This window comes from Malania oleifera, chromosome 4 (assembly GCF_029873635.1).
Source record: "Malania oleifera isolate guangnan ecotype guangnan chromosome 4, ASM2987363v1, whole genome shotgun sequence".
NCBI lineage: Eukaryota > Viridiplantae > Streptophyta > Magnoliopsida > Santalales > Ximeniaceae > Malania > Malania oleifera.
In genome coordinates, this window is record NC_080420.1 from 81905409 (window position 1) to 82049587 (window position 144179).

The window sequence follows — 144179 nt, forward strand, 5'->3', positions numbered from 1 at the left end:
CCAGAATCGAAGAGAGAAGGGAGAGGGAAACAGAGAGAGAGAGAGAGAGAGAGAGAGAGAGAGAGAGAGAGAGAGAGAGAGAGAGAGAGAGAGAGAGAGAGAGGAGTGAGAGAGGAACGGTGAAAGTGATAAAAATCCCAGGTTTCCTCTATTTATAGGGTCAGGTTCATCGACGAGACACGTCACCTCGTCGACGAGCCCTTCATAAAATTCGTCGATGAGACCCTATATTCGTTGACGAAATTCAGAGTAGCCCAAACGATCTCTCGGTATTTTCTCATTAACGAAACCTTGTGTTCATCGACAAAATCCTTTATACCTTCGTTGACGAAACCCTGTGTTCGTCGACGAAGTCCTGGAAATTTCTGAAATTTTTATTTCCCTCAAAATGCAATGTCGTCGACGAAATCAACGGCCTCCTTCTGTTTCTGTATCTATTTCTTTCTCTCTCTCTCTCTTATTATTTAAATACTATTATTTTTCGGGTCACTATAGGTATAGAAAAGGACCTCTTAGAAAAGAGATTGAAGTACATCAAGTGGAGGCAAGGTGAGGTTTCTGAAGATTTCTGTGAGGCCAAAAGGGGACTTCTATTGAAAGAAGAAAATAAGAGGAAACCACATATCTCTTCCTTTGTTTTGGGGTATTTAGAGTACGAATTGAAGTGAGAGTGCCCTCTACTTGATATATAGAGGACTATTATTTTATAATGTCAGCATCTTACCCTCCACTTTATTTCTACTTTTGTGAATTTTTTATATGTTGAAGCATATTGATGTTTCCTTGCATGTTTATGTCCAATGCTTCATAGTTTCTATGTTAATTTATGTCAACAATGCATGTTAGAAATAGATGGACATGTTTTTATCTTGATTGCATAGGAAAAAGCATGTTTGAAGATCGAAATTTGCATGTTGTATTGAAATATGTTTGCATGTAGTCAACCGGCCCTTGAGGTGGTTGACTTCCCCCTTATCATTTTAAAAAATAGTCATTAACTATTAAGCAATCGACCAACCCCTACAAGGGGTCGATCACCAAATCTCAAGAGTGCAATTTTTTTGTACTTTTTCTTGATTTTCTTTAAAATTTCAAGTGCTTTTGAGTCTCTAAATTTAGTAGAGTACATTTGTTGTGATTTGAGTGTTATTTTATTAGAGGTTTTATGGTTTCTATATATATATAAAGCCAAATTTTCATTGAGAAATGATTTCATACAAATTTTTTATAAAAAACTTTCATGTTTTCACAAAATTTTCAAAATATATTTGGAGTTATACATCCATAATGCTGATTTGGATATTCTCCAACTTTTTAAATAAAATGTCAAGGTTGATTTGTGTTTCTCCTCTAAAAAAATACACTCTTTTCAAATCAAATTTTATGGTTTTCTTGCCAAAGAAACCAAAGCATCCTTCTTAGAACATTTAACTTTTTAACGAATCATTCATGATATGCCTTTTAAATAGATTAAAAATTCTCTTTTCTAAAAGGTAAAATGAGCGCTTTCAAGTTAGATTTTATGATTTATTTCCCAAAGAAACCAAATCATTCAAATTTAGGAGTTTTCATAAAAATAACCCAAAAATGTTTTTAACTTTTATAATTTAACTAGTTACAAATATTGACTGTTGTGAATGCTGATCAATGATAAAAACAGACTGCTTGTGAATATTGGCTAGTTGTTAATACAATTTATTTTTTAGCATAGATTGGTTGCCAATACTAGCTACTTGTTATTACTGTGTGGTGAATAATTTGATGTGTGTGAATGGGTCATTTTGTGTGGTTATCCGTGTGTATCACAATATAACGTTGGCAGGCTTGAGGAGTTTGCTATATTGCCTAGATGTAATCACGATATAACGTTAGCAGACCTAAGGAGTTCGTTATATTGTCATTATATATTGGGGTAAAACATTGGCAGGCTTGAGGAGGTTGTTCTACTGATATACTATGGATAGGTCATTGTGGAAGTATGGTAGTGATGATTGGAGGGGAAGAACTTGTGCAGAATCTTGTGTGGATGTGAGTCCTGTGTGGACAGTATTTCCTATGTGGATGTGAGTCCTTTGTAGACTGCATTTTTCTGTATGGATAATTGACGTGGAATGTGTTCTGATAGGATATATGGTATGTGAATTTTATTGCATATATATTTATGGAAAAATGAAACTCTCCACTCGAGGGCTTGCTGAGAAAGGCGAGTACCCTGGTAATTTTCAGTCTGGTACCAGAGCAGAGGGAAGCTACTTGAATGGGCGGATAATCTTCCCTATTCTCGGGGCTTTTCCTATATACATAACCCGAGGGCTTACTAAGTAAGGTGAGTGCCCTGGTATTGATATTAGAGCAGAGGGAAGTTACTTGTATGGACGGGTAATATTCCCTATTTTTGGGAACTATCACTAAAAATAATTATGTATGTGTGAGTGTAATCTGTTTATGTATCCTTTACTGATGTTGAATAGCAAATGATTATATTTTGTATTTATTAAAATCTTTGCCACATACTATTATGATTTATTCTTCTTTACTGAGATGTGTCTCACCCTAGAAAATGATTATATTTTCAAGTCCATCAAGTGATCGAGCTTAGAGCTCCGTGCAGGGTAGTATTTTTTGTAAATTTTGGGGTGATTGTAAGAACGGTTTATGTATAACTAAGTATGGTTTATGTATAACCTATGTTTTAAAAACTGGGATGTAATATAATCAAATGGAAGCTGTTGTTTTTGAGATTTTTAGATATACTCTGGTATTTATATAGATATTGTTTATTTATTTCTGCTACATGATTATAGTTTATGGTATCAGAAACAGGTGAATGAAACATGTAACCTTTGAGTCCCACTTGACGGGTTCGGGTCGTTATATTGGCATGGTATGAGGAGTTTGTTATATTGACCGATTCTGTGAATATTGTGGAAACCACAATATAACTTTGGCAGGATATGAGGAGCTCGTTATATTGTTGGTTGAATATAACATTGGCAGGATATGAGGAGTTCGTTATATTCATCGTTATATATATACTAATATAACGTTGGCAGGATATTAAGAGTTCGTTATATTGATATTATATAACACTGTGTAAATGACAATATATAAATGAATTAAGAACCCTAGTGGACGATTGATGTGAAGAGCACGGCATAGTAGCTACAGTATTAAAGGAGTGAGTTCAACCACACTGACCTGGGATTGTAGTGTAGGTGATGACAGTTGATTGCGTCTACGAAGAGTTGTTGACCGCCTTGGGTCCGGACCAATTGTGGTAGGCCAATTGTACTACAGACATATATGGAAGTTTGACTTAAACTGGTGGTGGCCAGCCTCGGTTAAGTCCAGCCTTCGGGTCGCACAACCCTATCATATGGGGAAGCATGACGTTAGCTAGTGAGACCCTACAAGGGTGATTCTTGATGGGATCTATATATATGTGTGTGTGTGTGTGTGTGTGTGTGTGAATTCAGATTTAGACATTTTTCTCATATTGAATTATTGACTAAATAAATGTATTTTATGATATTTTAAACTCACGTCGCCACACACTGATGATAACATTTTTTGTCTTACTAAGAGGTGTCTCACTCCAATATTTATTCTAACGTTTCAAGACCTCGAGAGGATTGAGTCTAGCGCTCCAGAGCAGGGCATTGAGAGAGAGTGTTGAAAGTAAGTATGGGAGAGAATTATTTTTGTTTATGGAGATGTATCTGTACACCTGGGATTATGATAGCATTTTGGGGAGAGCGACCTATGTGTATATAAGATAGCACTAGAACTCTAGTATACTGTATTCTTGCTTGATATTTATGATTCTACTTCATGTATGTATTTTTGGGTTATACAATTATGGTATTAGAGGTGAAAAAAATGGGGCGATAAAATAGCTAGAACACTATAAAAAGTGTTTGCATCTTCTTCTTCTTTTCCCTCTTTTTTAAATTGCTTTAGTTTTGTGTAATTTTCTTAGTTTGTATTATTTGATTTAATTTTAGTATCAAGCACTTAATTTTTTATTAAACCCAAGTCACCCCCTTCTTGGGTTGTCACTTGGGTCAACAAAAATGCTGTAATAGGTAAGAAATGACTAGTCTTATCAAATCTCTATATATATGTCTTTCAAAGTCTAGAGAACATTAGAGAACAAATTTATACTAAATATCCAAGTGCTCTTACTTTCAATTCTCTCAATCTCTCTTTTTGATCTAAATTGCACATCTTTGAAAGGAAGTTTAGAAAACTGTTCAGCCTTATTTTGATTGTTCTTTGAAAGTTTCTTTCGTAAGCTTAAGTTTGTATATCCTTCATTGTGAGGAATTTTCTATTGTAAAGCTTTCTTATGATTAGTTCCTTACTCTCCGAAAAATAAGGGTTGTTTTGGTTGCCTTGTCGCCATAGAAAACAAATGGTGTGAATTGGTTTCCTTGGTCTCTATTAAAATAGGGGAAATTAGTGGAACCTCAAGGTGGTTGACCTTGAGAGAGCATATGTAGGCGAGGATAGCCAGACCACTATAAAAAATGTTTGTATCTCTCTCGTCTTCTTTTTTAAATTGCTTTAATTTTATGTAATTTTCTTAGCTTCTTTTATTTGATTGAATTTTTTTATCAAGCATTTTAATTTTATTAAACTCAATTCACTCCCTTTTGGGTGGCCACTTGGACCAACAAAATATAGGTGAGTACAAATTGGTGCCCATGAGTGGATTGATGCTTGTAGATTGAGCATAAAAAGTAGATATTCATGTATTAAGAATGAAGTAAAGGGAGAATAAATGGATGAGCATAAATAGAGAGATGCTAAAAGATTGAGCATGAATGGATATATATATATAAGTTGTGACTTGTTGACGTTCGGTTTAGAGATCCATTTTGATTGCCAACATTTGGTGACTTGTATAAACCAAAGTCAGTGACATAACCATTCTTATCTTAATTATCTATTTTATTTAAAAGGAAGTTGCCGCTTTATTTAATTTTTTAAAAAGTAAAATAAATGAAGATATCAACAACTTATTTTGTTAATATTTATAAAACTAATACAAGTTAAAAACTTAGTTAAAAAATTACTCATTTTCAACTTTGAATCAAAACATTATAAAAATATGATTAAAATAATAAAATTACACATAATACATATTAAAATAGTACTATAATAAACATAAAATTTATTATGATTATTTTACTTAATTGTTCTATTTTTAAAATTTACTTCACAATAAAAATTTCATTGGATATAACAATTAAAAATAATAAAAGTATTTTATAATTGAATTTATTACTATTACTTTTAAATTTATGTACATTTTTATTTTAATTATATTTAAATTAAATGATCTTTTAATTTTAATTTAAATTTAAAAATATATAAAATGAATAATTTAATTCCAAAAAGTTATTTATGGATAACAACATGTTGTCAAAACAACTGAAAATTATAAAACCTGATTTTTCAATTTTTTGGCAAATAATAAAAAATTAGCAACAAAAACAAAAATCTAAATACAAAAACAACCCTATTTTTATAATCTATTTTTTTATTATAACAAAAAAAGAAAAAAAGAAAACCGCAACCATCCATACCACATGGGCTCATAGTTTATTTCTGACTCATGACTAATGAAGCTTTAAGCAATAAATCAGAAGCAAACCAAACTATGCCTACCAAAATAGGAAGAATGTGGCGGCTAATGACTACTTCACACTCCATTACAATTTATAACAATGAGAATCACACTTCATCTCACAGCTCAAAATTCAGAAAATCCAAATATGAACTATCATCTACTTTTATCACGCAGAACAATTACAAGATTTGAAACCCAACCAAAGCCCCATTTTAGGGAAATGGGAAACCTTACAAGCAGTCCGATTACTAATTTCACATAATCAAACCTCAAACTCATATAATCTTACGCACAAACAGTAACATACTGAAATTTTCCAGGTTAACCATAAACCTAATTCCCAAATAAACCCTTTTGAAGCCTCTCGCAGTCGACCAAATAAGCAAACCCATAAGCCAAGTTCTTAAGGGTGGCGTCGTGCAAATCCGCCGCCGACGTCGCCGTCGAGTCCGTCGAGAAGAAAACCCGAAAACCCTTCACAAAGGCATCTCTCGCCGTCGTCTCACAGCAGAGATTCGTCATCACCCCGGTCACGATGACCTCGCTCACCCCACGCGCCGCCAGCTCCCCCGCAAGGCGCGTGCCCTGGAAGGCGCTGTACGTATTCTTCTCGATCACGGTGTCGCCGGGGGCCTTGAGCGCAGACATCTCCGGCATCAGTTCGGCGTCTTTGGTTCCGTCGAGGACGAGATCGTTGTTCCGCCACTCGCCGAGCATGGCGTAGTCGGCGGGTGACTTGTGGCGGTGGCGCGTGAAGATTACGGGGATGGAGGCGCGGTGGCAGAGGTCGATGGTTTTGGTGATGGCCGGGAGTAAGGGCTTCGCTATGGAGGAGAAGTAGTTCTGCATGTCAATCACCAAGAGGACGGAGGATCTGGGGTTGGGGTCTCTCTTCCTGATTTCATACTTCTCGTATGAAGACCATGAAGAAGCCATTGGTGTGTAGATGGTCTCCGGACCGATCGACGGAGAAGACAGGCAATAGAAACTTTGCTTTGCGAATATGGAGTAGAGCGTTTCTGTGGTTGCTTCTCTTCCTCGTATAACTGATGCCTCACATTAGTCAGCGGACCGTGTATAGTAGCGGAGATATGTATCGGAAATTTGGTTGGCCGAACAATCAGCAAGACCTAAAGGCGAAAGATGCTGAACCGTAAGTTTGATACCACATTAGGAGATTCGAAAGGCTCATTGGTGACTATAGTTCCTATATAATAAAAAATAAAAAAATAGAAGATAGTACTTACTTTCTTTTTACTTGTTTAATTTTTATATACCTCCTAAAAATTATACAAATTACTTACGAGACATTGTCTTAGCGATTAAAAGGGAAGTCGCCCAAGTAAGGTACATAATTAATATCATTATGAATCACTTATCATATACGATCATGCATTCTTTGTGCGAAAAAAAATCACCTAATCATCTAGAAATAGTTCAATCATCAGATGACAAAGCCGACAAACATTGATAGCCATGTGTTAATGCACATTTCTACTAGATGTCTTTTAATTTGATTTTTTTTTTTCTCAAAAAATTGGTGCTTGTATCAATTTTGGACTCTTGTCCCATGCTTCGGGGGTTAGAGACCAATTTTGCAAATATAATTAGGTGTTTCTTAGTGTATTCAAAATCTCTAATCTAGAATAAGTTTTGGTTTGCTTCCAAACACTCTCAAGGACAAAGAAGCAAATTCCATTGTCTCTCACTCCTAGAAATAAAGAAAATATTTAGCAAAACCCTAGCTCTCTTACCATAAATAAAAGGCTAGACATGGAAGGGGGAAATTCGTATTGATTATTGGGAGGCGCAAGAGGAGGAAGAGAGCTCACATTAATCTTTATGAGAACAAGGAGGAGGGAAAAATGGAGCAAGATGGAGCTTAAGTTTAAATATAATCTTGGGAGGAGCTTATGTTTTAAGGTTCCTTTGTGCATCAAAGGCATGGTATTCTAGAGTTTTTTTGTTTGGCTCCATCTCCTTGCAAGGTACTTTAAAAAAAAAAATATTTATGTATTGATGTTTCATTGTTTGATAATTCACTAACATACTTGGATGTTTGATTTGTGATTCTCGCAGAAACTATCAATAACCACTTTTTAACCAAACAAAATCATAACTCAAATAAGCATATAAAAATTCAAAGAAAATAAAGAAACAAAGTAAAATTTCCATTAGGTGGTTGACTAGCCACTATTGGGCGATTAACTAACTTTCCCTCCATATATGCTATTTGGCATCACCCATAGGTGGTAGACTGACTCTTTGAAGTTGTCAACTAGTGCTTGAAAATTTTGAACTTTTGAGTTATCTTCTTATAATTGGTTAGGGGAATTTGGGCATGCCACTTGTTCCATTGATACCACATGCGAAGCAAAGACGTTGATAGTTGATGGTTGGTAGTTGTTGGTGGTTATTTTTTAATTTCCCTTCCTTCCATGGGAGGTCTAGAAAAGGACCTCTTAGAAAAGAAATTGAGGTATGTCAAGTGGAGGCAAGGTAAGGTTTCTGAAGATTTTTGTGAGGCCAAAAGGGGACTTCTATTGAAAGAACAAAATAAGAGAAAACCACATATCTCTTCCTTTGTTTTGAGATATTTGGAGTACGAATTGAAGTGAGGGTGCCCTCTACTTGATCTATAGAGGACTATTATTTAATAAGGTCAGCATCTTACCCTCCACTTTATTCATTTCCACTTTTTGTGAATTTTTTATATGTTGAAGCATATTAATGTTTCCTTGCATGTTTATGTCCAATGCTTCATAGTTTCTATGTTAATTTATGTCAACAATGCATGCTAGAAATAGGTGGACATGTTTTTATCTTGATTGCATAGGAAAAAGCATGTTTGAAGATCGAAATTTGCATGCAGTATTGAAATATGTTTGCAAGTAGTCAACCGGCCCTTCAGGTGGTTGACTTCCCCCATGTCATTTTAAAAAAGTAGTCATTAACTACTAGGCAATCGACCAACCCCTACAAGTGGTCGATCACCAAATCTCAAGAGTGCATTTTTTTTGTACTTTTTCTTGATTTTCTCTAAAATTTCAAGTGTTTTTGAGTCTCTAAATTTAGTAGAGTACATTTGTTGTGATTTGAGTGTTATTTTATTAGAGGTTTTATGGTTTCTATATATATATATATATATAAAGCCAAATTTTCATCAAGAAATGATTTCATACAAATTCTTTATTAAAAGCTTTCATTTTTTCACAAAATTTTCAAAATATATTTGGAGTAATACATCCATAATGCAGATTTGGATGTTCTCCAACTTTTTAAATAAAATGTCAAGGCTGATTTGTGTTACTCCTCTAAAAATACACCCTTTTCAAATCAGGTTTTATGGTTTTCTTGCCAAAGAAACCAAAGCATCTTTCTTACAACATTTAACTTTTTAACGAATCATTCATGATATGCCTTTTAAATAGATTAAAAATTATCTTTTCTAAAAGGTAAAATGAGCGCTTTCAAGTTAGATTTTATGATTATCTTCCCAAAGAAACCAAATCATTCAAATTTAAGAGTTTTCATAAAATAACCCAAAAATGTTTTTAACTTTGGTTTGATTCCTCTTTTGAGGATACTTAGGTTGTTGACCTTTGGGTCATATCCCGTTTTGATCATGACAAATACATTGGTATTTAATGTTTGCCAAGTTTGTGTGCAGGATCAATTAGAAAAATCATATGGTGGGACATGATGACTCAAAGGAAAAATGAAAACTCAAAGTGTTTTAATTGTTTTAATTTATATTCAATTCATTGGGCCTGTAATAACTATTTCAAGGTCTATAATAATTGATGCATATCATGCATGTAGGGACTATAAGCTCAAGACCATAGATGGACCTTAGGGTTCACCGATTGACCGGTGCTGAATTTTTAGGGTTAGCTAAAAAAGTCTTTAGAAAGACTTTAGGACCTTACACAAGCACTTAGGTTAATCCCCACTATCACATATGTAATCAGGGGTAAACATAAGATTTAGGTCCTTAATTTGTAAAGGCTTCGGGCGACCGAACCTTGGCGTTGACAATGCCTCGGTCTACCGAACCGCTGGAAAGTCAAAGTGTTGACTTGACTTCGAGCGACCAAACCAAAAAGACCTTAGCATCTTCGATCAACCGAACTCATATCCAGACCTTTTCCAACAACTCGGGAGCCTGAACTTCTCCTTCAAAATACTTCTGGGCAATCGAATGTGCAAGTTCGACAGAATGAACTTGAGACTAAGTGACCAAACCTCAGACAGATTGGAAAATCGCCTTAGTTAGTGTTAGTTTTTTGAGTCCAATCTCTATTTTGATGCTGACAAACCACCAGTATCTTATGTGTGTGTTTTAGTGCGTGAACAAATATTATTCAGGACATACATAAGATCAAGAGAACATGGAAGCCAAGGCAGGCCTTAAAGCACAAATCTGGCATATTCCATGGAGTCAAAGAGTAAAGAAGGAAGAAGAAGACATAATGCTTTAGTTGTATATGCATTTATTTTTCTATATGGTCTGCAATATATTGCATCTATATGCATTATATGAATGTAAGCTCTGTTAAAAACCGTAGACGGACTTTAGGGCTGACTTGGTCAACCGACGCTAGTTTTTTACTTAAATTCTAATAAGTATCACTTTATGATTTCAAGTATTAAAACATTCACGCAAGTTATATTGTTGCTGAAATTAAAAAGAGAGTAAGGAGAAGAGAATAACACCACCACTTTTTACAAGGTTCGGCTTACCCCAGCCTACGTCCTCGCCTTAGGTCAACCACCTAAGGAGTTAGCTAAATCTTGTTCCTTCCGGGTGAAACAAAAAATCTTGCACAATTTACCCTCTTTTTCAAGAAGAGAAAAACCTCTCCAAGCACCAGCCTGTGTTTGGTCCAATGATCCAATCAATCCTTTGAACCGTTCAAAGTACAAGAAGATGGAAAATAAATCTGCATACAAAAAATACTCTCAAAATTTAGAACAGGTTGTACAAATTGAGATCTAAATTGTATATCTAAAAACCAAAGAAAAATAGAATATATGAAACTCTAAAGTTTTTAAAGTCACTGATGGTTCTTAAAAAAATTGAATTGCAACCCGGAACCGACCTTTGATATTTTCAATCTATCAAAATGGTAGAATTCCTCTCCAGCAAAAGATGTGAGCAAATTGAACTCAAGGAGAATTTCTTTGTCTCCAACAAAATGATGTGGGCAAATGGAACTCAAAGAGAATTTCAGCACAAGAAGAGTTTCAGCAAAAGACTTATTAATCTCTCTTCTTTTGTCTTTTATCTTATGTATATTTTTCATTACCTAAGGTGGTATTTATAGGCTCTTTCAAATATCAATGTCCCTATCAAGTTAGGTAATATTTGAAAAAAAAAATGTTGATTTAATTTTGAATTTCAAAATTTTTCATTACCCAAGGAGATATTTATATGTTTTTTCAAAGATCAATGTCCCCATCAAGTTAGGTAATATTTGAAAAAAAAATTTGTTGACTAAATTTTAAAATTCAAAATTTTTCATTACCCAAGGAGGTATTTATATGCTTTTTCAAAATCAATATCCCCATCAAGTTAGGTAATATTTAAAAAAAAAATAGTTGACTTAATTTTAAAATTCAAAATTTTTCATTATCCAAGGGGGTATTTATATGCTTTTTCAAAGATCGATATCTCCATCAAGTTAGGTAATATTTGAAAAAAAAAATCGTTGACTTAATTTTAAAATTCAAAATTTTTCATTACCCAAGGAGGTATTTATATGCTTTTTCAAAGATCAATATCTCCATCAAGTTAGGTAATATTTGAAAAAAATTGTTGACTTAATTTTAAAATTCAAAATTTTTAAAAGAGAACTTCCCGATTGAAATCTGAAATCTGCTCTGCGTGACAGTCGTCTACCATGGTTAAATCTGAAACTCAGAATGCTGGCAGTCGTCTGTCCATAGACAGACAATCATCTGTCAGGTGCTTGACTTCTTTTTATTTTTGAAAACTTTCTTTCCTTTAAGACCTTTGTTGCTTTGATTTTAAATATATATTTTAAGGTCTTTTAACAAAGTGTTTCTTAGCTTCTTTTGATTTATGAGAGCTTCACATATCTAAGTGGCATTTGATTTAGAAGTACTTACAACAGTCCTTCTAATTATGATCTCCTTAAATTAGTAGGTCATTCAGCCTTCTTCAGCCTCTTGAGGTTCACTTTTGACTTTGGGTTTGCTTGCCCTTAACTTCTTCATTTGTCATCCATTGCCTTTGATATTTTAAGGAGCTTCCACTAGATTAACATTGAGCTTTTAGTTTATCAACCTTGAGAGTCCTTTTACCTAAAAACACGTTACTCAACATCACATGTTAAAGCATCCTTCATTTTGTTATCATCGAAACAAGATTGAAAAGCCTAGTTAGGTTAACAATCTCCCCCTTTTTTATGATGAAAAATGAGAAGCAAAAAAATATGAATATGCTTTAAAAAAAAATCTCCCCCTTACAACTAGCATCATTCTACTCCCCCTTATAATAAGCATTACTTTAACAATTTATAGATTCAAGACCGATCATGCTTATTGCTCAATGACGCTCAACATGCTCAAATAGTATTTTTGCTCAAATACTATTCCCCCTTTTGGCATCAATCAAAAAGGGTAAACATTAAAATATACATATGACCACATACTCCTCACTCATGCCAAGATTCAACATCATATCTCAAACATTCACATGTAGCATGCTGCATCTCATTTATCATAAGCCTATGTTTCAAGAAACAATGAAAGCAATTCAAGCTAAGTGTTGCATTATACAACACATCAAAGTACATGCCAAAATAAATTTGATCACTCAAAAGAGACAAATCCTAGGTGACCCTAGAGACAGTTTATTGACTGTGGATTTTTCTTTAAGCCTTGTTCTTTTAGTTTACTTCTCTACTATGTAGTAGACCAAGTTCTCTTCTTATGGTTATAAATCTATCTTCTGAGAGTAGTTTAGTAAAGATATCAGGCCATTAGTCATTTGTATTGATGAATTCTAGATTTATGTCTTCTTTTTTAACATGATCTCTTAGGAAGTGGTGTTTTATGTCAATGTGCTTTGATCTTGAGTGTGAAATAGGATTTTAAGATATGTTAATCACACTCGTATTATCACACTTAATTGGTATAGTTATGTAGTTTAAATTGAAATTTCGTAATTTTTGTTTTATGTAAAGAGTTTGTGCATAACAACTACCAGTTGCTACATATTCGGCCTCAGCAGTTGACAAAGTCATGGAATTTTGTTTCTTAGAAGACTAAGAAACTAAAGATCTTCCTAAGAAGTAGCATGTGCCACTTGTACTTTTTCTATCTATCTTACAATCGACATAGTCCGCATCTGAATAACTGATCATTTCAAAATCGATGTCTTTAGGATACCATAGTCCTAAGTTCATTGTGCCTATTAAGTATCTTAAGATTCTTTTAACAACAATTTGGTTTGATTCCTTAGGTGCTGATTAAAAACGTGCACACATACACACACTAAACATTATATCGGGTCTACTGGCCGTTAGATATAATAGACTTCCAATCATGCCTCTATAGTGCTTTGTGTCTATGGATTTTTCCTTTTCATCTTTGTCTAAGTTGATGGAGGTACTCATAGGTGTGCCTATGGGTTTACTATTTTCCATACCAAATTTTTGTATCATATCTTTTATGTATTTTGTTTGACTTATAAAAGTCCCATTTTTTGCTTGTTTAATTTGTAGTCCAAGAAAATAGTTTAATTCCCCCATCATGCTCATTTCAAATTCTTCTTGCAAACATTTTGCAAATTCTTTACATAGATGTTCATTTGTAGCACCAAATATTATATCATCTACGTAGATTTGAACTAAAAGTATATTATTTTCCTTGTTTTTAATGAACAAGGTGCTATCAATTTTTCCTCTTAAAAATCCTTTCTCAATTAAAAATCCACTAAGTCTTTCATACCAAACCCTAGGGGCCTGTTTTAGTCCATACAAAGCCTTAGTTAGTCTAAATACATGGTTAGGATTTTCAATATCCTCAAAACCAGGGGGTTGTTCAACATATACCTCTTCATTAATATACCCATTCAAGAATGCACTTTTGACATTCATTTGATATATCTTAAATTTTTTGTAGGAAGCATAAGCTAACAACATTCTAATAGCTTCCATTCTAGCTACAGGGGCAAAGGTTTCATCATAATCTATTCATTCTTCTGATTATACCCCTTTGCTAGAAGTCTAGCTTTGTTTCTAATGATTATACTATTTTCATCCTTTTTATTCCTAAATACCCATTTAGTTCCTATGATCAAATGATTTTTCGGTTTGGGTACTAATTTCCATACTTGACTTCTTTCAAATTGGTTTAATTTTTCTTACATTGCAACTATCCAAGATTCATCCTTAAGGGCTTCTTTAATATCTTTAGGTTCATTTTGGGATAAGAATGCGTAATGATTGCAATGGTTCTTTGGTGAAGATCTAGTGGTCACACCTCTAGATGGTTCACCTATAATTTGTTCTCAAGGATGATCTTTCTTATATTTTCATTCTTTTGGTAATTCCATATTTTCTATAAGTTCATCTTTTGACTTTTCTTCATTTATTTCATTTTCTTCCTTGATTTCAATCACATCCTCCTTTTTGAACATATCATATTTTTCTTCATTTTTAACTTCTCTTGAAAAAGAGCTAAATTCATCAAAGTCTATGTGAATTGATTCAACTATGGTGAGTATTCTTTTGTTGTAGACTCTATAGGCTTTACTATTTGTGGAGTATCCTAGGAAAATGTCTTCATCCGATTTAGCTTCAAATTTTCCTAAGTTGTCTTTGTTATTTAGAACGAAACACTTACACCCAAAGACATGAAAGTAATTTATATTAGGCCTTCTTCCTCACAATTCATAGGGTGTCTTGTTTAGGTTTGATCTAATGGAGACCCTATTAACTATATAGCTAGCTGTATTTACAGCTTCAGCCCAAAAATATTTGGGTAGGTCATTTTCATTAAGCATGGCTCTTGCCATTTCTTGGAGGGTTCTATTTTTCCTTTCCACAACTCCATTTTGTTGTCGGGTTTTAGGTGCTGAAAAGTTGTGTTTTATGTCATGTTCATTACAAAAATTTTCAACATTTTCATTCTTAAATTCTCTTTCTTGGTCACTTCTAATATTTAAGACATTATACGCTTTCTCATTTTGAAGCTTCTTACATAAAGTGATCAATGAGTTGCAAGCTTCTTCTTTGTTAGTTAGGAACAACACTCATGTGTATCTTGAGTAATCATCAATAATTACAAAGGCGTATTGTTTTCCTCCTAAATTGTGGGTTCTAGTAGGACCAAACAAGTCTAAGTGTATCAGTTCTAGGGGTCTACTAGTTTATATATGTTTTTTTCTTTTTGAAACTTTTCTTGGTTTGTTTTCCTATTTGACAAGCATCACACACTTTATCTTTGACAAATTTTGTTTTAGGCAAGCCTTTAACCAAATTCTTTTTGGAGAATTTGGATATAAGATCCATGCTAGCATGTCCTAACCTCCTATGCCAAAGCCAACTATTTTCACTCATGGCTGCTAGGCAAGTTATGTCTTAAGGGATTAAACTATTAAGATTTATGCAAGCCAACTATTTTCACTCATGGCTGCTAGGCAAGTTATGTCTTAAGGGATTAAACTATTAAGATTTATGCAATAAACATTGTTCATTCTAAGTGTAGTGAATAATGTATTTTGATTCTTAGAATCTCGTATTATGCATTTGTCTCTCTTAAACATTATTTCACATCCTTTATCGTTAAGTTGACTAATACTTAGTAGATTATGCTTTAGACCATCTACTAATAGGACATCATCTATAGAAAGTGAAGAGTCTTTACCTATTTTACCTATTCCGATGATCTTGCCTTTTGCATTGTCACCGAAGGTTACAAATCCTCCATCATTTGGAATGAGAGAGGTGAATTTAGATTTATCTCTCATCATATACCTTGAACATCCACTATCCAAGTATCATTTATTCTTAGATGGAGTGGTCCTAAAGTAAACCTACAAGAAATGATTCAAGTTGTTACTTTTGTAATCCAAACCTTCTTCATTTTCTTTAGATTTTGCCTATTTTTAGCATTTATCTTCCACTCATCTTTTACTTTTGTATACTTTTTCTTAAGTGGACAATTAAACATTATGTGTCCTTTCTTTTTGCACATGTAGCATGTGGTGTGCTCATGAATATTTGTTGATGAAGTACTTACATAATATTTAGATTGATTTACAAAATATCTCATATATAAGTTTTTCTTTCTTTTGTTTGAGGCTCCATTATAACCCAGTCCTTCTTTGTTGTTTGTCATCCTTTGTTGTCCTACCATCTTTTCAAAGTTATCCTTACCTTTGGTAAAGTTATAGATGACCTTTTCTTTCTCTTGAATTTTATTTTTGAGATTATTTATATCTTGCATAATCTTGCTATCTTCATTCACTTGAGACTCAGCTAATTTTTGAGATAAGTTATCTACTTTCTTCTCAAGTTCTTCAATCTTTAAATCTTTTTCTTCTTCAACAAGTTTTATAGATTCAAGTTGATTTTTAAGTGCTTCGTTTTGTTCTTTCAAATTTGTGTTCCTCTTCGAGATTTTAATGAACTTGTTGTATAGAAAAAGTAATTTAGCTTGAAGTTCTTTATAAGATGGCATACTTCCACATGAATTACTGCAAGACTCATTACACAAATCTTCAAAGAGGGAATAATAAGTGTTTACCTCTTTGTTTTGCAACATGAAGCACATGTTCGCTACTTCTCGATCACTTGGCTCACTTTCCGATTCACTCGAACTAATGTCATCCCAAGTTGCCTTCATTGCAGGCTTCTTTTTCTTCTTTTCCTTCTTGAGTTGTGGGCATTCTAGTTTGATGTGCCCGACCTTTTTACAGTGATAACAAGTGGGAGGATCATTTTTATTTTTGTATTCCTTTTTATTACTTTCTCCTTTTTCAGCTTTTAATCCTTTAACTTTTCTAGTGAATTTTTTGTTTCTTCTTAAGAATTTTCCAAGCCTTTTAGTTACTAGAGCTAGGTCCTCGTCTTCTAATTCACTAGATTTATTATCTTCCTCATTTGAATATTCTTTCAAAGCTTGTAGAGCTATAGACTTCTTATTTTTGTTTTTTGTGCTTCTTTCTTTTAGCATCATTTCATAGGTTAGAAGAGATCCTATGAGTTCATCTAAAGAAGTTGTTTTAAGATTTCTTCCTTCCGTAATGACTGTGGCTTTTGGTTCCCAAATAGATGGGAGTGCTCTTAGAATTTTACGAATCATCTCATGGGTGGAATAAGTTTTTCTTAAGGCACTAAGTGAATTTATGATATGGGTAAACCTAGTGTACATGTTTGTTATACTTTCATCAGAGTTCATCCTAAAGGCTTCATATTCACTGGTTAACATATCGATTCTACTTTCCCTAACATCTACTGTGTTTTCATAGGTTACTTCTAATTTATCTCAAATCTCTTTAACTGTTTTACATGCCATTACTCTATTGAACTTATTTGCATCAAGTGCACAATATAAAGTGTTTATTGCACTTGAGTTAATTTGCAACATTTTATAATCTGATTCATTTAGTTCTTTATCTTCTTTAGGTACTTCTTGTCCATCCACTAGCTTAGTGGGGATTAAATTTCCATTTGTTACAACGTTCCATGCCTTCCAGTCCATAGTTTGAAGGTAGATTCTCATTCGTTGCTTCTAGAAGGTATAATTTAATCCACAAAAAATAGGTGTCCTAGTTGAGGATTGACCCTCACCAAAGGGAGCTACTCCTATTTGTGCCATTTAGATCTTTATATAGCTACTTATTAGGTTTTGCTATAACCTTACTCTGATACCAATTGAAACCTAAGGTGTAGTTCCAAGAAAGGGGGTGAATTGGGTTTATTAAAAATTTCTTTGATCCTCTTTATGAGCTTTTGTCTCTTTTTACAATCTCCTAAGGTTTTCTCTTATTTTCGTTAATTAGGCAATACACACTAACTCCTAATTCCTTTTAATCAATTCACAATCAATAAACACAATCAATTAATTTACCATTCACACACAGCAACCACAAGAAAAGAAATCAATTCGGAATATTTAAAGATCCTGCAAATGAATGTTCAATTCTTGTTGTTGATTTATGAATTTGAATATTACAATGACAACCAAACATCTTTTCAATATCAGAACTTAATTAAACCTTCAGCTAACAAGTTTTGGGTGTTAACCAATCAACGTACTTCCTTTCAGTTTCCACAAGAGATCGATTAACTAACATACTCCCTTTCGGTTTCTACAAGCCCAAGAACAAATTAGGTTTTTTTGGGTTTACTTAAATTCTAATAAGTATCACTTTATGATTTCAAGTATTAAAACATTCATGCAAGTTATATTGTTGCTAAAATTAAAAGGAGAGTAAGGAGAAGAGAATAACATCACCACTTTTTACGAGGTTCGGCTTACCCTAGCATACGTCCTCGCCTTAGGTCAACCACCTAAGGAGTTAACTAAATCTTGTTCCTTTCGAGTGGAACAAAAAATCTTGCACAATTTACCTTCTTTTTTAGGAAGAGAAAAACTTCTCCAAGCACCAGCCTGTGCTTGGTCCAACGATCTAATCAATCATTTGAACCGTTCAAAGTACAAGAAGATGGAAAATAAATCTGCATACAAAAAATACTCTCAAAATTTAGAGCAAGTTGTACAAATTGAGATCTAAATTGTACTTCTAAAAACCAAAGAAAAATAGAATATATGAAACTCTAAAGTTTTAGAAGTCACCGATGGTTCTTAAAAAAAATTGAATTGCAACCCAGAACCGACCTTTGATATTTTCAATCTACCAAAATGGTAGAATTCCTCTCCAGCAAAAGATGTGAGCAAATTGAACTCAAGGAGAATTTCTTTGTCTCCAACAAAATGATGTGGGCAGATGGAACTCAAAGAAAATTTCAGCACAAGAAGAGTTTCAGTAAAAGACTTATTAATCTCTCTTCTTTTTTCTTCTATCTTATGTATATTTTTCATTACCTAAGATGGTATTTATAGGCTTTTTTAAAGATCAATGTCCCCATCAAGTTAGGTAATATTTGAAAAAAAAAAATGTTGATTTAATTTTGAATTTCAAAATTTTTCATTACCCAAGGAGGTATTTATATATTTTTTCAAAGATCACTGTCCCCATCAAGTTAGGTAATATTTGAAAAAAAAAAATTGTTAACTTAATTTTAAAATTCAAAATTTTTCATTATCCAAGGAATTATTTATATCCTTTTTCAAAAATCAATATCCCCATCAAGTTAAGTAATATTTGAAAAAGAATTGTTGACTTAATTTTAAAATTCAAAAGTTTTCATTACCCAAGGGGGTATTTATAGGCTTTTTCAAAAATCAATATCTCCATCAAGTTAAGTAATATTTGAAAAAAAAAAATTATTGACTTAATTTTAAAATTCGAAATTTTTCATTACCCAAGGAGGTATTTATATGCTTTTTCAAAGATCAATATCTCAATCAAGTTAGGTAATATTTGAAAAAAATTATTGACTTAATTTTAAAATTCAAAATTTTTAAAAGAGAACTTCCCGATTGAGATACGAAATCTACTTCACGTGGCAGTCGTCTGCCATGCTTAAATCTGAAACTCAGAATGCTGGCAGTCGTCTGCCAGAATATAGGCAGTCATCTGTCCATAGACAGACAATCGTCTGTCATGTGTCTAGTTTCTTTTTATTTTTGAAAACTTTTCTTTCTTAAAGACCTTTGTTGCTTTGATTTTAAAAATATATTTTAAGGTCTTTTAACAAGGTGTTTTTTAATTTCTTTTGATTTATGAGAGCTTCACATATTTAAATGACATTTGGTTTAGAAGTACTTACAACAGTCCTTTTAATTATGATCTCCCTAAATCAATAGGTCTTTCAGCCTGTTGAAGTTCACTTTTGACTTTAGATTTGCCTGCCCTTAACTTTTTCATTTGTCATCCATTGCCTTTGATATTCTGAGGAGCTTCCACTAGATTAGCATTGAGCTTTTAGTTTATCAACCTTGAAAGTCCTTTTACCTAAAAACACATTACTCAACACCACATACTAAAGCATCATTCATTTTGTTATCATCAAAACAAGATTGAAAAACCTAGTTAGGCCAACACTATTTGAAATCGTCGACGATTTGGCTCAGGACACCTAGCGCAAATTTCAAAATTTGAACAATGGATGTTTATATGGTTAGGGTTTGGAGGGAAAACCTCCGGGAACTCTATATATATGTCATATCAGATATATTTAGGCTGATAATTATTGAGAGTATTGTTAAGAAGATTGTATTGTTCTTGTAATTTACACAAGAAGCTAGTGAATCCTTGTCATTTGCTCCCGTAGATGTAGGCATTACCGAACCACTCCTTGTGTCATTGTGATTGTTCTTACTTTCATTTACTTGTTATGGTTGTGGATTGTTCTATATATTCCCCATTAAAGTGTTGCATTGTGTGTTTGATTCTTTGCGTGCACACACACACAAATATATATATATATTCCACTGTGCAAATATGATTCAATACAACAATGTTTTTAATGAATTACATTGCTTCAGTGTTTACATTTTGCTTGTATTTTTATAAATTGCTTACTACTTCCACTTACTTTTCATTCAATTGCTCTAAATGTATTATTATGGTAAAGTGTGGTACTCTTTGGCTAACTAGTTAAGCAAAAGTGCTTTAACTAGTGTCGCACAACCCTTTACATTCACACAATGTGAAATATTCACTCCGTGATAATTGGAGTCAGAATTTGGTTAATTGTTATGTGAATTTAGTTGCTACATAAATTCAGTTGCCTTCATATTTGTATGATTGTGCTACGTATTGGTAAAAGATCATGTCAACCAATATAGAGAAAATTGAAGCGCTAGAGGTGCAAGCTGAGACAACCAACAATGTGTCTGAGGAGATGGCCAAAGTTGTTGGTGATTGTGTTGATGCATTGGAGGGATTGCAAAAGTATTAACATGGTTCTATAGTAGGTATGTCAGATGACCTCCATGCAACGATAAAAACTCTACAGGCTCAGATGGTGGATCTGACTGCCAAGATGAACCTCATGGTTCTTGTCGTAGGAAACTCTAATATTCTAGAGTACAAGGAATAAAGGTGCTAGAACCCAAAATGTTTGGGGGTGTCATGATGCGAAGGAGCCAATGAACCTTTTTTTTTTTTTTGACATGGAGCAATACTCTTGTCAACACGGGCGGATTGGGGTCTGGTGCCTCAACGAGAGATGGTGACCCTAAAATGATGTTTGTGGGAGTCTAATCATGAAAGAGTTTTATAGAGTTATCACTAACCTTTTATTTAAATAGGCCGGTGTGATTAAGTTCACCTAATTACTACTGATCGGTTGACTTCTAAGCTAACCTAAGTTTAAAGAACCGATAGCCATGATCTGCGTAATCAGATTTAGGCTCAAGAGTATGATTATGTGAGTGGAAGGTATTAACATTCCCCATACACCTGTCATACGAACGATACCTATTAAGTCAAACATAAACACCAAGTTGAACCTATTGTCCTTTAATTAACCTTTGTTATCTATCATTTTGTATTGTTCCACCTCACATTCCTCACGACATTTTGATATGCAATGTATGGCTTCCTTACCTCAAAAATTCATTTGAGAGCGCTATTGCTTCTCTTTAAGGATTCATTGTCAAATTGATTAAGTTAAATTTCTTAAAATTCAATTAAAACACAATTGTACTAAAAACACATTCATAAAGGAAAGAAGATGCACAAAGCATCAAGAATAACAATTTACTTTAAAATTTTCAAAATGAATTTTAAGACAATAATGCTTAAGAAGGAAAGTCAATTATTATTCTAAAATTAAATAAGACTAGTTAAATATTTCAAAAAAAAAAAAACTATCTAAAGGAATAAAAGCAAACATTTCTTAAGTTAGAGAATCCTAATTTTCTAAACTAAGAAATCAAATAAAAGTTAGAACTCTTTATGTTCAAGAAAGTTAATTTTTTTAATTTAAATTTTTTTTTCCATTTTTTCATTTTAAAAAGTTTGAAAACCTTAAATTAGTAAAAGATAATAATAATAATAATAATAATAATAATAATAATAATAATAATAATAATAAAATTTAAACATATTCGCAACACAAACTCATCATAGCTTGGTCAGAAATGGGTCACAGGTGAACAAGCAAAGATGCCAACTCTCAATTATGTAAAGTGATAGCAGAGAAAGTGTTAGGAAAGGATTGAGGCATCTTTGATTTACCCTAGAAAATGAAATGGATGTTAATTAGGATCCCTTCACCGAGCATCCATGCTCCAGTCCTTTTTACAGTTTATAAAGAAGATCAACTGAATTAGTGTTCCATTATTTAATTTCCCTACATCCAAACACCCACAAATAGTGTCCATTCAATTTATGCTTATTTCCTTGTAATCACTAGCTTCTTGATTTGGATAGCAGAGACTGTTCTTGAACTCCCCATTCTCAATTTCATTTTAAGTTGCATTTAACCCATAATAGGAGGTTCATGCCCGAAAAGTTTAGCTAAGTAAATTGAGAATTTGAATTTTAAATTTTAGATTTAAATTTGTATGAACATAAATTCAATATAATTTTATATTAAATTTTCAAATAAATTCAAATTTAAGACGAAAAACTCTCAAATGCATAATCGAAACTATCCAATTTTTACATATCCCTTGATGGTCATAAATCGGGTTACAATGTGGGACCAGGTCTTCCTCCCATCCTATACCCCTAGATTATCTATCCAAAATCTAGAATTTGAAATTTTTAATAGCAAAATTTTAAATTTTCATACAAGGGTAGAAGACACTGAATTCTCCTAGGGCTTGACAAAAAAATAAACACATTCCCTAACATTTTAAAAATTCCATTCACCTTACCTAAAGTTTCAAAAATGTCATAAATCTTTCCAAAAGTTTGCTAGATACAAATTTCTCCACAAAATACTTAGTTTTTTACATAATATAGAGAGAGATTTGTGTCTATTGCGGCCAAAAATTAAACGACCTTCACGATTCCTAATCACGACCACTTGAAAAGAGATAAATAAGTAAGGCTTGGAGGACCCGGGGTGTACTCTGGGGGATCGCTCCGATGCCTAAGTCAGGGATTGACTTGAGAGGTTTTTTATGTAACAGTAAAGTGGAGTTTAGAATGAGATACCTTAACCTCTTTTCTGAATCCCCATTTATAGTGATGGAGTTTGGCCAACTGTTGCAGCCAAAAATTGAACGACCTTCACGATCCCTGATCACGACCACCTGAAAAGAGATAAATAAGCAAGGCTTGGAGGACCCGGGGTGTACTCCGGGGGATCGCTCCGATGCCTAAGTCAGGGATTGACTTGAGAGGTTTTTTATGCAACAGTAAAGTAGAGTTTAGAATGAGATACCTTAGCCTCTTCTCTGAATCCCCATTTATAGTGATGGAGTTTGACCCAAGGGTGATGTGCCATTTATTAGCGAATTATGGCGCAAAAGTGAATCGCTCCAGTTGTTATAACGTTGGCGTAGATTGCTCTAGTCATCATGGAGCTGGCGTCAATTGCTCTGCCTGAGCAGTTGACTTAGGTGGTAATTGCCCTCATCAATGCTGGGCTCTAGTCTCCTTTGGATTTATGGTAAGTGATATATTTGAGGTATATCAGTGTCTTTTTGACAAATTTCAAGAGAAATTTTGAAAATTTTAAAACCTCAGAAGAGTTGATGTTTTTATACAAAACCTAAAGGGAGGTCAATATATTTTGGCCTTAATACAATTGAGATATCTCATGAGGACCCAGATCCCTTCACACTATTTCTAGCAAATTAGGGCCCCCTTTGAAACTCAAAAAATATTAGGAAAAGAAAAGGAAATATTAACGAATTCATATTTTCATGGTTAATTATAAAAAAAAAAATGAGAAAAAAAAATTAAAAAATATATCAAATTTATAAACAAAAATTTGATTTTGCATATTATTGATATTTAATTTTTCTCAATTTTTTTTTATATTAAAATAAATTTTTATTTTTTATAATATTTTATATGAAGGGAAAATATAAGAGAATCTTATTTTCCTTCCTTCTCCAAACAAAATTCTTATCCAAATCGACACAAATAATTTCTCTTTAAGTTCGGCAACTTTTTCTGGTAGAGATTTGTCCCGGGCAATGAAAATACAAATATCCATTTCTCCAATTGCACTGCACCAAAATATCTTCTCCCATCCATTCATCAAATCAAAAACCTCCTCTCTCTCTCTCTCTCTCCCCCCTTATCGCTTTGCTTTTTCAAAAGAAAAAAAATGCCAATCGCAGGCCTCCCTCTGTACACTCCCACGGCTCCAGTGGTGCCCAAAAGCTCGAACCCAAGATCACCATGCACTGGTTTCTCAGCGGCAGCTGCTAGGAGGTTGCACGATAGATATTATTCTGCAACATGCAGGGCTTTCTCTTCTTCTTCATCTTCCATTAATACAGTGGGTTTTGACCTTTATGATCTGCTGGGGATCGACAGCTGCTCCGACCAAGTGCATATAAAAGCGGCGTACCGGTCGCTGCAGAAGCGGTGCCACCCTGACGTGGCGGGTCCGGCAGGCCACGACATGGCCATTATACTCAACGAAGTATACTCTATTCTGTCCAATCCAAATTCTCGTTTGGCCTATGATAAGGTTAGTGCTTCTTGAGACTTACAGAATCATAAGCCCATTGAACGTGGTTTGGATATTAGTATGCCATTCGTGTATATGTACGTGGCCGCTGTGCGTGACACCCTTCATCCACAAACATGAACAAATACAAATGGGAAAAAAATAAAATAAATTTAGGCATAAATATTGGAGAAATTATAAGGTAAGTTGTCCTACATGCCAAGGTTATGGTTCGTTTCTCCCTTTAAAGTTTATTGCGGTGAATTACCAGGTATGCGTTAATGGACGGAGGGCTAGTGTCCAAAGTGACGTAGTGGTGATTGGAGTTCCTAAATTATCATTAAAAAAAAAATGCATGTAATAGTAGGTTCTACATTTATTAATATCCTATATATAAGGAGTAGGATTCATTTGACAAATGTTTCATATTCAAAAAAATAGGCACATGAAAAGGAGTAAGTCGCTTATAATTTTTGTAGAGATATGATGTTTGTAAAAAAGTATTTTTTGCTAACTAGACTTACCATACTGTAAATATTGATCGAGGAAAAAGGGGCATTAATTTTTAATCAATATTTTTGTTTAGAATTATTTTAAAATATCTTTAGTATTATAAATTAACATTTAATTACAACATTTATAAATTATGATTATTTAATAATTTTGAAATATAATTTCATCTTAAAATATTTTAAAATAATTGCATAACACCTCGATTATTAAATCTTGAAAATGTGAAAATACCCTAGTTACAAATTGACTTATTTATGAATTGCATGTTTGCTCTTATTATCAATATTATTTAATGTAACTCAATTAGCTCAATGTGTCGTAGATGTCCTCAAACCCTACACCTTTGAACCTCAACCTTGAGTAGGAAGTGGTCCTAGAAAGGACTAGGATGATGGCAGACAAGTTTAGTAACTGCTATATTTAATTAGTTGCAAGCAGTTAATGGAGAGGTAAATGGAGATCTACCAAAATTAATATGTTTCTTAATCTTTTAATAATAACCCTATTTGATAAATATTACAATCCAAACATAGGATATGACATATAAATATTCCAATTAAATAAATGCATTTTAGCTGTAGAGGGTCCACCCAAAGGGGAAAAAAAAAATGAAAAATGCAATCATATTTAGTCAAATTCAATCCAATCCAATCTAGTACATTTTAGTCACCAAAACAAACACATCCTTAATAAAAGTCTAAACTAAATGTCAAAATTTTATATTCACAAGAGGATATTTTAAATTATGCACCTTTAAAGGATATTTTAAGTTAAGCAAACCAAACACCACATTTTTCTCTCCTAAAAAAAAAATATATGAAAGGAAAAGGTATCCTCCGGTGTGTCCAACAACTCACTTTTAGGGATCCCACATCCAGATATAGGTAGGGCCACAAATAAGTCAAGTCGAGCTGAGCTTTAGCATGTTCAAGCTCCCCTTGGTAGAATCAAAGCTTGACTCAAGCTCAAGCTCAAGCTCAGCCCGGGCTAAAAATTCATATTTGACCTATAAATTTAAGTTCACATGTATATAATCAACACAATATAGCTTTTTGTGGGGGTTACAAAGTCCAATTGAGGAGGAATAATAAAATTAATGGTCTTTGGAGGGATTTGGAAATGTGTTGTTCTTAATCTTATCCACACTCTGCCTTCTGTATTCATTCTCCCATTTTTTCCTCTACTTTATTATTTTTCCCCCAGAGAACAAACATCCATCATGTAACGACCTGCTTAACTTACCATATAATTAATCACATTAAACACCCTGATACCACTAACTAATTATATAATTAAGTCAACCCGAACCCGTGGGTAACAGGGACACACTTGTCATACACAACGGAAACCTAAGCAGCAGTAAATATAAATTTAATTCACCAAACCATAAGATATATTATACCTAAATTACCTACATTCCACCATAATACTGTTTAAATATACAATTCCCAAAACATCAAAAGTTGTATCTAGGGCCTTACACAAAAACCTATTGACCCTAGTTCAAAAACTCACCCTCCTAGCGGGGTAGTAAACACTGCCTTAATGGTGGCCTCGGTTAGTCGGTTTTTCTAGGTTCCTTAAAATGGTTTAAGTTGGGGTGAAACACCTCTCAGTAAGAGAAATAAACTAAATACAATTGTGTGATAACATAAATATTTGCGTGCTATGATAAATGTATAGTACATATCACATGCTTGATAAGCTGACAATATCATAACTGAATAAACATATCATTTCGTAAATATACTAAATCATATTGCATTTCACTGTTCATAAAATCATCTCATATAAGTAGTAATTCTAAAATTTACCAAGGATAAATTGCTAGCTGATGTCATGTATTACCCCCCATGACGGGTTGTGCAACCCGAAAGCGGGACCCGACAATGGCTGGCCGACCACTACCAAGTCAAAAATATCTGTAAGTATGATGGGTCCGCTACACCCTGGTACAGACTGTCAGGTGGACGTCTACAACTCTACACTAAAAGCCACATCGACTATCCATCTCGCACCCCCTCTACTAGCAAGGACAGTTAGCACAGGTCTGAATTGAACTGAACTGTATAGCTACGATACTGTGCTCCTGATAATTGACTTGAACTATCATCCGGGTTCTGATAACATATAGTACATGATAATATATTGTTTTAACATAAATAGATTGATAGCATTTCTAAATTCTATAATAACATAAATAATTATGGCCTTGCACCGAATACATGCATAATTGTAGCCTTGCGCCGAATAACATAAATAATTGCGGCCTTGCGTCGGCTATCAATCACAACCTTACACCGAACATAACATACTTACTGATCTGAATAAATGTACTGTTTATCGTGTATTCTGAAATCATGGTTTACTATGTTATCATGTTATTTCTGAAATAACTGCAAATATGTTTTTCCTGTAAGATTGACTTAACATAATACAATTTGCATAAAATAATATTCATGTCACACAAACTGAATAAAATCATGAATTTTGTTCTGAAATCACATTTCCTGACATTTTATATTAAAAATACATATTCCTATATAAAAGTAGTATTTTCCCAAATATACATTTTCACAAATACACTTATGTATAATACATGCGTTCTGAACATAAACCTGCTATTAAATAATAATAATTTTCATGAAAAATTACTATAATTTATTCCCTTACCTGACTACTAAAAAGCCCCTACAATGTCTAGTCCTACACCCGTAGGGATCCCCATTCAACACCTTAAAAACAATATCTCCCTTAACAAAACTTCAGTATTTATTCGAGTACTACATTTTCTACAACTATGGGAAAGCCAATTATTGAATAAAAAGTTTTACCTTGAATTTGGAATGAAGTCCAAGTTAACCCCACCAATGATCCACTCTAGCAAACTTCAAGAGAACTTTCCCAAGAGTGTCGTGGTGGTCTCAGATCGTTGAACCGGTAAGAATCCGGCCCAAATTCTTAGTGAGAAGAGGGAAGGGACGAACAGGAGAGAGAGAGAGAGAGAGAGAAAGGGTTTCTACTCGTAATTTCTGTAGAAAAATCAAGTTTATGCTATTTATACACCTGCACTCGTCAATGAGCCACGTCACTTTGTCGACGAGGTCACGAAGGAAGTTCATTGACGAATGCCTATTCCTCGTCAACGAAATTCAGAGTTAGAAAATAGCCTCTCAGTATCTTCTTGTCGATGAGACACGTGTCCCCGTCGACAATCCCCTCAAGCGCGTTTGTCGACGAACGTGCTGTGTTCGTTGACGAGACCCCTGTTGAAATTCCAATTACAATTTCTTTTCTTTCTCTTTTCCCTTATTATTTAATTATTATAATTTCTTCAGGTCTCTACACATCATATGCCTTAGGGCCACAAGTGACTCGTTTGGGTATGAGCTTGAAATTAGTGGCTCAAATCCATTGTCAATAAAAACTTAGGGCTATGAAAAATAAATAATTCACGTGATGAACCATCAACAATAGACAACCAATGCTATATGCCAATGCGGTTGTAGGTTACAGTAAAAAAGTTTAACATGCAAATTCCTATACCTCGCAATCTGTCGATTTGAAGAACCCTATAATACCAAGTCAAATTTCAATCATAAAACCAAAGAACAATGATTAAAAAAAACACACAACTTAATAAAAGAAAGAAAAGAAAAAACATCTTGTTTGAAGTTGAAAACCCTCCAATATTTACCTTGGGGAGTTTTTACTAAGCTGCCCACTAGATCTCTTAATTGATTCAATCCTTTGAAGTTTATAGAGCTACACACGAAAGTTTGAAGAGAAGCTCTAAAGGGACAGCAAATTAAATTTAAGGTTTTTCACGATTAGGTTGGGCTGGGCTTGACCTTTTGTTTTGCCATTGAGGCACTTGTGGGTTGGGCTTCGGTAAGTCTTCTTGGCCCTTGGCTTTGGGTTGGCTTTAACCTACTATAATTATAAATATATAAATTGTAAATTGTAATCAAGCATATTTACAAGCACATTATCGAACCTCTTAAAGAGCTTAGTCAAGCCTATAATCAAATTGCTCAAGAACTGAAATGAGTTGCATCTGTCTATGTTCACACTCGGCTTGTTTATGAATCAAGCCTAAAATTTGGACTTAAGAATTACTCATTAAGGTAATGAACGAGTCCTTATTGAGTTGAGCTCCTGAGCCACTCCTGAGTGGTTTGGTTCGTTTTTAGCCTTGGTTGCAAGTCTCACTTCTTTAAGTGTTCGGAACACACTAGGAGTCCCACTTCTCAATATATCTAGCTCAAAAAAAAAAAAAAGTTTGGTATGGTAAAGCACACGTGTAGCATTGGCCTATATTATATGTTTGTGTATATATATTGTGATAAGCTACTCGATAAATATTAGTTACATTTGGGCTTCTGCACTAGAAACATATCATGATATATAGTTTCTTCTTCCCTTAGTTACCAGCATATGTATTCATAAAGTGAAAAATTAAGGGTTTGTTCGGTATAGTTGTTGTTTTCTATTTTTATTTCTCCATAGTGAAGAAACATATTATAAAAACGTGTTTATTTAAATTGTCAGTTTTCCGTTTCTATTGTCGGTTTTCATCTGTTTGTCAAAAAACTGTAAACTATATTTTATGGTTTTCAATTGTTTTAACAACTTGTTGCTAGAAATTTTAATATTTAGAAATAGTTTTTTTGAATTAAATTATTCATTTTATACACTTTTAAATTTAAATCAAAATTAAATGATTATATGAATTTTTGATATAATTAAAAGGAAAAATGTATATAAATCTCAAAAAATAATAATAAAGCCAATTACAAAATAAATATACTATTTTTCAATTGCCATGTCTAATAAAATTTTTATTGCAAAGTAAAATTTGAAAGTAGAACAATTAATTAAACTAATTATAATTAATTTATTTTTATTATAATAATATTTTTAATGTGTATTATTCGTAATTTTATTATTTTAATCATATTTTTATAATATTATTTGATTTAAAGATGAAAATGAGCATTTTTAATTAAGTTTTGAATTTAGGTTAGTTTTATAAATATTAACCAAATAGGTTGCTAATTTATAATTTTTAATCTTTGTTTTTGGTTTTTGGTTTTTGTTGTAATAATGGATAAGATATAGGATGCACAGCAGAATAAAAACGCAACAAGCAAATCAAACTCAACCAGAAAACATGAAACAACAAGCACAACAACAAGATGTATGTGGTTCGGCAAAACCTACATCCACGGAAGTAATCGGCACAAAAATTTCACTAAGAAATTTAAAAATACACAATACACTTCACAAAGATCTTCCTCTTTTTCACAATACCCTCAGATAGGGATAAATAGACTTTCCTTTAGAGATTTCCCTCCAATTACCCAACCACCCTAACGTTCAAATTCAAAATTTGAATTTCTTCTGGCAGCCCAGATGCACTCGTTGACGAGAATAGGGGATTCATCAACAAGTCAAAGAAGCTCACTCGTCGACGAGTCTATTCTCTTGTCAACAAGTCTTTAACTTTGAGATTTTCTGGCTCTCGGTATCTATTCATCGACAAGCACAGGACACTCATTGACGAGTCTTTTTCTGCCAGCACAAGAAGACTTTTATCTCATGTTTTCCTTCCTTTGTTTGTGATTCCCACCAAGTATAAGAGCCACACACAAATACAACAATCTCCACCTTGGCAATTATACATCCCTTAAGAGATCCTGAAAACATGATTGATTGCTCCACCTTGAACTTAAAATGCTCGATTAGGAACATCTCTCTTCTAGTGCTTGGAGACATGCACCAAGTCCAAGCAATGCCGCTTGAACTTCCCGATGGCAGCTTCAACTTCTACCATCAACCTTGATATAGTTGTAGATTCAACACCTGAAGACTCTGTCCTAGGCTTCCAATAAGACCTTTCCACAACAGTAAACACAAAAGTGGCTGCAAGTCTTATATCACCAAAGTCCCCTGCATAGTCTTCAACAAAACTAACAATCGACGATCCACTCTGTTGCCTGCTGAAACAATCCATTACACAATCATAGAGGACCTTTGACATATTCTGGACATTACAGCCCGTCATTGGGTACTGAATGGTAGACATTTCACAACGATTCTCCACAGAACCTCCTTGAAACGACAAACAAAATCTCCCTACGATTCTATCCACAAAGCCACCCTAAGATAACACCAATATCTCTACAGCTCTGTCCATGCGAATCAGCAAACCAAGACTCATCTTGGTCGTACCCAACACATACATGTCAAAAACTTTCAACAGAGTTCCTAACTGATTAGCCTCAGTTAAAGCATTTCTAACCAATAACATGTCTTTCACATACAACAGATACATCACTTCATACATCACTGTCACCCTCTTCCCAACTGGAAGCCTCACTAATTTATACCTGAATGGTGGTCTGATAATGCACATGGGCCCTCCGTGATCCTGCTGGTCTCCCAAGCTAAAACTCCCTACTATATGACCAATGTCATTATTGCCCTGAGTCTGTTGCTCCACCAACATCATATGCTCATTCATATCGTGATACTGTTGACCCAAGATGGAACTCCCCGCATTTTTGCTTTGAGTCCCCAACTCCACTTGAATAACATGATTTCTGCTACTACAACTTTCTGATATTTGTTTCTCTTCCTTTACCTGAGTATGCTACCCCATGACTTTAACAACAAAAGTCATGTCCTCGATCACCCTTTTGTTTGTCATAGGATCACCTAGCTTGCACCCCACCTTTCTTATAACCTAGAAAGATGTATTGTCCAGACATAACACCAAACCTAGATCCTCCATCCCTAGAATAGTGCACTAGTGGACATCCACTCACAACCGAGTAGTCTACCGCAAAACATGCCCATAATTCACTTGCAACATTCCCATCTGATGAAATTTTTGGTGATCGGTCACAAGAGAAACACGTCATACTCACTGACTTCACCAAGAAGTACCCTGCAAGCCCTGCATATGATTTGCTCTGCTCACAAAACTCCTTGAACAAAACCAGCGTACTCAGTCCCAAAGGCTGACATGAGGATTTCTCTCCTGGTATGGTACTCCACCTCAACCACAACACCTCAACATCATATTTGTGTCATAGGACATAAACCAAAACCATTTGTGATACATTCACGAAAAACATATGTCTATTCTTTGATGCTATCATCATCGGTCCCTAAACATCTAAATACATGTAGTCATCCATATGCTTCAACTACATATGCCATAAAGTATCTGATTCAGATTCAACAGTTGTAGCTCCACCTACAACTGTAACACCCTGAAAAACATAGATATTTCCCACTATCTTTTCTCCTTTCATCACTATTGAGTTGCCTTTACACACTTTCACTTCTCCTTTTTTAGACTAGTAACAAAATCTATTACAGTCTAAAATACCCAATGAAATAACATTTTTTCCTAGACTCTCAACATGCCTTACATCACATATGGTTCTTAAAACACCATCATGCATTTTGATTTTGACATTTTCAATACCAAGTATTTTGCATGAAATATTTTTTTCCCATCAAAACACAACCAACATTGACTAACCTGTAGGTGTCAAACCATTTTTTATTTGCTGTCATGTGATAAAAGCATCCGGTATCTAGAATTCAAGAATCATCTACCAGACACTTCGAACCAAATGAAATACATAGCTTATCCCTATCACTACACTCTGAATCTTCTTCCACTACATTTGCAGATTCTGACGAACCTTGCTGACTTTCAGAATTCCCTTTCTTCCACTCTGGACATTCTAGTATTATGTGCCCAATTTTACTGCACTTAAAACATTTCACGTCCTTCTTCTTCTTCCCGAATTGCAACCGAGATTTGCTTTGGGACTTACGTCTCCCATGTTCTTGATTACTTTTCACAACAAGTCCTTCACCATGTGAAGCTTCATTGCTAATCATTTTTCTTTGATGAAAACCAAGCAATGCCCTTGTCACCTCTTCCAAATTCAGGCTATCCTTGCCCTATGTAAGAGTTGTAACCAAATTCTTATTAGTTTGAGACGTAGGTAGGAAATTTAATAGCATCAATGCTTTGTCTTCCTCCTCGAACTTTACATCAACATGTGCCAAATCACTCATAATTTGATTGAAAGTGTTGATATGTTGATTCAAATTTGAACCCTCAATTATCTTAAGCCAATACAACCTTTGCTTAAGAAAAAAATTATTTGACAAGGATTTAGACATATACTAGCTTTCTAACTTTCACCACATAGCCGCTGGAGAATCCTCCTCTATCACATGATAGAGAACTTCATCGGCCAAACACAAGCGTATTGTAGAAATGGCCTTTGCTTCCAATTCTCCCCATGTTGCCTCATCCATTCCAACTAGTTGAACGTCAAGTAAAGCCTTAGTCATTCCTTGTTGCACAACTACATCCTTCACTCTCCTCTGCCATAGACCAAAGTTCTCGGTTCCATCAAATTCGAAAAAGTCAAATCTTGCAGAAAATGATCCCGAAGTCATATCAAATATCGTTCTGATACCAATTTGTTATAATAATGGATCAGATATAAGATGCACAAGAGAATAAAAACGCAACAAGCAAATCAAACTCAATGAAAAAACATGAAACAACAAGCACAGCAACAAGATGTACGTGATTCGGCAAAGTTTACGTCCACAGAAGCAATCAACACAAAAATTTCACTAAGAAATTTGAAAATACACCATACACTTCACAAAGATCTTCCTCTTTTTTCACAATACCCTTAGATAGGGATAAATAGACTTTCATTCAAAGGTTTCCCTCCAATTACCCAACCACCCCAATGTTCAAATTTAAAATTTGAATTTCTTCTCGCAGCCCAGGTGCACTCATTGACAAGAACAGGGGATTCGTCGATGAGTCAAAGAAGTCCACTCGTCAACGAGTCTATTCTCTCATCGACGAGTCTTTAACTTTGAGATTTTTTAGCTCTCGATATCTACTTGTCGACGAGCACAGAGCACTCGTTGACGAGTCTTCTGCTGTCAGCACAAGAAGACCTTTATCTCATGTTTTTCTTCATTTGTTTGTGATGCCCACCAAGTATAAGAGCCACACACAAATACAACAATTTTCATTTTTTTTGTTTTTATTTCAACAATTTTTGACAGTGATACTTAACAGACCCTAAATAAAAGGTAGCTTGTTTTTTAAATTGTGAGACATTTATATTATTAGAATCCATGGGAAAAAGGAAAGGAATTTGATAACTAATTGTGCAGGGATTTGCACCCAAAATTGATTTTTAACTGCTCATCACTTACTTCAAATGAAATTATTAGGATTTAAATGATAAAAAGTTCAATCCATATTAACTAAAAGGAGCGGATTTGGTATTATCCTTCTTTATAATTCTAAAAGTGTGTTTTTATTGATTTGTTACTTAAAGCGTTATATAGTGTTGACTAGCTTCAAATGACAAGTACCATTTGTGGGATGTGTTACCCCGTCTTTGTATGTACGACTAGAATGAAAACTTGTCACTTTACTATTTTTTTTTTCTCATTTATATTATTATTTCATTTCATTATTAACCCACAATATTTTGAAGACCACATGTGATATTAGTGTTTTTGAATGTCATGTTATATTTCCAATTAGAAGTTACTTTAATTCTTATCTTTTGTTGGGAGTTTAGATTTCAGAATTCAAATTTAAATTTTTGTAAATTTTAATGAAATACAAAAGCAAATTGTATTAAATTTTGTCTACTTTTTTTCAAAAAAAATCAAATCAAAGACTTAAAAATGCATGCTCATGAAGCCTCAAAGACAGATTTAAAAATATATTATTTGTTAAAAAAGAAGAGCCCGTGTTGAAGCACTTCCTCATGATTTATCATGCATAATATCCACAAACAATGATAATCCTCTATGGAATTTGAGCTATTTTCATGATTCTGCTGTCTATTTTAGTGATGCCAAAATGGTGGCCATGTATAGGAACAAGCCAAGATGACAGAGCTCCGAGGGTATACAGGGAAGCCCATCTATTCGGCATGGTTCGGAGCAGAAAGCGAAGAGCGAGCAGTGTTCGTGGACGAAGTAAAGTGTGTAGGCTGCTTAAAATGTGCCTTGTTTGCTGAAAAAACATTCGCAATCGAAGCCACTTATGGAAGAGCTAGGGTTGTTGCACAATGGGCTGATCCTGAAGACAAAGTTCAAGAGGCCATGGATGCTTGCCCTGTGGACTGCATCTCGTAAGCTTCTCATTTCCTCCATCTTCCTTAGTTAATTATGGCATTGGTATGCTTTTTTCTTTTTCTTTTTTCTTTTTAACCTTTTTCTCTTGGCAACTTTGATGCCCTCACTTTACTGTCAGGGGCCCTGAGAACTTGGTCTCTACAGATAATCAAAATTTAAGCGCTTTGATAAAATTAAGATTTCTTATTTTTTTAGCTTAAATTTCTTAGAGAAATTTGAGTGCTTTGATAAAATAATTTCAAGATGGACATTTTCTTTATTTTAGAAACCCATATATCTATTAAGAATTTCAATTGACTTTCTCCCACATTGAGAAAATTGAGTGGATGATGGGTTCTTATATACATGATTAGATCCAAGACCCAATAGACTTAAGTTTTTGAGTTAAGTTGGTGTTCACCCATGTGTATTAAACCCACCCATGGACTCCTCCGGTGCTAACAAGTGGTATTAGAGTCGACGGTTCGTAATTTGGGGTAAACGACATTGTAAAAGTTGAGACGTGAAGTTAATTCTCTTAATGTGCTAACAGTTGGAGGACTAAGTATGTGATCGAAGCCAATAAGGATCAACTAGGCCTATGATGGATTCGAATAGGGTCAAAACGAGGGAGGTAGGATTGGTTTGGAGGCACATGAAATGCAATCTGAGGCACGTAAGATGTCATTGGTAATAACCACTTGAGCAACTGTTGGGGAATTGAGCTTGAAAGGGAGACTGTTAAGAATTCCATTTGTGAGATTTTCTCACATTGGAAAAATTGAGTGATGGGTGCTTATATACATGGTTGGGCCCAATACCCAATAGACTTAAGCTTTTGGGTCAAGTTGGTGTTCTCCCATGTGTATCAAACCCACCCATGGACTCCTCCAATGCTAACAATATCCCTTTTGCTGTTTTGAGTAGAAGATAGGCAAATCTGGGACGTGATACTTCAAAAATAGATGTTTCGATAACTAGAAATCAAAGCACAAATGGTTAAAGTTAGGAAAGCTGAGTACCTGATTCTTTCATGAGACTATAACCTTTCTCGCTTCAACTGGAAAAAAAAAAAAAGAAGAATGAAAGAAAAAAGAAGCTGAAAGACTTAAAACTTTTAAGAGTTATTGATCTTGAGATACTACAATGCTGCAAGATGAGGTTAGTAATTGTTTTAAATCATCTTCTTGTTAATGATCATGTGCAGACTCACTTTCTCACAATCGAAAGTCATCCAAAAATAGTGCATCATGATACTCAGAATTTTGGATGAGGGTTTTTTTTTTTTTATAAAATTCTTTGCATCAATTAGATCTCTTAAAAAGCACCAAACATGATAATGGCTTATCTTAATGTCGTCGGATTGGTCATACACAATGCGCTCCAAAACATAGCCAAATTCAATCACTCCAAATTTGATAAGTGATGGTATTTGCAGGCATACCTAGTTGGATGACATCATCAGCTAAGTCCATTCATTTGATCAAGCACAATTCATAGTGAGGAAAGAGAAAATGAGGAGGAGAAGAAAGATAGGTAATGGGAAATCCCTTCTTCCTTGAAGAAAGGTCTATAGGATTATCAATGGATTCCAAGCCTCAAACAAGACGTTAAAATCTATTCCTAAGTCAAGACATTAAAATGGTAGCATATGCAGCAGGATCAAACAATTCTAAATTTTCCTTTTGTCTATTGAGTTTGCCAACATGAATTTGTTGACCTACTTACTAGGGTAGATAAACACGTTCAAGTTTAGGAAAAAAAAAAAAGATCTATTTGTTGTTCTTGCAAGAAAGAGCAAATGAGAAAAGAGAGGTTGAATGATTGATCAAGCATTAATTTACAAGGTCATTTGAAGAATAAGAAGAGTGATGATTGGAAGCCATACCTTAATGATTATACAACACTAACCTTGCATAGGTCAAATACCTTGATGCAAACATCACATGACAACTATATTTCTCTTGCCAATGAAGTTGAAAGCTAAAACAGGAAGACGAGATACCAATAAATTTTGCCAATTTAGTTGAGATTGCAACCATGATATTGTTAATTATTGAGATTTGAAAAATAAGGAGGGCAGGCTTTCCAATGAGAACTAATCTACAACTATGTTAATCAATGTTATGTCTAGGCTAGCTCATCAATATTCCTCAAGGATCAAAAGTGAGATCTCGAATAAAGAGATTGAGAAATAAGAGATTTAGCTAATGTATAAGGAAGCATCATATCACCTTCCCTTAAACAAATTTGACAGATGAATGAAAGATGTTTATCCTTGTCAACATGTGTGGACTAGGCATTCAACGACTCGAAAGAGAATAAGGGATGGCGACCCTAAAATGATTTTGTGGGTGTTTATATGTGTTTTAGTTCTACATTTCTATGGAGTCGTCACTAACCTTTTATTTACCTATATGTTGTTAGATCACTTAACGACTACCAATTAATTGGTATTTATCTAATCCTAGGTCCACAAAGCCAACAGTGCTGGTCTGCGATATTAAAGCCAAGTTCTGGAGTTCAATTATACAATGGGAAGGAACTAGCATTCCTCACGCACCATTCTATAAATGGTATTATGATAACTTCGTTGTTTCAAGCATTAACCAAACATGACCTTTGCTTCTTCATTGTGATTTAAAATTACTTTCCTTTAAATATTGTTCCACCCAATGACCATTTGGTATTCCGGTCAAGAACATATGACTTCCCTCACCTTAAGAATCCTAAAAGGACACTATTGCCCCACTTTTGAGTTTTGTCATAGAATTTATTATTTTAAGGTTTTTAGGTAAATTTAACCATGCATTCATAAACATAAGTTCAAGAATTAGTATCTTAACCAAAGAAATCATAGCACAAAACTATGTGGGCAATAGATGTATATGTTCCATCAATCAAACACAAGAAAGGCAATGAACTCCAAAAAGACCAAGAAAAGTCATGGCTACGGAAAGCAATTACAACAATCCCCTAAAATAATGACAGTTGAAATCTTAGATTCAAAAGAGGACTTTTCTAAATTGCAACATCCCTATTTTTCTGTACTAAGAATGAGCAAAGCAAGATCAAATATTTCTAAATAAAAATAAATACAATCGTGCTTAAGTTATTCAAGAGATTTCAAATTTCTTAAAATAAAAATGAGCAAAGTAAGGGGAAAGCCAGCATTTAGGGAATTGGGGATCTGTGATGCTCTCGGCGCAGGTTACGCAGGCGAGGCTATCGTGCGCCAATTAGGCTCTCCACCGATGGTCTACAAGATCTTCCACTTTATCGTTGCAGTGGTCTCCCTTCTCCATTGAGCATCAGACTGAGCTTGGTTCTGCTTGGCTAGTGTTTCGCAGATGGAGGGGGAAGGCGGTCTTGGGTCCTGCTCCTCGAGCCAACAAGCTAGGATTGATGAGAGGATATTGTTCAATCAACAACAGGGTTCTAGAGGGCGGGAAGCAGGGGAGACTACGAAATGGGGTAGCCTCTTCTTTACTTCATCGGGAAGAAGCCCTGATTTAGAGTTCTTCAGGCCCAAGGTCCACGAAGGTAAGGCACTTGTTGCTCCACCTCCTGAAATCTTTGAAATTGGTAAAAAGAAATGGAGTGGTTCACTTATAGGGCAGTTTCTTGGGAAAGCTCCACCATTCTCGTATGTGAAGTCCGTAGTTGAGAAAATCTGGAGAAGGTTCCAAGGTATTGAGATCTTTTCCTTGTCATCGAGATCTTACATCTTCAGATTCAGTAAGAGAGAAGAGATGAAGTGGGTGCTTGAGAATGGGCCATGGTTCGTTGGCAACAATCCAATGTTTCTATATGAATGAAACCGTAATTGTGAGAATAAGGATTTGCAGCCCTTGAGCATTCCTATTTGGGTGAGTATTTATGGAATTCCTTCTGTCTACTGGAGTAAAGTGGGGCTGAGTTACATTGCCAATGCCATTGGGGCTCCGCTGTATATGGACGAGAGAACCAAATTGATGAGAAACTTGCAGAGTGCCAGGGTATGTGTAGAAGTGGATATGGAGAGAAATCTTCTAGAATGCATTTCCATCAAGATGCCCTCTGGCTCCCTACACACCATGGACGTGTGGAAACCTTCTCTTTTCACAGGGGACAAGAAATTGGGGCATTTGATGAATGATTGTGTTGCTCCCAATGTCTGGAAGCCTAAAACAAACCAGGCTTTCAGTGAGCAACATCTCAGTTCAGTGCAGGCTACTGAGGAGCTGGGAAAAGGAAAGTCTTCCATAGTCAGACAGAAGACTGAGTCCCTGGCCATTAAGAAAGGGATTGAGTCTATCAACATGTTTAGCATGCTGGATGACCCTGAGGATGACAGTCCTGCAGTTCCACTAGCTGAAGAGGCTACTGCTCACAACATTGGGTCGGACAAAGGGGCTGGAAGGCAGATTACAGATGACAGCAATGGCCCTACAAATGCTGGAACTAAAATTGATAAGGGTAAGGGAATCCAATCTGCTGAGAATGGCCTATTCATCTTTATTTCTGCTTCTTGCAATAATTCAGATAGTGCTGGAAAAGCAGGGAGAGATTAGGAACAGGCTGGAAATAAAGGTAACAAGAGGGGGAGACCCCAAAGATGCAAGTATTACCTGAAAACACAACAACTCCTAAATGAATATTGGATGCTGGAACACCAAAGGGTTGAATGGCCTGGTCAAGATAACAGAAGTTAGAAGATTCATGAAAGATCATAAGCTGAAGATTATCGGGCTGCTTGAAACCAAGGTAAAGGCCAAGATTTATGTTGCAGTTTCTAAAATGCTGAATGAGAATTGAATTTTTGTGCATAATTTTAGGAATAGTGACTGCTGCTAGTATGTTGGTAGGGCTGGATCCTACAAAGATTAAACTCATAGAAGTTGCAAAGCATAATAAGATGCTGTCCATCCATGTAATGTCAGATTTTGGCCGTCTTTGGCTGTCTTTTGTCTATGGTGCTATAGACTACATGGAAAGGAGAAAATTGTGGAGTGCACTGGGTGCTCTTAAAGATAGAATTTGCGACACTTGGCTTTTGTCTGGGACTTCAATACTGTTAAAGATCCTTCAGGGAGCAGTAACAGTCCTAGTGACATAGTATTAGGGGAATGCTGGATTTCCAGGCTTCTCTTTGTGAATTTGAGTAGGATGACGCCCCAGCTATAGGAGATGGCTTCACGTGGTCCAACAAAAGAGATGAAAAGTAAGGTTCAGTCCCAAGAGGGGGGGGGGGTGAATTGGATTTTAAAAATTTCTTTTAATTCCTTTTAAAACTTCTTTTATTTCTTTTAACCAATTCTTGACTTGTTTGTTTAATTTTTCAATAACACAAGAGCTTAGTTCCTTTTATGCCTCAAATATTTAAACAATCAAGTATCTAATCAATCAACCACACTATTCAAACCAATAAAAAATATTCAATCTAGATATACGTAGTAACTTAATGAAAATTCTCTTTGTTTAATCCACAACTACAAAACAAATGACCAATACAAAGTTCAATCAAACAACCAATTGATTTTCCAAGTACAAGCTAACTGCAGCACTTATTTAGTTTGATGAAAGCTTGCAAGATTAAGCACTTTTGGAATATAAACACATTCCAATTAATATCAAACTTTAAACCATTCAACCACAGTATTTTTAATCAATATATTAGATTCAACTTTCAGCTTTTGTTGTCAGCCCTGGATATATAAATTTGAATTAAGCCCTGAATATATGAAATTGTTTCTTCAATGCAAATCACTACTCAAATCCCAAATAACTCAGAATTTAAATAACCTCTTAGTTAATTTTTCTTTGGGTGTTAACCAACCAACGTACTTCATTTTGAGGTTTCCGCAAAAGTTTGATCAACCAACGTACTCCCTTTCGATTTCCGCAATCCCAAATCAAAATTGAACCTTAAGTTTATTTAACTTTTAAATTACGTAGTTTGTATGATTACCAATTAAACCATCCAAGCAATTTAAATATATTGAAAATAAAAGAGTAAGGGAAAGAGAGAGTGAGACCGGGATTTTTACGAGGTTCGGCTTATACCCAGCCTACGTCCTCACCTTTGGCAAACCACCAAAGGATTACTAAATTCAGTTCCTTTGCCGGGCGGAACAATACCGTTTACACATTCCTTCAGTAGGCTAGAGCCCGTCTCTCCAAACGATGTACCCTCGTTCGGTCACTCCTTCAATTAGGCTAGAGCCAGCCTCTCTAAGCAATATCCCCTTACTTAGGCAATGATCCAAACAACCTTTGGAATCGTCAATTTAAAAGATACAAATCAAATATTTGTGTACAAAGAATTTGCTCCTACAAGAGCTGATTAGTACAACAATTCAAAACTATATACTTCAAAGTAAATAACAATATGGAATTTAACTTGAAGCTCAATGAAGTATATCACCGATTAATTCTTTCAATGATTGAAAGATCTAGAATTTGTAACACAATTCTGGTGGAAGAAGATCTGCAAAAACTCAGTTGAATTCGTGCACAATATGTGAGCTTGAGAGCCTTTGAATGATGAGAACAATTGAGTGAGTATAGAGTGCTGAATTTGATTCTTGGTTCTTAGTTAATTAATTCAATGATCTTCGAGGCTTATTTATAGATGTAGACAAGTATTTAACTTGTTCCTCAAGTAACTTGGAGTATTCCCCAAGTTTTCACAAAGTTTGAGCCCCAAGCAACCTCATTTAAAAAATTTGACCGTTATGAAAATTTCAAAACAGCTGCGTGACAGTTGACTGTCCATTTTTGGCAGTCGGCTGTCTAGTTAAATTAAAGGGACAGCAAGGTGGCAGTTGTCTGTCTGAATACGGATAGACGTCTCAAAATGCACAGACAGTCGTCTGTCATGCTGTCAACTTCAAGCACCCTTCAGTCTTTTTGTCATAACTTTTTCTGTGTAACTCCAAATTTGACGTTCTTGGTGTCAAATGAAAGCTAAGAGAAAATCCTAAAACTTCCATGTTGAACACATGTTAAAATAAAGATTGTTTGATGGAGAAAAATGTACATCAATGCAGATGTAGAAAAATTGACAGCAATTGAGAAATCCTCTTTTTGGTGCTTTTCATTCCAAAAATTATTCTAACCTTTTTGAAACAATTTTTGACCTTATAAAAATATTTTCCAAGTATGTTAAAAAGTATCTAGGTTCAATAAATTAACCTAAGAGTTTCATGCATCCATATTTAAATTTTTTGAAGTACTTACATGAAATTTTCTAAACTCTTTCAAATTTTCAATTCTTGAATTCCTTGAGGCTTTTATACTTGTTTCACCTTTTTTTGAGCTTTCATCAAGTTCTCTTTAATCCTCATGATCTCATGATCTTCCAGCTTTATCTTTAAATCCATTTTTGAATCAATGCTTTAAGCTTCATATTGATCATTTTTCTTTGAAATATAAGCTTTCATGAATTCTTTAACATGGCATTCTCTTGAGTCCTGAAAGATACATCACCTACAACAAAGCATGTAAGTGGTACTTGGTTGTAGCAATCAAAATAGGATATTAATTAACCTTGCAGGCACAAGAGGTAAGGCAATTAGACGAAAGCTGGATAGAGTTCTGATCTCTACAGAGTCCTCTGAGATGTTTCGAGTCTTTCATGGCGAATTCTTTCTCCAAGTGTCTTGGATCTTGTGCCTCCCTGGTTCGCTAGACCCTAAAGGTGAAGCTTTTATCTCCCCATTCAGTTTTTGAATTGCTGGGACTTCCTCACTTATATTTCCTGAAAATTGTGGAGAATACGGGAATGTAATAGTGAATGGGCCCCCCCAATGTTCAATTAGTTCAGAAATTGAAAGGCCTAAAACAGGATCTGAAAAAAATTCCATCTATGCATTTCAGCCCTCCTCGGCAGAAAGTTGAAGTGCTATGAAAGATTTGCTTGTCCTGCTGAAGAAGGAGTGGTAAGGGCCTAATCAGCCTAAGTCCTCTAATGAAAATGAGGAGACTATTTTCAGTTTGAATAATCGAGAAGATTAGAATGAGACGGAAGTCCATGATTGACTGGATAAGATTGGTGATGGTAATAAATCTTCTTCCATTCCTTTTGTTAAAGGGAAAGTATTTGAAAAACCAGATCAATTTATTCGAAATAGAGAGGTGATTCAGTAAAGAGGAGGAAGATATGAGAACCTAATAGGGAAAGATTGATGAAATGTTTTAGACTGCAATATTGCTTATTTAAGAGTGATCAGTGGTTTTCACCTAGCAGGAAGAGCAATAAGCAGAAGCTGAGTAAGGATAACAGGTAATGAGATCAAAGAAGTTAATGTTTTCTTTTGCAGATCAAAGGCCTCGGGCTTAATGGTTTAATGCAAAATTCTTTAAAGTTCTGCTGGCCGATAGTTTGGGGGAGGATTTGTTGAAGAATGCTCTCATTTTTCAGTAAAGGAAGATTTTGAAGCACATCGACACTACTTTCATTATCATTACTCTCGGTTCCTAGCTGAAATCCTGCCGACAATAAGAATTCTCAGACCCCTTTCTGCTGTAATGTTATTTACAAATGCATTACCATGCTAATGGCAAAAAGCTTGCAGACTTTGCCTTGGCGATTTGTCAATGGGTTTTGATCAATCTTCTTTTCATTAAAGGGTGAGCATCAAGGATACTTTCTACTGGCACAGGGAGTTGTGGCGTCAATAGCATCTGAACTTAGGGGAGGGAGCGCCAAAATTGCCTATTTGATTATATGAAGGCTTATGACTCTGTTTGCTAGAGGTTTTGTCTTGTGGGGTTCTGGAATGCCTGGATCACCCCCGTGGAGCTTGTTCAATGTATTGGGGCAGTATGTGCAACCCTTGGTACACTCTTGTTTCATCAATGGGACTGCAAGGGGTTTCTTTCAAGGGAGAAAGGGTTTAAGACAAGGTGACCCTTTCTCCCTTACCTGTTTGTTATGGTCCCATGTAGGTTTTCCAATAGAATGTTGAGGAGTGTCACTGCTAATCATTTCCTCTCCTTCCATGCTCGTTGAGGAAGATTCAGTTGGGAAATTGTGTTTGGCTGATGTCTTTTATCCTTACCAAGGGGAACCCCTTTTTTAGCTTGATTTGTTAAGAGGCCTTTTGGGTATTTTTATAGGATGTTAGTCTTTTTTTCGTTGTAATGAAGCTACAGTTGTGGTTTGCTTTTCAAGAGTTGATCAGGCAGAGGTGAGCAAATGACTACTTTGTTGGGTCATAATAACAAGGTGGAGTGTTACCATTTTGCTATCTTCCCTCCTTCTCATCACAAAACGATGCTAGTAAGGCTGATTGTTAGGTCAATTGAAAATTTGGGGGCAAGATTAATCATTGGGCCCTCCACTTCTCATTTAGGTAGGTAGGCTTCAACTGCTGAATCGTACTACATAGTATTTTGTGTCATTGGATCAGGATGCACAACTTAATAATAACACACAACAAGTAAATGAAACACAATTAGAAAAATAAAAACACAGAATCAACATGAGGATTACGTGGTTCGGCATCAAACATATTTATCGACCCCGTCGGAAGTTTCCCTGCAATACCAACCCCCCAACGTTCTAATTCAAAATTCAAATTCTTTCTCATCAGAAGCCAGATGCGCTTGTCGACAAGAACAGGGCACTCGTCACGAGCCGAGAGGCACTGTTGACTATCACCCACTCTACTCTCGCGAGTCTCTAATCTACTCTCGGTATCTCAGAATCTCAAATTTTCTTTACTCTTGGGATTTACTTGGCGACGAGCACAGGACACTCGTCGACGATCCCGGCTGTTGCTGCGCCATTACCTCCATAATGCTTTTTTCTTCCTTTGTTTATGAGCCCAAGTATAAGATCCCCACATAATAAATATAACATAGTATCCTTTTTCTTTCTAGGTTGGAATGGTTAATTATCCTTGTTCTGTCCTCAAGGAGGTTGACAGGACGTTTAAATTTTCCTGTGGAAGGGCAATGATTGGAATCTAATGCAGTAAAGTCACGGGGGAATTTTGTAACCTTGTTTTAAGAGAAGGGAGGTTCTTGGTAGAAAATCTCTTTAGAATTGACACAAATTTGCTTGAAGCTTTTTTGGTTTATTTTGTAACTCTAAAGCTTTTCTTAATGGTGATGTGGATCACTCATATAAAATCAAGGAAAAAAGTTTCCTTGAGTTGCAGATGGCCATATGACTCTTGTTGCTGAAATAATCTTGAATTGCAAGAAAGACCCTTTAGAGAAAATCAAATGAAGGTGGAAACGGTAGCTCCTCAAATCGTTTTTGATAATGGCGCCCTTGCAGCCCTTTAATTGATCCTATGATTGCCAGTTGCAATATACTTGGGACCTCAAAATATTTCAATGATATTTTAAAACATTAAGCACCTTACAGGACTTCTAATTTAACATTCTAGTTCTTGAGTCCTTTTCATGCTTTGGTCCTTGGATTGATCCATCGTTTCTTCAAACTCCATATTCTTTAGCTTTTCCTTATACTTGCCTTTATTTGGACTTTGACTTTAAGATGCCTTGACTTTCAACAACTTTATTTTATTCATGTCCTCATGTTCTTCAACAAGTAATTCATGTCTTGGTTCATTTAAGCTTTATTTGATCCTTGTGAGCACTTTGACCGTGCTTCTATCATATTTGATCCTTGTGGGCACTTTGACCTTACTTTCACATATATGAACCCTGAAATATCATTACTCACACAAATACATTAAATTTCACTTGTTTGTTAGCATCAAAACAAGATAACAAGATTTTAAGCCTTGTAAGGCCAACATACCCAACCATCCCAATGTTCAAATTCAAATTTTGAATTCTTCTCTCTTAGCCAGGCAATCGTCACGCTAACGGGGATTTGTCGACGAGTCAAAGAAACCCACTCGTCGATGAGTCTATTCTCTTGTCGACGAGTCTTTAACTCTGAGATTTTTTAGCTCTCAGTATCTACTTGTCGACGAGCACAAGGCACTCATTGACGAGTCTTCTGTTGCCAACATAAGAAGACCTTTATCTTATGCTTTCCTTCATTTGTTTGTGATTCCCACCAAGTATAAAAGCCACACACAAGTACAACAGTTTTCATTTTTCATTTTTATTTCTCTAATTTTGATAGTGATACTTAAGGGACCTTAAATAAACGGTAGCTTGTTTTTAAAATCGTGAGACATTTATATTATTAGAATCCTTGGGAGAAAGGAAAGGAATTTGATAACTAATTGTGTCGAGATTTGCCCCAAAATTGATTTTTAATCGCTCATCACTTACTTCAAATGAAATTATTAGGATTTAAATGTCAAAGTTCATATATAATTAACTAAAAAGAGGATTTGGTGTATATCTCTTCTTTAAATTCTAAAAGTGTGTTTTTATTATTTCTTTCTTACTTTAAAGCGTATATAGTGTTGCTAGCTTCAAATGACAGGTAACCGATTGGGTGGGATGTCTACCGCCGTCTTTGTCTGTTACGACTAAGAAAACTTGTCACTGTACTATTTTTTTTTCTCATTTATATTATTATTTCATTTCATTATTAACTCACAATATTTTGTAGACCACATGTAATATTAGTATTTTTAGATGTCATGTTATATTTCGAGTTAGAAGTTACTTTAATGCTTATCTTTTGTTGGGAGTTTAGAGTTGAGAATTCAAATTTAAATTTTTGTAAATTTTAATGAAATACAAAAGCAAATTGTATTAATGTTGTCTACTTTTTTCAAAAAAAAAAAAAAATCAATTAAGAATACTTAAAACTGCAGGCTCACCAAGCACAAGACATCATTTTTAAAAATATATTATTGTTAAAAAAAAAGAGCCCCGTTTTGCAGCGCACGTCCTCATGATTTTAATCATTCATAATATCCACAAACATGATAATCCTCTATGGACTTTGAGCATTTGTCATGAAATCCTACTGTCTATTTTAGTATGCCAAATGGTGGCCATGTATAGGCAACAAGCCAGATGACAAAGAGAGCCTCCGAGGGTATAACAGGGAAGCCCATTATTCGGCATGGTTCGGCGCAGAACGCGAAGACGAGCAGTGTTCGTGGACGAAGTAAAGTGTGTAGGCTTGCTTTAAAATGTGCCTTGTTTGGCTGAAAAAAACATTCGCAATCGAAGCCACTTGGGAAGAGCTAGGGTTGTTTGCACAATGGTCTGATCCTGAATACAAAGTTTTCAAGAGGCCATGATGCTGCCCTGTTGGACTGCTCTCGTAGCTTCTCATTTCCCTTTCCTCCATCTTCCTTAGTTAATTATGGGCCTTGGTAATGCTTTTTGTCTTTGTTCTTTTTCTTTTTAATTTTAACCTTTTCTCTGGCAACTTTGCTCCCTCAACTTTCCTGTCAGGGGCCCTGAGACGTGGTCTCTACAGATAATCAAAATTTAAGCGCTTTGATAAAATTAAGATTTCTTATTTTTTTAGCTTAAATTTCTTAGAGAAATTTGAGTGCTTTGATAAAATAATTTCAAGCTAGACATTTTCTTTATTTTAGAAACCCATATATCAATTAAGAATTTCACTTGACTTTGTCCCACATTGAGAAAATTGAGTGGATGATGGGTGCTTATATACATGATTGGATCCAAGACCCAATAGACTTAAGCTTTTGGGTCAAGTTGGTGTTCACCCATGTATATCAACCCCACCCATGGACTCCTCTGGTGCTAACAAGTGGTATCAGGGCTGACAATTCATAATTTTGGGTAAACGACATTGTAAAAGTCAAGACGTGATGTGAATTCTCCTAACGTGCTAACAGTTGGAGGACCAAGTGTGTGACCAAGGCCAATAAGGATCATCTAGGCCTAGGATGGATTCGAATAGGGTCAAAACGTGGGAGGTAGGATTGGTTCATAGGCACGTGGAATGTAATCTGAGGCACGTAAGATGTCGTTGGTAAGACCCACTTGAGCAACTGTTGGGAAATTGGGCTTGAGGGGGAGACTGTTAAGAATTCCATTTGTGAGTTTTTCTCACATTGGAAAAATTGAGTGATGGGTGCTTATATACATGGTTGGGTCCAATACCCAATAGGCTTAAACTTTTGGGTAAAGTTGGTATTTTCTCATGTGTATCAAACCCACCCATGGACTCCTCCAGTGCTAACAATATCCTTTTTGCTGGTTTGAGTAGAAGATAGACAAATATGGGACGTGATGCTTCAAAAATAGATGTTTCGATAACTAGAAATCAAAGCACAAATGGTTAAAGCTAGGAAAGCTGAGTACCTAATTCTTTCATGAGACTATAACCTTTCTCGCTTCAACTGGAAAAAAAAAAAAAAAATGAAAGAAAAAAGAAGCTGAAAGACTTAAACCTTTTAAGAGTTATTGATCTTGAGATACTACAATGTTGCAAGATGAGGTTAGTAATTGTTTTAAATCATCTTCTTGTTAATGATCATGTGCAGACTCACTTTCTCACAATCGAAAGTCATCCAAAAATAGTGCATCATGATACTCAGAATTTTGGATGAGGGTTTTTTTTTTTTTTTTTTTAAATTCTTTGCATCAATTAGATCTCTTAACAAGCACCAAGCATGATAATGGCTTATCTTAATGTGGTCGGATTGGTCATACACAATGCGCTCCAAAACATAGCCAAATTCAATCACTCCAAATTTGATAAGTGATGGTATTTGCAAGCATACCTAGTTGGATGACATCATCAGCTAAGTCCATTCATTTGATCAAGCACAATTCATAGTGAGGAAAGAGAAAATGAGGAGGAGAAGAAAGATAGGTAATGGGAAATCCCTTCTTCCTTGAAGAAAGGTCTATAGGATGATTATCAATGGATTCCAAGCCTCAGACAAGACGTTAAAATCTATACCTAAGTCAAGACATTAAAATGGTAGCATATGCAGCAGGATCAAACAATTCTAAATTTTCCTTTTATCTATTGAGTTTGCCAACATGAATTTGTTGACCTACTTACTAGGGTAGATAAACACGTTCAAATTTAGGAAAAAAAAAAGATATATTTGTTGTTCTTGCAAGAAAGAGCAAATGAGAAAAGAGAGGTTGAATGATTGGTCAAGCATTAATTTACAAGGTCATTTGAAGAATAAGAAGAGTGATGATTGGAAGCCATACCTTAATGATTATACAACACTAACCTTGCATAGGTCAAATACCTTGATGCAAATATCACATGACAACTATATTTCTCTTGCCAATGAAGTTGAAAGCTAAAACAAGAAGACGAGATACCAATAAATTTTGCCAATTTAGTTGAGATTGCAACCATGATATCGATAATTATTGAGATTTGAAAAATAAGGAGGGCAGGCTTCCCAATGACAACTAATCTACAACTATGTTAATCAATGTTATGTCTGGGCTAGCTCGTCAATATTCCTCAAAGATCAAAAGGTGAGATCTCGAATAAAGAGATTGAGAAATAAGAGATTTAGCTAATGTATAAGGAAGCATCATATCACCTTCCCTTAAACAAATTTGACGGATGAATGAAAGATGTTTATCCTTGTCAACATGTGTGGACTAGGCATTCAACGACTCGAAAGAGAATAAGGGATGGCGACCCTAAAATGATTTTGTGGGTGTTTATTTGTGCTTTGGTTTTACATTTCTATGGAGTCGCCACTAACCTTTTTTTTACCTATATGTGGTTAAATCACTTAACTACTACCAATTAACTGGTATTTATCTAATCCTAGGTCCACAAAGCCAACAGTGCTGGTCTGCGATATTAGAGCCAAGTTCTGGAGTACAATTATACAATGGGAGGAACTAGCATTCCTCACGCACCATTCTATAAATGGTATCATGATAACTTCATTGTTTCAAGCATTAACCAAGCATGACCTTTGCTTCTTCATTGTGATTTGAAATTACTTTCCTTTAAATATTGCTCCACCCAATGACCATTTGGTATTCCGGTAACATATGACTTCCCTCACAGAATCCCAAAAGGACACTATTGCCCCACTTTTGAGTTTTGTCATAGAATTTATTATTTTAAGGTTTTTAGGTAAATTTAACCATGCATTCATAAACATAAATTCAAGAATCAGTATCATAGCCAAAGAAATCATAGCACAAATCTATGTGGGCAATAGATATTTCCATCAATCAAAAAAACATGAAGACAATGAACTCCAAAAAGACCGAGAGAAGTCATGACTACGGAAGGTAATTACAACAATCCCCTGAAATAATGACATTTGAAATCTTATGTGCTACACTTGGGAAGAGTTTCCAAATAGATTCAAAAGAGGACTTTTCTAAATAGCAACATCCCTATTTCTCTGTAATAAGAATGAGCAAAGCAAGATCAAATATTTCTAAATAAAAATAAATACAATCGTACTTAAGTTATTCAAGAGATTTCAAATTTCTTAAAATAAAAATGAGCAAAGTAAGGGGAAAGCCAGCATTTAGGGAATTGGGGATCTGTGATGCTCTCGGCGCAGGTTACGCAGGCGAGGCTATCGTGCGCCAATTAGGCTCTCCACCGATGGTCCACATGATCTTCCACTTAATCGTTGCAGTGGTCTCCCTTCTCCATTGAGCATCAGACTGAGCTTGGTTCTGCTTGGCTAGTGTTTCGCAGATGGAGGGGGAAGGCGGTCTTGGGTCCTGCTCCTCGAGCCAACAAGCTAGGATTGATGAGAGGATATTGTTCAATCAACAACAGGGTTCTAGAGGGCGGGAAGCAGGGGAGACTACGAAATGGGGTAGCCTCTTCTTTACTTCATCGGGAAGAAGCCCTGATTTAGAGTTCTTCAGGCCCGTGGTCCACGAAGGTAAGGCACTTGTTGCTCCACCTCCTGAAATCTTTGAAATTGGTAAAAAGAAATGGAGTGGTTCACTTATAGGGCAGTTTCTTGGGAAAGCTCCATCATTCTCGTATGTGAAGTCCGTAGTTGAGAAACTCTGGAGAAGGTTCCAAGGTATTGAGATCTTTTCCTTGCCATCGAGATCTTACATCTTCAGATTCAGTAAGAGAGAAGAGATGAAGTGGGTGCTTGAGAATGGGCCATGGTTCGTTGGCAACAATCCAGTGTTTCTATATGAATGAAACCCTAATTGTGGGAATAAGGATTTGCAGCCCTTGAGCATTCCTATTTGGGTGAGTATTTATGGAATTCCTTCTGTCTACTGGAGTAAAGTGGGGCTGAGTTACATTGCTAATGCCATTGGGGCTCCGCTGTATATGGACGAGAGAACCAAATTGATGAGAAACTTGCAGAGTGCCAGGGTATGTGTAGAAGTGGATATGGAGAGAAATCTTCTAGAATGCATTTCCATCGAGATGCCTTCTGGCTCCCTACACACCATGGACATCGAATACTCGTGGAAACCTTCTCTTTTCACAGGGGACAAGAAATTGGGGCATTTGATGAATGATTGTGTTGCTCCCAATGTCTGGAAGCATAAAACAAACCACGCTTTCAGTGAGCAACATCTCAGTTCAGTGCAGGCTACTGAGGAGCTGGGAAAAGGAAAGTCTTCCATAGTCAAACAGAAGACTGAGTCCCTGGCCATTAAGAAAGGGATTGAGTCTATCAACATGTTTAGCATGCTGGATGACCCTGAGGATGACAGTCCTGCAGTTCCACTAGCTGAAGAGGCTACTACTCACAACATTGGGTCGGACAAAGGGGCTGGAAGGCAGATTACAGATGACAGCAATGGCCTTACAAATGCTGGAACTAAAATTGATAAGGGTAAGGGAATCCAAGCTGCTGAGAATGGCCTATTCATCTTTATTTCTGCTTCTTGCAATAATTCAGATAGTGCTGGAAAAGCAGGGAGAGATTTGGAACAGGCTGGAAATAAAGGTAACAAGAGGGGGAGACCCCAAAGATGCAAGTATTACCTGAAAACACAACAACTCCTAAATGAATATTGGATGCTGGAACACCAAAGGGTTGAATGGCCTGGTCAGGATAGCAGAGGTTAGAAGATTCATGAAAGATCATAAGCTGAAGATTATTGGGCTGCTTGAAACCAAGGTAAAGGCCAAGATTTATGTTGCAGTTTCTAAAATGCTGAATGAGAATTGAATTTTTGTGCATAATTTTAGGAATAGTGACTGCTGCTAGTATGTTGGTAGGGCTGGATCCTACAAAGATTAAACTCGTAGAAGTTGCAAAGCATAATAAGATGCTGTCCATCCATGTAATGTCAGATTTTGGCCATCTTTGGCTGTCTTTTGTCTATGGTGCTATAGACTACATGGAAAGGAGAAAATTGTGGAGTGCACTGGGTGCTCTTAAAGATAGAATTTGCGACACTTGGCTTTTGTCTGGGACTTCAATACTGTTAAAGATCCTTCAGGGAGCAGTAACAGTCGTAGTGACATGGTATTAGGGGAATGCTGGATTTCTAGGCTTTTCTTTGTGAATTTGAGTTGGATGACACCCCAGCTATTGGAGATGGCTTCACGTGGTCCAACAAAAGAGATGAAAAGTAAGGTGTAGTCCCAAGAGGGGAGTGAATTGGATTTTAAAAATTTCTTTTAATTCCTTTTAAAACTTCTTAAACTTCTTTTATTTCTTTTAACCAATTTTTGACTTGTTTGTTTAATTTTTCAATAACACAAGAGCTTAGTTCCTTTTATACCTCAAATATTTAAACAATCAAGTATCTAATCAATCAACCGCACTATCCAAACCAATAAAAAATATTCAATCCAGATATACGTTGTAAGTTAATGAAAATTCTCTTTGTTTAATCCACAACCACAAAACAAATGACCAATACAAAGTTTAATCAAACAACCAATTGATTTTCCAAGTACAAGCTAACTGCAGCACTTATTTAGTTTGATGAAAGCTTGCAAGATTAAGCACTTTTGGAATATAAACACATTCCAATCAATATCAAACTTTAAACCATTCAACCACAGTATTTTTAATCAATATATTAGATTCAACTTTCAGCTTTTGTTGTTAGCCCTGGATATATAAATTTGAATTAAGCCCTGAATATATGAAATTGTTTCTTCAATGCAAATCACTACTCAAATCCCAAACAACTCAGAATTTAAATAACCTCTTAGTTAATTTTTCTTTGGGTGTTAACCAACCAACGCACTTCATTTTGAGGTTTCCGAAAAAGTTTGATCAACCATCGTACTCCCTTTCGATTTCCGCAATCCCAAATCAAAATTGAACCTTAAGTTTATTTAACTTTTAAATTACGTAGTTTGTATGATTACCAATTAAACCATCCAAGCAATTTAAATATATTGAAAATAAAAGAGTAAAGGAAAGAGAGAGTGAGACCGGGATTTTTACGAGGTTCGGCTTATACCTAGCCTACGTCCTCACCTTTGACAAACCACCAAAGGATTACTAAATTCAGCTCCTTTGCCGGGCGGAACAATACCGTTTACACATTCCTTCAGTAGGCTAGAGCTCGCCTCTCCAAACGATGTACCCTCGTTCGGTCACTCTTTCAATTAGGCTAGAGTCCGCCTCTCTAAGCAATATTCCCTTGCTTAGCCAACGATCCAAACAACCTTTGGAATCGTCAATTTACAAGATACAAATCAAATATTTGTGTACAAAGAATTTGCTCCTACAAGAGCTGATTAGTACAACAATTCAAAACTATATACTTCAAAGTAAATAACAATATGGAATTTAACTTGAAGCTCAATGAAGTATATTTCCGATTAATTCTTTCAATGATTGAAAGATTTAGAATTTGTAACACAATTCCGATGGAAGAAGATCTGCAAAAACTCAATTGAATTTGTGCACAATATGTGAGCTTGAGAGCCTTTGAATGATGAGAACAATTGAGTGAGTATTGAGTGCTGAATTTGATTCTTGGTTCTTAGTTAATTAATTTAATGATCTTCGAGGTTTATTTATGGATGTAGACAAGTATTTAACTTGTTCCCCAAGTGACTTGGAGTATTCCCCAAGTTTTCACAAAGTTTGAGTCCCAAGCAACCTCATTTAAAAAATTTGACCGTTATGAAAATTTCAAAACAGCTGCGTGACAGTTGACTGTCCATTTTTGGCAGTCGGCTGTCTAGTTAAATTAAAGGGACAGCAAGGTGGCAGTTGTTTGTCTGAATACGGATAGATGTCTCAAAATGCACAGACTGTCGTCTGTCAAGTACTTGACAGTCGTCTGTCATGCTGTCAACTTTAAGCACCCTTCAGTCTTTTTGTCATAACTTTTTCTGTGTAACTCCAAATTTGACGTTCTTGGTGTCAAATGAAAGCTAAGAGAAAATCCTAAAACTTTCATGTTGAATACATGTTAAAATAAAGATTGTTTGATGGAGAAAAATGTACATCAATGCGGATGTAGAAAAATTGACAGCAATTGAGAAATCCTCTTTTTGGTGCTTTTCATTCGAAAAATTATTCTAACCTTTTTGAAACAATTTTTGACCTTATAAAAATATTTTCCAAGTATGTTAAAGGGCATCTAGGTCCAATAAATAAACCTAAGAGTTTTATGCATCCATATTGAAATTTTTTGAAGTACTTACATGAAATTTTCTAAACTCTTTCGAATTTTCAATTCTTGAATTCCTTGAGGCTTTTATACTTGTTTCACCTTTTTTTGAGCTTTTATCAAGTTCTCTTTAATCCTCATGCTCTCATGATCTTCCAGCTTTATCTTTAAATCCATTTTTGAATCCATGCTTTAAGCTTCATATTGATCATCTTTCTTTGAAATATAAACTTTCATGAATTCTTTAACCTTGCATTTATCATTGAGTCCTGAAAATACATCACTTAAACAAAGCATGTTAAGTTTTACTTGTTTGTTAGCATCAAAATAGGATATTAAGCCTTGCAAGGCCAACAAGAGAGGTAAGGCTAATTAGAAGAAAGCTGGATAGAGTTCTGATCTCTACAAGAGTCTCTGATATGTTTTCGAGTCTTCATGCGGAATTTCTTTCTCCAAGTGTCTTGGATCATTGTGCCTCCCTTGTTCGGCTAGACCCAAAGGTGAAGGCTTTTAAGCCCCCATTCAGATTTTTGAATTGCTGGACTTCTCACTTAGATTTCCTGAAAATTGTGGAGAATAGCTGGAATGTAATAGTGAATGGGCCCCCAATGTTCAAGTTAGTTCAGAAATTGAAAGGCCTAAAACAGGATCTAAAAAAATTCCATCTATGCCATTTCAGCCTCCTCGGCAAGAAAGTTGAAGTGGCTAGGAAAGATTTGCTTTCTGCTGAAGAAGGAGTGGTAAAGGGCCTAATCAGCCCTAAGTCATCTAATGAAAAGAGGAGACTATTTTTGGAGTTGTATAATCAGGAGGAAGATTAGATGAGACGGAAGTCCAGGATTGACTGGATAAGATTGGGTGATGGTAATAATAGCTTCTTCCATGCCTTTGTTAAAGGGAAGTATTTGAAAAGCCAGATCAATTATATTCGAAATGAGAGAGGTGATTCATTAAAGGAGGATGAAGATATGAGAACCTAATAGGAAGGATTGATGATAATGTTTTAGACTGCAATATTGCTTATTTGAAAGAGATCATTGGTTTCACCCGGCAGGAAGAGCATAAGCAGAAGCTGAGTAAGGAGATAACAGGTAATGAGATCAAAGAAGTTATGTTTTCTTTTGCAGATCAAAAGGCCTCGGGGCTTAATGGGTTCAATGCAAAATTCTTTAAGTATAGTTGGGGAGGATGTTGTTGAAGAAATGCTCTCATTTTTCAAGGAAAGGAAGATTTTGAAGCACATCAACACTACTTTCATTACTCTGGTTCCTAAGGTTAAGAATCCTGCCGACATGAAGAATTTCAGACCCATTTCTTGCTGTAATGTTATTTACAAATGCATTACCATGCTAATGGCAAAAAGATTGCAGACTTGCATTGGCGATTTCATGGGTTTGAATCAATCTTCTTTCATTAAAGGGAGGAGCATCAATGATAGCTTTCTACTGGCACAGGAGTTGTTGAGTAAATATCATCTGAACTTAGGGACGCCTAAAATGGCCCTTAAGGTTGATTATATGAAGGCTTATGACTCTGTTAGCTAGAGGTTTGTCTTGTGGGTTCTGGAATGCCTGGATACCCCCGTGGAGCTTGTTCAATGTATTGGGGCATGTATTTGCAACCCTTGGTACTCTGTTCTCATCAATGGGACTGCAAGGGGTTTCTTTCAAGGGGAGAAAGGGTTAAGACAAGGTGACCCTTTATCCCCTTACCTGTTTGTTATGGTCATGTAGGTTTTCAATAGAATGTTGAGGACTGTCACTACTAATCATTTCCTCTCCTTCCATGCTAAGTGTGAGAAGATTCAGTTGGTAAATTTGTGTTTTGCTGATGATCTTTTGATCCTTACCAAAGGGGACCCTTTTTTAGCTTGATGTGTTAAGAGGCTTTTGGGTATTTTTTACAGGATGTCTAGCCTTCGTTGTAATGAAGCTAAATTTGTGGTTTTCTTTTCAAGAGTTGATCATGCAGAGGTAGAGCAAATGACTACTTTGTTGGGTATTAAAAAGGGAGTGTTACCAGTTTGCTATCTTGCCCTCCTTCTCAGCACAAAAAGGCTGAGTAAGGCTGATTGTTAGGTTCTAATTGAAAATATTGGGGGCAAGATTAATCATTGGGCCTCCAAACTTCTCATTTATGTAGGTAGGCTTCAACTGCTGAAATCGGTACTACATAGTATGTTGTGATCATTGGATATAGGATGCACAACGGAATAAGTAAAACACAACAAGTAAATGAAACACAATTAGAAAAATAAGAAACAACAAGAATCAACATGAGGATTTACGTGGTTCGGCACAAACATATTTATCGACCCCTCGGAGGTTTCCTGTTAAATACCCAACCACCCCAACGTTCCAATTCAAAATTCAAATTCTTTCTCACAGCCCAGATGCGCTTGTCGACAAGAACAGGGCACTCGTCAACGAGCCAGAGAAGGACACTTGTTGACTAGTCAGCCCACTCTTCGACGAGTCTCTAAATCTACTCTCGGTATCTCAGAATCTCTAAATTTTCTTTATTCTTGGGATTTACTTGTCGACGAGCACAGGACACTCGTCGACGAATCCCGGCTGTGCTGCGCCATTTACTCCATATGCTTTTTTTCTTCCTTTGTTTATGAGCCCAAGTATAAGAGCCACACATATAAATATAACATAGTATCTTTTCTTTCTAGGTTGGAATGGTTAATATTCCTTGTTCTGTCCTCAAGGAGGTTGAAAGGAAGTTTAAATGTTTCTTGTGGAAGGGCAATGATTGGAAATCTAAGGCATGTAAAGTCAGCTGGGGCAATATTTGTAAACTTGTTTTAGAAGGAGATCTTGGTATGAAATCTCTTTCAGATTGAAAACAACTGTGCTTATGAAGCTTTTCTGGTTTATTTGTAACTCTAAAGCTTTCTTATGGGTGATATGGATACACACATATAAAATCAAGGAAAAAAGTTCCTTAAGTTGCAGATCAGGCCATATGACTCTTGTTGCTGGAAAGAAATCTTGAATTGCAAGAAAGACATTTATAAGAAAATCAAATGGAAGGTTGGAAACGGTAGCTCCATTCAAATCCTTTTTGATAACTGGCGCCCTTGCAGCCCTTTAATTGATCACTATGATTGCCAGTTGCAATATGACTTGGGGATCCAGAGATACACTACCTTAGAGCACTTTATCTCTGGGTCCTCATGGAATTGACCAAGGAGATCTAGGGGCTGCTCCGCAGACTTTTTTTAGAAGGTAAACTTTCACCTTCTTAGTAGTACATCAGATAAACTAGGGTGGGAAGGGGGTTTGAATGATGACTAGGGTGGGAAGGGGGTTTGAATGATGAGTTCAGTTTCAGATCAACTTGGGAAGCCATAAGACAGAGGAGGCAGATAGTGAGTCGAGTAAAGTAGTTGGTTTAAGCAAGCTCAACCGAGACATTCTGTTATCTGCTGGCTGGCAGTTTTGAACAGGCTTTCAACCAAGGACAAAATCCTTTCTTGGGGCAACATAACTGACGTAAACTGTGTTCTATGTAAGAACCATAGGAAGACTAGAGATCATCTATTCTTCCAATGTTTAGTCAGGAGAACTATTTTGGAAAATTCTTTGGAGGGCATCACCTCAAATACCTGTAGCCATAATTAGGAGGATATTCTAAACTAGATTGAAGAGATGCATGGCGATGCGAGACAAAAGGTCAAAACAATATGGGCAGTCACTATATATTTTGTATGGAAACTCAGGAATTAGGTAGTCTTTAGAAGTAATGAGGGTTTAGATAGTTTGATTAACAAGACTATTATAGAGATTAGAAGACACAGGGTAGAGTAGTGGTGATGTAAATTTTTGGGTCCGTGTAAGCATAGTTTCCCGTTTGGTTTATATGAAGCTTAATTTTTTCCAAAAAAAAAAAAGCAAGGGGAGAGCTTCTCAAATAAAAATAAGCAAAATTGTATTTACCTTTTTTAAAAGATTCCCACTTTTCTAAAATAACGATGAGCAAAGTAGGGTCAAAGCATTCCAAATAAAAAAAAATGAATAAAATCCTACTTACTTTGTTTACAAGATTTCAAAAGGCCAAAACTTTCCAAATAAATGTAAGGATAATCCAATTACCTCATTAAATAAGAAACAAAGCAAAGCAAAATCAAAATTTATGTCAAAAGAAAAAAAGGAAACATTTTCTTGGTTTCTTTTTTTAAATTTATTTTATTTTTTGTCAAATGGAAAACCCTAATATATGAAAACACATGGGGAAACCCTAGAACCTATAAATCAACTATAGAATTTTTTAGGAATTTTCTAATTTTTGCTGAAAATTAAGGCACAAAAAATCATAATAACAATAATAATAAAAATTAAAATTTTAAATTAATTTTTGGAATTTTAAATTTTTTTTTATTTTTTTTAAAAATTATAAACTAATAAATAAATAAAAACAAAGAAAAATAATTTTTTTAAAAATTGGGCTAGGTTTGTTCCCCTTTTTTCCAAAACTAACACAAGTCATTCTCTCAAACACAATCTTCATTTTTAACATGAACATACAAAACTTTTAAAATCTCTCAAACAAGAAAGTAAACCAACCCATAATCCTTAAAAAAATACGCTTAACAAATCTGGGCTAAAAAAACACATGAACCCAAGAAAGTGAATCATTCATATTTTATGCCAATATAAAAAAAATCAATCCAATGGAAAGAAAAAATGGAGTCATGCATATTCAAGGGAAAAAAAAAAATATGAATCATGTTAAAGAACTAAACAAAAGAAGGTAGGAGATGGGGGAATAACCATAACTTGCAAGCTTTTAATCTATGCTTCCATAGTGGAAGAGAGAAAATCCGCTGACCTATATTCCCCAAGTGCCTTGAGTTCCTTCTCTAAGGTCCCTAGTCCCTTCAAGAAAACCAAGAAACCCTTTAAGCTTCCTCCTTCCTTGTCGGTTTGAATGTATATGATGTCTCTTTCCTCTCCTTGAGAAAAATTCTCCATTACCCATGAACACAAAGAGACCATGATACCAAGAAGATTAAGAACTTCCCAAGCTCACTCCTTTGTTTCAATGTGAAAATCCCCAAAACCTTAATTCTTGTCCCTTGAATGTGGCCTCCCTCCATTAACATGTGTTCATCCAAAGGATTTAACGTGAGATCCCCCTCTTGAGTCTCAAGAAATCCTTTCATAGAGCAAGGGGCTAGAGTTTTTCCCTAGTGAGCCCTCTTTCCAAAAGTGCCCATTAAAGGGCAAGGAATTCCTTCCTTGTTCTAAAAGGGTATTTGGGCACCCTCTTCCCCCCATTCCTAATAAGATAAGGCTATTTAGGTCAAGAACGCCCTCCTGTTTAATAAAAGAGAATGTAGAAGCTCGAAAATGTGAAATTGAAGCTTGAAACCACCACAGACCCAAAATGTGCTGCTAAAATCCGAGGAGTGATAGGGGGGCCCTATTTGATTGCTCTTAATTCACTTTTGCTCATCTAGGGTAGTGGCTAGTAGATTGAATAGGTTCATGTTTTGTAGTGAGTGGGAGGATGAATTCTCTAACCCCCCAAACTATTTTTTCGAAACCTAATTGTGATCATTTCCCCATTTTGTTGTAATCAAGTAGGTTATCTTGGGGTCCCACTCCTTTTTGGTTTGGGAAAGTGTGGTTGGACCATGCTTCTTTTGAGCCATTAGTGAGGATCTCTTGGAAAGAGGATAAAGGGAGGGGTTGGGAAGGTTTTAGATTTATGAGGAAGTTGAAACATCTAAAGGAGAAGCTGAAACCTTGGAATAAGGAGGTGTTTGGTGATGTTAGAGTTAGAAAATCCAGCATCCTAGGTGGGCTGGAATCTTTGGATAAAAAGGAAGAAGAAACCAAGGTCTTAAATTTTGATTTCGACTCAAATTTCGAAGCTCCAAAAGTATGGAAATTTCGCTGGAAATTTTGATTTCGATGTCAATTTAAAAAAAAAAAAAAACAAAAATTGGTAGTAAAGCATGGAATTCTTTGTGAAACTTTAGAAATGGTTAACAAATATAATAATATAAGTTTTAGGACTAATATATTACAAATTAAATACATCTATGCTTTGTATGAGGTGGGAAAGTTGTAAAATATTATGTGTATCAAACATATTTGTAAGATAATATACATTAAACTTATTTAGTTAATACAAATGAAATTCATAAATCATTTAAATATTATTTATTAAACAAACAATGAAAATTTAGACATGAATGGTTAAATAAAATACTACTGTAAGTTTATTTTTGCATATAATTTCAAAAGCACTTGTAATGATCTTTTGTTTCGATAAAATATATCAAGATAGAAATTTCACTTTACTCCTAAATTTCTCATTTGAATTCTGACGAAATTTCATCGAATAGTTAAAATTTCGACAAGTTTCGCTAAAATTTCAAGATTTCGATAAATTTCGGATGATTCGTAAAGATTTCGACGGAAATTATGCAAGACGGAAATTGACTGCCATTTCGATTTCAAGGGTGACGGAAATCGGAAATTTCGTGGAAATTTAAGACCATGGAGGAAACTAAGCTCTCAGAGAGCGAGGAGGAAAAAAGAATCTCTTTAAAGAATGAGTTGGAAGAGGTATTTTTTAAGGAAATAAGGAGTTAGAGGAAAAAAACTAAATTTAAATGGGTTAGGGAAGGTGATTGTAATACTGCTTTCTTCCATAGGCTTGCAAATGGAAAGATAAGGAACATTGTGATTAGGGAGCTAGAGGTTGGGGGTGGCTGGGGGGGGGGGGGGGGAAGGGAGGAAGAATTATTAATGATCCTGATAGGATTGCTTTTGAGATCTCTAATATTTTTTCGAAACCTCTATTTTGAGGAGGCGACATGGAGACCGATGGTTGAGGGGTTAAAGTGGAATCTCATTTCTAAAGATTAGATGCTTTGGTTAGAGAGACCTTTTGATGAGGAGGAGGTGAGGGGGTAGTTTTCGGGATAGATAGGGAGAAGGCTCCAGATTGGGATAGCTTTAATTTGGCTTTCTTTCACGATTGTCGGGATATTATTAAGGATAACTTGCTTAAAGTTTTTTGCTGAAATTATTGGAATGGGAGGCTGAGCAAGAGCATTAATTCCACTTTCATTTCTATTGTTCGTAAAAAATCTAGATCCATTAAGGTAAAGGATTTCAAACCTATTAGTTTAACTCTAGTGTTTATAAGATCATCACCAAAGTTCTAGTTAATAGGCTAGGAGTGATGGATGGATAAGGCTATTTCTATAGCTCAAAGTGCTCTGTGTGGGGAGAAGACAAGTAGTGGATGCTATTTTGGCGGCTAATGAGGTGGTGGAGGATATTCGTAGGAGGAAGAAGAGGGGTTTCATTTTTAAATTGGATTTTGAGAAGATATATGATAGAATTAGTTAGAGTTTTTTGGATTAAATTTTTGTGAGAAAAGGTTTTGGTGAGCATCAGTGCAGGTGGTTAGGGGTTTATTTGTCTATTGTGTGGTTCTCAATTGTAGTGAATGGGGAACCTAAGTCTTGGTTTAGGGCTTCGAGAGGTATTAGGCAAGGTGATCCACTTTCCCATTTTCTGATTGTATTAGTAGCCGATTATTGAGTAGAATGGTGGATAGATCTGTGGATAGGGGGTTGGTGAAAGGATTGGAAATGGGGAGAGAAGGCGAGGTGGTCTCTCATTTTCAACTTTTGGATGATACTATTTTCTTTTTAAAGGATCATAACCTTCATTTTGTTGTGTTTTGGGTATCCTCAAAGTCTTTAAGAGAATACCTAGGCTTAAAATAAATATGGGAAAAAGTGGTTTATAAAATATTTACGAGTCTGTTGAATGAGTTGGGGAGCAGTCTTCTATAGTGGGGTGTGGTTTTTACAAGTGGCCTTTGACTTATTTAGGGGTCCTTTTGGGGGTTATCCTAGATGCATAGAATTTTGGCATCCAGTAGTGGAGAGAGTGTCTAAGAGGCTTGACAGTTGGAAGGAGGCACTTTTTTTCCATCAGGGGTAGAATCACTTTTATTCTAGGCCCATTTATCTAGTTTCCGATTATATTATTTGTCTATTTTTAGGATTCCAGTGGGAATTGCTAAGAAGATTGAGAAAATCATGAGGGATTTCTTTGTGGTCAGGAATCGGGGGGTTTTAGGGATCATTTAGTGAGGTGGGAAGATATTTGTGGGTCTAAATTGGAGGGAGGGCTAGGTCTTGGAAATTTGATTTCTAAGAACATTGCTCTTTTAGCCAAGTGGTTATGGCGTTTTTCCCTAGAAGATCACTCCTTTTGGCATAGTGTGATTGAAGTATGTATGGGTTGGGTGAGAATGGGTGGGTTACCAATGTTACTTTGCAATGTTCATCGGAGATCCCGTGGAGATCTATTTCTCAAATTTATCCTTTGTTTACTTTAAAAAAAAATAAAAAGGGCAGCCCGGTGCACAAAGCTCTTGCGTATGCGGGTCTAGGGAAGATTCATGGTTGGGGGATCATGTTCTAGCCACATCTTTTCCTTGTCCCTTTCGTTTGAGCTCAGGGCAAAATAGTATGATTTCCTTCTTTTTGGTTGACTTGGGTAGCCCCCTAGTTTTTTGGAACTTTCATTTCATAAGATCTCTTAACAATAGAAAGTTGTTGGAACTTTCATCATTGTTGTCGTTATTGGACAATTTTCATCTTTCTTCAGCTAGGGATACTTGGTCTTCGGTTTTGGATTATTCGGGGATGTGTTCTCGTAAATATTATTTTTGAGTTTTGACCCATTCCAATTCTTGATTTGCCCTATGTTCATTGATTTGGAAGGCCAAAGCTCCCCAACATATTAAGGCTTTCATTTGGCTGATTATGCTTAATAAAAACAATATTAATAACCTGTTGCAGATCAGGAGACCTTTGAAGGTCTTATCTCCAAATGTTTGTGTGCCTTGTTATTTGAATTCTGAACAGCACCTCATATATTTTTGCATTGTGATTAAGCTTGGAGAATTTGGAATAAAATATTTGGCATGATGGGAGAATCTTGGGTCTGGCCACCGTCGGTTGAGGAATTGTTGTTTATTTCTTCTGAGGGGTATGGTAGAAGGAAGGAGAGGGTCGCTGTTTGGAAATGCAGTATTTTTGCATTGTTGTGGGGATTATGGTTGGAGCGTAATGCATATATGTTTTCAGGGAAAAAAATGAATTGGCAGTTGGTCTAGAGAGGGTTCATTACCTGGCCTCTTTATGGTGTGTTGGCTTTGGTTGCTTTAAGGGAGTTAACTTCTTAGAGGTTTAGCAAGAATGGAGGAATCTTTTGCTCTGATTTTTATCAGTTTATTTTTCCTGGATTATTCCAGAATTTTGACGAGAGAAGTTTTTTTCTCCATTTTTGTAAATTCTTCTCTTATCAATGAAATCTCTTCTTTTGTTATTAAAAAAAAAAAAAAACCGTAGAATTAGCCCAGAATTTGACCTTGAAGCCCCACAAAAACATGCTGACTCACTAGAACTCGGAAATTGAGGTTTGGAGTTAGTCTGGACAAAAATGGGTATCAACAGTCTTCATATATATGGATTGAGGCCAATAGAAGCCCCTTTGGTAAAGCTTAGTGGCAGAGGAGTCAATTCATACAGATACATCACTTTAAAAGTCACTATTGGGGCAAAGCTAATATGGACGATGATGCTGGTAGACTTCCTTATGTTGAAGATAAGCTTCATCAATAATGTGCACTTGTGAAGGTCAAGCTTGAATTTGATGAAGATTCTGACCACTAGGCACCATCTTATGTTAAAAATTCCCTACAAATGGTGGAGTTAGAGAGGTATGTGGGGAACAATATACAACTCAAGTGCACGTGGACAAGCTAAAAAAGGGAAGATTGAGGTTCTCTTAATAGAAAAACTGAATGCTTCGGAGGAATGATCTTCTTCTTTTTTTTTTTTTTTAAGAAGGGTGGCACCTCCATTTATTTATTGATAAACCCTCACTTTTGGCGGAAGAATACCGTGATTACAAGACAATCAATGGGAGAAATAAAAGACAAAACTTTAAAGGCCTCCCAAAAAACAACACCAACATCCAACCAAAATAGGATTACAAGTCCAAACAAAACAAAACAAAATAAGGACCTACAAAACGAACAAAAGATATCAATGAATGGGGTTGATCTAGGTATAACAAAGTGGAAAAATGATGACATCTTTGCTTGGTCAGCCTTAAACATGTTTGGGGTTGATCTGACAGTAGTGGTTCATAAACTCAATATGGATCCTACAACTAACCAGTTAGAAGAAAAGGAACCATGAACATGTGTGAAGCAAGAAAACCAAGGTATCAATGAGGAAGTGTACCTATATTGATGGTCAACAAGGCTAATTGGAAGTGGCAAATTTGCATTGGATTCACTAGCCTGAACAAGATGAACCCAAGAGCAACTACGCTCTACCATGAATTAAACTACTAGATTACATCAAGTCAAGTCAAAAGATGCTCCCCTTCTATAAACACTTCTTCTAAATATAAAGAGTCAAATGCAGCCATCACACCTGGAGAGGATCTCATTCATTATTTAATAGGGTATCTATTGTTACAAGGCCATGCTTTTCAGCCTCCGGAGTACTAGATTGGCCGACCAACATTAGTAAATTAACCAGAACATGAAGTTTGTATAGATGACATGCTTATCAAAATCAAGGATGCTGCAAAACTTATCACTAATCTAAATATGTTTTTTAATCTGCAAGCAACACAAGATGAAACTAAATCCAATAAAATACACTGTTGTTGTCTTCTCTAGAAAATTCTAGGGCTTAATGATAACCAATATGGGGACAAAAACCAACCTAAACAGGACACAGGCACTGGTGGAGATGGTTCCTCTAATCAGTAAGTTGACAAATTAACTAGAAGAGTTGTCGCACTGAGTCAACTTGTTTCCGAGTCGATTGAAATTGACAATTCTTCTCAGCATTATGAAATGTCACGGAGTTCATATGGAATATAAGCAGCCAGCAAGCCTTTGCAGATCTTAAGATATACTTGAGTTTACCACCTCTATTCAGAAAACACAAAGTTGGAGATGAGATTTACTTATATTTGTCTGTCTAAGCAAGAAATAAGCTCAATATTAATATGAGAAGAGATGAAGGTACAACTGTAAAAAAAAATGTAGACAGAGAACAAGTTTTCTTTTCAATCAAGTGATAGAGAAGAAAGATAGGCTCACATACATTGTAACATAGTTAAATGAAGTCCTACGTACATACATGTAAGAAAAAAAGGTTCCCACTAAGTTGGCATCTCAGTAAACATAAGGGACTATGAGGTGGTAGATTTCTATGCACAGTTTGTTAATTGTCCACCAAACTAGTTCCAGATCAGATGTCAGCCGATGCACACAACAAGAAGAAAAACATAGGTGCTACTTTAAAACCATGGTCGATTTTTGCCTTTCATCAAGCAGTCAAATTTCTGCTCTGAGCATTAAGCAAACTAAAGAAGAAATTTGAATCGTGTACCCTAGATAGGTAATTAATGCTGCTAAAATTTGATATGCCTCAAGCTTGATCCTTGGATCACTTGGAGCTCGGCAACCAGTTTTTCTCTTCATGTTATCACAAAAGCAAATGGCACTTGGGAGGTGCAGGTGGACTTCAAGAGCCCTTTTTGATGCCTAAGTCAGTCGTTTGTTAATGTTTATGCAATCATAGGAAGTTTGTAATTTTCCACTTGAGATAATCGTACATTGGTTATATAGATGGGCGATCTTGTTAGTTAGAGAATTAAACTGAATCATATTCTGTAACAAATAATTATAATTGACTCATCATTATGTTTGTCAATAATTACGATTAAGGGCTTTAGCCACGTGAAACTCTCATCTATTTTTTTGAGCTTGCTTGGCAGTAATAACCAAATTTATTCCTCATCGATTGCCCCCACTTCCATGTCCAAGCTGGAAGTTGGATATTGAAGTTGTTGGAGGGTACAAACCATGAATGCTTCACTTAGGTTGAAAGTGGAAGGTTGGAAATAAGTGTTCACTGTTCACCAACTCTTTTTACCCTTAAGTCAAAACACCACCCTCAAATCAATAGTAGGAGCTGAGAATATATCTTTATCAGTTTTTTAGTTCTTTCATCAGGAGTACATAGGAAGTTGGAAAAGGACTTCATCACTCTTAAAACGAGATGCCACCCTTATATCACAAGTAGAAACTAAGATCAAGTCCTTACCAGCTTCTTTACTCTTAGATCGATACATAACAATGTGTTGTGTGTGCTTACATGTCAACCTGAGCTAACTTGAGGTTGGATTTATTTGAGCTTGGGCTAAGCTAACTTAAGTGTGAGACTGATTTAATTTGAGGTTGGGCCAAGCTGACTAGAGGCCAAACTAATTTGAGGTTAGTCAATCTGACACAAAATCAAGCATATTTGAGGTTGGGCTAAGGCCAAGCTGATGGAATATTCGTTGTGAGGCAGATGCTCCGTGAATATTGGAGTGATTAACTTTCGCCATTTTATATCCTCCAATACTGTGGGCATGCTAGCTGGCTTCAGAAGAGTTCCCTAAATTAAATTCTGTAAGGGAAGGTTATGCTAACTTGGCTGACATGTTAATTGCTAGGTTGACCTTGCTGGCCTATCAATTGCTATGTTGACAATTTAAATTAAATTTTATAGGGCTAATTAATTTAAATTCACTATCCAAAACTCAAACATTAAGCTAATTAATTTTCATGTGTTGGGCTAAAAAGGAAAAACCATGCACTGAGCTAATTCAGAAAAAAATGTGTTTTAGCTAATTAATTTGAAGTGAGTCAGGCTAATTAATCTAAAATTGCTAGGCTAATTAATTTAAAATAAATCAAGATGAAAATTGTGCATCAAGCTAATTAATTTAAAATTTATAGGCTAATTATTCCTATGCCTAGTTTTAGATTGTTCATCATCTTGCCATCTCAAGCATGATCATTTTCTAACATTTCCCTGGAACACCATTTTGTTTGTTTGGGAGGGTGTCTGCTTGAAGCTATACTAGAGAGCTTGATTTTAGCAAGTGTGTTTGCTGTGATTCATTGGAAACTAATTATAATCATTTTACACAGATGCCACCAATTGAAGTTGATGCCTAAGTTAGCCAACTTGTTTGTTGGGAGTGCATGAGCTTCAGTTTGAGAGTGTTATACTTATACCTTGGTTAATATATATGGATGACCATGTTAATTATAAGGATTTAATTAAATTGAAATTAATAGAGTGGTTTGTCTTGATTCTTGGAAACTATCATTTCCACAGATTCCATCAACTGATGTTGATGCCTTAGTTAAACAACTTGTTAATATTTGTGCAATTGTTGGGAATGCGTGAGCTTCAGTTTGAGATGAGTATATTTTGGTTTAAATATATGGATGACCATGCTGATTATAAGAATTTAACTAAATTGAATTTAATTAGCTATTATGTTCATTATAATTGTCCATTGCTAATAATTACAATTGACTTGTCATTATTTTTGTCAAAATTTTTTACATATTAAAGGAGCTGGCCAGGTAAAACTCTTCATCTGGTCTTTGAGCTTGCTAGGCAGTGGCTACCAAATTATTTCTCATCCGGTAATATAAACCAATAGACCTTTCCAATAAGCATAAAAAAGAATCCAGACTTAATTTTTTATAAATATGAAACAAGATTGTACAAGTTTAAATGTCTTAATAATTAGTTCATGTCTTAAGAATTTTTTTTTTTTTTTTTAAATGCCTGTTTATTTTCATGAGAGAATTAATCTAGAGCCCACTATCACATATAACCATTTCAACCCATTTATTTTATTTTTTTGAAGATTTTTAATTGTAGAAAAGAAAATGTCTGGTGACCGTTTGAATCTTTTAGAATAAGGAATAAAAATGCTCTACTCAATTGCTAAAAAATAAAAATAAGAAAGGAAGTTCAGCAATTGTTTATATTGAAATGTTTGAATTTCTTCAGCACGTACCTTTCATGTTACCTTGATTATTAATACTTGATTCTTTTGATAACTTCTTTTTTCTTGAACTTATTTTTGGAGCAAGGTGTGAATGAAATATGAACTGTAAAGAAATGTAATAGACTGAAAGAAATATAATAAAAAACACTCACTTATACAAAAATTTGTATTGTTCTATTTCATAAGAAAAATGATAAAATTAAATTAAGCAGGGCGAAATTTGTACTGAAATTGTGATTCATCATGTATTTCATGTCACAGATTAATAAAAATTTTTATAACACATGATTTTCCTTTTTAAGTTATTACATCTTACATTAATGATCATTCTACTCCTAGCTTCTTTGTCTATTCCATGCTAACCAGCGTAACCTTGATATATGTAGGATTGTGGAAAGGTCGGATTTGGCAGCCTTAGAATTCCTAATGTCAAAGCAACCACGAGGCAATGTAAGAGTCGGTGCAAACAATGCAGCAGGCACAGGTATATCCAATATATATGTTCACGCAAAGAAATTCCAAAACAGATTCCAAGACACCATGGACAAAGCTTCTAGAAAGCAGTTTGCCTGGGTTAGTTCCCCAGCCATGCACATCCTTTCTCCTAATTAAATTAAACCTGTCAAATTAATGACCCAAACCTAACTCATAATTTCATGTCAGGATACAGACCCCCAGAGGGAAGCAAGAATGTCAGCTGTTCAAGCCATCAGATCAATCTCAAGATGGTTGTACTGGCAGTCACCCAATATAAGTACAGGAGGTGTTACGACAGATCAAACTTGCCGTGGTCTACAACACATTCAAAGAAAATCACATGTACCCAACGTTGAAAAATTACGGGAAGCTGCTGCCAATAGAAAACAGGTGAGAGAAAAAGCAAACAAGCTAACCAGTCGAACCCCATCTGGTGATATATGCAGGGATGAGTATTGGACTCCGCCAGTTCTTTCTCTTCCTGTCACAGTTGGAAACAGTTCTGGCTCTAGTAGTTCTGCCACGAAGTCTTCACCTAGTACAAAACACAAAGAGGCATCAATATATGAAGCTTATATGGTGAGTGAGAAGAATCCTGTGAGCCCCTTGGTATGGGGACTTGCCATGGGGATGGCGACGATTGCAACTGGTATAGCTCGATTGCAAGTCGGAGAAGGAGCGGTGGAGGGATTGAAAGAGCATGTGGGAGGGTCATTGGCATTGGAGATTGTTAATAGCTCTTGGTTGCAGGTTATTTTGGCTGGCGTTCCTTGGTATCTCATTGCAGTGGTGATGGTGGAGATCATAACAAAAGCCCTGTGGAGGAGGGATGTATGAGAAATAGGGATGGCCCTGAACTCTGATCTGTATGGTACATAATAAGATAGATTTGAATCAAATGTATTTGTATAGAAGTAAGATTTTATAGATGATATAGTTGTGAGGATATGTTGAAAATAGAAATAAATTAACTCAGCAAATATTTGAATTGAATGACATAAAAACACACTAGCTGTAGGTATGAAAGGAATTCATTTCTTCATGTATAGAATAAATGCTTGCAACAGTTTGTACATTCTTGCTTTCGGATCTATTTGTAATAACATTTCTTAATGTATGATTTAAAATCTACTAATTGCAAAGATTAATAGATCCAAACATTAATATAATATTCTGAAATTGTCATTTAAAAAAAAAAAAGTTTTCATTTTCTATTTTTAGTTTTTTTAAAAATAGTCCCTCCACGGCTCCTCCCACTAAATTAAGCATGTATATCTCTTAAATGGGTACAAATACTAATAATATCTTGTGAGTATTTCTAAAGAGCAAAAAGGGAGATCGTTATATAAAATGAGAAATACTTGTAAGGGACCGACTATTTACATAAGATTTAAAAATCCCTAATTATGATATGTTGTATTAGCATTTGCAGCCACACAAGTGAGATATATGATTTTGTGTGAAGCCTAATAATGTAGATCCTGGAATTATTTTCGTTGAGATTTATGCAAACCTTCTTTGAGGTTTTTTGAAAGGACTTAAAACCACTCTTGACATTTTAAATCTTCCATGACCTCCCTTAAAATTTGATTTTGTGGTCACTTATAACACTTATATTATTTTCCATCAAATAAAAAAGTGACAAAATGCATTGGCCTTTCCTATTGTTTGCCAACATTGCGGTGTTCAATGCAATGCCAATGGACAGACATCAACATTAATAGTATACCAATATTATGTATGGTTTGTACTTATGTGCTAGATCTTAATCAAGTCCAAAGAATCACACTTGGTTGTTGTAAAGAGAATTTGAAGATATTTGAAATTGACACATTAAACCTAGGATTAATGTATCCTAAACACACTTAATTCAATTTATATTGATACACTAGTGCTAACGCTGGATGTTAAGTGGATAGAAAAAGTAGTAGTGGTACATGCTAATTTTTTGGACTGTCTAATTGTTTGGCCAAGTAGAAAATAAAACTCAGCTACTCTTAGTATTTCTAAAGTTGACTATCTGATTGTAGGAAATTGTGTGTACAAATTCTGTGAATGATGAATTAGTTGAATTATTAATAATAACTTGAAATTGGAATATTTGCATATATTCATTGTGTGATAATTTTAGTGCTATTTGTCTCTCAAAAATCCTAGTAATCGCTCTCAAACTAAACATATTGCTATTCACCACTTCTTGAAAGAGCATGTTTCTAATGGAAATATTATATTAGACTATATTTTTAATAATCTGAAAAAAGAATTAATTAATTAAAAAAAGTAATTAATTAATTAAATAATTGAGTAATTAAATAAAATAATAAATTTTATATATATATAAAATCCCCTTGTCCTTTTCTCTCATCTCCATCTTCTTCTTTCATTCTCCTTGCCTATCCCCCTTGCAAGATAAAGTCTCCTTTCTGTTTGTCTTGTTGCTTGCATTTAATGCAAGTATTCTTCTTTCCATGCAAATACTCCTCATCTCTCCTTTCCTCATATAAAGACAAAACCAATCCCTCCCCCTAACGTGATTTCTCCTTCTTTTTTTTTTATCAAATGGGTAAATGTATTGATCAACTGTATATATACAACTACTCTGAACATACCCAGGTCAACCAAATACAAGTGTGATAATCTGAATATGCATCCAAAACAATACATCAAAACTCGGGCATACTCGAGGGCCAAAATGACCAATCAAGATAGAATGTGCCCAAAATATTACAAGAGCATCAACATGCTCTACAATATCAAACTGAGTACATATCAAATTTATCAAAAACCGTCCAATAGATATGTCTTTGGATTACTTTAATTAATTCCATAGGGGATAATACTTAGTTTTCAAATCTTTTCCTATTTCTAAAGTGCCAAATAAAGTATACCGTGGTAGCTAATCAAATCCTTCTTCCAGTTGAATGAAACCCCTTACCTCTCTCTTCTTTGTGTAACCATTTCACCGCAGCCTTAATCGTACTCATTGCTCTTTTAATTCTCAACCACTTCCTTATGCTTTCCCAAACCTCAGCTGAGTATTTACACCTGAAGAAAAGGTGGTCTTGAGTCTCTACATCCTCCATACAGAATGTGCATCTCTGATCTATCCCATCTACTGGTAGTATATCATAATTTGGAAGCTTACCTTTCCAACCAAGCCATAGGCAAAATGCATGTTTCGGTGTATTCCCATTATCCCATCTAATTGATTTCTCCTTGCTTGCATTAAAGCAAGTCTCTTCCTCCATGAATGCATGCATCCCTCCCCCTTTTAATTTATTATTAAATCCTATTCTTTCCCCTCGCATACAAGATGCCCATACAAGACGAAATACTCACCCACTTGCATTAAAGCTTTCCCACGTGCAAGACAAATCAACTCCTCCCCCTAACATATATTTATTAACCTCAATCCTATCTTCCCCGGTCATGCATATCTTCATGCAAGTTGCGTAATCCACATGCAACTAATTTCTAAAATGCCCTTCTCTAATTTCCTTTTAAATAGGATAAGATTTAAGTCCATTTTCATGAGAAATTTCAAAGAGAAAATTGAAAAAAAAAAAAATGAGAAAAAAGATTTAGTGATAGACGAAGAATTTTTGATACAGTAAAAATTCTCACTCTTCCAATCTTTTTCAACTCACTTTAGGAATTTATTATTTTATCGCATTAGATGAATGTATCAAGGTAAGTGAGTTAGATTATGTCAGATTTTTCATAAACATACTTGATTTAAATTAAATATATGAATTTAATTATATATATTTTATTTAAATATATACTTAAGTTAAATTAAAATATGTACTTTTGATCATACACGTTTTTTATTAAATATACCTGAGTATATTTTGTTAAGAAATATTATAAATTTTCTTAGGTAATTTATAAAATTATAATAATGATTAGCATGCAAATTGTGTGGCGTGAGCTTATCTTATTGCATAAATGAACAAGTATGAAATTTTTACGATATTATATTTATTACATGTTTTATTGCGAATAATGATGAGATTTTAATACTAGTTTTAGATTAAAAAATGATGAGATTTTTATGATACTATTTTATTGCATAAATTATAATTGTATGTTTTAAGAACCCTGATGACTCGAATGTGATTAATATTCGGTACCATAGCTTACAGAGAATTATGAGTGTAACCACACTGTTGTGTAAGTGTTGGTGGATGATAGTGGATTTCTCTTAAGTGCACACCAAGTTCTGGACCAAGACTTAATAAGGAAAATCTTACTTACAAATGATGTTACAATTTGATTAAGTTTGGTTAGCCAACCAATTAAATCCAATCTTTGAACCGCACAACCTAGTCATGAGGTTAAACATGACACCCACAGGCTAAAAGGAGTTTTTTATACATATTTATATATTTATGTGATTAGGACCATTTATTAGGCCTAAATAATTATTTGAAGGAAAAGTATGTATATATACATGACCCTATTTAAAAGGCCTACATGATGATTTATAGTGAAGGAAAATATACACATATATGTGAACAGTTAAATTATTAAATGAATTTTTACACTGTAAATCTCATCTTAGCCACACACTGATAATAAGCTGGTCTTTACTTACTGAGCGTCGTCTCACTCCAACTATTATTTCACATTACAGATAGCTATGTAGGACGTACTGGAAATCAGACATAACGAGCATCTGGGCGAGATTAGAGAATGTAGTTTAGAATAAATGTTTGTATGATACTAATTAAAAATGTTCCTATATTTCACATAATGTAAATATTGTTATTAAAGATACCCATGTAAATACGATTGATTAGTACTCTGGTGTATAATATTCGAGGTTATATTTAATTTTGCTGCTTATATTAATTAATTCATGAAAAATCGCACCCTCGGACCCAATTGGAGTTCGGGGTGTCACAATTATTGTATTAGAGCCTAGGATATAGGTTCTGTAGACTTTAAGAGTAATTTTTTTCTAGAGTATAGGTATGAACTATGATAAGGGTAGGAATGGGTATGTTAAGGATATTTTTAACCTATTATTTTGATACGCTGTAATTTATGATTCTAAAATAACTTTTGTCTCTTTTTCTTCAGAATGGACCCCATAGATAACAACATAAATGCTGAAGGAAGTAATAATAATATGGGGGCTTTCAAAGAAAAAGACATTAATTCTACTACGGTGCTATGTGAGGTAGCCTAGTAGGTTATGACAGAAATTCTACGGAGCTCTAGGGGATAGAATTGTCCACCCATTGATGAGGATTGTACAATTGAACAGTTTACCCACATGAATCCCCCAACTTTTGAAGGAAGAGCTGATCCAATCGTTGCAGAAATTTGGATCAAAAAAATGGAGTTACTGAAAGTCCTTTGTTGTACGCCACTTTCAAAACGGCTGGCGAGGCCAAATGTTGGTGGAATTCCATCTGGAACAAAGGTCAAAACTAGCAACCCTTACATGGGAATGCTTCAAGAAGATCTTCTTTGAATGATATTTCCTCACTTCCACTAGATATGCCAAGGCAAAAGAGTTTAAAAATTTAATCCAAGGGAACTTGATCATTCATCAATATGCGGCAAAGTTTATTGAGCTATCTCGACTCACCTCTTACTTAATTCTAGATGAATCAAAGAAGGCTCAAAAATTTGAAGAAGGTTGGAGTCTGAGGATTTATGAACAGGTGGTGGCGTTTCAAATCAAAGACTTCTCCAAGTTGGTAAACAAAGCAACGATAAAGGGAAAAAGTCTACGAAGAAGTGCGGAACTATTCAACCAGAGAAAGAGGCCCATGCTTCCAGGGTTTCCCTTTGGTACAAGTCAAGCTCCTTGGAAGAGAAACAATAATAATGTGGGCTAGAGACAACCAATGGTGAATCAAACTTATCAAAATAATCCACCAAGCTCCCTTTGTCCTAAATGCAATAAAAGACATTGGGGTGAATGCCGGGGTGGGTTAATTATCTGCTATCGATGCGGTAAATCCGGCCACATTGCACGAGACTATCATGTGCCGCTGAATAATGCATCCACCTTTTATCAATACAAGGGAAACAATTAGGCACCTCGAGGCAACTATTAAAAGAACACCGCGTAGGCACGTGTCTATTCTCTTACTCCAGAAGATGCAGAAAATGCTAGTGATGTGGTAACAGGTAATATTTCTATATTTTCGAAAAAACAATTGTATTATTTGATTCTAGAGCAACGCATTCCTTTATATCTATGGAGTATGTTAAAATGTACGAGGTAAGAACTCAACCATTAAATGCTGAATTATCTGTGGTTACACAAACGGGGACCTCGATAGTATGTAGAAAGATTATTAAAGGTTATCCAATTTGTATTCAGGAAAGAATGTTATCTGCTAATTTAGTAGTATTTAATATGCATGGGTTTGATGTAATTCTAGAGATGGACTGGCTAGTTTCCAACTATGCTAGTATATATTGTCATAAGAAAAAGTGGTGTTCAGACCTCTAGGAGAGTAAGAGTACAAATTTGTTGGATCATGTGTGCGCTCCTCACCATAAATAGGCTTCTCTTGGATGGATGTCAAGGGTACCTACCATCTATAAAGGAAACACCAAAGGAAGAACTAAATCTTAAGGATATCCCAATAGTGAGGGAATTCTCAAATGTATTTCTTGAGGACTTACTTGGGTTACCTTCCGATCGCAAAATTGAGTTTGCTATTGATCTACTTCCAGGAACTGCACTGATCTCTAAAACTTCATACAGAATAGCCCCATCATAATTAAAAAAATTGAAGGAGTAGTTACAAGAGTTGTTAGACAAGGGTTTCATTAGACCCAGTGTATCACCATGGGGAGCAACGATACTATTCGTTAAAAAGAAAGATGGGTCGATGAGAATATGTATTGATTATCGGGGAATAAATAAGGTGACGATTAAGAACAGGTACCCACTACCCCGCATTGATGACTTCTTTGATCAATTCCAAGGAACACAAGTCTTTTCTAAGATCGATCTCCGATTAGGTTACCATCAAGTAAAAATCAAGTTAGAGGATGTTCCAAAGACCACATTCCGAACTAGATATGGTCACTAAGAATTTTTTTTTTCATGCTATTCAGATTCACTAATGCTCCTACTGCATTTATGGATCTTATGAACAGGCTCTTTCATGAATATCTAGATCAATTTGTGGTGGTTTTATTGATGATATCTTGATTTATTCGAAGAGTCCCAAAGAACATAATAACCATTTGAAGCTAGTACTCCAAGTGCTAAGAGAAAAGAAACTCTATGTCAAACTTAAGTGAAAGTTGAGGTGTAGTCCCAAGAGGAGGGGGTGAATTGAGTTTAAAAATTTTCTTTAAAATATTTTTATGAATTCTTAAACTCTTTTAATTCTTTCAATGGATTCTTAACTTTTTGTTAATTTAGCAATCACACAAAAACTTAGTTCTTTTTATTCAGTCCACAACCACATAATTAAACAAAAACTTAATTAACCAATCAACCAACCAAACCAATCAACCATAATATATTCAACCAAGATATGAGATTAAGCTCTTATACAAGTTTTAGCTTTTAGAGCTCTGTGTATGTTTGTAAGCTCTGTAAATAATGACATTTGATTCAAAGCAAACCATAACTCAAATTCCCAATTAACTCAGAATTTAAATAAACTTCTAGTTAATTTGTCTTTGGGTGTTAATCAATCAACGTACTCACTTTGAGGTTTCCGTAAAGATATTGATCAACCAAAGTACTCCCATTCAGTTTCCAAAATCCCAAAACCAAATTAATCTTTAGTTTTTATGATTAAGAAACTTAAATCATCCACGCAGTTAATATATGCTGAAAATTAAAAAGTGTAAGGGAACGAGAGAGTGAGACCACGGTTTTTACGAGATTCGGCTTATCCCCAGCCTACGTCCTCGCCTTTAGCCAATACCACCAAAGGATTTCACTATACCTGTTCCTTTCCAGACAGAACAAAACCATTACAAGCGATACCCTATGCTCAAACACTCCTTCACTAAGTTAGAGCAACGCCTCTCCAAACGATACCCCACACTTGGGCACTCCTTTAATAGGCTAGAGTAATCACCTCTCCAAGCGATACCCCACGCTCGGTCAATGATCCAACAACCTGGAATCGTCAAAAACACTGCAAGAATACAAGATAATCGTTGCGTACAAGAACACTCTCTCAAAGAGCAGATTAGTACAAATTCAGCACTATATACTTCAATATTTAAAATTTTGAATGGGAGTAGTATGAGCCAAATAGGTTTTGAAAATTTTGAGAGAATTTTGGTTTAATGATTTTGCTAATCCACCCTTAATTTTGCAAATGAGCTTGTATATATAGGCATAGGAAAAATTATGACCGTTGGGGACTTAATGAGCGTTATTAAAAAAGTTTTAAGTCTGTTTAAAGAAAATAACCCCATTTAACCACATTAACCTTAGTAAAAAAAAAAATAAACGATCCGAGAGTTTTCGAGTGCTTGACCCAAGGTTTGGGTGCCTGAATAGACACAGTGCAAAAGGTGTTGTTTGAGGTTCGGGTGCTCAAAAATGGGTTCGGTTTTCTGACCGAGGTGATTCCCCAAAAACACCGCGATTCGAGTTCCCGGTCCAACATTCGGTTGACTGAACTCAAGAGTTTGGTCGCCCGAGGCTAGTTTGAACGCTAAGGTTTGGGGGCCCAGGTTGGTGAAAAGTAACCTAACATAGGTTTGATCGACTGAGGAAGATGTGTACAATATGGTTCGGTTTGCCGAATGCAGGTCAACATGTTGACCCATCCACGGTTCGGTCGCCTGAGGTGTTTTGAACACCACAGGTTCAGTCGCCCGACCTCTCACAAATTTTGCATTTATGTTCATTTTTACTTCAATTAATTCCCCTAATATGTTAAGTGATTTTGGGGACATCTTTTGTGCTAGTTCTAGGACCTAGGGTCTTTCTAAGGTCTTTTGAGGACATCGAAAAAATTTGGCGTTGGTCGACCGGGTGATCCCTAAGGTCTTTCTAAGGTCTTGAGCTTATAGTCCTACATGCATGATATGCAGATTATTACTGACCTTTTCTTAATTAAAATTATAGACCCAAACAGAAATTACAACAAATAAATATGTCGAGGTGTTCCTTTTCTTCAAGTTACTGCATGCTATCAATGTGTTCCAGCTTAGTATGATCCCACACACAAACTTAAAAGTCATCAAATACCAGAGTATTTGTCATTATCATAATTGAGAATGACCCATAGGGTCAACATGGTCCCAACTTACGGCCCGAGTGTTATTGTAGGGACATCTATGTACCTGATATACTTCTTAATAGATATATATACGCATCGGAAAACATAAACATCCATCAAACTATTACTAGAGTTCTAACTTTCTGATAGATACATACAACTATTCTAACATCCATATACAATACTGTATGATACTCGACGCATCCTTGAGTCTTACAACATTTTACAAGTTCTAAAAACCTATAACATAACTTACAAAATTGAGCTCGTGGAGACGCTCACTCAAAACAGATTGCTACCCTGCCCCAGTCCTTGCTAATCTCAACCTCGATAAGAACCTGAAAAGACAGTTTGTATGATAGGGTGAGACACCTCTTGTAAAGGACGATTAAGCTAATAACAGTGTGTGGCCAGCTTGCTTTAAGTGTTTAACAAAAACATAAACATATATAATCATCGTTTCCATAATTGTAAAATATGTACCCCGTTTTCATCATATGAACAACCCCATAGTATATAACAACAATTACATAAATGTACAGATATTCAAGATAGGACACGCCCTCAAACTCTATACCATGTATAAATCCCCACAATCTGGGTTGACCGCCCCTAGTGTCTCAACACAGCTCGGGTACACGATCAAGAGGCAAACTCACACTAAGACCACCCCTACTATCTCAATACAGTTTGGGTTCACATAGATCAAGAGTATGGTACCCTTACTGGCAACGGACTCGTGCCTACACTATTAGTCCCCAGGGTTCCTAAAGCATATCGTGCAATTTAAGCAATTTAAACACTCTTTTGAAATCATTTCACAAAACACATCATTACATGAAATCTAATTCGTAGCCCATCAAATAAACTTCCTGCATTTTCACAACAGTTCCAATTTTTCACAACATCAACACCTGCCACACAGTTTTCCACATTCGAAAACAACCCGAAAGTAAATATAAATAGTTAATATCACAGTAAATGTTTTAAACAAAGAAAACAACATTTCCAATCGGTGAAAAGGTCCGGAATGACAAGTACAATATTCTAAAAATATAACATTTCAATTTAACCAATTGGTTTTGAAAATAAAGCCGATTTATCGAACCGAGGCCCGAAAATCCTAAAACCGCCATAACTCGATATCTAAGAGTTATTTCAATATTTCAATCGATTTATATTGTATAAATCACTATATTAAAATAACCCCCTTACTTGCATGTGAATTGAAGTCCAAAATGACCCGGAACTCAAGCCCTAACTTTTCGAACCCTGTACCTAAACGGTTCAAAACAACAACACGAAAACCCTGAAACCTAATACTTGAAGAACAACACTTCAGTATAATCTCGTATACTACAGATCTACTGGACCAAAAGCAAAAATCGAACCTTACCTCGATTTTTGGGAAAAACTTAGAAATCTCCGAAATGAAATTTTGATCTGTAGGACCTGTAGAGATTCCTTCCCTAATCCACGTAGCGACGTTGGACCTAACTTAACCTTTAAGTAATCAAAATAAATATCTCCTCCAAGATATTTATATATAAATATCTCAAAATATCTTCTCCAAAATATCTCCTCCAAAATATCTCTTTATTTATTATATATATATATATATATATATATATATATATATATTGTGAGGGGGGGCCTTTTAAAGGCAACCTCATTTTGCTCCTTGTTTGTCATCATCTTAAAGAAGGAGATTGTTGGCCTATCTAAGTTTCATCTCGTTTTGATAATGATAAATCAAGGCATCTAATTGTGCTATTAAGTATGTTCATAGGAATTAAGATTTTTAAGCACAATAAAGAGATGCAAAATGGAAGCCATGAAGCATACAAGACTATGTTATTTAGCTATGAACATGGAGCTTATAAGGACCAAGCTTGAAGACTATGGCTATGATCATGGAGCTCATGAAGTCCAAGCTTGAAGACTTAAAAGAATTTTTCTTATGTATATTGCTAATAGGACCTATGTGAGTATACTATCATTGATTATATGAAGAAACTCATAGGTGACCTTAGTTGGACCCTAGGCATTCTATAATTTCATGAAAATTATTTTATAAATGTGCAAAAATTATTTTAAAGTGTTAAAATCATTTTTGGAATGAAAAACTAAGGGTCTTGAGGTTTAGGAAGTTCATGCGACTGAAGCAAAGCATTTAGTCGACCGAATTGCCACTAGAAGTGCACAATATGAATTCTAGGCAATTTGGGCAACCGAACCATAAAGGTCGGGTGATTGAGTTGCTACTGAATTTTGGAAATTCCAGCTCTGGAAACTCAGGCAACCGAACACAGAGCGACCGAATCTAGAAGTCAATTGATCGTAAATCTCTACTGAATTTTGTGATTTTCATCTCTAGAGAATTCAGACAACCAAATCCCAATTCGAGCGACCGAGTTGGCGGGATTCAAGCCATAACGGCTAAAAAACAACTAGTTTTGAAAGCAATAAATTATTTTTGAAAGCCCAATGGTCATAAAACGGCTAGTTCATTATCTTGCCTATAAATACAAGTTTCTAAACTTGTTTTAAAAGGAGGAGAAAAGATTGGATTTGATTTGTATTATTATTGGTATCACTTATACTTGAATCCAAGCTTTTGATCTTTGTTGAAAGATCTTGTCAAGCACTTTGCAAATTCTTTGTTCATCTTTCAAGTGCTCACCTTCTAGTTACTCTTTGAGCTTCATTCGTAATCATATTGAGAGTGTATTAGCTTGCCATTTTTTTTGTACTAATCCATTCAAATTTAGAGCATTCTTTGTATATCAATTTCTAATGATTCCACTTGTAAAGGCATCTTTGCCTATTGAAGGAGAGAGACATTTTTGCCTAGTGAAGAAGAAAGGCATCTCCGCCTATTGAAGGAGAGAGACAACTTTGCCTAAGTAAAGGAGAGAGGCATCTCCGCCTATTGAAGGAGAGAGACAGCTTTGCCTAAGTAAAGGAGAGAGGCATCTCCGCCTATTGAAGGAGAGAGGTTTTCTCCACCTATAAAAGGAGTGTTTAGTGGAATCCTCAAGTGTGTTACTTGAGGTAAGGACGTAGGCACGGATAGCCGAACCTTATAAAAATACGGTGTTATTCTCTCTTCCTTTAACTCTTTAAATTTGAGCATCTTTACATTCATATATATATATAGTGAATATTGATATCATTTGCGTTGTTAGATCACTTGCTTGAAATCGTAGCAAAAATCGTTTAAGTACTTGCATAAATTTTTAAATATCCAATTTACCCCCCTCCCCTTTTGAGATTACACCTCAACTCACACCACATACCCCCAATGTTGTCATATGTCAAGTAACAACCACATTGGCAGTTGGTGGTTGATAGTTATTTTTTAACTTGATTTTTTAAAACTCAAATTCAATCTCCCTTCCATTGGAAATCTATAAAAGGGCCTATTGGGAGAGAGATTGGATCATGTCCAAGTAGGGGCAATAATAGGATTTCCAAATATTTTCATGGGGGTCAAAAGGAGACTTGTTGAAAAAGAAAAAGGAGAAAAAACTGCAAATTTCTCCTTTTGTTTGGGTATTTGGGGAGTGAATTAAAGTAAGGGTATCCTCCACTTTCTCTAACCATCTACTTTATTCATTTGCATTTATTTTATGAGTTTTTGTGTATTGAAGCATATTGATGTTTCCTTGTATGTTTATGTTCAATGCTTAATGATTTTAAAAATTGTATGACATGTTTTTATCTTGATTGCATAGAAAACCCATCTTTGAAAGTCAAAATAGCATGTTTATGTGGATGTTTGCTTGCAGGTAGTTGATCAGCTCATTCAGGCAATTGACCACCCCCCTGCTGTTTGAAAAAGTAATCATTGGCAACTTTTTTTTTTTATTTTCTCTATAATTTAAAGTGTTTTTGGATTTCTACAATCAGTATAGTACATTTGCTTTGATTTAAATATCATTTTACTAGAAGTTTTCATGGTTTCTCTATAATTAAAAAAAAAAACAATTTTTTTTTATCAAAAAATGATTTCATGCAAAATTTTCACAAAAGCTTTCATGCTTTTGTAAAGTTTTCAAAATATTTTTGGAGTTATACATTCATGATGTGACTTTTGGATGTTTTACAACTTTCAAGCAAAATTTCAAGGTGGGTTTGTGGTTCTGTCTCTCTAAAAATCTATACTTTCTAAAGTTAGATTTTATGATTTTCCTTTTAAAGAAATCAAAACATCCTTTTAAAAAATTTAATTTTTTAATGAACCATTCATGATGCCGCTATTGAATGGATTAGAAAGCCTCTTTTCTAAAAGATAAAAGGAGAGTTTTCAAGTTGAGTTTTATGATTTTTCTCCCAAAGAAACCAAATCGTTCAAATTCAAGAGTTTTCACAAAAACAATTCAAAAAATGTTTTTAAAATTGAAATTTAAAATATTTCTTAGGAACTATAGATTACTTGATTTTGAGGATATACAGGCAGTCTAATTTGTATATCTAACCATACCAAATAAAAAATCAAAAGGTCACTTTCTTCTGTTCTTTATTTTTCTAATTTATGCATATTTATATATTCATTTTGAATAGACAATAAGTTGTAAGATTTTCATGAGGTTAAGTCCTCTCTATGGATCCTATAAAATCCTTTCCAAAGGAGTTAAGGATTGGAAAATTTTTGAAACAAATAAACAAAAGAAAAAGAATTTGAAGAGGAGCAATCTCTGCAAGTGGTCGACTGTATGATCCTACAATACGATTTTTCAAATGTTTTCATGTTTTGAGCATTTTTTTCAAAAAGAAAAAATTCTTTTTAAAAAGGGGAACTACACACACATACTTAAGATAAGTATGATAAGTATTCATAGAATTGGTACTTTGGAGTGCTAATTCTTTAAATTCCAATAAAAATAAATTACCTTCCCAATTCAAAAAATTACTCCTCAACCTAGTCTCTTTTCAAAGAAGTTTTTTTTTTTCTTTTTCTTTTCAAAACTAAAATAAAATAATTGCTTTCTAGATAAATAGACAAGTTAGAGAACCAATGATTTGATTGTCTATATTTGCTCGGTTCGTAAACAGTCATTAAAATGCTGACAATCAAAATAGGTTTCCTAAACTTGATGTCGACAATATGCAAAGCATTAATTTCACATAGTAGCCTCCAGAAAGGATAGAGCAAGTTTTGAACTTCGTATAAGTTAATCAAATTAAATAATATCATAATATAATTAATTAATTATATATGCATGTTGGTCTTTCTAGCATGTGTTGTCAATAAACTTAATGCGATTATAATTTTATTCATTTGGTAAAAAGACAAGTGGATTTAGCGTTAACAATAAAACCATAAAGTACCTCCTTTATAAAAAATGCTACATTTACCAATTTTCCAAAATTTATATAGGAAGTTAGAAAGTATAATTTTTTTAAAAAAATTATTTTTCTGAGTTGGAAATTTGAAAATAAGTTATAAGTTTTTAAAAAACTAAAAATAGAAAATGAAGACAATTTTCCACAATTGAACATATCCTAAATATCTTTAAAAATGTTATTGTAAACAAATTAATATATTTGAATTTGAACCAAAAAGAGGAGAATGCAACTCAAATATTTCCCACAATGTACAAACAACATTCTTCAAGTTCATAATTAGCATCCAATTTCATTTGTCTATCAATAGAGTTTAGCATCATATAGATTTCTTTAGATTGACAATGTGTTTTATCGTGAGCTATGAATCTATGAAGGGTTCTAGATATCTCCACAAAACTACACCCAGGAGACTTCTTCACCCCTCTACTCTCCATGGTTTCTCGCATTGTTTTTGCATCATCCCACCGTTTGACAACAGCATAAACGTTTGATAAACCAATATATCGACCATCGTGATTGGGCTCCAACTCGATAAGCTTCTTCCCGACTATTTCTGCAAGATCTAATCTTCCTCGATTTAGACACCCATTCAATAAAGCACCTAACATGGAAGCAGTTGGTTCTATTGGCAATTGACATATAAATTGGTATGCCTGGCCCAAGCAACCTGCTCGAGAGAGAACATCAACCAGGCAAGCATAATGCTCACTCTTAGGAGTCATGCCATGCTTAGAAAGGGACTCAAAAAAATACCAAGCTTCCTTCACCAGTCCCCCATGGGCACAAGCACATAACAAGCATAAGTATGTGATTTCATCCGGAATTATACCCATTATTTGCATTTCTGTATACAAGTCAAGTGACTCTTTAACCAATCCATGAGTTGCAAGTCCCCCAATTACTGCATTCCAAATTAAAACATCGGATTGTTTACCTGAAACCCCACGAAACACAACCAGAGCCTCCTCTATTGCCCCACACTTGGCATACATATCCACGAGGGATGTGCGCAAAACCAAAGTTAATGGCAATCCGTTCTCCATCATGTAATGATGCATCATCCTACCTTGCTCAAGTGCACCAAGGTGGGCACAAGCACACAACACACTCACCATAGTCACCTCATTAGCCTTTGATCCTAGAGCCTGCATTTGTTGAAAGACTGCCAATGCCTCCCTATAATCCCCATCTTTGACATACCCATCAATCAAAGAGCTCCATGATACCACATCCCGCTCTGGCATTAATTCAAATACTTCCCGCGCCAAACTTAAGTCTCCAAACTTTGCATAAGCATCCAACATGGCATTCCACGAAACCAAGTTCCTATTAGGCATTTCATCAAACACCTTACATGCATAAACTAAGGCCCCGCATGTACCGTACGCATGAACCAAGGAATTCCGAACAAACCGATCAAACTCATACCCACTTTTCACAACGTGGCCGTGTACAGCCACTGCAAGCCGAACGTCCAACAAGTGCGCAGATGCCTTCACAAGAAAGGGGTATGTTAAGTGATCGGGTGAGAACCCAACGCGTAACATTTCAACAAAAACTGAAACTGCTTTGTTGGGCTTCTTGCTTTTTGAGTAGCCCCTAATAACGGTGTTCCAATTAAAGACTGTTGGATTCGATAGTTGAAGGAAAACACGACATGAGTAATCCATGTCGCCTGAATCAGATGTTGCAGCGAAGGAAAGAATTCTTGATGCAAAAGAATCATTCTGAAAGAGGCCAAAAGTGATAACCGGAGCGTGAATTTGTCGCAGCTCGAACATTGATTTGCAACTATCAAGGAGAGTGATTAGTGTGCGAGTTAGGTTGGCATTTCCAACCAGCGGCAAAACATTCGACATTGACGAGGTGGAACTTTGGCAGGAAAAGGAAAAAGAAAGGATTTGGAGTTAGTTTCTGCAAATCCCTCGTTTGGCTTGGGCGTGGGCAAGAACTATGGCCGCGTGCATCCATCGATTGGCTCGAAAATCATTATATGTGACTCATCATGGATTGGAGATGATTCCGAAGACATCGAGCTCAATAAATTATTTGAAGATGGACTATCCATCAACATATTTAATCAAATAATTTATTAACATGCTTATCTTTTCTCTTTTTAGCCTTTGTTTTCTTGTATTATCTTTTTAAAGTTGGTTCATTTTGTCCTCGTAGAAAATCAAAACCTATTTTGATCCTTGAGAATATTGTTGATTACAATGAAAGCACTTTGTCTAACCTTGTGTCATGGGCTAAGCTTGTTCAGGGCATTATGCTTGCCTATGACTGCTTATCTCGTGTGTTTGGGATGGGTTTCCATCATGTAAATACTAGTGTAGGGTTATTTTCTAGTATTTCTTTCATTGTAAGCCAAATAAGGCAGTATGACTCCTCGGTCACTTTGATGTTTCCTAGTGCTAGAGTGAGAATGACCTAGAAAGCTCTTTAGGGGAGGGTGAGTGTTCATCAATTATTGTAAAACTCACTAGCAATTGTCAACGTGCTTAGCCTACTTGCCTCCCTCGCTAAGTACAACATGTCAACGGAGGATTTGTTAATGAATTACGTTTGCTTCAATATTTACTGCTTGGTTGCCACGGCTTTCATGAATTGATTATTATTTCCGCTGCTATCTGATTGAATGTTAATGAAAGTGCTTCGTGGATGAATGTTGGTAAACAAAAGGTTGGCTAGTTAAGTAAGAGTGCTTTAGCTAGCGCCGCACGGCCCTTCACAACGGTGTGAAAAAGGCGGACCGTGACATTTGGTATCAGAGCCCAAGTCGGTGACACTTGGTGAGAGCCCAAGGTTGAGTTGCTACGTGAATTCGATTGCCTTCGTTGTTGGATTTGGGAAGCTTTGGTAAGTGACCATGGCACCAAACACTGCTGAGAGGATTAGCGTGCTGGAAGCACAGGTTGAAGAGTCAACCAACACTATGGCCGCGGAGGTGGCCCAGATGAGAGAACTTGTTGATGAAGTGAGGGGATCACAAAAACATCAAGCAGGTTTGATAGGAGACATGTCAGAGGACTTTCGCCACACTGTGGAAACTTTGCAAGCCCGGATGGCAGATCTGGTTGCAAAGGTAAATGTGATGGTTCTTGCTATGGGGAACTCCAACACTTCGGGAGTTAGCAAAACCAAGGTGCCAGAACCCAGGACGTATGGGGGTGCCCGAGATGCCAAGGAGTTAGAGAACTTCTTGTTTGATGTGGAGCAGTACTTTCGCGTTGTGAGGATGGCCTCAGAACAGGCAAAGGTGGATACTGCGACCATGTACTTGGTTGGTGATGCCAAACTGTGGTGGCGTACCAAGTACCGAGAAATTGAAAATGGAAACTGTGTGATTGATAGTTGGGCAGACTTGAGGAGAGAGCTCAAGGCCCAATTCTTTCCTGAAAACGTTGAGTATAATGTAAGGAGAAAACTGAGAGATCTCAAGCATACAGGGTCAATCAGTGAATATGTGAAACAATTTTCTGCTTTAATGTTGGGTATTCGGGATATGTCGGAGAAGGACAAGTCGTTCTATTTTCTAGAGGGGATGAAACCGTGGGCAAGAACTGAACTTCATAGGCAAAGGGTTCAAGACTTGTCAACTACACAAGCGGCTGCAGAACGCTTGACAGACTACGCTGGTGATGAGACCACTTCGTCCAAACGGTTTGGCGGAGAGGGAAACGGTGGAAAGTCTTTCAAGAATGGCAAACCCAAGAGTGGGGGAGCCGACTCTAAATCATCAACCTCACAGGAAGCTTCGTCGTCTCAAGGGTTCAACACACCCAATGGAAAGGGGAAGAGTAAAATTGAGTGTTTCTTGTGTCGGGGTCCTCATAGAGTTTTTGAGTGCCCTCACAAAGCATCACTTAATGCCTTACAAGCTTCCATTGTAGAACAGGCAGTGGAAGACGATGGGGAAGAGGATGATGCCCCTAGGGTGGGTTCAGTGCGGTTAGTGAACGCATTGGAAAAGCAGGCAAAAACACCAAAAGTTACACGAGCAAAAGGGATAATGTTTGTGGACTTGAGGATAAATGGGAAGAGTACTCGCGCTATGGTGGATACGGGAGCTACTCATAATTTTGTTTCGCAGTTGGAAGCAGGAAGACTCAACTTATCCTTAGAGAAGGATACAGGACGCGTGAAAGCAGTTAACTCTGTAGCCAAGCCTACTCTGGGAGTAGCCAAGCAAGTGGCTATAAAGCTTGGACAGTGGGAAGGTCATGCGAATTTCACAGCGGTGCCATTGGATGACTATCCAGTCATTCTAGGAATGGAGTTCCTAATGGGGACGAGGGCAGTGCTGATGCCTTCGGCTGGTTCCTTATGTCTAATGGGAGATCACTCGTGCATGGTGCAAGTCGTTGCAACGAAAGGAGACGAAGGGAAGTCCCTTTCAGCCATACAGCTCAATGAAGGATTGGGTCAGGGTGAGCAGACACGTCTAGCCACGGTGGTGGTAGACAAAGAAGTAGGCCAAGAGCTGGAGCCTACGACCATCCAAGCGGTGTTGGATGAGGATAAGGAGGTGTTGCCGGATAAGCTGCCTCAAAATTTGCTTTCACGACGGACTGTGGAGCAAGAGATCAAGTTGTTATCAGGAGTGAAACCACCTGCTAAAAGGCCATGTTGGATTGCGCTTAGACAGATAGTAGAGTTGGGGAAACAACTTGATGAAGTGGAAGCGGGATGTGTTCGCCCTTCCAAAACACCGTTGCGAGCATCGGTGTCGTTTCAGAGGAAACATGAAGAGCATCTACGGAAGGTGTTCGATAGGCTGAAGGGAAACAGTCTGAATTTGAAGAAGGAGAATTTCTCTTTCGCTCGGCGGAGCAACAAATTCCTTGGTTAATTCGTTGAACAAGGTCGTATCCGGAGGGGTATGGAGAAGGTAAGGATGAATCAAGAACGGAAGATCCCCACAACAGTGAAGGAGTTGCGTTCCTTTCTTGGCCTTACTAGTTACTACAGGAAGTTCGTTAAGGGGTATTCGCGGAGAATGACTCCAATGACAGGACTACTGGGGAGGTATTATTGGCCGCACACACGGGATGATGTGGTTGATTATACCAAAACTTGTCTCACTTGCCAACAAGACAAGGGGGAGCGGAAGAAGTATGGTACTTTCAAGGCCGCACCAAAGTACTGTTCGGCAGAGGGGACGACACAATTGTTCCTTGTGACTGTTGTGAAACATTGGGGTATTCCCCAAGTTATTATTTGTGACCAAGATTTAATGTTCACTGACAACTTCTTGACAGAGTTTTTCAGGATATTCAGGTCACACCTTGACATCTCTTCGAGTTATCATCAACTGACAGACGAACAGATGAAGAGATTCAGAGAGCTACTAGATGAGTACTTGCGCCATTGTGTCAATGACAACCAGAAGAGTGGTGTGCAACTACTTGATGTGGATCCATTCTGTGACAACGCCCAAAGGCGCTCAACAACCAACAAGAGCCCTTTTGCGCTTGTTACAGGCCAGCTGCCACTGTTACCTCACACAGTGGGTGAGCCGTATAGACGAAAGAGTCCCAGGGCATACATCTTCACCAGCGAAGGGAGAAAGAATGCAGAGTTTGCCCAAGCCTATCTGGAGAAAGCTTCTAAGCAGATGAAGAAGGGGGCAGATCAGGAGAGAAAACCGCAATTTCATGTCAATTGCCTCAAGCCATTCAACGCCAACACCAACGACCTGAGCAGAAGCCAGTCAAACAGTGCAGAGTTGAAGACAGTGCAACCTGACAGACATGATGTTGAAGAGATCCTTGCAGACAGAAAGTTCCTATCCTCAAGGAAGAAGTGACAGAAGTTCCTAGTGAAGTGGAAGTGCCTTGATGATAAAGAAATCAGCTGGATTTCTGCGGAAAGATTTGAAGCCATTCGTGGACAAAGTTGAAGTGTACCTATCGCCAAAAGTCTACGAGGACGTCGACCGCATAAGTGGGGGAGAATGTCACGGGCTAAGCTTGTTCAGGGCATTATGCTTGCCTATGACCGCTTATCTCGTGTGTTTGGGATGGGTTTCCATCATGTAAATACTAGTGTAGGGTTATTTTCTAGTATTTCTTTCATTGTAAGCCATATAAGGCAGTATGACTCCTCGGTCACTTTGATGTTTCCTAGTGCTAGAGTGAGAATGGCCTAGAAAGCTCTTTAGGGGAGGGTGAGTGTTCATCAATCATTGTAAAACTCACTAGCAATTGTCAACGTGCTTAGCCTACTTGCCTCCCTCGCTAAGTACAACATGTCAACGGAGGATTTGTTAATGAATTACGTTTGCTTCAATATTTACTGCTTGGTTGCCACGGCTTTCATGAATTGATTATTATTTACGCTGCTATCTGATTGAATGTTAATGAAAGTGCTTCGTGGATGAATGTTGGTAAACAAAAGGCTGGCTAGTTAAGTAAGAGTGCTTTAGCTAGCGCCGCACGGCCCTTCACAACGGTGTGAAAAAGGCGGACCGTGACACCTTGGTATGAGGAATAAGAACCATCAAATAAGCTTTTAAGAATGATGGAGCATGAAGGGAAGCATATTAAACCACATGTAGAGGGTATAAAAGTCTCGAACTTGGGAACAGAAAACGCTTTATGGGAGGTGAAAATGGGTACTTCGATAAATCCACAAGTGAAACGAGAAGTAGTGGATTTACTACATGAATACAAGGATATATTCGCATGGTATTATCAAGATATGTATGGTTTGGATACAGATATAGTGACTCATTAGATACTAGTGTGGCCTACTTGCGAGCTTATGAAATAGAAGCTCACAAGAATGCACCCAAAATAAAAAACAATTCTCAAAGTTAAAAGTGTAAAAATAATAGTCAGAGTAGCATGTTAAAATAAACACGTGCAGTGGAAGAAATCATTACCTCTTGTCATTGTACTCAACTTGTGAAACTAGAAGACTAGAATATCTTCTTGTCTCCGAACCCAAAAAGAAAACTACTATTTTGTGAAGTGTTTTCTAACCTTTTCCGTAGACTTCATGGGATAGTATGATGGAATACATAGGCCCTTATATATAGGAAAAACTAGGGACCCTTCATCTAATTCTTATAACCTTTCAGCTTCCTCATTATTTGCTTCATCCATCAAAGAGCAAAATATGAAGAGTTTTTAATTTTTCACAAATTAAGAATGTCTATACATATCTCATTAAAGTATGGGGCACATGGAAACCATCAATACATGTATATGAAACTTTATGGGGTATTGAAACCACCAATATTCATGAGTGTAGAATGTGAACCACTTTAAGAAATAATATAATTGAAATTATATATATATATATATATATATATATTTACATTCTCCCACTTTATTTACATAAACATATTCTTTATCCTCGTGAGACATGATAAAATTTTAATTGCATGCACATATTCTTTATTGTGAAAACTCCCACTCACTTAAGACATACTACACAAGGAACCATAGCAGTAGCGCTTTATTTATCAAGCATTCCCATCCATGATCACAATGTATAATATTTCTTAAGTAAGCACTTTAGGGAAAATTTCATAAATGATCAAAGTCATTCAGGTTCTACCTTAATATCTCGATGGATATGATGAATTTATCTTTATACGCATAAAAACTGAATAATTCATCAAAATATCTCTCTGTTTGACAAAAAAATCAATAAATACAAGATAAGAGAAATTAAACGCCACAAAGGCCCATATGACCCTTAAACTGCTTAACTCGTGAACCTTTGGTCATTGGATTCACAATCATCAAGTTTGTAGAGGTGACTGTAAGAAAACTTTTCTTGATGTTCTTTCTCACACTTAGATACTTTATGTCGATATGTTTGCTTCTACTTCCACTTTTATTGTTCTTAGAAAAGAATACTGCAGCAGAATTATCACAGAGAATCTTTATCGAGGTATTGAAACCACCAATATTCATGAGTGTAGAATGTGAACCACTTTAAGAAATAATATAATTAAAATTATATATATATATATATATTTTTACAAAAAGTAGAAAAAATACATTTTTAAAAATAATCACCTATGAAGTGGTTGAGGGTGAAAAAATGTTTTGTTTTCTAATTTTGACAAGGTTTCATGGTTCTACTTTTGCAAAGAATTTTTTTCTTAAAAATCAATGTTTTATAATATATATAAACCAATTACTTCAAGTGTTTTCAAAAATCATTACAATGTTTTCAAAAAAACTTGAATCCATCTCTCCTTGACCCTAAAATGATCAAAGTGTCAAAAGATTAGAATTGGTGCACTTAATAATCCTTAAGTCAAGCAACTAAATCATAGGGAGTCATGTCAACTGAGAAAAAGTCAAAAGGAGAAAAGTTGACTAGGTTCGGTCAGCTGAACCCTTTTCAGCTTAGGCCATTCGGTTGACCGAACATGAAAGTTGACCAGGCCATTGACCACATTCGGGTGCTTGAACATTTCAGTTCAAAACCTGTTCGGACCACCGAACATGGTTTGGGTGATCGAACTAAACTTTGGGCAACCAAAGCTCTTCATCAGGGTGATTTAGCTAACCAAACTAAAATAGTTTATTTCATTCGGGTTACCGAGGGTCTGAATGTGAAAAGTCACCTGAGATTCAGCCAACCAACCCAGTATTCAGCCAACCAAACAGACTCAGCCATGGGGGTACTTATTATGGTTTGGGCAACCGAACATTGGACCGGGCGACCGAACTGCAATCTATACATACTTTGACCACGAAAATAGGTTCATTTTTTCATCTTTCTTAAGAGCTCCTCAGTTTTTCTCCTTTTTTTACTGTCCCCTACACTCATTCCAAACCTAGTTTTTCTTCAGAAAATCACTTCTAGCCATGTCTAGAGATCAAAGGCAAGTTGAATCCGGCATTGCTCTCGAGCAATGGTTTATTTCTGCTGAAAGGAGGATCAAATACGAGAAAGTCTTCAGGCTCAAGGAGCCTATCCTAGGTAAAGTTCTCGACATAGAATTCATGTAGACTCATTTTAATAATGTGCTAGATATGTTCAAGTATCAGGGATGGTACGAATTCATTAGTTTTCTGCCCCATGGGATATATCTCATCCTTGTCAGATTATTTTATGCCAACCTAGGATAGGTCGACCAAGGATGCTACTCGCGGGTTTTTAAGACCAATATTCGATTTGACGACGGATATCTGGCTGAGAATCTCAATATTTAGAGATGAGATTTTGACTGCCCTGACTCGGTCTCTACCTGGAGTAATGAGCAGGATTTCACTGTGAGTACTTTTGTTAATCTGGTTATGGCTAATCATGTGGTTGATCTGAGTCACACCCCCAACTATAGGTTTTTGACACTCGAGGCCAAAGTTATGCACTACCTAATCTCCTATAACATTCTGCCAAAGTTTGGGTCTAAAGATCATGTTTCATACGTAGACTGCTTCGTGATGTGGTGCATCTTTACGAGGAAGAAGCTGGACTTACCGAGACTAATCCTGAAGTGCATGTTTGTGAAGACGGTGGGCAAGAGGATTATTCTACCATACAGGGGCATCCTTACTAGGAATTTTGTCAGAGAGAGAGTCACCAAGACTCTATATGCGGTGTTGAAGAAGATTAAGGGCACTGGAACCTTCTCCTCTACGACCCTGAAGCTGATGAGTTATGAGCTGACCGGCAACATGTGGTTGCCAACCATACCCGAGAGAGGATCAAGGCCATAGGAGGTTCCTCACTAGCAGCCTCACATGCCATCTAATGCTGAGATTATGGTTGCCATCACTAGTCTCATTGCGTCCTTTGATGACTTTAAGATGTCAATTCAGAGCGAGATCAGGGAGCAAGCTTCCTCATCCCAGGAAAGGCAATATGAGTTTTTCGCCGAGTTTGCAGAGTTTCAATTTGTTGTAAAGGTGAACTTCCACATCCTTGGTGAGCGCGTAAGGGAGATGAATGAGGAGGATGACGGTGAGGAGTAGATGGACGCGGGCGGCGATGAAGAAGGGCCTGATGATGGAGAGGCCTAGAGGATGCCTGAGGATCTGCAACTTATATAGTTCATTTCATATATCTTATCTTTTACATATATACACTTGGGTCTATATTAACTATACTGATTTTATTTTTCTTTTGGCTTTTCATTTTCACCATACTCACACACAAATACTTATATTTACTATTTAGTGGTGATTGACTTCAATTTATATATGATGTTTTGCATGCTTTTAAATGTCTTTGATTATTTTTCTTGCTTGATCGATGCCTCCTACATGGTGGATGCAGTTGATGAGTATTGCTTGCTAGTAGAAATTTTAGGTTCTCGCATGCTTAAATTGAATGATATACTATTTGCTTGAATCTTTTTAATGCAGCTTTTTGTATGGGAAATGTCCTATTTACAAATGACATGCTACCTGATTTTCATTTGATATTTCCCAAAATATTCAAACTTTTGCTAAAATATTGATGGATGTGCATGGATAATTTAGCTTGAATTCAAATTACTTGCTCTTAGCTCAAATTAACTTGAAACATCTAAAGCTTGTGCATGTGTTTAAACCTTTTACTGATCATTGGACTTGAATGGCATCTGATTGATGCAAAATTCTTAAAGATTTATATGATAAAATCAATTTTGTTATAAGCAGGTTTCCATGGGAAAAGCTATATTTTCAGACGAAATGCTGTCAAAATTTTCCCAAATTCACTGCACACATCCTATGTTTTTATAAAACTGCGCACTATGATATGAGTTTGTGCTTCTAGAACATTTTTTTTGTACATCATGATTATTCTAAGAATGATTTGTTCTAGCTTACTACAATCATATTGCTGGACTTGAATCCAATCTTTTTTTTTTTTTTTGGCAAACTTTATCCCCAAAATACTTGCAGACTATTTCTAAAACGGGATTTCTTTTAAAGACAAAATTGCATGAAATGATCTTAAAAGCTAATCTTTTGTCATGTTGTGTATTTATAAATTTTAAAATACTTATGTCTTATGCTCAAATTGTAAGAACGGAAAGAGTGCATAAACTGAGGGGGAGTCACTTCACTTAGAAAAATATGGCTCTGAAAAATTAAATGCTATCTCACATCATTCACTGTTATACTCTATGCCTTGTGAGAAACAGCAGGGTACCGATTTTTTAAAATCTTCCCAAATTATATTTTGTATCTAAATGATTATTACTTATTGTTTGCCTATTTGCTCTACTTGTTTTATCTTGGCCCTTTTTGCTATTGCCAAAAGGGGAAGAAGAGGCAAAATTGGGTACTTTTGTAATAATTGAGTTCTTAAATCTCTTTATGCATATTGTTAGGGGGAGCCTTTCTTGGCTATACCTACTTTTGCATAAAGTATTTATCATCATCAAAAAGGGGGAGATTATTGACCTAATTGGTCATATCTCGTTTTGATAATGACAAATACATTAGTACTGATATTTGCCCTGAAATTGCATGGAGGTTCACTCTATGCATGGAATTTAAAAGAACATTATATCATGATGGCATATGGTGACTCCAAGGGAGAATGAAGAATAATGTGCTTAATTTGTATTTTTTTTATTTTTATATTCTTCATTTTGGACTGTAACATAATATGGTCTGTAATAACTGCATCATGCATGATAGACCTTTATGCTTAGGTTGCCATAGATTGACCTTAGGTTCCTACACACTTAGTGCATAAAAGCCCACTACACTCACATATCATCAGGGGTAAATTTAAATTAAAGAATGGAACTTAGGTTTAAAATCATAAGGGCTTCGGGCGATCGAACCAGGCAAGTCAAATTACCTCGGTCGACCAAACTATTGACTGGTCAAAAAGTTGACTTGCCTTTAGGCGACCGAACTCAAAAGGACTTGAGTGTCCACGGTCAACCGAACTCATACCCTTACTAGACTAAACTTGAAACTAGGCGACCAAACCTCAGACAGATTGGAAAATCATCTTGGTCAATAGACCGAACTCTTGATCAGGCACTTGAATTTCAAAAATCACTTTTTTTCATGTGTTTGTTCGGGCGACCGAACCTATGGCTCAATCGACTGAAACTCTCAGGTTGGCCAAAATTTTACCGTGGTTAATTGGGGTTAAATTGTGTTAATTTTCTTAAACTCTTTTAAAAAAAATTTAATTATTTCCTGTGTATCCCCAATGGTTATAATTTTGGTCTTGCCTATATATATGAGTTCATTTGCTCAGATTAAAAAAGGATTAACACTTTGATTAGAAAAAAATATTCTCTATATTTTTTAGAGAGCTTTTTCAAATACAAAGCTTATACACTCACATATTCATTTGCTAAATCAATCCTTGTGAAAGTTCTTTGAGTGGTTATACATTATTCTTTTTGCTAGGAAACTCTCATTATGTTGTATATTTGATTTTTGGATTGTAAGTTGAGCATAAGGCTTTTCCCCCAATTTTCACTAATAAATCTTTGTGTAGGAAAACCTTTGTAGTTAGATAGTCTTTGCATTTTTGTTGCAAGACTCATCAAACTTGTGTGTTTTTTATTGTGCAAAATCTTTTTCACAAGCATACTTTTCAAATATCTCTTGAGCTATTATTTTGAGAAAATTATTTTTGAGATATCTTGAATACTCTAGTTGAAACTCTTTGAAACTCGTGGTGATTGATTAATATTGATACTTTATTTCAAAGATTGTTTGGAAATACACTCTAGGACTTGATTGTATATTTACATTAGATTGAGTGTTAGCACACTTCATTTGCACTAAGCATAAATTCTATCATCTGGGACTGCATATTTATTTGGACTATATTGTGGTACATATCTGCTTGTATAGAAGTACTTTATTTGTATGTCAAAATTTGAGCTGATTAATTGTATACTCGACGAGTGTTCAGAAGAGAGAGACTTGCCCTGTGAAAAGTTTTGAATTGGCTTAGACCGGTTAGGAAATTTAGGTGTACTATCCTGGTAAGGTGTTGTAAACGGTGCCGCTCCACCAGTTAAGTGAGCCGTAGTGGAATCCTTATGCTTGTGAGCCAAAGCAGGGACGTAGGCAGTATTGGCCAAACCACGATATCAAATTTAGTGTAACTTTTACATTTCCTACATTATATTCTACTTTGTACTTAATTTAATTTCTCTACTGAATATACTGCATATTTGGTTAACACAGTATTGTATCTGGTTGAGCAATACTAAAATTGTGTTGCATGTATTAAAAATTGAGTAATACATCAAATCTACAATTTCATATATACTTATAATGTCTCTAGGTTGCAGAATATTGTTACTAGACTCGTTGACCTAGGAAGAAATTTTTAAATCTCTAATTCACCCCCCCTCTTGGGATTGCACCAAAGTCAACATAAATGCTTACAGATTTTATGTATTTAGTGCAACTTATACACTAAATACATGTCAATGTACTTTTTTTACAATATTTTTATTTCAAACTTGCATTATTATGTGTTTTTTTTATTGATAATCATCACATTTTTACCTTTGAAACAATAACTACTGAAATCTAATAAAAAAAAAAAATGCCGCCCTTCTCTATTAATTTTAACTATTTTTGCTACATTTTTAAAAAAATTTGAAATCATACTTCAAAGCGACATATTGAAACTCCCTTCAAAATTTGTATTTTCAAAACCTAGAAATTTTTAGTTAAAATAAAAAATTGAAGGCAAAAAAACATTAATTTCTCAAAAGTTTGATAAAAAAATTTGAACCTCCATGCAATTCTCAAAATTTCATGAACCTCCATGAACATTTTATTTCTAGGACCTTATAATTATTTCTCGTCCATATGTTAAGAAATCCACTTGTGAGTTTGTCTTACATTGGGGAAAAAAAAAAAAAAAAAGGTGATGGATGGATGCTTATATATATGATTGGGCCCAAAACCCACTAAATTTAAACTTTTGGGTCAAATTGGTGCTCACTCATGTATATCAAACCTCCATAAAAACTCCTCCGATACTAGCAAGTGGTATCAGAACCGACAATTCGTAACTCTAAACGAGTGACATCATAAACAGTTGAGGTATGAAGCTAATTCTTCTAACGTGCTAATTGTTAGAAGACCAAGTATGTGATCGAGGCCAATAAGGATCACTAAGGCCTAGTAGATGGATCCGAAGAAGTGGGAAGTAAGATTGATTTGGAGGCACGTGGTGGTACAATGTGAGGCACATAAGGCATGGGGCCACTTCAGCAACTATTGGATAATTAGGCTTCCTTTCATGAAGGAGATAGTTTTTGCTCAAGGGAAAGAGTTCAAATTGGACTCTAGTGTTCATGCATGTGTTTCTGCAAATATAAACACAGGAAGAAGAGTGGTGATCAGTGAACTCCCATGGTTTCGTGCTCTTTTCATGGTTAAGTAGTGGCTCATAATTAGTTGCATGACAAGTAATAACGTTCATTCAAAGGGAAGTAGTTGGAACTCACAAGTGAGTTGAAAATTATTAAGAAATCCACTCAGGAGTTTGTCTTACATTGGAAAAATAAAGGATGGATGTTTATGTACATGGTTGGGCACAAGACCTAATATACTTAAACTTTTAAGTCAAGTTGGTGCGTACCATGTGTATTAAGTCTTCATGAAGACTTCTTCGACGCTAACACTATAAACTTATGTCAAGTAACCAACTAATTTTTCAATTTTACCATTGATACACATGAAATGACATAATAATAATTTTATTCATGATTTCAGGGAAAAGTACCCAAAAAAATGAATATATGAAAAATAAAATAAAATAATATATATACACACACACACACATTGGCTGAGGACAACTATTTAATCCTTTAAAAGAAAAAATGCATACTCATTATTAGAGAAGAATTTCAAGTTTTTTTATGCCATTATATCTGTGTCATGGGCCAAAACCAAGCTAGTCTCTTTCATGAAATTTTATTTACATACTTTTTGTCAAATTATTGGACAAAAAAAGTGTACAAAGAATTTGAATCCCTCTCCCTCTTTATGATAAATTCAAGGCAAGCTTTCATTTGTGAAAGCCCGTTGGTTTGTGAGATTTAAGTACATTTTTTAAAAATTATATTCTTGGGGATCTCATTTTTGGGATTAGGATGTTTGTCCATGTCAACTTATGATTCAATATAAAAAGAACTCTTGGCAAGTATTTCAAGAACATAAGTGTTACATTCTTAACTTATGTTTTAGCACAAAAACACCTATTGAAAATATATACCTCATGAGGTTCGTGTTCAAAAATTTTCAAAAAACATCTTCTAAAAAATTCAACACTTACGAATCCAATTTAATTGGAATAATTAGGGGCAGCACACCCTCAATATCAACCACAAATAATAATATAACATTCATTATCATAACAATCTATTATTTTAACATAATTATAGTACGTAATAATATTATATAATGGGCATTAATGTCAAACCAATTAAAATAGCGAGCATACTTTGACTCCAAAAATAACATTCTCATGCAGCACCAAAATGAAAAGAGTCAAAATACAATTTCATGATTTGTTGAAATTCTCCTCCAAGAAATGTGAAATTATGACACATCAAATTAAATTTCAAAACAAAAATGAAAATAAAATATCATCAATATCATATTTCTAATTAAAATTTAATTTATTATTAATTTTATTTTCTTTCTTTTAGCAATCAAATATAAAAAATAAATTCATTCATATTTCTTTTTCTTTCCCTAAAATTTCCAAGGTCCCAAAAACACGACCTCTAGGTTTCATTTCCATCCTACATTGCTTCTACATTGCAGCAAGCATTACTTACTAGTAAAGTTAACAATCTAGGGATCCTCAAAAGATGTAAATACAAAAGCTAGAGCAACAGCATGGACACCTAAGGATCCAATGGAATAATCAACTGATTAAAAAGAAAATAAAACAGAAATTTCACAGAATCTGGCTATAGTTATTGACTATTCGGTAAGAATGGTGCCAATAATATATAAAGATATTAAACCAGTTGCAGTATGGCAAATATAGCAGACCAATGCATGAAGCTGCAATGCAGTTCTTCCAAACTACTGGAAGAGAACACAATTTCCATGAACCCAAAAAAAAAAATTCCATAGAATTCCCAAATGCAGCATCATCTGCAGAAGAGAAAGGGGGAGGGGGTGGTGGTTGAGAGTATGCAACCATTGCACAGGGCCTAAAACCGATTTTCAGAAGTGGAGACCTCTGTGTTGCAAACAGGGCAGACCTACAGCAAAAAGCAAATAATAATGTGAGAAGATCCCCCATCTAATAAACCCCACCACAGAAAATTTCAAAAGACAATGATAGACTCAAGTGACATCGAAAAACAATTCACATCAGCAAAAGTAAATAGACAAAAAAAATTTTACAAGTAATGGAGAAATTCTTTGTGATGAGAATCTGAGATTTTCACATGTGCGCGCACGCGAGAGAGAGAGAGAGAGAGAGAGAGAGAGAGAGTTGATAATTATGCATAGCTACCATTTCACAAATGCAAAACATCAATCAGAAAAATAAGTTGCCATCCAAGAAGAAATGGCAAAGAAACCAATCTACTGCACCTGGAATAAACATATGCTTTTGCAGACTCTTACATTCAACGAAACTCAAGCCCAACCCAATTCTCTCTCAATATCATGTGTTTTTTTTTGTAGGGCATTTGAACAAATGAGTTCACAGTTTATGTCTCATATGAAAACGTTGCACACAACCACCATGAAGTATTGATGAAAAAAAAAAAACATGCACTGAAGTCTTAAATTAGTTAAACACTCTAAACCATAACGATGCCATGAGACATACAAAAACAATATCAACAAATGCTGAAGCTGAAATACACAAGTTCTGAAATGCGTTGGATTTAATATGATAAAACTAAATGCCACCTTTGAGATTGTTATGTCATGGAAAACAATTTCCATCTTCACATTACAAAAATACCACCTTAAATCACAGTTGTCCAACATTTATATGAACTTGAAAAACAATTTTATATATATATATATATATGTTTTCCAAATTTTTCCATTAAAATGTTGGAAAAAATAACACATGTCTAGATTCAAGTCTATATGTCATCCTAGACTCCATCCAAAATTTAAAAAAGGCACTACTTAAAATGATACAACTTTCTACATTCAATGTCCCAAAATATTTATATATAAAACAATGCGATAAAAAGGTTTTTTCTCATAATTTGAAGAAAAAAGTATTAAAATCTCATAATTTAATCAACTACAAAGTAACCAGAAGAAACTTGCTTCTACCATGCATCCTACTCCCCTCTTTCACACAAAAATTTCCCACCACCCCTCATAGATGCTATACTTCTAATGCCAAGGATATGCCTCCAAATTAAGGTTCATGGTGTCCTGAAAACTTCCTTTTTCATGTGGGATTAAAAACAAAGTTCCTGTCCCCTTGGGCATGAAATAAGAATATTTCAAACCTCCCCATAGATAAGCCAAGAATCTCTATTAAAATCATGACCAATGTTACTTAGAACGTGGATCATTCTGGTTCGTGGAATGGGAATGGCATCCCAGTATGGAACATGCTCTAAAATGTGAAACATTAGGAGCATACTCGAATAGATATATTGGTGAAAAAAGTGTAATCACGCTTGTATATTTTGAAGAGTACGTTGAGGTGTTCCTAGATAGAGAAGAGATTTTCTAAGTGAAATAGACTAACAAAGACGAATAGAATAACTCCCCACTATTAACTATTAAAAAGTTAGGTTAACACAAAATATGCGAAAAGTTAGATATAGCATTCCAGAATGAAAATATACCACATTTTGAGACGTTCATACCAACATGTGGGTCGCTAGTGTTTTAGTATTTTATGGTAACTATGATCATGATAAAATATAAGATATGCAACACACGATGCCCAAGGCTCCCATGCCATATCTACTGTTTGGGGAGGTCATGATGTACACAACCTTACCTCCACTTTAAAGAAATAAAAAATTGGACCAGAAATTTAAATTCAAGGAACACCAATGATTAATAACCCTTACAACTTTACCTGCACACCTCAAATAAGTATGAAAGCTAGAGGTTTGCCTCCAAGCATCACACTGTAGAATCAAAACAAACACAATGCAAGACTATAGTGTGGTTATTTTTACAAACATGCCAACTAAACTCATACAACCAATTAAGAAGGGAATGAGCAAAACACACCCTCTTCTCCAAGTTGACCCCCACCCCCTTTTTCTCACCCCTTTCTTCTCTTTTCGCTCGCTTAGATGAAGTGAGCTAATGGACAAATAGGGTAACTAGGTGATACGCTACAGGGGTTTTTGGTTGAGAAGAGAGGGTAGCATATGGTTGCTTTTGTTGGTTAGCTATAAGTTATAGTGTGTGCAATTCTAGCCATTCTTTGGTGTACTTGGTTGGGGAAGAAAGCCAAAATCTTTAAGGTTGCTATTACATCTCATAATTTGGTTTGGAGTACAGTAGTTTTTCTTGTTTCTACTTGGTGCTCTGCAAAGAGTTTCTTTATGGGTGCTTTTCTAAATGACTAGCAGCAACATTGGATGTCGAGTATGTCTTATTCTCCATATTTGGAATTCTTTCCTCATCTTTAAAAAAAAACAAAACAACAACAACAACATAAAAATGAAAGGGTATCCCCGAGCACAAGGTTCCCACTCCGCACAGATAGGGGGAGAGTTGTCATAGTGCCAGCAGCCTTACCCCTACTTTCATGCAAAGAGGCTGTTTCCTTGGACTTGGAACCCATGACCAACCAGCCACAAAGGAGCAATCTTAAAATTGATCAAAAACCTGCCCTCATCTGTTCCTAAAAAATATCTTTGCTTCAAGGAAAAAAATTCAAGTTGCTTCCTCATTTTTAATCAAAATATATTTCTCTATGAATTGATCTCCTAGAAAACAAACCAATGAGAATTTCATTAGAACTAATGCAATAATTCCAATAAATTGACCCTTTATCAAAAGGTAATTTCAAAATAATTTAAGAATCATTAAAAATTTTAGAAAATTCCAAACCCTACAAGCCCCTTGAACAAGGATACTTCATGCCAGACACTGGGCAACCATTCCACTCATACAGTCAAAACCCTTAAATCCCATCAAAATTAGCCTTTCTACCAGGATCAAAACTAAATCTTGACCAACTTGCAACAAAGGCATGTGTCAAGCTGAAGAAATCGGGGTAGTTAAGTGTAAATTTCAACTGGTATTACACAAAAACATTTATGGCACTAGCATTACAACTGTAAATACCAATTACTTTCCCAACATTTGAAAAAAAAAAAATTGATCCTTTTTTAGATATCATTTGTAGCATATCATTTTGAGGGCAGGCCTTGGATCAACGGTAAGGTTGCTCCTTTGTGACCGATTGGTCATGGGTTCAAGTCGAAGGAAACAACCTCTCTACATAAAGGTAGGGGTAAGACTGCATACACTGTGAAGGCCCTTCCCTTACCCTCACGAAGCAGGAAGCCTTATGGCCCGAGGACGCCACTTAATTAATTTGTAGCATATCATTTTCAGAACACTGCCCACAAATATCCATAAATTCCACTGCTTACTTCCCTCTTCCTTTCCACAAATTTGGACAACAAACCTAATCTGCAAATAAACACAAGCTTTCTTGGAAACCCTCATCTTCACCAAAAATAAGTCCTTAGTACTCAAGATCAATGACCATCGCCCACCTCAAATCATAAACAAAGGTCATCGTAATGATTGCACAGTACTAGCGATGTTAGCAGTGATGGTGCTCTAGTTATTAGATGAAGAGCCATCATGTAATGACCACCGGGCCCAACTCCGGAGAGGTATTGTACACTTTGGCCCACCGGCCTCACAGTTTTGTCCTATAAAAGGAGCCACATACTTGGGCACCGAACCTACCTTATAAGCCCGAGATTTCCCTAGTGTAGATTCAATAGAGGACTGGTCTCGATCCAACTCCGATGAGGTATCATCCACTTTGGCCTACTAGCCTCATGCTTTTATCCTATAAAAGGCACCTCATATAATTAAAGTATGAACCAACCTTATAAGTCCTGGGTCTCCCTAGTACACATCTGATGTGGGACTATAACATGCTGTCCCGTCCAATCTCTAAGGCCCTTGTCAGAGTGGCCCACACCTCTGTGTAGGATCCACCCACATAATTAGAATATGAATGCAATGAAAGTGGGAGTCCTAGCAAAAACTAAGGCAATCACAACACCCCCATGTGTGTCTGTTAGTAGGGTGGGGCGCTGTTCTTTCTACCTGTTTTCATCTAATGCAAATAATTGCTACTTCGTTGTAAATGATGTGCCATTTCTAACCAATTTTCAAAAATATATTTTAAGAAACGTGCAGTTTTTTATTAATGCCAGTTGCAAAATAAAACATGCAAAAACAAAAGCATAGAAGCTTGCCTGACCACAGATAGGCTACAGGATGCAGAAAGAAGAAGGCAGGCATATTTGGGGATATTCTTGCACACATATACAAATAACAGTAGAAAGCTACAATGCACGAGAGACCTCAAAGCCCTAACCACACCACACGTATGCCAAAAATTACTAACTTAGAAAAAAATTAAAAACCTAAAAAATCTAAAAATTACAACATAAGAATGAATAGTGAAAAAAATGGCCAGGCCGTGAATGCAACAAGAGGTAATCAAGACTAATGCAAAACTGATACCAAAACAGTGTTTTTTGACAAAATAAATTCATGAGAAACATTTGTATCAGCAAGCTAAATGGTTCTGACATAAACATAAAATTTTTAGAAATTAAAGCACATGCCAAAGCTATAGGTATCTCAAGTTATTTATTTATTTATTTTTTTTATAAAAAAAAAAAAAAGGAAAGGAGAGGACCAGACACACAAGTCTTACCTTGTTTATTTGCAACCAGTTGTTTAGGCAATCTGCATGGTATGAATGTTTGCAAGAAAGCACAGTCAAGGTGTCACCTTCCTCATAGTCCAGCCGGCAAATAACGCACCTGAAACAATAGATAATGAATTTCGTAATCATAAAACCACTATTTAATTATTAAAAATTGAGGCATGAGTCTATACGAATCATTAATTCCATCCTGATTGCTTTGGGTCTTGTAGTTTACTGAAGGTAAAGAGGCAATTCTATCAGCAGAGAGCCCTCGGTTCTCAGTTCCAACTACTTCACTCAATGCAAGCAATTCCTGACACAAATGAGCCATATTAAATTAAGTAAAGCAGAACAGAAACTTAAGATAAGCAACAGAGTCCAAAGTCCAGCCTACCTCATAAGAGAGTTCATCTGGATCAACTTCCTCCCACACATCCTGACAACCAAAAACATGAGATGCATAACAAGAAGTCAGACATCAATTGCACGAAAGACCAAAAAGGGGGGGAAAAACACAATAAAAGACTAACAGACAAATTTTGTCCAATCAAAGGAAAAAGAAAAAGAAAGAAAACAAACAAACAAACACACTAATCATGGCCTGATTCAAGTTAACATTAAAGATATTAAAGTAAGAACCTCAAAGAAGTTACAAAGAAAGCATTTTTTCTTCATTTAGATTGCTATAGGAGCCAAGGCAGGTCACATCACAATATATAACAATCTGAATAAAAGTTTTCTCATTATATCTACGTTAATAATGTTTAAAAGAGGATAATCTGGCACAACTTTGGCCTTGCAAAAGAAAGTAAAAGATTAAACAAGAAAAATAAGGTGATTAAAAGCTATCACATGTTGGAATGGAAAATCTTTGAACATGGAGTAGGTTGGATATGAATAACAAAATGAAGAAATATGTCATATGTTAGAATGGCATCATTAGGGCATTTGTTGCTCAAAAAAATCCGAAATAAAATGGACAACTAAATTCCGCATTCTCTTCTCACATAGGGATTGAGCAAAAGGGATGCTCACTCTCTGATTTTGAGCTTAAATATCTATGGCACACCCTTCTCCCAAAGAGGGCCTTGTCATTACATCAGAAGCATCTAGATATTGTTTGATTACTTCATATTAGCAATTAACTTCTAAAATTACACATGGGAAAATTAAAAAACTCAAAGATTTTATCAATTAATATAATTTTGATTTTGATACTCCTTACAAAGAAGGAAATTAAAGCATTTTTTGGCCTTCCATTGAAAACAGGAAAAATAGACCAGGAGAACTTTAAAAGGCCAAAGACAATCCAGAGTAAATATGCATTATCTTTGGGCCCAGAAGGAGATTAAATCAAGCAACACTGCAGACTCAACAAGGAGATAAACCATGTACAAGAGAAGAGTTACACCCATGTACCATCAACAAATCAATGGCTGACACTATTGACAAATTTCTACCCACTAAATCAAAAATAAAATGTTTTTAACTCATCTATCCTCTCCAATATTAAGAGAAATATTAACTTGTTCAAAGGCCCTACCATATCCATCCCTCCAAATCATCCAAAAAAATTGTGAGAGATCAGCTTAAAACCTTCGTTCTCTCTTTCTTTGAATGCCCCTCCAGGCTCACACAATTCCCCGAAGAAAGAACCTGCTGCTATGCAGTGAATCACCATCATGGCCAAAGCACTACCCAACAGTTCTCTTATCCAGCTGCAACCAACCAAAGCAGTTGCACCCTCACTCTTGCGGAGGAAGACATCTATGCACAAGCACTATGCCCTTTTTTCCTTCAAGTTTCCAATTGTCAAAATCTTACTCCAAATGGCTTCCCAAGACAAAATATAAATAAATATATATAGAATATATATGGAGAGCTTCTTTCATAGCTACTTTAGTGGGAGCACTAGCCTTATAAATGAAAATCCAAGGGATCAATTTCTTTCTTCTTCAAAGTTCCTTTCGTCAATGATCCTGAAAAAAACTGATTTAACATTGAAACAGCCACTTCGGCAAAGTCAATGATTTCATATACAAAAATTCCTAGAATTTTTTAAAATTTTCCAGCAGCCCCTGGACCCTTCTCAAGAAGGTAACACCCCACATTGCTAGCATTCTTATCTCTAGCCAACATAAACAAATCTGAAACCTGCCTCTTCAAAGGGGAACGCATGCACCAACCATCATGCTAAAAGAAAACCGACTTCCCATTTCCAATTACAACTTCAAAAGATGACAGGGAAACACTCCCAGCCTTTTCTAATATTTTTCCAAACAGCAGCCCATGAGGTTCCCTTCCCTCTTTCATAACACATTTATTAAAATCCATCCTATAATTTGCCCTACAACCTTCCACCAAAAATTTCCATTTCACCATCATAAATATACGAGGCCATCTACCCAAAACAGCTCTATTAGAACTGGTTAGGTTCTTGATGCCCAGGCTGTTACAATTACAAATATGTTGTTTCACCACCTCCTACCTCACTTGAGGATACATTGGTACTTGAACTCCTCCCCTGTGCTGCCCCACAAAATCCTTCTCTGAATATTCTCCATCTTCCTAACAACCAAACCTGGAATAGGGAGGAGAGACCTGAAGCACACAGGAAGATTGGACAGAGTACTTTCGATGAGTATGAACCCCTCTCCTTTCAAGAGAAACTTCTCTTCCACACTTCCAACTCGCTAGCTTTTCCTCAAATCTTTCCCTATTGGATCACATATCACTCCACTAAATGTATCCAGTATTCATGATGCATGCATCCTTGTATTAGATTATATCCAAAAATCTTTCTTGACCTAACTACAAGAGTGGAGCTTTATAATATGAGAAGAAAAAATGTGGAACTGATATGGGAAAAGATAACGGGGATAACTATTCTTAGAATATAGTTGGACCTTTAAAAAAACTGGCCCTTAGTAGGAACCCCAAATATTATAACGGAAGAACCCCTCATCCCCACCCTCAAGATGTGTACTATCAAATCCCCCTCAACTCCTTCCCAAATGGAATTAGCTCAATTTTCCCAAATTAACCTTCAGGCTTCAGCCATGCAACAGCTTCAGAAACAGAAATATGCAACTCCAATTCAGAATTTTCAGCCAGAACATCATTCATTATAAATTTATAATAATAAAATTGAATCTACTCAATCACCAATCTAAAAACCTGTTATGAGGTGTAGGTACTCTGTTTGGAGCATGATACATATCCATCATTATGAGAACGTTTTAGAGTGCACAAGTTAATTTCTTAAAAAAAAAAAGAGGAAGAAAGAGAACACAAATTGCCAAATAATAATAATAAGCTCAGACTCTAAAGCATATTACGTACTTAAAAACCCATTTAAATTGAAACAAAAAATTCTCCATCCAACATAATACTTTACACAATTATTAATCATCAACAAACAGTCAGAAATGATCCGAATAGAAAACAATAAGGCATTGACAATAAAAAAATTTCCATTTATTAAAACACTTTGCGATGCTATTTCTCTACAAATTAAAGATATTGAATGTATTTATTCATCTTCTCTTGATTTGGAAATTCTGCAAGAGAATTGCAGAGAACTTTTTGGATAAATGTGCATGTGCTCTAAGTCTCTAACACCACACGAGCACACAACTCCCCTAGTGCGAGTCAAACCATGGGCTTCTTTGTAGTAAGGGGGAGCAGGAAATGAGCCAGTGAGGATAGAACTCCACGGTCAAGAACTACAGAGTATTTAAAAGTGAAAAAGGTGAAAAGTAGCAAACTAGGTTCAATAATAAGCATAATACAATTTCTTAAAAACGTTAGGAATCAACTGTATAAGTTTTCAAGCCAATCTTGGAGATGGGGGGACACAGTTATCCTGTCAAAAGGTGTCATGCAACAATTTTCATACAAAGAATTTTTTTAAAATATATATAAACAAGAGAGAGAGAGAGAGAGAGAGAGAGAGTTCTAGGTAAGTAGGTATCATGTGTAATATATCTGCCAGCCAGTTTGTTAGCATTTAGATATGTCCTTACTATCTCAAGCCCAAAAATTGCGAGGCAACATCTCAAGGATGCACTCACAACAAAGCAGAAGTCTTTGCTCTTAACAGCAGAACCTACATATTTGTGCTTGAGTTTTGGGTGGTTAAGCAGAAATGCAAAGGTTTGAATCTTAATAGCACTCTGTAAATGAATGCAGAAGTCTAAGGCCATACCCAACTCAGTCCTCTTAGGACCTAGCTTGGAAGAACCAACAAAACCTAACAAAATTTTTTCTACCACTCACTACATATAAACAAAGACCATAGATGACATGCACATGTTTTTTAGGATGGGTGGGGAGGAGATGCATGCGCGCATCAACAACAAGAAACAAATTTTAAATTTGATACCTTTCAAACCTTAGTAACTACCCAAACAAATTAGATGAATACACACCCCAAATTTGGAAATTTGATATCTTTCAAACCTTAGTAAACTTTCAAACAAATTATTGAGAAACTTTTTTTTGTCAAATTGATTTACTCTTTTAAAAAAAATAGAAATGTTACTGATTTACTTAAGCATGAGAGAGAGAGAGAGAGAGGTGGAAACTCCATAGGACCATACCTGAGAGTGACCACCATGATCCTCTATGTCATCAACTTCCCCTACAACATATATTTAGTAAAAGCTTCAAGAATGCATGATTTTCAACAATTTTAAAGAGATTTTAAAAATTAGCAGCACACTCAAGGGCCAACTTTCAAGCAAGTCACTCACGATCATTTATCCGGGCAAAGGCCAACAACCTAGCAGCCATTTCTCGATCTTCAGCATCTTGCAGAGCTCTAGCATAGGCCTCATCGCTTGAAATGGCAGAGGGATCGAATTCAACAGTTAGGCTAGCATCCTCTCCAGCATCAGCATGAGCATGCACATCGAATACATCTTCGTCATCATTATCTTCATCAGTGCCATCATACCCATCTTCATTGTCATCAGCATCAGTACCATCATTGGGTTCACCAAAATCATCCTCATCCTCATGTGCATAACTTCCAGTTTCCCAGCTCCCATAATCACTCCCTTCACCATTCATTCTTAGCATCATATAAGCCCTTTCCTACACAATCAACTAATCCTAATTAATACAATTAAACCAAAAAAGAGTCACCTCTCAAAACTAGAAAAAACAGAAGGCCAAAAATGTGGTTAATCAAACAATGAATACAAAGTATCTTAACATTCCATTGGTTTGCTGAGGAAATAAATGAAAAGATAAACATATAAGTCTTTGAAACCTCATAATGTTAATCAAAAGACCCTAGTCATCAGCATCTAATGCAAGTAAACAGCTTGAGTTACCAAAAGGTGCTGTTTTTATTTTTTTACTTTTTTTGGTGAGGGAAATTGGAACTGGAGTGAAGGGAAGAGGCAAAAATCATTAAACAGTGAACAAGAACAATAAAATCAGACACCAATGCTTGCTTGGTTGTTTCAAAAAATGTGTAATAATAATAATAAAGGCACTTTGATCTTGCAACGCTGTGGGGGCAAGGGGGGATTTAGACACGCAAGGGCAAACAAATTAAGCCACAGATACAACTTTTTTATTCCAAGATTAATGAGAATATTATGCATCAAAACCATCATAAGCAATTAATTTGCATAGCCCCACAGCCACCCTCCTACTAAGTGAGCTTTGGCTTCCTCTAATCTGCACCAGACATTGGATGTGTCTCCAATCTAGAAATCATCCAAATCTTGGATCACTAATCCACACTCATTCCCCTTCTTGACCATCCCCACAATGGTGTAGAATAATAGTCATACTCTTCTAAATTAGGCAGTAAGACTTCAGTTTTTGTTTAGTTTTGACTTTTGGCCTAAATCTTCCATTGAATCTGGACCCATTCCCCCATTCATAAATCCTGGCTCTACCAATGATAGGGAATCCCATAATCAAAAACCTGTACAAGTGTTCCTAATGAAACTGTGCAACTTAACTGCTAAAATCAAAATGCAAAAAAAATTATCTTTGCGCAGTATCAAACACTACATTTGGCTAGGTAATAAAGAAAAGGAAAGAAATTATTGCAGTTTCTCTCCTTTTTTGTCATGATAGCAGGGGGTGGGGGGTCATGAGGTATTTTAAAATGAAGTGAATCCTTTTCTCTTCCCGATGTGTCAGAACATACAAAAAAAAGGAAGACGTGTGGGGTTTTACCCTCCCTCCCTTTCTCTCCGTTAATTTTGTAAAATGGAATGTAAACCAGCGATTTGGAGGGAGAGAGCCTGCTTTCTTTAGTTTTCTCTCCAAATACCCAATTCAAACTAAGTGCAAGCAACCAAACAATGGAATCAATTAATAAATGAAGCCTACTAAAATTAAGACTCAACAGGCTTAAGTCCAGAACCATCACAAAAACACCAAAACCACAAAACGTAGTCGGAGAAGAAACAGTCAATCAAACCACGAAAAGAAAAGAGAAATTCCATAAACCTAATTAGCGATTAGATACACAACCCAAAAATTCACCATGAAGCTACAAAGCAGAACGGGGAGGACAAAAGTGAAAGACCTGTTCCTGTAGGGTACGGGCAAGAGCAAGGTCGGCATCGACTTGACTAAGGTTAGTGAAGGGGGTTCTGCTGGACTGGCGGGATGGAACCCCGTTCGATCCAGGTTCTTGTTCTTGTTCTACAGAGGCTTCAACAGATTGATCTGAATTAGGGTTTCGTTCTTCCCTAGCCTCGGCGGTGCTAGTGGCGGTGGTGGTGGCAGAGCTTTTGGCCTCGCCACCGCCACCAACTGTCGGCTTCTCCATAGATTCAATCGCAAGGTAAAGTATGGTAAAACTTTGATTTAGGTACAGTAGAGTTAAAAGAGATCAGACGCCGGCTCCGATCGTATCAGAAAAAATTCAAGAATCAGCAATATGAAAGCGAGAGAGAGAGAGAGAGAGAGAGAGAGAGAGAGAGAGAGAGATCAAATTGTTTTGACCGCCATGGCAAAGAGGGGTGCTTCAAAGAGATGGAATCACCCAATAATATTTTGGCAGATCAGCCGCGATGCGTGTGTTATGGTGCTGCTGATTTCATTTCTGCTCAAACTCAAACGCAAATTGGTTTTAAACTTCTGAACAAACATTTTTGTTAAAAACTTCATTGCTGATTTTTAGAGGAGAGGGGTAATTATTGAAATGTTTTTAAAATTCAAAATATATTTTTCAATATCAAATTTTTATCTGATCGCCTTTTGAAAATGTTATTAAAAATTATATTTATAATTAGGTTTTGATTAGGGATAAGAATTTCAATTAAAATTGAATTTACATAAATTTATATTAATTATATTATAATTTTAAATTATATTTTATTTAAATTTACATAAATTCAAGCTTGAAATTGACCTTAATAGTAAGTCTGTAATTTTTTGACATGTAAATATAATAGTGCACAGTTTATAAATCATAACTGGAGATAACTTTTGAATAATACAAAGCTCAACAATTAAATTTAAACAATGCAATTAATTATTTAATACTAAAAATATAGTAGGATTTAATCCCAAATTATATGTTTCTATGAAAACCATATGAAAATATAAATTTCAAAATAAAACTGTTGTTCAACAAACATATATATAATGTATCATGAAATTACAAAGTTTATGAAATATTGACTTTGTATTTAAATCAAGTTCGAGTTATGTTATTATCATTCTATTCATATATATTCCTACGGTGATACATAAGTTTACCATGACCCTCAAAAGCAAAAAATATAATGGTTCGTTATATAGAATGTCAAATGGCCAAATAGAGAAGTCTCATCACAATTATAAATTAAATAAGGTAGTGTTAATAATATAGACTTCGGGGATAGTGTGATACCCTGTGAAAGAAAGGTTTAAAAAAAAGATTAAATGTTACTATCCCATATCAACAAGATGTACTTTTCTTTTCAGGAGCACGTTGCATTCTGTAACTGGAGAAGAATATGGTATCATGTGGAAAAAAGACTTAAAAAAGGATTAAATGTTACTACTCATATAAACAAAATGCACATTTTCTTGTCAAAACACACTAAAAATGACACGTGTTGGTCTGTAGGGTCAGTCATTAGTCTGATAAGACCCGCCCCCCCTATTGTCTGGTCCAGGTAGAGGAGGAGAGACACTGTACTTCCTAACAGACCCAAGTTGGGGTGTAAGATTTGGAGTTGTGTGGTTTTGAAAGAAATTCAATGCAATTTTGTACTACTCTTATCAATTCACACAAATTCAAGTTTAAGACTCAAAATTTATGTTTCCAAATATAAGGAAAGTCGATTTCATATTAATCAATAAAATGTATATATTGAATGTAATAAGTAAGGGTTTGTTTAGTTGTGGAAAATAATTTTTATTTTTCATTTTAGTTTATCAAAAAAATTACAAAAAAAAAATGGTATGAAAATTTTTCTTTTTTACAACATTTGTGTGAAATACATTAATAATAATAAATAGTTTTGGCATTATTTGCTTGTAAAAATAGTTTTATTTGCCATTTATAATTTTTCAAATAATTATAAAAATGTCAACTTATTTTTCAACTTTTCAAATTTATAAAAAAATGTTGAAAAACTTCTTTTCATTATTTTTCTCAATTTTCAAATCTTACTTTGTTTATGGGAGCATAAAAATTAGATCTTTGAATTTAATTTGTGTTGGTTATGTATTGAGGTTATTCTAAATAAATACAAATCCAAATTCAACCCCAAAATTCATGATTCCAGATATTACCTTATATAAAATTTGCAAAATTAGAAAACTTACGCATTCAAACAAACTAACAAATATGAACATTGTTGCTCAATAAAATGCAAATAACCTCCGACGAACTTTCCGATTTCAATCACCTGAAAAGGATGAAGAGAGGATTGGCTTGGAGGACCCAAGATGTACTCCGGGGGATCTCTCTGATGCCTAAATCAGGGATTGGCTTTAAAAGGCATGAAGCAACAGTAATGTATGGTTTGGAATGAGATACCTTTGCTCCTCCACATTACCTCCCTTAATAGTGGCGAGGTTTGACTCTTGAGGAGACTTGTCATTATGACGTCTGGCGTGGATCACTCCAGTTATTATTGCACCAACATGGATTTCTCTAGTTATTATTGGATTGGAGCTAAATGCTTTTGCCAGAGCATTTGACTTGGGCAATGATTGCCCTTATCAATGTTGAGTTTTGGCTTCCTTTTACTTTGGTGCTGATATATTTAGGGCATATCAATTGCCTCCCCTTAGTTTCGAATTTTCAAAACTTGTTCTTGAAATTTCAAAAGTTGCCTTATCTCTTCCCCTTTTCTTCTTCTTCTTCTTCTTCTTCTTCTTCTCATTTTTTTTTGCACTATGTAGGGAGGTCGGCTGGTCTAAGCCGATAAGGGAGCCCGTTCAACTTTGTCGAGCCGGTTTAGGGGCCAGTTTGACTTTTCCAAGCCGATGTCACGGGGGGTCAGCTTGCCCAAGCTGATAAGGGAGCCCGTTCGGCTTTGCCGACTAATGTCACTGGGGTCAGCTGGCCCGAGCCAATAATGTTGAGCAACTCTTCACAATATTTATGTGCCAAGCTACCCTTTTCATGAGGGCATTCTTGCCAAGTGGCCGACCAACTCTTTACGGGAATTCTTGCCTAGCTGCTAAGTTGTTCTTCAATTGGAATTTTCGCCGAGCTACTCTTCATTGGCATTCTTGTTGAGCTGCCAAGCTACTCTTCCTATGAATTCTACCGAACTATCGAGTTACTCTTCATTGGGCATTCTTGCTGAGCTGCTCTTCACTTGGAATTCTTGCCAAGCTGTCGAGCTGCTTTTCATGGGCATTCTTTCCAAGCTGCCAAGCTACTCTTCATGAGCATTCTTGTCGTGCCATCGAGCTGCTCTTCATATGAATTCTATCGAGCTACCAAGTCGCTCTTCATTGGGCATTCTTGCCGAGCTACCGAGCTGCTTTCGCGGGAATTCTATCGAACTACCGAGCTATTTTTCATGAGCAGTCTTGCTGATTTGTCAAGCTGCTCTCCATATGCATTCTTGCCGAGCTACCGAGCTGCTCTTCATTTGGAATTCTTGCCAAGCTGTCGAGCTGCTTTTTGTGGGCATTCTTGTTGAGCTGCTCTACATGGGCATTCTTGCCGAGCTGCTCTTCATGTGCATTCTTACCGACCTGCTCTTCATGGGCATTCTTCTGGTTTCACAAGCTTTACTCGTTAGTTGGGCCAATTTTGTCTAATGAGCTATGCTCATTTGTTGGGCAGTCTTCTGGCCTCACGAGTTTTGCTCGTCAATTGGACTAGTTTTTCCTAATGAGTTGTGCTCATTTGTTGGGTAGCTTTCTATCCTCATGAGCTTTGCTTATTAGTTGGGCTAGTTTTTCCTAATGAGTTATGCTCATTTGTTAGGCAACCTTTTGGCCTCACAAGTTTTGCTCGTCAGTTGGGCCAATTTTTCCTAATGAGTTGTGTTCATTGTTGGGCAACCTTCTAGACTCACGAGATTTGCTCGTCATTTAGGCCGGTTTTTCTTAATGAGTTGTGCTCATTTGTTGGGTAGCCTTCTGGCCTCATGAGCTTTGCTCGTTAGTTGGGACGTTGTTGTAGAGTTTTGAGATCCTCCCATTATATATTGATTGCACCTGCATAAAATCAAAATTTCTTGTTACTTGTGCCATACCTAGGGAATTTGAGATTTCTTGGGACTCGTAGTCACATCTATTGGGTGTCCCCTCTGGTTGGGATGCGTACTCACGCAGGGCTTCTTTGGCGTGTGTCGAGTCAGCTTCTGCGCCTGACAGGATATGTATCTTTCTTAGGCAGTGTGCTTGTACGAGAACTTGCATTTTTCCTTCGAGATGCTAACTAATTAATACTTTCCCGCCTTCTCTAGATGCGCACTTTCTTGGGATTTGGGCGAGCTTTCCTTTATAAAAGGTGTTCATTTGCTCATTTGTTCCTTGTCCTAATCGAAAGGTTCTCTGCTAGGTATGTTTTTGCTACGCTTTTCTCTTTGTGTCTTTTTGTTGCTTTTGTTTGACATTTGTATGTTAATTTTTACTTTGTTTTTCACTTGTTCTTGACGTTCTTCGCACTGTTTTTCATGTTCTTTGCATTGTTCTTCGTGTTCTTCATTTCTTTTGATTGTGTTCATAGAAAAGCTGTAGAAAATAGGCATTGTTGATCCAAATCGTTGAGTGGTGTAAGTTGTTTGTTGTGCTTTTCCTTATAAGCTTGATTCTTATGAAGCCCTCGGAGGCTCAATTGAGGTCTCCGGTTACCGTACGAACTGCCCGGTGTTACCTTTCCCCTAAAAATACGCACAATGTAAATCACTTATTTGCTATTCCTGATAACCTACCAGTTCCGAGTCTGCTCTAGAACCAAGGCCCAATGAGATATGCTTGTACATCGACTTCTTTGATCTAGGCCTCAAGTTGCCCTTTCATCTTTTCTTCTCTAACGTGTTCCATTTTTATAACATAGCTCCCTCACAACTTGTCCCCAATTCTTACTTGTCATTGGTGTCCTTTGTTGTCCTCCTCCTAAAATGAGGTCATCAGCCCATAGTGTCTCTGTTTCGGAGCTGCTTTCAGATGAGGATGCACTACATAGAAGGAACTATATTATTTCAATTCTCTTCCCGAGTATAAGCTATTTACTCATGGTAGCTCTTCCATTCATGAGTGGAAGTTTCGATTCTTTTTTGCCTCTAGGTAGCTAAACTATCATAGGCCCCACGTCTGGTCTACTCATCTTGATGGTAATGTTCCTTCCTTTATCTTTTACTTTCTCAGCGCATGCATGGGTTATGTGGTTGCATATATATATTTTTAACTAATCCTTTCTCTTTGCTTCGGCCCGACTGTGGCACTTGGCTACTACTCTATCCCTATTAGAGCAAGCCATTCTTGAAGACCTACAAGCTAGTAGTCAGTAGGGGATTGTCCCACACGGCGAGTTGCTTAAGGAACGAGTCCTTGTGTAGTACTGGCTTAGTCCCATTTCTCCAAGTCTCTTCCTTTCCTGATTTTATGGTTTATGTACACATATTTTTGCTGTTCTTGGTTTCCTTACCTTTTCCTCTTTATTTTTGCAGATATAGACTTCAACCAATACGAGGTCGTGATGGCCAAGGCGAAGAAGCAAAGGTAGAGTAAGAAGAAGAAGAAGATAGATTTTTAAAGCGAATCTTCTTATATGGTGGATGCCTCTATAGTGAAGTGCATGTCCTTACCTCAGGTGGATCCGTACATACATGCTTCCTCAAGAAGGCCCATCTTTCACGAGCCTACACTTTCTAGTTTTGCCATGTGCAGTGCGGTGCATGTGGAGGATCTTGTGGAGGCTAGGATGTCGCTTCCTGATCATTTTTCGACAACAATATGACATACTACCTACCAGGTACCCTTATTAGTTTTGCCTATGATGTAGTAACCCATATAATTATAGGAATTAAATAATAAAGAAAAGAGAGGAAAAAAAAGAATTTTTAAGAGGGATGCAGCAGGGCTTTGTCGATGAACATGGAGCGTTTGTCGACGAATAGTATTCTTGGGCTCATCGACGTGGACGCGTGTCTCATCGACGAAAGTTTACCAAGGGGTTGTTTTCGGGGCCTGAAACTCGTCGACGAGAGTTAGGTACTCGTTGACGAACTCCCTTCTTGAACTCATCAATGAGGTGACATGGCTCATCGACGAGGCCACGTGGCAAAAGGTTTATAAATAGCAGAAAACAATGGTTCAGCAAGGAATTTGTTTCTCTCTCTCTCTCTCTCTCTCTCTCTCTCTCTCTCTCTCTCTCTCTCTCTCTCTCTCTCTCTCTCTCTCTCTCTCTCTCTCCTGCTCGGCCCTCCCTACTTCTCTCTACGATTCTCACCCCATTTCTCCCCATTTCGATGATCAGAAGCCGCCACGTTGATCCTAGGGAGATTCTCTACAAGGTTGCCAGAACAGATTGTTGGTTAGGCCAACTTGGGCACCATCCCCAAATCAGAGTAAGTAGATTATTTAAGTGTTTTCAGTATTAACAGACTTATTTGAGTCCAGATCGTGTATTATATGAGAATCTATTGTAGTTTTGTGGATTAAAATTAGGGTATTATATTTTCAAGGTTAGGGTGTTTTTGGGACCCTACAGGCATGGATTGATGACCCCAGCGGATATTTTACAGGAGCTCAGGTATATCATAATTTAGGAAATTGTGAATAGGAAGGTTCAGGAATATGAGTGAAATAATTTTTTGGGAAAAATCAGTGATTTACTGAGGAATTGGTATAAATGTATTATTGCAGGATTTTGGGGATAGTATGTCGTGAGCGTAAGAATAGAATTGGAGGCGAGCCTCCCAACCAGTTAGGTAAGGGAAATATGCTATGCTAGGAATTTCATAAATTTTACCAGTAAATTATAGTATTTGTTTATTAAGATATAGGGTATAAATTATGCAGTTTTACAGATTCTAGAACATGAGTTTAATTAATTGTGTGGCTTGAGTAGATATTTGTTTAGCACAAAATTTATATAGTTTTTCAGAATATCATGATTTACAATGTTTTTGCATAGAAACATGTTTTACTAGATTATACAGAATTATGAATTACAGTGTACATACAGACAGATATTTACCAGACAGATATTTTACAAATATTATACAGACAAATATTTTACAGTATTTACAAATTACCATGATTTCCAAAACCATAACACTCAGACTTTACAGATTATTCTGTCAGATATTACAGTCAGATATTACAGTTATTTCAGTCAGATGATACAATTATTCTAGTTAGATACTATAGTATTTTTAGATCAAATTTATAGTGTTATGGTTATTTTAGAATCATGATGAAAACAGTAGGATATCTTTAGAAATAATATATACAATATCAGACCCTGATGAATCAAGTTATGTTGAGTTAGTAGAGCACGGTACCGTTGCTAGTATAGATTATAATGCAACCACACATCTTAGATTGTGTGTGGATGGTTTTCGTCAACCGTACTTAGAGGGATTGCATACTCCCCAGAAGACTAGGTTGAGGTGGTCGGTTTGACGAGGTAGTTACCAGTTTCGAGCCTAGGAAAGGTTGTAGTTTGGCCAGACTGAGGATTGGTAGAGTACAATTGACTTACCTGGTAGGCCAACTAGGATTAAGTTCCGCCTACGGGCTGCACAACCCTATCATGAAGGGTTAAATCATGACGTACTATTTTCCAGGGTAAACACCTCAGTTATGTATATGTATACAGATTTACAAAATATCAGCAGATATAGTATGATACTAGAAGTATGAAAAAGTAGAAAACTCAGATATTACAATTATACTTTAAACTATGATAGATGCAAATTATATTGTATATTGATTTACTAGCTTTTACAGTTTCAACTATTGTCAGTATAGTATTTACAAAACTCAGTTGCCATATACTAGTAATAGCATATTTCCTCTTACTGAGCATTGTCTCATCCCAATGATTTAACATTTTTTAGATGATCCAGCTAGGTGAGCAGATCAGGCTCGCAAATAGAGAGATCTTTTTTACTACCCTTTTTATAGGGTAAGTGTATTCAGGGGACTGTATTTTTTAGCAGATGATACTGGAGTGATGTGTAAATATGTATGCATGATTTGGAAACATTGAATTTTGGTATTGTAAATATGAGTTTATGACTTTATGTTTTCTGCTGCATAGGTGTGCCAACTTGTGTACGGGGTTACCTTAGTACCCATCTGGGGGCCTGAGATGTTATAATAGGTATTACAGGGGTATTAGAGTAAATTATATTTTAAAAAATTGTGTAATTTTTGAGATGTTATTGTATGCTATCAGAGCTTAGGTTGCTAAGTTCTGCAGACTCTAGAGTATAGCGAAAAACAATACCAGAATATAGGAATGAAATTTTAAGAAGAGTGGAACAGAATATTAGAGAATTAATGTATGGGAATTAGGATGAGAATTTAGGGTTCTGTTCTGCAGTTTGGAAGTAGAGTTTCGGGGTGGTTTCTGTGATTTTCCTGGGGTGACAATTTTAGGAAAACCATAGTAAACTATTGTCGAATTCTATTTCTATATGGTAGGGCTAGACCTTAAATTAGTGATAAAAGGTAAGGGGTATGATAGTTAGTATAGTATTGTAAGGTTTTGGATTCTCAGAATAATTTGGTAATATTGCAGGATGGACTCAGGGGCTAGTAGCGCTCACGCTAGTGGCGACGACGGAGTAGGGCCTTCTAGTGTAGGAGGCGGGGATTCAAATGTTATGTTACGTAGTGTGGCTCAACAGGTCATGACTGAGATTTCCTAGAGCTCCATAGAGCTGGGAGGTCCATCTACAGCTCAGGGGTGCATGATAAAAAAATTTATGAAGATGAACCCACCAGCATTTTCATGAGCGGTTGATCTTGCAGTTGCGGAGAATTGGATACATGAGATAGAGAAGATTTTGATGGTGCTCCATTGCACCGATGAGCAGAGGATCCTTTATGTCATGTATAAGCTAACAGGAGAGGCTGATAGATGGTGGACGACCACTAAATTACTGGAGGAGCAGAGATCCATTCCAGTGCCGATGACCTAGGCCTGATTCAAGGACATATTCTTTGACAGATACTACCCTGCCTCTGTCAAAGAGGCTAAAGTACAAGATTTTCTGAGCTTGTCCCAGGGATCGATGACAGTCCAGCAGTACGTGGCAAAATTTATCGAGTTGTCATGCTTCTACCCTTATATTGTCCTAGATGAAGCTAAGAAGGCCAAGATGTTTAAGAGGAATTTGAGGCAAGACGTTTATAAATAAGTGGTAGTTCTTCAGATACAGTACTTATCAGAGTTGGTAGATAGGGCCTAAAGCTTAAAGCTTTAGATTTAATATAACTCATTAGCACTTGTCCTTGCATAGGCTACCTTACTTAGAGGATTTTTAGTGAGAAGAATAGGGGACTCATCGACTAGTGCATAAGCACTCGTCGACCAAAGAATCCAATAGCCTTACATGAGGATCTGCCTAGAAGACTAGTCGATGAATATAGGGGATTCATCGAAGAACGTTTTTTGGCTCGTCAACGAACGAAACCAGTAGCTATTTACGTTGTCTCAACCCAGGTGACTCGTGGATGAGAGCAGGGCACTCGTCGAAAAACTGATGGCGGCAGACAATAATAAGTGAGCGACAATGACTAGTTTTTGCTTTGTCTTGTCCCCGTTAATGCCCAACGGCTAACCAGTGACTTGCTCATCTCCTTGGCCATAAATATACCCCATTGGTATTCATTAAACACATTGATTGAATATTGGTTGTTGAGAATATTAGTTGAAGCATTCATTTTAGGTTTTCATATTGCTCAAAGCTCTTTTGCATTTTATTCTTGTTATTCATCACTTGCTAAAAGAGAGTAGCGTGAGGCTTTGCTTGTATTATCAGCTCAAGAAGGAGCATCATTTGTAATCTCTATACCTGTTATTGTTTGTGAAGCTTGAAGGTTCTTGGTGAGCCATTGGTAAGGTGATTCTTGGTGAACACCTTGGTTGAGCTTTTGGTGAGCAGCTAGGATTGGTTCCATTGTTGTAAAGGCTTCTTTGTCTTGAAAGGAATCGTATAGAAGATTTGCAAATCCTTGAGTTGGTCTCAAGGCGTGGACATAGGCTGGGTGCCGAACCACGTTAATCTCATGGTGTTAAGCTCCTTTCTCTTTCTCTCCTTTACATTACTTGCTTAATATTATTTGCTTTGAATATTTATTATGATATTTTACTCTTTCTTCTTGCCAAAGAATTTTTGTGATTGTAGTAAATTTAAATATCCAAAAAAAATGTCTATTCACGCCCCTCTAGATGCACACCTGGGTCGACAAGTGGTATCAGAGCAAGTTCCTTGACCTTCGGAGTAACATGTAGAGCACAAAGATCAAATGGCAAATGCGATTAAGGCTTCTCTCACACAGGGTCATTCAATCAATTTTCCACCTAAATTCAGCGGAGGCAACTACCCAACATGGAAGAACTGAATGACCATTTTCATCTAATCTTTAGATCTTAAGATGTGGAGAGTTATCACAAAGGGAGATTTTGAATTCAAGGATGCCAAAGGTGTACCTAAAGAAATTGAGGAATTATCAAACAATGAATGAAGGTTAGCTTAATTAAATTTCAAAACTAAGAACTTCCTTTATTATTCTATGAGTGATGAAGAATGCAACTGTATTTGCGGGTGCAACACCGCAAAGGAAATTTGAGATAAGCTCCAAGTAACGTATGAAGGTACGTCCTATGTCAAAATGTCTAAAATTTATATGTTAGTAAAAGAATATGAAATGTTCAAAGTGGAAGAAGGAGAATCAATTACTTCCATGTTTACACGATTTACACATATGACAAAATGGCTTGAAAGCACTTGGTAGGGACTACTCTATGGAAGATAATGTGCAGAAAGTACTTCGTTCATTGCCAAAAATGTGGCATGCAAAGTATACAACCATTGAAGAAGCAAAGGACCTTTCAAAGGTCACACTTGATGAGCTCATTGGGTCTCTTATGACCTATGAGATAAAAAATAAAAATACCACACTTGAAGTAGAAAAATCGAAAAAGGCACTGGGCCTTGAAGGCAGTAAATCAAAAATAAATTGTGGAGGAAGAAGAAGAGAGTGACAATGAAGATTAAGTAGCTCTCCTCACAAAAAGATTCAGAAAGTTCTTGTTAAACAAATAGGCTAGTAAGCATAAGGAGAAAGGAGAAGTAAGCATAAGGTGTTACAATTGTAAGAAGACCAGACATCGAATGGATGATTGCCCACAATTTAAAAACAAAGGCAACAATCAACAAGGAAACAAGAAGAAGTACATAGCCATGAATGCAACCAGATGGGACGAGCTGGACGGAACTTCAACTGATGGAGAAAACAAAGAAGAAGTAGTAAACTTTTCCTTCTTGATAGATGAGCTAGATGAGGTTAGTTCAGACGATGAATATTTTCCTTCTTATGATGAATTGAAAGAAATTGTAGAAAACTTTATGATGAATTAGTTGCAACTAAAAGGAGAAATAAACTTCTTGAAAAAACACACTCAAAATGCAAGCGTAAAGAGATGTGTCTTTGTTCTACTTTAAGGGAAGAAAATGCATCTTTAAGTACAAAAATTGAAGAACTTGCTAAAAGTTCTTGAATAGATCATGAGTTTTTCCAAAATAAAATCAAAAATTTGAAAAATCAAGTTGATAAGAGTTTTATGGAAAACTTATCGTTAAAGAAGGAAATTAAGGATCAAAGCAAAACCATTTATAAGTTTACCAATGGGAAAGAGAATTTTGAGAAATTACTTGGAGTTCAAAGATTTTGGATTTTCAAAGAAGGTTTAGGTTATGACTTTTCATCATCTAAATCTATTTGTTTTACAAATCTATGTGTCAAGAGAAACTCTTTACCAAGCAAAAACCCAACACCCAAACCAAACCCTTTACATGTTAATAAAACTTGTTTATACTATGAAAGAAAGGGTCATGTACACTTCACTTGTCCTTTTAAAGGAAACAGAAGAAAAAAAAAAAAAAAAAGAGGTACGTATGGGTGATCAAGAACACTAACCCCCTAGGACCCAAAAAAAATTGGGTACCAAAACAAATCATCTAACTCTTTTAGTAGACCTTCTTGAAGACCTCCTTGATGAAGAACAAGTGGTTCCTCGACAGAGAGTGTTCAAAACTCATAACGAGAGACGTTGGTAAATTTGTCTCTCTCAACTACAAGAAAGAAGGGTTCATGACATTTGGAGACAACGCCAAGGGCAGAATCATTGGTAAAGGTAAAATAGGTAATGCATCTCTTTCAATTGATAATGTTGCACTTGTAGACACACTTAAGCACAATTTGTTAAGTATCAGTCAGTTGTGTGATAAAGGACTCAATGTTATATTTCAGTCCACCCAATGCCTGATAAATGATTTGAATGGAAATACTATATTAGTAGGGCAACGTGAATCAAACATTTACACTATTGAATTTGATGATATTAAATCTTGTGATATTAGATGTTGGGCTGCAACAAATGAAACTAGTTGGTTATGGCATAGGAGGCTTGGTCATGCTAGTATGGATTTATTGTATAGATTATCTTCTAAAGAACTAGTTAATGGCTTACCAAAGGATAACTATGTCAAGGATAAAGTTTGTGATGCATGTCAATATGGAAAACAAATCAAATCACCTTTCAAAACCAAAAATATGATTCCACAACTATACCCTTAGTTAATACATCTTGATTTATTTGGGCCAAATGATATTGCAAGCATTGGTGGAAAATTATATGCTTTTGTAATTGTTGATGATTTCTCTAAATTTTCTTGGGTTATCTTTTTTGCAAACAGAAGTGACACTTGCTATGCTTTCATCCATTTTTATGGAAAAGTTCAAAATGAAAAAGGTATGCCCATTGTTGACATTAAGAGTGATAGGGGAAGAGAATTTAGAAACAAAGAATTAGAATATTTTTGCAATGAAAATGGTTATTCACGTAACTTCTCCGCACCAAAAACTCCACAACAAAACTGAGTAGTTGAAAGAAAGAACTGAACACTCCAAGAAATGGCTAGAACAATGTTTAATGAACATAAACTTCAAAAATACTTTTGGGTTGAAGTTGTTAGTACAACTTGCTACATTAGCAACCGTGTCATCATTAGATCCAAAGTAGGCAAAACCCCCTATAAAATATGGAAGGATAGAAAACCAAACATTTCACCCTTCTAGATCTTTGGATGCAAATGCTTTATTTTAAATGATAGAGACCATCTTGCAAATTTTGATCTAAAATCTAATGAAGGGATCTTCTTAGGGCACGCTATGAATATTAAAGCTTATAGAGTCTTTAACAAAAGAACCTAAACTATTCAGGAGTCAACACACATAGTCTTTGATGAATCAAACCCTTTTTCACCCAAAGCAACAGTTGACTTAGAAGAAGATGATCAAGTAACTACAATTAGAATTGAAAAGGAACTTGAGTAGCATAAAATAAATAATGAGCAAGAAGAAAGTTCCAAATATAACAAAACTGATCATCAAGAGTCACAACCTCAGGAAGAAACTGTAAAATCATATAAAGCAAATCAGGAACTCCCTAAAGCCTGAAAATTTGTCTGAAATCATCCAACTGATCTCATCATAGGAAATCTATCTAGGGGAGTTAGTACTAGGTCACACTTGAGAAGTGGATGCAATCATATAGCCTTCGTGTCCCAAATTGAGCTTAAGAATTTTGAGGAGACTGAAAATGATGAAAATTGAATCATTGCCATGCAAGAAGAACTTGACCAATTCGAAAGAAACAAAGTATGGGAGTTGGTTCCTAAACCCAGGAACACATTGATAATAGGCAAAAAATGGGTATTTAGGTATAAAAAAGGTGAAGATGGCAACATAGTTAGAAATAAAGTAAGAGTAGTTGCACAAGGGTATAACCAACAAAAGGGTATTGACTATGATGAAACTTATGCCCCTGTAGCAAGATTGGAAGCCATTAGGATGTTACTTGCATTTTATTGGTACAAAGACTTCGAATTGTTTCAAATGGATGTTAAAAGTGCCTTTCTTAATGGCTACATCAATGAAGAAGTCTATGTCAAACAACCCCCATGATTTGAGAGTCATACACATCTTGAATACATATTTAAACTCTCAAAAGCTCTTTATGGACTTAAAAGCAAGCACCAAGAGCATGGTATGAAAGTTTGTGCAAGTTTCTCTTGGAAGACAGTTTCACAAGAGGACAATTTGATATTACCCTATTCTTAAAACATAAAAGAAGTGATATGCTTATCGTGCAAATCTATGTAGACGATATCATTTTTGGTGCTACAAATGAAAACATGTGTAAAGAGTTTGCATGGTCTATACAAGAGACATTTGAGATGAGTATGATGGGAGCATTAACATTCCTCCTTGGCTTGCAAATAAATCAGATGAAAAATGGAATATTCATCAATCAAGCTAAATACGTAAAGGACATGCTCAAAAAGTTTGGTCTAGAAATGGGAAAAACAAAATCAACTCCAATGAGCATAACAACAAAGTTTGATAGTGATGCAAATGGCAAAAATGTTGACCAAAAACTGTATAGAGGAATAATTAGGAGTCTTCTTTATCTAACCTCTAGTAGGTCAAACATCATATTCAGCGTATGCCTATGCGCTAGGTTCCAATCATGTCCCAAGGAATCTCGCTTAAATGTCATCAAAAGGATTTTCAAGTATCTGGCAGAAACACACGACTTAGGGCTCCTTTACCCTAAGAATGCTCCATTTGACCTTACCTGCTACTCAGATGCTGACTATGGGGGATGCAAAATCGAGAGGAAAAGTACCAGTGCAATGTGTCACTTTCTAGGACACTCTCTTGTATCATGGTTTTGCAAGAAACAAACCTCAGTTGCCCTCTCTACCACCGAGGTTGAATATATAGCAGTTGGTAGTTGTTGTGCTCAAGTCTTGTATATGAAATAGCAACTCGAGGACTTCAATATTTTAGTAAAGGGTACTCCAATCCATTGTGATAACACCAATATCATAAATATCTTGAAAAACCGTGCCTACACTCTAGGACAAAACATATTGAAATATGACACTATTTCATTCGAGACCACGTGCAAAAAAGGGGAACATTTAGCTAGTTTACGTTAACACCAAGAATCAATTAGCAGATATTTTGACAAAACCCCTAAATGAAGAGATATTTAGAAAAATTACGCATGAATTAGGTATGCTCACTCCAAGGGATCTATCTTGAAAATTTCCCACTAAATTCCTTATCTTCATTGGGTTAATAAGGAAATCATTTTGCAGTTCTGCTAGCATTTGACGATGAGTGCTAGGGACTTGTAGATGAGACAATCGTCAACGAACGAGAGTCACTCGTCGATGAGTCCTGTTAGGCAAATTTAAAATCCAGCGCCCATAACTCATCCTTTTCAAGCCTTAACTTGAGAGCCTTCTCTGTTCTTACCTTTTCTTGTCCATCTGAGCCCTAATCTCCTCATCCCTTCGTCCTCCAAGCCCTAGCTGACCTCAATGGCACCTTGATCAAAATGAAAAGCTATGTCTACATCATGACAATCTGATCTTCCCGAGAGCTCCTCACGAAACCCTCAATTCGAACACGTTCGACGGGCTTCAAAAAATGAAGGAGCTAGGTTCGTCTCTCCATAAGCTAAGTTTCTCTTCAACAATGACATATGTAAGCAGAGCATAGTTTTCGGTAAGATTGTTCTGATTCAATTTCTTGAAGGCAATTTCTCCACTCTTCTAGGTAAAATAAGAGTTGTGGGTTGGGAAACTTTGCTCACATTTCATGCACCCGTGTATATCGATTTGGTTAAAGAATTTTACGCTTATTTTGTGTTGTCATCACAAGGATGTGAGGCCTCCTCCACTGTTAGAGGAAAAACAATTTTACTAAATGAAAGAACATTCTTGAATATGCTCTCTTTCCAACGTTACCCAATTCAGAGCCTTCCTAAGACCATATGGCCTACGGATTATGAGTGGTTCGACTCTCATGAGGCACTGAAGTTGGTGACGGGTGACCCCAACATTTCGGCAATTGCCAGACCCAAATCAAAGGAGTTAACTATTGAATTCTGAGTCTTGCATCAGATGATTAGTCATAATATCTTGCTGAGATAGGGTAGGCAATATTGGGTGACACTTGGTGATATTTTTGCCATGTACTGCTTATGGTATGGATGGGGACTTTATCTGCCCAATGTTATCATCCAAAATTTGGAAGAAAACTTAAAATGCTGAAAGGGTTGTTTTCCATTCGCTCTCCTGCTCACAAAATTCTTTTTACAATTTGGCATTTTACGAGCTGGTATACCAGGCACAACACCCACACCAAATGACATGTATACTGAGGCCACCCTTCACCATATGCACATTGTGAGGGATGATTAGGCCTTGATTTGGAGGATACTTGAATAATTGGTTGGTGGGCCGAAAGAAGAGGTGGAAGCAGCAATGAAAGAGGATGCTGAAGCTAAGGAACATCACCTCCTTGATGTTCCTTTAGATGCTTCAGAGGCACCACTAGTTGACCCCATCCTAGAGTGCCTGGATAGACTTGAGTTGGACATGAAGGCACACATGGATGCAATGGAACAAGAAAATTGTGCCCGTTTTCACTCATTAGACTCGAGTCTCATCACCATTCTTGACCATATGCTCCGCACCCAATAAGGACCCCTCATTTTTTGATGAAGGCAAAGGGGGAGAAAGAAAATATTGTATTGGGTTGTATTGGGGGAGAAAGAAATATTGTATTGGTGTTGATGCTGACTCTGACTGATGTATTTTTTTGTTTTGTATGTTTTTGACTGTTACTAATGCATGATGCATGCTTTTGGCTATCACTATTGCATGCTTGACTAACTGGCGCATGCTTAGTTGTATTGGATGGATATATTCATAACTTTAACTCTTATTTGAATTTTAATCTTGTTGGTTGAGTACTACTGTTGATACTGTTGATCAATATTGTTATATCATACAGGTCATGATTGAGTACCACTGATTAATATTGCAGGTCATGACTTTTGAGTACTTTCGCTACCACATCATTTTTAAAAGTCGCATATATGATTGTTGTGTAATACTGCTTGTTTGTACATATGGCTCATTTGTTGAACATTATGCTTGTTATTAGGAAATACTGTTGAACTGTGAAAACTCTGTTAATTGAACTTTTTAAAATTACGCATGTTTATGAATCTCAAGGTTGAATATCTTTTAACCATGCATAAATTGCATACAGTAAGGGGGAGGAATGTTTTAAAAAATTTCAAAACAAGTATGCATATTTTGAGGGGGAGCATTTTAAATAAAAATCTTACAAAAAAACACCAGTGGTTTGCCATCATCAAAAAGGGGGAGAATGTTAGTCTTAAAGGCTAAAGTTTCCCATTCCTATAAGTCTTGATGATAACAACTCATTAGTGTCCCTCAAGTTGTATAATCTATGAATTCAAGTTTAGTACAGGTTAAACAGGTCAAATAAAGCAAAATGAGCAAACGAACCATTGAAGAAGCAATAAGCAAATGACTTGGTCAAATCATACTCATTGAACACCCAAAGCACAGCCAACTGAATTTAATATGAAGACTTGTTTTTGTTTTCATGTATGTTGGGTTGTGTGTGTGAGGTAGGAAAGTTTTTGTAACTCTTTATGCTTGTGATGTGTGTGTAAGAATACTCTGCAAGAGATGAGTAATGCATATGCATATAGTACATGGTAGTATAGGACATCAAAATATGTTTTCACATGCATGCCAAGTCATGCTAAGTGCACAAGATATCAAACGAGCTTTCAAACTTGGCTTTATCAAACAAGACATCTTACACTCTTTCAGACCTTATTTGGACAAGCCTAAAGCTTCATTAGATTTGAGAATTTAGGCATACTCCAGACAAGGGGGGTGAATTGGGTTTTTATAATTTCTTTATAACTTTGTTTCACAAATTCCTCAGTTTAAGTATTAACCTAGAAACTTGATTTTCAGCAATCACACAAACATTATAATATTGATCAACAATCCTTACAAGTTCAGTCAACAATCTTTGGACAATCCAAATTCAATCTTTTATGAATAAATGATGTTAAAGATTAGCTTGATCAAAAATATCAAACTTTAATATTCAGAATCAAAATTTTCTTTAACAATAAGTGGTGACAATTTCAAGATAATTTCAGAAGGCTGATTTTATAAAGCTTGCAACTTTCTTTCAATTAATTTAACAAAATCAACTTCAGTCGTGATATTCAAAAATCAATATTCAAATTTTACTTTGAACTTGTCAAACCAACCAATGATAACCAATATGTTACTTGATTTCAAGTATGAACCAAAAATAGTTTTTCAGCAACTTCCAATATGCAACAAGTTCTTCAATAAACATACACGCAGATTATAACCTTGTAATAAAGTACAGCAACTTCGTTTATTATATACTCTATAGGCTTTACTATCTAAGGCATACCCTAGGAAGATACCTTCATCTAATTTCATATCAAACTTTCCTAAATGTTCATTGTCTCTAAGCACAAAACATTTACAGCCAAAGACATGAAAATATGATATGGTTGGTCTATGACCATTCCATAATTTATACAAAGTCTTATTTAGAGATGGTCTAATTAAAACTCTATTTAGAACATAGCAGGCGGTATTTACTACACCATTCTGTTGTGGAGTTCTAGGAGCCAAAAAATTATGAGCTATTCCTAATAAATTGCAGTAGTCTTCCATGCCTTGATTTTTAAATTCTCTATCCCTATCACTTCGAATTTTAGTGATAGTATATCCCTTTTCATTTAGGATTTTCTTGCACGAGTTTATGAATTGTTCACACGATTTATCTTTGTGACCTAAGAATAGTACCCATGTATATCTTGAATAATCATCAACTATACGAATGCGTATGATTTTCCTCCTAAATTCTGAATTGGGTTTGGACCAAATAGATCTAAGTGTAGCATTTGAAGTGGCCTAGAAGTAGAGATTTCTTTCTTCTTCTTAAAGCTTGTTCTTTCTTGTTTTCTTAGTTGACAAGCCTTACAAATTTTATCTTTGATGAATTTTGTCTTAGGCAATCCCTTAACTAAGTCTCCCTTAACTAGTTTAGATATTAAGTCCATGTTTGCGTGTCCTAATCTCCTATGCCAAATCCAACTAATTTCATTCATAGTAGAGAAGCATGTCACACTCTATGAGGTTAGGTTATCAAAACTGGTGGTATATACGTTTTCATGACGCTCAACAGTGAATAGTATCTTATTATCAGTTTTGTGTTCAACAATGCATTTGTCATGTTCAAAAGACACTTTGTAACCTTTATCACACAGTTGACTTATACTCAATAAGTTGTACTTTAAACCATCAACTAGTAAAATATCATCTATAATTAGTGATGAATCATTACCAACTTTATCTACACATGTGATCCTTCCCTTAGCATTATCCCCAAAAGTGACAAATCCTCCATCCTTGGGTGTGATGGATGTGAACTTTGCTTTATCCCTGGTCATGTGACGAGAACATCCGCTATCCATATACCATCTGTCTTTTGAGGAGGACGATCTTAAGCATATCTGCAAGACAAAATTAGATAACTACTTTTGGTACCCATATTTTCTTAGGTTCATGTGGGTTAGTACTAGATTCTCCTTTGACCTTCCAGACTTTCTTAATTTTGACATCTTTATTTTTGAAAGGACAGTCAAATTTTATGTGACCCAGCCTCTTACATTTATAACATGTAATATTTTTATGATAGTCTTTAGATGGAACATATGATTTTGACTCTCTTACAAAATATCCCATGTAAAGGTGTCTCTGTTCTATGTTATCATTTCCATTATAACCAAGACCTTCCTTTTTTAGGGAGTTTCTTTGAATTCTAAGGAGTTTTTCAAAATTAGTTTGTCCTTCTATAAATTTACTAATAATCTTAGATTTGTCTTTCAAATTCTTTTCTAACTCCTCAATTTTCAAGTCCATGTATTTCATGAGAGATGCATGAGTTTCACTTTGACGTTCAACTAAACTTGAAAGTTCTTTGACTTTCACTTGAAAGTCTGGACTAATTCTGATGCCTTCATATCAGAGTGCACGATGATGACATAGCCAAGATCAGTGGACGAGGATCGAAACTGGGGCAGTTTTTAAGTTCCATTGGAGCAAATTTAGGAGCTTTAAGGACAGAATAAAAGTCGAAAATAGGGCCATGATCAGTGGCATGTAAACACTGGGGCAGATTTTGAGCACCTTTTGGAATTTGAAATATGACCAGAATCAACGGCAACGTGGAATTTGAAAGCACACCCAAGATCAGAGATTGGGTTGTCGATTACAAACACGATGGAAGGAGAAGAGATTCATGCATTACCATGCATTTCATGCATTGCATAAGAAAGAAAATACAAAGGGCATCTCATGCAACATGCATACATCTTTGCATTCACGCATCATTATGCACACATAGCAACATATCACTGCTTTCTAGCATCTTAGGTAGCAACATGCATACATAGAGCAATAGAGCACCATTCATTCATACTTGCCTGGTTGAATAAACTTCTGAATAATCTTTTTGCATCCTTGAATAAACCATTATTGTTTAGATACATTTTGAAACTAGGGCAGCTGGCCCCCATGCACAGATTAACATATTTTGAAACTGAGGCAGTTGACCCCTTGGTCGTTGAGTCTCAAAGAGGGTAATCTAAAGACAGCCAAAGAAACTCGAGATTTTGTTCCTGATTGATAATCCCCAGTGGAATAATTCTAAGCCCTACACCTGAGGACATGTTCTAAAAGGTCTCGGGACTAGGCACCCGATTGATCATCCTCAGTGAAGTAATTTTTCAAGACTTAGAACCCTACATATGAGCTTATTCTTCAAAGAGTCTCAAGATCTTGCACCCGATTGATCATTCTCAGTGGAGCAATTCTTCAGGACTTGGATCCTTATACTTGAGGACACTTTCCAAAAGATCTCAAGGTTTCGTACCCGATTCATCATCCCCCATACAGAGTAACCATCTCCTTAGTCCAAATTGAGTCATCTGCCTTGAAATTAGGGCATCAACCCTCACATCCAAAAATGTTGTTCACGACAAAACCGAGGTGTTGGATCACCTCAAAGCTTTCTTGATTATCTCGTTCATGCGAGTAGTTTCATCCAAATTGTTTTGATCATCTTATCCACTCTTATTGACCCATCGCGGTCCCACCTTATTGACCCATCGCGGTCCCACCTTATTAACCCATCGCGGTCTCACCTTATTGACCCATTGCGGCCCCATTCTTATTGACCCTTCGCGGTCCCACCTTATTGATCCATTGCGGTCCCATTCGTATTGACATTTCACGGTCCCACTCTTATTGACCCATCGCGGTCCATTCTTATTGACCCATCGCGGTCCCACTCTTATTGACCCATTGCAGTCCACTTTTATTGACCCATCGCGGTCCACTCTTATTGACCCATTGCGGTCCACTTTTATTGACCCATCGCGGTCCACTCTTATTGACCCATCACGGTCCACTCTTATTGACCCATCGCGGTCCACTCTTATTGACCCTTTGCGGTCCCACCTTATTGATCCATCGCGGTCCCATTCGTATTAACCTTTCACGGTCCCACTCTTATTGACCCATCATGGTCCATTCTTATTGACCCATCGCGGTCTCACTCTTATTGACCCATTGCGGTCCACTTTTATTGACCCATCGCGGTTCATTCTTATTGACCCATCGTGGTCCACTCTTATTGGCCCTTCACGGTCCCACTCTTATTGACCCATTGCGGTCCATTCTTATTGACCCATCGCGGTCCCATTCTTATTGACTGTTTGCGGTCCACTCTTATTGACTGACCCATCACGGTCCACTCTTATTGACCCATCGCGGTCCACTCTTATTGACCCTTCGCGGTCCCACCTTATTGATCCATTGCGGTCCCATTCGTATTGACCTTTCACGGTCCCACTCTTATTGACCCATCGCGGTCCATTCTTATTGACCCATCGCGGTCCCACTCTTATTGACCCATCGCGGTCCACTCTTATTGGCCTCTTATGGTCCCACACTTATTGACCCATCGCGGTCACACCTTATTGACCCTTTGCAGTCCCATCTTATTGACCCTTCGCGATCCCACCTTATTGACCCTTTACGGTCTCACTTTTATTGACCCATCACGGTCCCATCTCATTAACCCATCACGATCTCATCTTACTAACCCTTCGCGGTCCCACCTTATTGACCCTTTGCGGTCCCACCTTATTGACCCTCTGCGGTCCCACTCTTTTGATGCATTTGGCCTGGTCCAAAATCAGCGTCTTTTATCTTTGCAGATTTGTTGCCATAAAAAAAGTAGGAGAACTCCTACTTTTACTTTGAAGCAACGAATCCTACAAAGAGGGGCAGCTGTAGACACCCCATTTTTATCCAGACCCAATGTTATTATTATATTTACTATTATTACCATTATTATTAATATTATTATTATTTTATATACTATTATTGTTACTTTGTTAATATTATTTTTACTATTATTACTATTATTAGTAGTAGTAGCATTATTATTATATTTCCTATTATTATTATTATTATTTTGCTATTATTATTATTTTTATTATTATTGTTATTATTATTTTTAAATATTATTATTATCACTTTATTATCTTACTATTGTTATTATTATTATATTACTATTATTATTTTTATTTTCATTATTATTATCTTTGTTATTTTTAAATATCATTATTATTATTATTTTTCACATTAATAGGTGTTTTTGTTTATCCCATATCTATAGTTATTAGGGTTCCAGTTACTTCACATTAATATTGTATATTTTGGATAATCATTATGGTTTTATTAGTATGGTATATTTTGGATTATCAGTATTGTTGCGTTAATATTGTATACCTTGGGTTTTTCCATATTGCGATGTTGAGTGCGTATATATCTTAGGGTTTTGATCAGTTCATATTGTTTACGGTATTTTTAGGGTTTCCATTATTGCATGCTGCTATTTACGTATTATGGTCTATTTTTTTATTATTATTCTTATGTTTGTATCTGGTATTTCTTATTATTATTTTAGTATATAGGGTATCATTTATTATGGTATTTTTAGCATTTTTAGGATCTTAGCATATATGGTGTTTGTAGTATTTTAATATATTTAGTGATAGTATTATAATATTTTTATTATGTTTATATGTGGTGATATTTATTATAGTATCTTTAGTATCTTAGCATATATAGTATTATGACATTTGATTACTTAATATATATAGTATTGTGGTATTTTATTACTTATTTTGGTATTTGTAATATTCTCACTATTATTATGTGTATTGTGATAGTGTAGTATTTTTGTTCATGTCATATATTTATATTCAGTATTTTAGTTTATTATCCTATTATCACACATCGAAACCTCCCAGAAATTTTGGAAATATCATAAAGTATTTATAAAATCCTAAAAAATTTTGAAATAAATTTGGGAGTTATTTTCATAAAATATTTTCTTGATTTTTATCCCTATGATTTTATTGCGGGGGTATGAGCCTTCGGGCATCACGTACCCTAAGCTCTGAGGGAATATATATGTATATATTATATTTATTTAGTTATTTATTTATTTATATATTTGTCATGTGTGTTTATAAATTCATAAAAGGAATAGTTTAAAGACTTTTTAAATTAACTTAGGGATAATTCTAAATTAATTAGGTACCGTTCGTAAGAACGGGCGCATAGGGGGTGCTCGTACCTTCCCCTCGCGTAACTGAACTCCCGACCCCAGTTCTGGTAATGTAGACCCATTCTACCCCTAACGGGGTAGTAATCATGTGTTCTAACCGCACTAAAAGGTTAGTGACGACTCCGAAATTATATTTTCATGCGAAACTAAAATTGATTTTTAATTCCACGCCCGGGAACACGCGGCTCCGGGACGTCGCGACACCTCAAAGTCATTATGTGTCATTAGACACAGATTTGCAATCTTGTCATCACTAAATTCAGATTTTGAATCACTTGTGTTGTGCATATCCCAACCGACTTTTAGCACCTTCTTTTTTTTCTTGGAGGCTTTCATTAGTTTGGGACACTTAGGCTTGATGTGTCTAACCTCTCTGCAGTTGTAGCAAGTTGGTAGATCTTCCGTAAATTTCTGTTGAACTTCTTATTATTCTTCAAGAACTTCCCGAACTTCTTTGTTAGCAAAGCCATATCATCTTTTGTATCGGAATCACTTCCTTCACTAGAGTTGTTTGATGATGCCTTAAGTGTTGTGGCTTTCTTTGATTTAATTTGCTCATTCTTGCTCTCATTTATTGCAAGCTCATGGGTGATGAGCGATCCAATTAGTTCATCAACAGACATCTCCTTGAGATTTCTCCCTTATGCTATTGTTGTAGCTTTTGCTTCCCAAACTGGAGGTAGTCCCTTGAGTATTTTCCTGATCAACTCATAAGTAGGGTAAGATTTACCAAGAGCATTTAAAGAATTTGTAATGTGTGTGAATCTAGTGTACATGGATTGAATAGATTCATCAGCAATCATTTTAAATGCTTCATACTCACCGGTGAGCATGTCTATCCTACTATCTTTTACTTCCTTAGTACATTCATATGTAACTTCTAATTTTTCCCAAATCTCTTTAGCTGAGTTACATGTCATTACCCTATTAAATTCATTTACATCTAATGCACAGAAAAGCAAGTTCATTGTAGTAGCATTTATTTGTACCGATTTTCAGTCTTCCTCTGTATACTCATCTTTAATTTTAGGTACATTTATCTTATCAATTACTTTCATGGAAACATGATTTCCCTTAGTAATTATTTTCCATACCTTCCAATCTACATTTAACAAGTATATGCTCATTTTACGTTTCCAATAGGTGTAATTTACACCATAGAAAATTGGTGGTCTAGTGGATGAGTGTCCCTCACCGAATGGAGTTACACCGACGTGTGTCATGTGATCTTTTTACAAATGAACAATTATGTCTATGTAAACCTACTCTGATACCAAATGTTGATTTAGGTGTAATCCCAAGAGGGGGGTGAATTGGGTATTTTAAAATTCTTTAAAACTTATTTACCACTTAGTCCCTATTTCTATATTTAACAAATTACTTATCAAGGTCGTCTGAGGTTATTCAACAAACACACATGCAATGTAAATAGTGAAATGCGTTATGGAAATTAAAAGGAAGAGAGAAGGCAAACACAATTTTTATGAAGTTCAACCAACTCGGCCTACATCCTCGCCTTGAGCAACCCACTCAAGGATTCCACTAAATTCTCTACTCCTTAAATTGGGACGGAGCTTCCCTTACATCCGCTGCTTACAAGAGGCACAACTTCCTCCTCACCCGGTTCATAATCTGAACCGTGATTACAATTATAATTTCAAATCTGCAAAATAACTCAAGATTCACTTCTAACAAAGCTAGTGAGTACAATCGAAATTCCTAACACATATCCATATGATGAAACTTGAAACTCAAAATGTATGTAACGATACAAACATTAATGAATGAATATGCTTCACCAAATTTCTCTTTTATCAAATCTCCCAAAATGTTTGTATGAGTAATAGCTTTGAAGACAAGATGCACAAATATCAAATATGATATTGTTAAAAAGTTTGTCTTGAATATTATAAAGATCTAAATCAATAAGCTTTCTCCCAAATTTTCAACCACAATATGATCTTTGTAATATGCAAATATATACATACATATATATATATATATATATATATATAATGTGATTACCAAAGATCAAAACCTAATATAAGATTTTTCATAAAATATCCCTCAATAATATATATAGTTATGAACTTCTAAGGATATTTAATCAAATGGTTTTGAAGTATCAAAAATATCAAGTCTTCAACTAAATACACACTTGAATCAGAACTATTTAACTAATGGCAAAACCTTTCTTAAGTAATGATCTTGTCAAAACAATCTCTATATGTATATGAACACTCAAGATCAATCTCTCTAATAATATTCAATAATAAATGATGAGATAAGAAACTCTTGAAAATAACAAATGGATTTACCAAACCTTAATACCAAATAGAAATCAAGATGTGTATATGAAATCCCTTCATTTTTCTGAGTTGATTTGCCCAAGTTTGATGAGTATAAGTTGGAGTGCAAGCGATCGTAATAGCAATATGTTCAAGTCTCTCAATTCTATGCCAAAAGGATGTTCTCTTCTCTTCTCTTTGATCTTCGCTCCAGCACTAGGGTTTATATGTTCATTATATAGGTACCTTGCCTTTAGAATGAATCTCAACTGTTGGATCAAAAAATAATTCGCGAGTTCTCTCATTAAAAATTAAAATTTTAAACTTTCTCGTAGGTTCAGACAACTGAAGGTTAAGGCCCAGACAACTGAAGTTCCTTAGAGTTTCGAAAAATTAACCTGGACACAAGGTCAAACGACTGAAGTTGGGGTTCGGTCTTCTGAAGTGTTGGGTTCAGACGACTGAAGTCAAAGTTCAGTCTTCTAAGGTGCTTCTGCCAGGTTCTGTATTTCACCATAAATTCTTCAAATGAATGAACTTAATTTTCGGTCTTCTGAAGAAATTCTTCAAACGACTGAGCTTAACTTCGGTCTTCTGAAGTTCAATCTTCAGACGACTGAACTTGAAGCTCGGTCTTTTGAACTGAACCTTTCCTGAATTTTTCCTTTTAATTTGAAAAATATGTTTTGTTTTCTTTCTTTACCTTTTTATAAAAATATTTTCCGGGGTTTTGAAAATATATCTAAGTCCATAGATATCCCCTAATGATGTTCATGAGATGCATGAGTCTTAAGGTCATTCTAGGATATATGTTGAGCCTCAAATTAAATCATATGAAATATGTAAATATATTCAGTTCTAAATACCCATTCCTATGACGTTATTGAACTTGCCACTTGCATCTTCATTCTTTTACTCTTTTTGTTCCATGGATTATGCCAAGTTGTGAATCCTTTATTCTTCATGGCTTCCATGACTTGTTATCCTTCCGTGCATGCTATATATTGTTCATGTTCACAACCTCAATGCACAAATCAAATACCAAGTGATTTGTCATTATCAAAATAGGATTGGACACGTAGAGTCAATAGGTTGTTTCAGTAAAAACATAGCAATACTTCAAAAAATATTTCAGCAGGAGAATTTTGAATTTGTAATTTGTATGTTCTTGATTGCTTGTATGTAATTTGTGAAAATAACAAGTATTTATAGAGTAGTAAATTTACTTTACGTTTTTCCCAAGTTACTTGCAATATTTCCCAAGTAATCTCTAAGTTTGGAGCCCGAGAAATCAAATTTAAAACTTTTCAAATGTTGTTCAAAAGTTAAAACATGAACTTCGGTCGACTATGCCCGAGGTCAGTCACCTAAGCCTTTTAAGTTCAGTGTATTTTGAAAACACAGTGTTGGGTCAGTCGACTGAGCTTTAAGGGTTAGTCACCTGTCTCGGTTCTGTTTTCTTTCTTAAAAAGCACATAAAAATGTCAGTCGCCTGATGATGATTCATCAGTCGCCTGTTTTGCTTTCAGCTTAAGTGATTTTTCAAATTTTGATTTCAAAACTTTACTTGGATCTTGGAAAAACATGAGTAAGACTTTAAAAAAATTTCCATGATTTTGAAATAAGTTCTCTAAGTCACTTAAACTTTCCTAAGAGCTTCATGCATCAATATTGAATTTGTAAAGTACTTACATGAGACTTATATATATATTGAAAACTAAGGAGTAGTCCCAAGAGGGAGGGTGAATTGGATTTAAAATTTCTTTAAATTCTTTTTAATGAATTCTTGACTTCTTCTTGATTTATTAAATACACGACAAATACTTTCAATCCACAACCACAACACAAGTAAACAAACAAGTTACCAATTAATCAATCAAACCAATCAATTTTCAATCAACCACAATATTCAAACTAAGATAGAAGATTCAGCTTGTGTTTGTTTGCAGCCCTGTAGTTAATGAATTTGCTTTCTTAAAATGAGGTGCAATATAAAATCCAATACTCTTTCCAAAAGTTTAGACGTTAAATAAACTTTCAGTTTAAAGAGTCTTTGAGTGTTTCACCAATCAACGTACTCCCTTATGGTTTCCGCAAAGAATGGATCAACCAACGTACTCCCTTTCGATTTTCACAATCCCAAAAAATAAATTAAGCTTAAGTTTACTTAATATCAAATCCACGTAGTGTTTATGATTAAGGAATTTAAAACATCCACGCAGTTTATATATATGCTGAAAATAAAGAGCAAAGGAAAGAGAGAGTGAGATCACGGTTTTTACGAGGTTCGGCCTACCCAGTCTACGTCCTCTCCTTTGGCAAACCACCAAAGGATTCACTAAAACCAATTCCTTTACCGAGAAAAAAAACACTATTTACTCACTCCTTTGATTAGGCTAGAGCTCGTCTCTCCAAACAATATACCCTCGTTCGGCTACTCCTTCAATTAGGCTAGAACAGCACCTCTCTAAGCGATATCCCCTTGCTTAGCCAATGATCCAACAATCCTGGAATCATCACAATCTACAAGAGATATAACAAATATATGTGTACAAAGAGTGCTCTTAGATTGAGCTAATTAGTGCAATTGAAAACTAATATACTTCAATTCAAAATATCAATATGAAATACAATTGAAGTTCAAAAGAGATTTCACCAAGTTTTCCTTCTACATGAGAATCAAAAATTTAGAAGCATAGAGAAGGATTGATCAGTTGCTTCCAAAAAATCTCAGCAATTCAGATGTGTAAAGATGAGAGCATGAGAACCTCTAAGAGTATAAGAGTTTTAGCTTTAAGAATTGATTTTCAATTGCTTGGTATAATTTAATTTGCAAAACCTTGTATCTATAGAGTGAGTTTCCTTATCTCCCAAGTTTCTTATAGTGTTCCCCAAGTTTTTATAACTTTTAGACTTAAAAAACTAATTTTTAGAATTTTCCCGTTAAAATTCAAAATTTAAATTTTCGTAAGGTCAATTGGCTGACTAGATGACTAGGTGGGTGTTTATACAGGGTTAGCTTGCTGGATAGGTGACTGAGAGCTTTCTGTATCCCAAAACTTAATTCTATTAACTGGTTAGTCGATTGACTGAACACAGGTCATTCTGGTCAGTTGGCTGACCAGACAATTTGCTGAGTTGCTGACAACTTCGACCCTGTTTCAGTATTTTGGTAATAAACTTTTATATATAGCTCCAAATTAGTTGATCTTGTTATCAAAAAAAAGCTAAGAGAAAATCCTACAACTATCATGTTGAACTTTTTTTACAATAAGGAGGTTTTGATATAGAAAAATGCTCATCAATGTGAATGTAGAAAAATTAACAGCATTTGGAAAAATCTCATTTTAGTGCTTTTCATTCCAAAAACAATTTTAACCTTTTTGAAATAACTTCTAACCTTATAAAACTATTTTTCAATTATTTTAAAAGGTATTTAGGTCTAAGTAATTAACCTAAGAGCTTCTTGTATCCATATTGAAATCGAATAAAATACTTACATAAAGATTTCTTAGATTTTTTTGACATTCTTAATCACTTAAGTCTTCATGCTCTGTCTTTCTTAAACACTTAATTCTTCATGCTTTGTCTTGGCCCTTTCTTCAAACTTTAATATCAAGTTCATCCTCTCATAGTATTCAAGCTTTAATATATCATCCATGCCTTTAAGTATTCTTTAAGCTTCATATGATCATGTTCCTTTGGAATATAAGTTTCAATTGATCCTTGCGAGTACTTGACCTTACTTTCACATCTGAGAGATCTGAAATATTATCACTCAACAAAATATGTTAAGTTTCACTTGTTTGTTAGTATCAAAATAGGATGTTAAGCCTTGTAAGGCCAACAATCTCCCCCCTTTTTGATGATGACAAACAATGAGCAAAAATATGAGTAAGCCTTAGAAGACCTCCCCTTTCAATAAGCATCATCTTCAACATATTTGTAAGATCAAGATTACTATCAACACCAATTTTAAGATCATTCAATATCATGCATATCAATACCAATTTCAAGGTCATTCAATGTCATTTACTTCTCCCCTTTGTCAAATACTTCTCTCCCTTTTGAAATATAATTCATGTTTCAAAATTTCAAAATATTTTAATACCAAACTCAATTTTCAATTTTTGTTCAAAAATTCTCCCCCTTTTGGCATCAATCAAAAAGAGTAGGATATAAACAAAATAAATCATATTTTTGAGCATATGAATATCAATCATGCATATCAAGTATATGATACCAATTTAGATTTTCATTAATTCTAATTCCAATTGAACTTTTAAATTTTTAATACCAAACTCAAATTGAAAATTTATGATACCAATTGAAAACTTATGATACCAATAAAAAAATAATTCATGATACCAAAAAAAATTAGGGAGAAACAAAATACAAGTTATAAGTCATAATACTCCCCCTGAATTTAATACATTCAGATTTGATACCAATTATGCTTTCTAAATTTATCGTCCATATTTCAAACATTTGATGTATATGCTCATGGATATCAAATACCAATATCATATCAATTTCATAATTTACTTATGGATATAATTATACTTGTCATGCTCAAATACCAATTTATATATATTTATGGATACTAATACACTTTATAGATACCAATGTTAATGTCACATTATGCACAGCTCATGAATACTCTGTTATTTAGATTCAAATTTATCCATTTATCCATGTGATCCATCATAAGCATACATGGCCAAGAATTTTTTAATTCATACCAAAATCATGTTTCTAAATCATGCTTCATAACTTTATGCTCAAATTTTCAAAATATAGTGAGCCATAAATTATCAATATTTGCATTGTCTTTAAAAATTTCAAGATACCAAATTTAAGATGTACACATGTATCGTATTGCAGTCATATAAGCATGGAGTAAATCATATCATGTTCTTTGTACTATACTTTTACTTGGATTGTTCTTATGTTGCTCAAGTATTTTATTTCAAACTTATTTAACAGTTTTTCCTTTAGTCATTTGGCTGAGCTTCTGTCTAGTCGGCTGACCTATACTTTCTCTTTAAAGGTTTTGTTCAGTCAGTCGGCTGATCGTATGGTCAGTTGGCTGACAATCTTTTGCCAAGCTTTCTTCTTTATCAAGAAGCTCTATTTGCTTCAGATTTTCTTTTCTTTTGATTTCATTTAAACATCCAAACTTCATGTATCCTAATGCTTTCTATTTTATGCCTTGTATGATTCATTCATTGATTTGAGGCCCACAATTTTCATGAGTTTCAATAATATAAGCTTGAATAATTTTATCCTTATTCTCTATTTCAATTTATTCAATATATTTGTATGATGTTCCATAAATTCAATATCAATTGAAGTTGAAGAATTTCATTTTTGGTACCCATATTTTCTTGGGTCCGGATGGTTTAACAAGGGATGTTTCTTTAATTCTCCAAACTTGTTTTGTTTTCACACCTTTCCTCTTAAATGGACATTCAAAGTTTATATGTCCCTTTTTCTTACATTGATAGCATATGGTGTTAATGTATAGGCATTAGAAGATGTGCTAGCATAATCTTCGGATACTTTTGAAAAATAACCCATGTAAAGATTCTTTTTCTTTTTATTTTCAGCCTCATTAAATCTAATGCCTTCTTTGTTTAAGGTCATCCATTGTGAGCCTATCATTTTGTCAAAGTTTTCCTTTCTTTTTATGAAGTTGTAAATGATATTTTCTTTATCTTCAATTTGATTTTTGAGATCATTTATCTCAATATCTTTCTTTTTATCAACCTTCTTTTGTGATTTTTCTAATTCTTGAGATAATTTTTTATTTTTATCCTCTAATTCAAAAATATATATGTATTTCTCATATTTCATGGAGGATAGGGATCGAAGATCTTCTATCATCTTTTCATTCTTGCTTTCTAATTTCTTGATTTTTAAGTATTTTTCTTTTTCAGCAAGATTTTTAGCTTCTAATTCTTTTATTACAGTCTCATACTTATTTTCTATTTTCTTGAGTTTTGAATCTTTATCATTTTCAGCAATCTTAATTAATTCTAACTCTTTCGTCACTCCATCATTCTTATTTTTCAATGATGTGTTTTGTTTAGTTACTTTGATTAGCATCTTATGTACTTTGAATAAATCATTTTGAAGTTCTTCATAAGATGACATGCTTTCATCATTTGATTCATCACTACTATAACCATTAACCGATTTGGATGAGGAGCTTCCCTCATCGTCCCATGCCATAAAGCAAGTGTAAGCAACCTCTTGGTTACTTGATTTACATTCCGAACTACTTGTACTATCCCAAGTAGTGGCTTTTATTGCCTTTTTCTTTTTCTTTTTAGAAATTTTCTTAAGTAGTGGACATTCCGGTTTTATGTGTCCATCCTTTTTGCAATTATAACATGTGGGGATTTTATTCTTTGATTTCTTTGTATTAGTTTCTTCTTCATCTAATTTGGAGTTTTGGTTTCTTATTTTGAATTTGTTTTTCCTTCTAAGGATTTTTGCAAGTTTCTTAGATATGAAGGCTAGTTCATCTTCATTCATCTCTTCTTCACTACTAGAGTTTTCTTTTGAAGCTTTGAAGGCTATAGATTCTTGGGATTTGGTTTTTCCACTCCTTTCATTCATTGATATTTCATATGTGAGTAGAGAACCTATTAGCTCATTTAAGGAGTTTTTTTTTTCAAATTTCTTCCTTCCCTTATGGCAATGGCTTTTGGTTCCCATATAGGTGGCAGCCCTCTAAGAATTTTCCTTATCATCTCATAAGTAGTATAGGTTTTTCCTAAGGCATTTAGGGAATTTATTATGTGAGTGAACCTAGTGTACATATTAGTTATGGATTCATCTGGGTTCATCCTAAAAGCTTCATATTTTCTTGTAAGCATATCAATCCTATTATCCTTAACATCTATAGTGTCTTCATAAGTTACTTCTAGCTTGTCTCATATTTCCTTGGCCGATTTGCAAGCCATTACTCTATTAAATTCATTCATATCAAGGGCAAAATATAAAGCATTCATATCACTAGAATTAACTTGCAGCTTCTTATGAAGACCTGATTTGCAAGCCATTACTCTCATAAGCTATTTTTGAAGACTTGATAGATACTTAAACAAACATGTCAAGTTCACCTTTGATTTGTTATCACCAAAATAAGATTCTAAGCCTTGTTAGGCCAACAATCTCCCCCTTGTTGATAATGACAA

General features: G+C 35.6%; 5 protein-coding genes across 5 annotated transcripts; 2 read left to right on the forward strand and 3 right to left on the reverse strand.

Annotated features, from left to right (window-relative positions):
* Nucleotides 1-5689: 5689 nt before the first annotated feature.
* On the reverse strand, nt 5690-6735 carry LOC131153444 (nicotinamidase 3-like). The gene has a single exon (XM_058105744.1). The coding sequence runs from the start codon at nt 6569-6571 to the stop codon at nt 5969-5971; it is 603 nt and encodes a 200-aa protein (XP_057961727.1). The 5' UTR covers nt 6572-6735; the 3' UTR covers nt 5690-5968.
* Nucleotides 6736-23930: 17195 nt separating this feature from the next.
* Nucleotides 23931-69913, forward strand: LOC131153597 (chaperone protein dnaJ C76, chloroplastic-like). The gene is made up of 4 exons (XM_058106010.1): nt 23931-24402; nt 34852-35108; nt 68843-69029; nt 69120-69913. Exons 1-4 carry the CDS (start codon nt 24034-24036, stop codon nt 69768-69770), a joined length of 1464 nt encoding a protein of 487 aa, XP_057961993.1. The 5' UTR covers nt 23931-24033; the 3' UTR covers nt 69771-69913.
* LOC131153598 (uncharacterized) lies at nt 39000-39902 on the forward strand. The gene is made up of 2 exons (XM_058106011.1): nt 39000-39549; nt 39634-39902. The coding sequence occupies exons 1-2, from the start codon at nt 39045-39047 to the stop codon at nt 39642-39644; spliced, it is 516 nt and encodes a 171-aa protein (XP_057961994.1). The 5' UTR covers nt 39000-39044; the 3' UTR covers nt 39645-39902.
* Nucleotides 69914-83680: 13767 nt separating the features above from the next.
* LOC131153359 (pentatricopeptide repeat-containing protein At5g08305) lies at nt 83681-85560 on the reverse strand. Its single transcript, XM_058105626.1, has one exon. It carries the CDS (start codon nt 85372-85374, stop codon nt 83746-83748), a length of 1629 nt encoding a protein of 542 aa, XP_057961609.1. The 5' UTR covers nt 85375-85560; the 3' UTR covers nt 83681-83745.
* Nucleotides 85561-99380: 13820 nt separating this feature from the next.
* On the reverse strand, nt 99381-111609 carry LOC131152721 (E3 ubiquitin ligase BIG BROTHER-related). The gene is made up of 7 exons (XM_058104548.1): nt 110904-111609; nt 109102-109444; nt 108949-108989; nt 104742-104783; nt 104539-104660; nt 104354-104462; nt 99381-99695 (listed from the first exon to the last, which is right to left on the reverse strand). The coding sequence occupies exons 1-7, from the start codon at nt 111147-111149 to the stop codon at nt 99645-99647; spliced, it is 954 nt and encodes a 317-aa protein (XP_057960531.1). The 5' UTR covers nt 111150-111609; the 3' UTR covers nt 99381-99644.
* Between the last annotated feature and the right edge of the window lie 32570 nt (nt 111610-144179).

What these genes read in the sequence shown, in the direction of transcription:
- LOC131153444 (XM_058105744.1), bottom strand. Translation starts at nt 6,571, where the DNA reads ATGGCTTCTTCATGGTCTTCATACGAGAAGTATGAAATCAGGAAGAGA.
- LOC131153597 (XM_058106010.1), top strand. Translation starts at nt 24,034, where the DNA reads ATGCCAATCGCAGGCCTCCCTCTGTACACTCCCACGGCTCCAGTGGTG. An exon ending in CTCGTTTGGCCTATGATAAG is followed by an intron (nt 24,403 to 34,851) that starts GTTAGTGCTTCT and finishes GGCCATGTATAG; the next exon opens with GAACAAGCCAAGATGACAGA. An exon ending in CTAGAAAGCAGTTTGCCTGG is followed by an intron (nt 69,030 to 69,119) that starts GTTAGTTCCCCA and finishes ATTTCATGTCAG; the next exon opens with GATACAGACCCCCAGAGGGA.
- LOC131153598 (XM_058106011.1), top strand. Translation starts at nt 39,045, where the DNA reads ATGGACGAGAGAACCAAATTGATGAGAAACTTGCAGAGTGCCAGGGTA.
- LOC131153359 (XM_058105626.1), bottom strand. Translation starts at nt 85,374, where the DNA reads ATGTCGAATGTTTTGCCGCTGGTTGGAAATGCCAACCTAACTCGCACA.
- LOC131152721 (XM_058104548.1), bottom strand. Translation starts at nt 111,149, where the DNA reads ATGGAGAAGCCGACAGTTGGTGGCGGTGGCGAGGCCAAAAGCTCTGCC. An exon ending in CCCGTACCCTACAGGAACAG is followed by an intron (nt 109,445 to 110,903) that starts GTCTTTCACTTT and finishes TTGATTGTGTAG; the next exon opens with GAAAGGGCTTATATGATGCT. An exon ending in ACTGGTTGCAAATAAACAAG is followed by an intron (nt 99,696 to 104,353) that starts GTAAGACTTGTG and finishes TTTTTGCTGTAG; the next exon opens with GTCTGCCCTGTTTGCAACAC.